Source organism: Oryzias latipes, chromosome 3, assembly GCF_002234675.1.
Source record: "Oryzias latipes chromosome 3, ASM223467v1".
NCBI lineage: Eukaryota > Metazoa > Chordata > Actinopteri > Beloniformes > Adrianichthyidae > Oryzias > Oryzias latipes.
The window spans coordinates 34,795,222-34,939,400 of NC_019861.2; the positions used below are offsets into that span (position 1 = coordinate 34,795,222).

The following is a 144,179-nucleotide window of genomic DNA, read 5'->3' on the forward strand; positions in this document are numbered from 1 at the left end:
GTAGATCTCTAGGTAGTGTTGGATAAGGTGATGTTTAGTACGTTTTTCCCGAGGTTAGGCGAGTACATGCTCAAAAAAAAAGCAGCGTGACGTGTGGATGTATAAGTAAGTGTTGGATCAGGTGGTGTTCAGTAAGTTTTCCAGAGGTTAGGCGAGCACATGCTCCAAAAACAGTGCTGTGTATATGTATAGGTAGCGTTGGATCAGGTGATGTTTATTATGTTATTCCCGAGGTTAGGCGAGCACATGCTCAAAAAACAGAAGCGTCATGTGTGGATGTATAGCTAAGTGTTGGATCAAGTGATTATTATTTTTTTCCCGAGGTTAGGCGAGCACATGCTCAAAAAACAGAAGCGTGACATGTGGATGTATAGCTAAGTGTTTGATCAGGTGATGTTTATTATGTTTTTCCCGAGGTTAGGCGAGAACATGCTCAAAAAACAGAAGCGTGACATGTGGATGTATAGGTTAGTGTTGGATCAGGTGATGTTTATCATGTTTATCATGTTTTTCCCCAACGTTAGGCGAGCACATGCTCAATAAACAGTAGCGTCATGTGTGAATCTAAAGGTTAGTGTTGGATCAGATGATGTTTAGTACGTTTTTCCCGATGTTAGGCGAGCACATGCTCGAAAAACAGTGATGTCTGGATGTATAGGTAGCGTTGGATCAGGTGATGTTTATTATGTTTTTCCCGAGGTTAGGAGAGCACATGCTCAAAGAACAGAAGCGTGACGTGTGGATGTATAGGTAGCATTGGATCAGGTAATGTTCATTATGTTTTTCCCGAGGTTAGGCGAGCACATGCTCAGAAAACAGTAAGCGTGACGTGTAGATATATAGGTAGTGTTGATCAGGTGATGTTCAGTAAGTTTTCCAGAGGTAAGGCGAGCACATGCTCAAAAAAGTGATGTCTGGATGTATAGGTAGCGTTGGATCAGGTGATGTTTATTATGTTATTCCCGAGGTTAGGCGAGCACATGCTCAAAAAACCGTATCGTGATGTTTGTATGTATAAGTAGCGTTGATCACGTAATGTTTATTACGCTATTCCCGAGGTTAGGCGAGCACATGCTCAAACAACGGAAGCGTGACGTGTGGATCTATGGGTAGTGTTTGATCAGGTGATGTTTAGTACGCTTTTCCCGAGGTTAGGCGAGCACATGCTCAAAAAACAGAAGCGTGACATGTGGATGTATAGGAAAGTGTTGGATCAGGTGATGTTTATCATGTTTTTCCCCGAGGTTAGGCGAGCACATGCTCCAAAAACAGTGATATCTGGATGTATAGGTAGCGTTGGATCAGGTGATGTTTATTAAGTTTTTCCCGAGGTTAGGCGAGCACATGCTCAGAAAACAGTAAGCGTGACGTGTAGATATATAGGTAGTGTTGATCAGGTGATGTTCAGTAAGTTTTCCAGAGGTAAGGCGAGCACATGCTCAAAAAATGGAAGCGTGACGTGTGGATCTCTAGGTAGTGTTGGATAAGGTGATGTTTAGTACGTTTTTCCCGAGGTTAGGCGAGCACATGCTCAGAAAAAAAAGCAGCGTGACGTGTGGATGTATAAGTAAGTGTTGGATCAGGTGGTGTTCAGTACGTTTTCCCGAGGTTAGGTGAGCACATGCTCCAAAAACAGTGATATCTGGATGTATATGTAGCGTTGGATCAGGTGATGTTTATTAAGTTTTTCCCGAGGTTAGGCGAGCACATGCTCCAAAAACAGTGCTGTGAATATTTATAGGTAGCGTTGGATCAGGTGATGTTTATTATGTTATTCCTGAGGTTAGGCGAGCACATGCTCAAAAAACAGAAGCGTCATTTGTGAATCTATAGGTAGCGTTGGATCAGGTGATGTTTATTATGCATTTCCCGAGGTTAGGCGAGCACATGCTCCAATAAGTGATGTGTGGATGTATAGGTAGCGTTGATCAGGTTATGTTCAGTACGTTTTCCCGAGGTTAAGCAACACATACTCAAAAAACAGTAAGCGTGACTTGTGGGTCTATAGGTAGTATTGGATCAGGTGACGTTTAGTATGTTTTTCCCGAGGTTAGGCGAGCGCATGCTCAAAAAACAGTAAGCGTTATGTGTGGATGTATAGGTAGTGTTGGTCAGGTGATGTTCAGTAAGTTTTTCCCGAGGTTAAGCGATCACAGGCTTAAAAGATGGTAGCATGAATTGTGGATCTATTAAACGAAAATGCCACACGCCAGTCAAATGAGTTGTGCAATGAAATTCAACGGGCAACCCAAATCAAAATGCAATACGCGACCCAAATAGAAATGCAACATGCAAAGAAAAGGTCAATTCAAAAATGAATACGCAATTAAAACGAAAATGCAACACCCATAGCAAACACTTTGTCCAATTAAAATGCAATAGGCAATGTAAATGAAAATTCAACCCGTACGCAATAGGGCAACCCAAATTAAGGTGAAAATGCAACACGCAATGGAGAATCTTGTACGTAATGCAAATAAATTCAATATGCGACCCACATTAAAGTGAACATTAATACGAAACCCTAATGAAATAATCAAAACGCATGCCAAATGAAAATGCAATATGCCACTTAATAAAAATATAAAATGCAATAGTCAACGCAAAATGCAATAGGTGACCCAAATTTAAATGCAATATGTATAGAAAATGAAAATGCAATAATGAGAAAGCAATTAACCTGAAAATTCAACGCATTTTCAATAAAAATGCAATAGGCAATATAGATGAAACAGCAGCTCAAAAGGCAACGCAAATTATATAAGTAATTCAAGTGAAAATGCAACGCAACAGGCAAGCCAAATAAATGTGAAAATCAATAGGATGTGAAAATGCAGTAGGCAATGAAAATGCAATTTGTAAAGCAAATCAAAGTGTAACAAAAAAAAGGCAACAAGCGACCCAAATGCAACAGGCAACCCAAATGTAACCCAAATTGAGGATAAAATGCAACACGCAATGAAAATGCAACACGCAATGAAAATGCTACACGCAATGAAAATGCTACACGCAATGAAAATGCTACACGCAATGAAAATGCAACACGCAATGAAAATGCAACACGCAATGAAAATGCAACACGCAATGAAAATGCAACACGCAATGAAAATGCAACACGCAATGAAAATGCAACAGGCAACCCAAATGCTAATGCAATAAGGCAACCCAAAAGAAAATTCAATAATGGAAATGCAAATGGAATAAAAATGCAATAGGAAACCGAAATGAAAACGCAATTAAATTGAAATAAACAACCCAAATGATAATGCAACAGGCAACCCAAAATGCAACAGGCAACCCAAAATGCAACAGGCAACAAAAATGCAACAGGCAACAAAAATGCAACAGGCAACAAAAATGCAACAGGCAATGAAAATGCAACACCGAACGAAAATGCAGCACCCAACGAAAATGCAACACCCAACGAAAATGCAACACCCAACGAAAATATAACAGGCAACCCAAATGAAAATTCAATACACAACCCTAATGTAAAACCAATAATGAAAATGCAAGTGTAATCAAAATGCAATAGGTAATAAATGAAAATGCAATTCACAAACCCAAATGCAATAGGAAACCAAAATGATAATGCAACAGGCACCGCACGTGAAAATGCAACAGGCACCGCACGTGAAAATGCAACAGGCACCGCACGTGATAATGCAACAGGCACCGCACGTGATAATGCAACAGGCACCGCACGTGATAATGCAACAGGCACCGCACGTGATAATGCAACAGGCACCGCACGTGATAATGCAACAGGCACCGCACGTGATAATGCAACAGGCACCGCACGTGATAATGCAACAGGCACCGCACGTGATAATGCAACAGGCACCGCACATGATAATGCAACAGGCACCGCACATGATAATGCAACAGGCACCGCACATGATAATGCAACAGGCACCGCACATGATAATGCAACAGGCACCGCACATGATAATGCAACAGGCACCGCACATGATAATGCAACAGGCACCGCACATGATAATGCAACAGGCACCGCACATGATAATGCAACAGGCACCGCACATGATAATGCAACAGGCAACGCACATGAAAATGCAACAGGCACCGCACATGAAAATGCAACAGGCAACGCACATGAAAATGCAACAGGCAACGCACATGAAAATGCAACAGGCAACGCACATGAAAATGCAACAGGCAACGCACATGAAAATGCAACAGGCAACGCACATGAAAATGCAACAGGCAACGCACATGAAAATGCAACAGGCAACGCACATGAAAATGCAACAGGCAACGCACATGAAAATGCAAAGTCAAGCCCTGGCCTACGCATTGAAAATGCGGACAAAGGAGAAATAAAAAGTTCACTTTTAAGCAGCAACTACTGACCTAGAAGACCTGCAGTAAGAAAAGTAGAAAACCATTTCAGCTGAAAACTAGGCAGAGCGATTACTGCTGCACTTAACCAAACATCAAATAAATGGAAATGAACTCTCCATCAATCCAAGTTTTGAGAGAGGAAAAGATTGGCACAGCGGCCAAACCAAGAAATGAAGGACTTACAGGTGAAGCTCTTCCTGAAGTAGTTTAGACCTTGACCCATTAGGAGGAGCTGCACTTCCAAGGCCTCCATGGTCGGCCATCTTTCAGGTTTGGTAGTGCTGAACTTGTAACCTATTTGTTTTGTTCATTTTGTGCTTGAGATCATCTTTCATTTCATGTCCAGCAAGGAATCCTGGGAAAGAAATCAGAATACAGCCACATTTACCGGTAAGCTCTGGTTCAGCAAGAAAATTCACAATATGGTTTTAAAATATGGCCGACAGACACTTCAGAGTTTTATAAAGGGGAGAAAAAAATAAATCCAAAAATGTACTTTGAAAACTCGCCTTTAAAGAGATTTGAAAGGATTTTGGGCCAGGGGCATATTTTAAATACAATTTTGGTTAGAACAACATTAGGAGAAATCTGCAATTATAATAAACTCAACTTACATTGCTAAAAAATGTATAAATATATAGGTTTATTATCATTAAGTAGTGATAAAGACGCAGAAAGAAAAAAAAAACACGTATTTGGAAGTATTTGGAGCAAAACAAATGTTTTCCTCTACAGAAAGCACTTAACTTTTCTGTGTCTCTCGTTCACCAAGAAGAAGAGCGCACATCACATTTTAATTGAAAATTCTAGTTTAAAAGCAGAATTTTCACAAACAAACCCAGCAGAATGAAGAAGCACTGACCTGAATGTCCGCTGCAGCCGCATCCCATTGAACTGAGCCAAAACAGCGCACCCGCATCCAATCACATTAATCAGCAGGTGCGTCGAGCACGTGACCAGCCGCTCTTCCGGGACCAATCCCTTTGAAGTTCATGTAGACACGCCTTAATGCGGCCAATAAACCCGCCAAAAAAGAACGTCATATAACTACAAAACAATGCATTGTGGGAAATGATGTTCTGTCAGTTCTTGTAGTTGTGTGTGATGTTGAACCGAAACGGCTGGCGTTCAATGAAGGAAATAGGTGTATTTTGTAAATCCAGGTTATTTTCAACTTGCAGAAATCCTCTTTCACTTTTTCAAAGCCTGTTTTTATTTTTCTTTACTTTGAGTTTAAACACCGATTTTTCAGCTTTCAGTTCACATTTCTGTTTTAAAAACTTTTGGCTGCAATTTGCTTCATCCTGAAAAAGGAGTAGCCAATCACACAAGAGTCTCCGCCTTTTCTGGTTTGATTGACAGACATAAAAAGTCATTCTGAAAACCAGGAGTGTGAAATAAAAAAATAAAAAAAAACGTTTTTCTAAAACAATTTTGAAATATGAGTTTCTGTAGTTATATATATATATATATATATATATATATATATATACATATATATATATATATTATCAACAAGATGATAAAATGATTTTTTTCATTCATTTTAGTCCCTTTTGGGACTTGACAGGTTGCCAGTCTGTTGCAGGTTAGACTGTCCACAATCACACACCCATTCACTCTCACACCTATGGACAATTTAGAGTTGCCAATTAACCTATGAAGCATGTTTTGGGACGCTGGAAGGAAGCCGGAGATCCTGGAGAGAACCCACGCATACACGGGGAGAACATGCAAACTCCACACAGAAAGGTCCCCCATTGATGTTGTGTTTTTCATGTCCCCCAGCTGGGACTTGAACCAGGGGCCTTCTTGCTGTGAGGTAAGAGCGCTAACCACTGCACCACCGTGCAGCCGAGAAAATGATTTCAAAATTTTAAAATCATTTTACTGAACAATAAGCAGGTTTTTAAATCTGAATGAAATATATTCAAAAAATCTGTCTAATTTACATTGTTCAATTGTGTGTGCAGGTTTTTTTTGTATTTTACGATCTTTTTAAAAAATATATATTTTGAGATATTTATTGGTCGATTGTCTGATTGTAAAAAGTCATATTTACTTGAGAACATTTTGGGGGCTCCACAATAACAGGCTGCTTATGAACAATTTGAACAAATTTGTCTTTTGTTGTAAATTATTAAATGGTTTTCCAACAATAAAGTTGTTTTATGAGAAGCAGTTTTGTTGCTTGTGGGTATTAATATATTTTTGAGTTTAACTGTGATATCATGAGCAGCTCAGGCCTTTTGACACTATGCTATAAAGTATTCAACCAATGAAGATTTCCTGTTTCTCTTTATTATATTGTCTTCCGCCGTTTTTTGCCGCTCAACTCCTTCTACATTCTTTCAGCTATTTTAACCATTCAACTATTGAACTGTTCTTTCAGTGTTTTCCTGTTGTGACTTTTGGTCCTTTAAATCCTTGAACTTTTCAAGATGTTCCAGGATTCTATCGATTACATGTCATGTCCTCTGTGACTGGTTGGTGGCGTAGTGGCAGGACACGTAAGCGGCGGTGCAGAACTTAGCCGGTTGATGATTTTTTTTTTGTTATTGTGCTGTTTTCACTTTATTTATGGTCCACTTTGCTCATTTATTTACTTATTTTTTTCCAATTATTACCCTTTAAGTTTCCTTTTCATTCAGCAACAAAGCTTTCAACCCTGAATTTTCTTCTGGAAAGGCAGCTCCTTCTAGTTTAATTTGTTCTTGATGGTCTTAAGTTATAAAATGACCAATCAGATGCCTCAAAATAAAGTAGGTGGTGGGTGCTGGCCCCCACATCCAGTGTTCAAAACCTTTGACAGATTTCATGGAGCCCACTTTCAAGTGGTCGGGCCTTTTAACAAGCTTGTGTGTCTGCACAGACATGGAAGCATTAGAGGGAATGGTGGCCTGGTCGTCAGATGATTTTGGGGACCTTGGAGACCCTCCTATACGTCAGCTATGGCACTGCTGCCTTAATGACACCACGCCACCTCCAAATGTACCCCGACACCTGCCCGATGTCAAAAAAATCGTGAGATGATAGTTTCATTTGAACTTTTTCTTAGAACCTCAGCGGCCACCGGCCAATTTTGTTGCCTCAGAGTGGCATTTTGGCATATGTGACTGTAGTCTTACATCTAGCTCCAACATGACGTCTATTTCGCGAAAGAACTAAACTGAGCCGGAAGTAAACCATTTTGTGATGCAGGTCCTGCTTTCAATGATTCCCATTTAAAGGCAGCGTTGTCTTTGGGCTGCATGTCCGCAGCTCTTCAGCGTTAGGGAACCTAGTGATGCAACAATTCGCTTGAGTTTAGAGATACAACAACAGGCCGCATGAATGGAGCCTCTGATTCTCATTCCTAAAACTGCTACCCAGAGTTTCATGTTCTTTTTTTATTTATTTTTGGAGAAAAATACCAAAAACGTCTTTGTTACAGGAAATGTAAATTCTAAGTATGTCTTCATGGAGAAATGTATTTCTACTGTAACATGGAGGAAAAATAGCCAGAGACAGCTCTAGCATTGCTTTATTTTGGGTCATGAAGTGAACATACTCAAGAGTTAAATGACCACATAAATCTCAGTCATGCTTTCTGCAAGGCAGGAAACTACGTTTTTCAGTGTTTAAGCTGTTGAGCAAAAAGGAATAAAAGAAGAAACCTTCAATAAATGTGATCACCAAGCTGAAAGAAATCAACATGATGAGGCTTGAACTGCTACTCTGCCACCAACCGCAGGCAGCCAGTCAATGCGGCCTCACCCACCACAATGTGATTATTAGTCCTGCTGTGGCCTGGAGCGCTCAGCAGCGATCTGCTGGGCGTCATGCTACATGCAAAGCACCAGTTTGCTGACAAATCATGTACTTTCCTCTCTGCAGTGCCTCCTTCGCCCCGGCTAATGACTCTTACCCACAAAGTCAAATAACCCTCAAACATCTCATAAAAACTAATTTGTTCTCTCGGGAAATCAAGCCAACTTTAGTTGAGGAGGGGCACCGGCACCAAGTATCCCTCCAGTACCCGCTCCCTCTCTCTGTCTTTGCTTCTTATTGTCAGTGCCACTCACCCCCTCTTTGTTAGAGTTTCTTCCCGCTCTGTGACCCCCCCACCTGCCCCTCACTGAATAAGAATGTGCAGCTGCGAAAAGGGGAACTTCCACAATACGGTTACTGTCGACTCCGGACGGTTTTATGGATGAAGGCATGATCTCAACCGGCAAATTCAATCGTTAAGCTTTTAGAGTCATCACGGAAGGATCAGCCCCTTCTTCAGATTTCCATTTCTTTGACAGAGAGCCATTTGTTAGGGGGTTGCCCTCCCCCCCCTTGACAGAGCTCCATCAGCAAACCCCACTGTCGGATGTAATGTAAGAAGTCCGCCTGAATCAACGATTAAAGGGAATTTGGTTCCACCTAATGTCATGTCATGAATCAGGTGCAAATTGTGTTACGTTTGCACAAAGGAAAGTGAGATCAATGAGTTTTCAGTTACTCCAACCGATTCACATCCATAATGCACATCACTGTGGACGACGGCAGATGTGCTTATCAGGCACATTACGCCCCGAGGTCTGATGGGAGGACCTGGAAGTCGTGGCGTGCCTTCACCTGTTTGAAACCATGTCTCAGTGTTTTTGCTCTCTAGCGGAGCGATTAGCCTCAGAGGAATTCCAGCAGCTGTCTGTGCCGTTTGCTGACTTTTCAGAAAAATTCTTGTGTCTTTATTTTCTTTTTGAGCGTTCAAAAACGTCCCTGATGACAGAACAGCAGCGGTTATAAGTTATACTTGCTAATTATACAGAGAAACAGAATCATGCATTAACTCCAAACCATCACAAAGGAATAAAAAAAAAAATGCCATTTGACTAAACAAGAAAAACAGCTTTCTTTGATTCTAAAGGAATTTGCAGAATAGGATAAACATTTATTTCACAGAAATGAGCCGTTTTTTCTGGCAGCCTGACCGTACACGTGTTTTTATTTAGGTGCTTATTAAACTGGACCCTGAAACAGTTGCAGCTTTCTTTTACGTGCATTCTGGATTTCAGCTGATGGAGGCGAAATGATGGATCAAAAACACTTTTTCTGACTTAGACACGACTTTTCAAGGTCTTTTGGTTGAATTTTGAATATGTGTGACAACTATATACTGTATATTAGAGAGATGTATGTCAGACATCCGGCTCCAACCAAATGAAGTCAATTCTTTTTTCCAGAACACGAATGCTGCTCCTTTGGACCCATACGTCATCAGTAAGCACTGATTGGTCTGAGTCAACATTTCCATGGTGACCACTCTGGCCAGTAAGGAGTAAGCTTGTTGTAAGGCCACACCCCTTCCACTTGCAAGCGGGCTACAAAAACTGTTAAACCCTTCGCACGTAAATGTGGGAGTTACAGGGCTCCACTTACTTTTAATTGAGGCATCTGATTTGTCAGTTTATAACTTAAATCACTTGCACTACAAAAAATGAGGATTGTTTTAGTTTTATGAGAAATAGTGAACCTTGGAGCTTAGCTTCAATCATTAGAATGATTCGGATGTTTAACTAGAATAATCTTCAACGCATTTTGTGCTTCAAGTTTTTCTGTTGTTATCTGAGCTGAAATCAGTTTATAAAAACGTCTGAAAAAAGATAATCCTCTAGGGTCAGTAAAAAATATTCAAATAAATAAATAATTACGTCCAACTTTATGGGTAAATTCAGTTCCATGTCAACTCAAGTTGTCCTCTGCTGCCCTCTAGCGTTGAGCACTGGAGTACCACACCCAAAGAGATTTATGGTTTGGTTTTAGTTTAGATCCAATTTTATTTGTATTTTTGAGAGTATGACTTTAAAGTTAAATTCTCTTAAAATAAAATAAATATAAATACCTTGAATAAAGCTGTCTAATCTTTGGTTAAAAGTCAGAACTCCGGTTAGTCACCAGAACCTTCTAGTGTTTCCACACAGCCATTAAAGAATAAAAAACTGTTTATCAGAGTTGACTTTTATAGTTATATGACACAGACCAGGTAAAATAGCAAAAAAAAATGTTTTTTAGAAGTCAAAGTTTTGGTTTTTTACATCATACAACAAAAGATACACACAGACAAATGGGTTAGTCAGCACAAATGTTCTGGTTTGTTTTGGGAAATGTTTGCTAGAAAAAAACGTTTTTCCCCCCAATAACCAAACAAGAATAAAACAACCCAAAAATGACGGTGTTATCACTGAGTTTATGTACTGTAAATGTTGTTCCACACAGAAAAAAACCTCTTTATCTAATCTACACTTTAGTCCTGATAAGGACATAAAAACATTTGATTTGATCACAAAATGACTGTCAAAGACCAAAGAGAAATGTAAAACTGATGTCCATGTTTCACCACAGATCCTTGTTTCTTTTTTGCATCTTTTTCTTTCATATTCACCTTATTATTGCTCACCGTTCCAAAGATGGAGCTTTGTTGTGGAGATCATCCCTGGTCTGCAGCTGTTGAAGATGTTCACAGCTGAAAGTTTAGGCAGAGAACTGTAGAAATGTGACAAGTTCACATTAAATGAGAAAGTTTATTGTAAGAGAACTTTTAATACCACCTTAAATGTGTACACACCACGTTTAGCTTAGCAGACGTCTCCATTCATACATACAGTTTACATGTCAAATTTGCTGTGTCGTCATTGTTGAGCAGTTTTGGAGCCTCAATTATATTTAGAACTTTCTGGCTGATTCTAATGGGATTAGTTTCCCATCATGACAGAAGTTCTATTGCATTGAACAGAAAAAAAAGACACATCCATAAAGTGTATAAAGGCGCTTTTATGCTTTCAGGGTCTGCTTTTGGGTTAATTATACAAACATTTGAAGATTTTGTTTTACAAATTCTACAGTAAATCTAAAAAGTTCCAACTGCTCACAAACACAGCAAAGATGTCAAATGTTCCACACTGACAGAAGCTGGCCGTTCGTCCTCTGCAGTCTGACGGAAGGAAGCGGAGTGGATCCAAGAGAATTCAGATCAGTTCTGCTTTGCTTCATGAGCTTTGGTCCAAGCGGTTCTGGACAGTCGTCCCATCAGGTACCAACTGAGATTTCTGAACGGGTTTCTGATGAACGTATCTTTTAATACATGACGAATGTATTAGGAAGAGGTAGAAGAAGGGGCCTTCTGGTCATGTAGTTTGACCACAGGGTCCTCTGGATCTGTTTATTTAAACACATGAGATGTACTCAAGTAAAATGTTTGGTAAAGCGAACTGGGGTTATTTCTTGCATTGTGTTTGCATGTGTTTGTGTTTGCATAGGTCTAAAGCACCCCTTCTTAAAGGCAACCGGTGGAGACTAAATACTGGTTCATCCTCTTTCTCTAAAACACTCCAGGAATCAGTCGGTAAGGAACTGCGTCTGTGTAGCGCTTCCAGTCCTTCCCGTACTTGCTGCTGCAGCGGTGCTCGTCACGCACACAGCGGTGGACCAGCAGGATGGTCATGTACACGATGTAGAAGTAAGGAAGTATGTGGCCTAATCCGCAGGCGGCGCAGTAGGCTAGAGAGCCCATGAGGTCCCCGGTGTAGTTGAAGTGGCGGGCCACGCCCCAGAAGCCTGACGTCAGCAGTTTGCTTCGGTGCAAGCCGCCATCGGCGGAGCGGTACGAGCATTCGATGAAAGACGGCTTGCGGCCCCAAATTGTGCAGGAGCCATCGTGGCGACGGAAGAGATCCTTCTGGTGGTTGGTGGAGCGGAATATGTAATATCCCAGGAGGCCGAGCAGCAGGACTGCGAGGGCGGAGGCGTCGGAGAGCTGGACGGGGTGGTAAACCAGGTACAGGCCCTGCAGGGTCCAAGAAGATAAGCTTCAATCTACCGCCATACACGGATACTGATATCATTCCAGCTGTGAGTCAAAGGTCTCACGGGTGCAATGTTCTGTTTGAACCTTAAATAGAGTTTAAAAGCTATTCATTTAGCGCTTTCTGATAAACGATTATGTGTTTGGCTCTTATGGAGCATCTGAGATGCGTCCACGTACCTGCAGCGTGTACAGGTATGGCAGCCACACGCAGTCCCCCCATCCCAGATACCATCCGAAGTGGTCGTGGCAGATGTCGATGGTCTTCAGGTACCACGCCTCATTCCAGAAGAAATCCAGCACGTAAATCCCCTGCAGGGTAACAACAGCAGAACCAGTTAGAGCTCGTCATGGGTTTGCATGATTTTCTCCAAACATTGGTGGTGTTAGGACCCTGCGTTCACTTTCTCAAACTGTTGGTGAATCAAAGGTGGGGTTAGGTAGGGGCTGTCGGTACCGGTGCTACACATTTACCAGAGAACGTCTTGAAAATGAAATGTCAACTACCATTTCATTTTAATTTTAATTAAGTGACAGAATAAGCTGTGTTGAAGAAGGAAATGAAAAAGCATTTTGGTGGATTGCTTTTTCATTATATTTTTGAGTCAAAAAGCGCTTTTTCATTTATTTATTTATTTATTTTTTTTTTTCTTCTTAACTTGTCCTGTCCAACAGCTAGGCAGTCAGATGAGAGCTGAGGGCCTCTTGGGTTGGACATATTTTACTTTAACAAGAGGGGTTATTAATCTTCAGACAAACCAAAGGTATGTCTGAATAAACCCCTTTTGTAATTGAGGCCAAACTTTATTAATTTCAAACATGTCTGAAAATCTTTGGTGTTGGACCGGACGGAAAAGGAAAGAGGGGAAGAAGAGAGAGGGATGTTGGAGAGAGGGGGGGTAGGGGGTGATAATAGGAGGGGAAGGGGGATAAGACCATGAAGCAGCATAAAGCAACAAGTTTACTGGTTGTTAATCATTATGGTAAGGTTCAAATGTAAAAAAAAAACAAAAAAAATAAAAGGGCGGAGCCTGTCCACACACACACTCAAATGTTATAAACACACCTGTTAGTTGCAAAAATGTCCACCTGTCGACATGTACACAAAACAGATAGTGTTCACACGCATACTTATGCCTTAAAACCAACTAGTGTGAAATATTTCAGTCATTCAGTCTGTTGAGCTGACACCTGTGCTCAGGTGAGTGTTTATGTTCTTCTAAAATGGATGGTGGAACGTGAAAAGAAGGAGGGAGAGTGCCCAGCCATCCCCACCCCAAGACCCCCACCGCACCAGCAGCGGCAGCCGGATTCCCCCCAACACCACACGGGAACCGGCAGGGAACAACCGCCGCCCGGGCGACCAAGCCCGCCACCCAGGCCAGGGCCAGCAGGGCCGCCGCAAGGCCCCTAGAGCCAGAGAGCAGGGAGGCACGGAGGGAAAGAGGGCGCCGCCCCAGCCCAACCAGGAGAGCAGCCCCCCCGCCGCGCCGGGAGAACCCAACGCAGGGCCCCACCGGAGAAGGACGCCCACAGCCCCAGACGAGCACCCCACCACCACCCAGGAGTTCCGGGCATCCCCTCGCCCCAACCCCAGGTACGGGCCAGGACCCCCCAAGGGAGACCCACTCCGCACTCCAGGTAGCCATCCGCCCGGCCAACGGTTGGTCCAGGGAGGAGGATCATCATATGAATTTGTGTTTCCAGGTGTCATCAAACAGTAAATTCACCACGAAGCTGCAGATAAATTTGTAAATATGTGGGAATCAGTCTTTATTTTGTTCTGGACACCACTGGAAACACAAATTCATATGATGGTTTCTCAGATCGCAGCAGCATTTCCGCCTTCAGCAATCATCGGGAGCTTCGCGCTCCGCTGTGCGAAGGCAGCTGGCGGTCCGAAGAACAAAAGCTTGTCCGCGGTGCGTCAGGAGGAGGACCGCAGAAGGCGGACATGCAGCTACTTAGTCCTGAGAAGCTGTGGAAACTCATCAGAAGTTCACAACCATCACAAAACCCTCTTCTCTGCCGCTAACACAGTCTGCTCCTGGTGCGTGTGTGTGTGTCAGTCAGCAGCCGGACACACAGAGAAAGCAGTGACGTCATCGCCCCGCCTCCCCTCTGCTAATGCTTTTTCGAAATGAATATTGTCTCAAGGTGCGCAGGGTGGATGTTAAAATGCAAATGCAATCCCCTCTTTGCATTTTCGTTTTAATTATGACACAGAATAAGCGGTTTTAGGTATAAAATGAAAAAGCATTTTGAAATATTGCTTTTTGTCTTTAATTTTGAGTCAAAAAATACAGCTACATTTTGAAAATTAAAAAGCATTTCTGTTAATCCATTTTAATTGTCAAATTAGACATTTCTAAATGACTTATGCTACACATTTACCAGGGACCTTTTTGAAAATGAAATGTCAAATACTATTTTATTTATCATTTTAATTAAGTGACAGAAAAAGCTGTGTTGAAGTATAAAATGATAAAGCATTTTGAAGTATTGCTTTTTCTTTTTAATTTTGAGTCAAAAAATGCAGCTTCATTTTGAAAATTAAAAAGCATTTCTATTAATCCATTTTAATTGTCAAATTAGACATTTCTAAATGAATTATGCTACACATTTACCAGAGAACATCTTGAAAAATAAATAAAATCAAATACCATTTTCATTTTAATTTTAATTAAGTGACAGAATAAGCTGTGTTGAGGAAGGAAATGAAAAAGCATTTTGGTGGATTGCTTTTTCATTATATTTTTGAGTCAAAAAATGCTTTTTCATTTTGAAAATGAAAAAGCATTTCTGGTTTTGACTTTGCTTTTTATTTATGCTACATAATCGCTTCCATACCCGTGAGCCTCACCACTGTTACATTGCTATAAGAATGATCAGTAGTGACACTCTTTTTTAAAAAAAAGAAAAAAAGGTTGAAGTAAGTGCTGAGCTTTCCAGGAAAATGGACAGTTTTATTCATTCACGGAGTTTAAAGCAAAACCTGCGTGTTTGGTATGTCATCAACAGGTGCTCAACGAATACAACGTTCAGCATAGGCCTGCACAATATACCGCAAATTTATCATTATCGCAAGATCAAGCTGTGCAATATGCATATCGCAAAACACAGCAAAAATTGCTGTGCTAAAACAATCTTATGGCAGCTTAAATTATTTAACGAATCAAATAAATCCCTTTATGCATTTGACCAATCGGATAGACTCTTTAGCGTTGTTGACCAATCAGATGGAGCCCTTTTATGTTAGAAGTTCCATCCTATGTCAACGAGGGTCATTTGGAGTACAATTCTTAAACTGTTGCAATAAAATGGGAATGATGATTTTGGTTGTTTCACTATTTGTTTATATACCGCAAATTTTATCGTTATCGCAATATTAATCCCTCATATCGCATATCGCAAGTTTTCTTCATATTGTGCAGCCCTAGTTCAGCACCACCATAAGACTCGCCATAAAGAAAAGTTTCACCATTTGAAGTTAAGAAAAAAGAAGATTTACCAAATATTAGCTGGACTGACGAAAAACCGTCTGCATTTACTGCAGCCGTGACGTCAGTGATGGAGCAGTGACAGCTGCCTTATTGCAGACAAGTTGGTGCAAACATCCAAACCATTTTGGGATTGTGAGCTTATTGAATAATGCTGCAGAAGTCTTTTTCCCAGAAAAGCAGTCGACCTTTGCCAACATCAGTCTGTCAAAATCTGTCAAATGTTTGCAAGTTTAATTTAGTTTAATTTTTCATTGATTTCCACATTAACATTTTAGACTGGGTGTCTAATTCTTGTCCGTAGCCCCTCTTGAGTTTATTATCAGGATTGCTTCAGTGTCAGATGTAAAATGTTCAGTTTGTATAAAAATGAATAAACCAATTTTTTTAAAGTGAAATGCATTTTAATTGAGATCCACTGGCCTCTGTGAATGTATGTGTTTTGTCGGTTGAGGTATTTTTCTCAACTAAGAAAAAAACAAAACAAAGCTGTTATGTTGCTTTTATGTCACTGGTCCGGCACACTTGGGATCAGATGGATTAAATGTGGCCCCCAAACCAAAATGAGTTTGACACCCCTGACCTAGAGTAATAATCCAGTAAACCCAATATAATATGTTCATTTTTCAGATATGACAAACGCTTTCTTTATTAAGAAGCATTCCTTTGTGTGTTTTGTCCAACCCCCTCTCCCGCCCCTCTACCTGCTTCTCCTTCTCTCAGAGTGAGACTACCTGTCCAGTGGAGTCTATGACTCCCTTAAACAGGATCTGCCCTGAATCCGAAGCAGGGACAGTAGATTACGTCACGTGTCCCGTCCCAACAGAGGACGTACCTGCAGGATGTTGACCAGAATCATGGAGTTGGTGACGGTTCCATACAACTCTTGCTGCTTGGACATGTAGGACAGATTGATTAGAGTCCAGGCCACAATACCGGGTCGCCCGTTGAAGAAAAGCTTGAAGTCGAACCACTTGCCGATGCGCGGGTTAAACTCGATGCCCATCATGTAGTTGTAGAAGACATTTCCTGTGAACTTGCTGTAAATCAACGCGCATTGGTTTAGGGTGTTAGAGGGTGTTAGAGGTGTCCCGATGGGCGGGTCGGTGCAGGGCTCACCAGTCCTCGGGGTTGGTGGGGAAGATGTAGGCCTTGACGAAGGCAAACGTGGACACGGCGTAGCCGAGCAAATTGGCGCACCACATCAGCGGGATCCAGTTATCGAAGATGATGGTGGGAGAAAACCAGTGGAAGTACCGGGCGTTGGCGAACCACAGGGCATGCGTGATCAGCCAGCACTGCAGCCCGTTGATCTCATACTTGTTAATGAGACCTAGTGGACAGAAGGAGAAACAACAACACCTTTTTCTATGGATAATCTGGGAAAAATAACCTTGAATTGTCGTAGCAATAACATAATAACAAAACGGCATTAACAGATGTTACCTGCAGGAGTTCGTGCTCCATCCTGCACCCCCCCAACATACCCTGGAATAAACTTGTGGGTGACATCAGGGACACACAGGTAGAGGAAGACCTGGACGAGCAAACAGACGGTGAAAACCCCTAAAATATGCAACCTGCAACAGCGCCCATCCGTCCCTCACGCCTCACCTGGAAGCCCACCCAAACGGCGTATATCTTAGCCGCCGACCAGGAGAAGGAGGGGGCCCGGGCCCAGATGGAGAGAAGCGTCACGTCCCCGTAATAAAGCTGCAGCAAAGGCTCGCTGACGGAGCACTGGAACTGGTCACAGGCCATCACGAAGTAAAAGACGATGAAGGGAGCAAAGATGAGGAGAGCCACCACGCTGATGAGAGAGAACCAGTCCACCTCCCTGGAGGAGTCACACGTGGGGGGTACAGTGAGAGGAGTAACACGGTACTGAAAACACGTGACTACCTCCACGAGAATTACACGGTAAATAACTAAAACATCACATAGAAATCATGTAAAGGATTCATTTAAATAACATCTCTCTGTAAAATGTTAAAGGTTCAAGAAAATACCACATTATTTAAGACCAAATTTCCAATGAAATTCTGTCGCTCTGCAGAAACTATGTCCCAGAAAACGACACAGATTTTTGGGATTTTGGCTAAAATCGGCAGAATCATAATTGAAAGAAAAACACTGGGAACGCTTATGCAGCTCTCAATGTGAACCAGGCCAGCACAATATACTGCATATTTATCATTATCGCCATATCAAACTGTATAACAAGCATATCGCAAAAGACGACGAAGAACTGTGATAAAAGCAAAAACAATCTTATTGCAGCTTGAAGTACTTAACAAATCAAATAAATGTCTTTATGCATTTGGGTAATCAGATGGACGCCAACACGATTTATGATGTTTTCCTCCCATGTAGACGAGGGTCATTTAGAGCAGTGGTCCCCAACCACCGGGCCGCGGACCGGTACCGGGCAGCGGGACACCGGGACGCACAGAAAGAAAAAATAATTTCGATTTTATTGGGTTTTTTTTCTCGAAAAAAAAGGTTTTCTTTTGAAAAGTGACCGGATTCTCTCTGTTACATCCGTCACACTTACCATAGCAACCAGAGTGTGTCGCATTGGGTTGGGTAGAAAAGATGTTGCTCATGTGATGTTTTGTTGTTGGTGTGACGTTACGAGGACACCGCTAATAAAGTTGCACATGATTACACGGTGGATTTAGGTTCATTATTATTATTGTTATTATTATTACTAAAGAGAAAATACCACCCCCGGTCCACGGTAAACATGTCTTGCGTTGTACCGGTCTGCGGTGACAAAAAGGTTGGAGACCACTGATTTAGAGGATAATTTAAGGTATTTAAATTAAACTGTTGCAGTGAAATGGACAACCAAGGTTTTTTTTGGTTTTGCTATTTGTTCATATTTCGCAAGTTATATCGTCATCACAATATTGTTCACTAATATCGCCAATTGTGAAATTTCCTCATATCGTGCAGCCCTAGTGTGAACCATCAGAAATGACAAAATGTTTGTGAGCTCCTGGATGAAGACTATATGATGAACTTCCATCTACTCTCTAAACCCGCTTTATCCCTTTTTGGGGTCACGGAGCTGCTAGAGCCTAACCCATCCACTGTCCGGGTTAGCCAGTCCATTGCAGAGACAAAAACTACTCACTTTCACATTCCCACTAAAGGAAATGTAAGTAATTATTGTTTTTTTTTCTTCTTCATGTATTTGGACTATGGTAGAAAAACAGCGACAACCTGCAGACTTCACACAGAAAAAAAGTCACAGGGATTTGAACCAGGGCCTTCTGGCTGACCGCTACACCAGCATCTTGAATGGAAACCTGTTTACATCATTGTGGCACTGAACGTGCTTTAGTCTTCAGTGTCCATAAAGGATGCATTTAAATAAACGCCATTAATATGATTGGACGATATTAAGTCACAAAAATGCACATTGTTTTGAAAGGTCGCCATCAGTGCTGACCATGCTCTGCCCCACTGTGCTGACTGCTGCGCGTGCTCAGAGGCTTTCCCATTGGACGTCTGCTGCGCGCGCCTCCTAGTGGTCTCCATGGTAACCGCAGATAGCAAACCTGAGAAGAAAGAAACCAGAATAATCTTATCAGACAGATGATATGAACTGTGGAGCAGTTTTGGTGAACTTTATTCAGTGGTTCTGTCTGGATTTGCAGAAAAGTACAATTGTGTACTCTGAAGTACATAGTTTTAATGTTTTACATCATAATGTATTCGAGAATTATTATGAAAATTAAGCATCAATAATTTGATGAACATCTTAGGATAATTGCTGGTATTTAGGTGTATGTTTTCAGGGGGGAAAAGGGCAAAATAGGGCTGACCTCAGCCAATGTAAACCAGTCAACGTTGGTGTTACAGCAGCTTCCTGACCTCACAGTAAAACTCCTTTATTAGCTAAAAATGCTGTTTTATTTGGCAAAAATTAGCCTTTTTTAAGGTCAATGTTGCGTGAACATTTAGAATATGTAACAGGAGGGAAGGACACCGTTATTATGTAACCCCGACGAACATCGAGGGTTTCTTTGAAACAAATCTGTTCGATCTTATCATCTTTCAAGACGGAAATGCGTTTTTTCTTCCTTTTTTTGCCCCAAGTTAACAATTTGAGCGTTAAAATAACAGCAAAGTTACATTAAAAACAGGATTTTTAACGACATCATACGTAGTGCGCAGACTCAGACTTGCATGGTCGTGAAAAACGGACTCACCGCGCTGCAGCTGTGAGTTTAGCCGGAGCTGGAGGCTCTTCAACCGCTGTGGAACGGCAGAAAAAGGGCCTCTTATTTTGTAACCGCTAAGGGAGATAGGCCCCGCCCATAAGACCATTAGTTGGATAATTTCAACCAATGGATTTCATTCACAGGCGGGCCAGTGCTGGATTCTCAGCCTCTGATTGGTTTGTCCCACAAGCGCCTGACAAACTCGCAAGCGCTTGATGCGAGCAAGATTGGATGACAAAACAACGCGCGTGCGTCTACTTGGAGGCTGTTAAAAACATGTAACACCTTTCATTATTACACCTGAGCGATATTTTAGAGTAACTGGTTATACTGGACTGCTTGAAGGAGAAATACTGACCCGTTTTCTTGATCATTTGTATTTTTTTTTATTTTTTTTTTGTATAAAATCCGCAAATGAATAACTGCCATGTAGAGGTGGGGTAGACATTGCAATGCAACCGGTATGTATGGAAGCATTTTTGTAGCATAATTAAAAATAAAGTTCAATACGTGAAATGCTTTTTCATTTTCAAAATGAAGCCGCACTTTTTGACTCAAAATTAAAATTAAAAAGCAATCCTCCAAATACTTTTTCATTTTCTTCTTCCACACTGTTCATTCTGCCACATAATCAAAATGAACTTTTGGCTTGTTTTAAACCTTCATCCAATCCGTTTTATAAATCATTCATTCATTCATTCATTTTCTATCGTTTATTCCCTTTCAAGTCTATGCCGGCTACTTGTGGTTGGAGGCTGGGAACATCCTGGACAGGTCACCAGTCTGTCATAGGGCCACAATCACAATCATGGAAAATTTAGAGTAACCAATTGATCTATGAAGCATGTCTTTGGACAGTGGGAGGAAGCCAGAGTTCCCAGAGAAAACTCACACATGCACATGGAGAACATGCATGTGGGGAACATGCAAACTCCACACAGAAAGGTCCCCCATTGGTGTTCTGGTTCAAGTCCCCCAGCCGGGACTTAAATCAGGGGCCTTCTTGTTGTGAGGCAAGAGCACTAAGAGCGTTTTAAATTAAACACCTTGAAGCAGAAAGAGGGGAGAAAAAGAGCAAAAATGATGCATGGTTCAGAATATGCACACAGAGATGTCTCTGTTTCCATAAACAGAAGAAGAAGTAATCTAAATACTGCAACCCCAGTCTTTTAATGCCTGCCGGTGACACTGGATGTACAAATAATGACCTTACATGAGAAAATATTTTACATTCTATATTTAATAAAACTATTTTAGTGGCAAAAATACCTGAAATTCAAAATACAAACTGCAGATGTGTGTGCTTCAGTCAGCCACTAGAGGGCAGAAAAGCCTGTTTTTAAACAAAAACTGTGGTTCATGTCAAAGGTGGAACCTCAGAAGTCAAAAGACATTACAAACAGACTTTGTACAAGAAAACCACTAAAATTCTCAGAGGATTTGACAAAAAAACAACAAATAAATATATAATGCCGTCTATTATGCTGTCTGTTATGTTGTTGTAGTCCCTGACCCATTTCCTTAAACGCTGGAAAATACTCAATAAAAACAAAGTTAAAAAAAACAGCAGACTTTAGAAATATTGGGAAAAAACATGAAAAACAAAAATAATTAGAGGAGAATAATAAATGTTTTAGGTAATAATTTTGTCTTACAAAAAGCATTAAGATTTGTGGCAAAAATGAAAAAGCTTAGCTGGACAACATGTTGAACAAATCGGGACTTGTTATTAAAAAATATGTATGTCTATACGTCTTGTGTACAAACAGTTATATAAGTAAAAAGTAGCACCCAACATATCTAACAAAAAGACTTTCAAGCAGAAAATGTTGCTTCTGTTCAAGTTAAAATGTCAAACAAGTTTGTCTTCTCACTTTCAGATGTTTGCACTGTAAATGCATCAGAATGACTATCGGGGGGGTCCCTGCTCATTTCACTGGAATGTAAACAGATCATTAGAGCTACAGAAATCCCCTCACAGTAGTTGTGGCTTTCCTATTTAGAGTTCAACATTCCACTAATGTCTTACCGTGTGCATATGATCAATACCAAACATTGTGGCACTAATAGTAGTTTTTTTTTCTCTGGGAAAAATATTCCAGATATTTCCCTCACAACTTTCTGAAATCCCTTTTTTCAGATCGACTGCAGGAATTTTTCCTCTTTGCATCATCGTCATCTTTGTAAGACAGTCTTCTTCTCTCAGTCCTTTAAACATATATATATATATATTTTGGGGTTCAGATTTCCTCCTGCTTTTGTTTTTTCCTTTCTCCACATTTGAGGGTCTCTGCTGTCTTGTCTCGACTCTCATCTTTGATCAGAAACCGGGTTGATGTGCTGCATCAAGACAGCGTGACGTATCTGGGTCAAGAACCAGACTGTAATGGATCGAAGGGAAAGAGTTTACTATGTTACATTTTTTTTTTTTACTTTAAAAACTGAGGCATCATTTTGCAAGCAGATATAAAGAGATGATCAACGAGACATTTCTGCTTGTTTCTCTGAGATCTTTGTGGATATGAGTCAAAGTTTTGACTCATTTTTAAGTCATAGCAGACAGGCAGAACAGACAGTGTTTTGGAACTGGATTCAATGTGTTTTTCGGGTCATTTTTTAATCGAATCAAAACTTTTTTTGTCATAGTTTGTACGTTTGTTTTTGATCACGAAAATAATGTACTAAATAAATAATGTAATAAAACAAAACTCTGCCCGTTAATCAAATATTGAAAAAACGCTCATCTTCAATTAATCGTTTAACATCTATTAGTTTTAAACTACTAGTAATAATTTCGAAGAGCTTATGTTTTTACTTTTAGTTTCTTAAAAGAGATAAACTTCACCGTACACTGTCAGAAAAAAGGGTACGGTTGGGGTACGTTTGTGAACATGGAAATGGTGAATTTGTACCCTAAGTGAGTCATAATTACACTTAAGGGTACTCATATGTACCATTTAAGGATAAAAAAGGTACAAATATGTTTCCAACCATCAGAGGGCCCATATTTGGACCCTTTATTCCACAAACAAACTGATTGTAAACTGATTGTAAAACTCTATAGAGTTTTACAATCAGTTCAGTTCAATTGAGTTAATGTATTATAGAATGAGAAAGCTGCTGAGAAATGAGAAAGAAAAATTTTGATTAATTGAGCAGTTTAATAAAGGTATCATCAGTAAAGAAATCTACGGCTGAAGGTAGAGGTTGATGGTTACCAGAGCACTTCAAACATCTGAGAAACTGCAGCGAAACAAAAGAAATGACGTTTCAAATCTCGGTTCACCTCTCAACAACCACAACACAGACGCTCACTGCTGGGTTTGAAGGAGCACGAAAACTGTTCACCAGACCTGTCTGGAGCCAAAATAAAACTTAAACAAACAAAAAAAGAAAATTTGAAGAACTATTCTCTGTCTAAAAATTATTATCTTTTTCGACATTTGAATAAAACTCTGCGCTTTATCATAAAATGTATTTAAAATGTAATGTCAAAATCTGAATTTTTACTCCAACATATTATTACATGTGGGTTTAACCCTTTAAACTTACCCCTCTACTGCCTATAATCAATCCAGTAATTTAGTCCTTAAACACAAATATAAGAAAATATGTCAAATATGTTTTTCATTAAACCAAAGAATCCCATAAAATCATGAGGGTTTTTTTGTGTGTGTGCCTATAGATCATTGATTATTCATCAAACTGAATAAGTTAATATGAAATAATGCCTCATTATCATGAAGAGCAGGGAGGAAGAGGAGCGTTTGGAGTGGCTGGGATGTAAATGTGATCGATATGAAAGGAATCATAGCTGATGCTGCAGGATGAATCAGAGCGAGGCGATGGCAGGACTGCCTGATGCATCCTCTCTTAATCACATCCCCTGGGATGTTGGATCCATGTCTTTATGCACAACTGTGTCTTTGTGTGGCAACATTTCAATATATAGAGTCAACGGAGAAAGGAGGCAGGACTTGGTTTTTGTTTTTTTTCAGGTGTACGAGTGCATATAAAACAGAAATGCAACCTCAATTTATGTCATAAATGTAAGAATGTTTATTGACATTATGTTTTCTGAAGATTAACATTTTGTTACATGATAAATAATCTGCACATGATCTGATTTTTATGATTATGAGTGATGACACTTTCAAGAAGATGGCATCATCTTCCATTATTTTTTATTTTTCGTTATTTTCTAATCAACATATGAATTAATATCTGGAATAGGTTTTATGTATATGCTTTTCAGAATGTTTATTTATGGTATTATTCCATTATTTACATACTTGGAATAAAACAACAATTCAAATAAAAACAAATTTAAGAGCATGTGACAGTTTCACTCAAAAATGAAAGCTGTTAGTTTTCTGTGGATTTAATTCAAATGTCACCACTTTTGGAGGCATGTGGTGTTATGTAGGTTGATGAATTGTGTCAGTACTCAGAAAATATAATGTTTTAAGACAAGTAAGTTCTGTTGTCCCACAGCTGAATTTAGCATAATAAAAAATGTTCCTTGATATTTTTTCAGCTCTGAAAGTCATTGGAACTAGAACTGATGAGACAAATGTAGAAAACTGGAGATCAAAACAACAAAAACAGCTTCTCAATGCTATTTATTCCAATGGAGGCATAGATTCTTACTTTAATTGACTTTAGCAAAAAGTTCAGTAAAAGTAGAGTAAAAAATGTTCATATTTTGCACATTTCTTTCTCTGAGTTTCAAAGGATTTTCATAAAAAAAATTAAAGGAATTCTTTGTGCACCACAATTTTACATAAAAATGTAACATTTAATTAGGAATTAAAGAAATACGGAGCCCCTAAAGGGACATTTACCCTCATTTTTAGTTTTGTGTTTGTGTGTAAACACAGATAGGAATGAAAAATGAAGCATGCGTTGGTCTTGAGGCTGACAAGTATTTGACTTGATGGATTTTCTGACTTAAGTTCAATGAATAACACAAGAGTTCTTACATTTAAAATAGTTTTGAAAGTGTTATGGTTTATTCCTGAGCTCAGGTTACAATGAGATCATTTTTGTTACCTGGTACTCAGGTGAAAGTGGATCAATCATTAGTACATTTCCTGCCTTCCTTCATTCATAAAACCATTAAAGAAGTCATATAGCTTTTGCTTTTTAGCATTTCTAGGTTTGTTGTGAGAACTTTTTGGAATGTGTTTAAAATCTTCTGTGTGTTTTTCATTCTTCTGCTCGGAGCTGAATGAAAACCAGCAGCAGCACTGCTGAGGCTGAGCAGCCTGACATGCACGCATGCCTGCAGAATCATTGAAATGCTTTATTTCAATCCTCAAAACAATGAAGTTGTGATGATAATGTTTGCAGATCATTCTGTGGACTGCCTGTGTGTGTTCATGTCTGTGCGTCTCAGCATATTGTAAAAGTGTGGATGTGCATCTGTGTTTGGGTGGCACAGTAACGTATGACTGTGTAGTGTGTGAGATGCGTCAGTAACTGGGGCAGAACTGATTGTTGCTGATGACTGTAGGCCATGCCAGACCTACATTCTGCTGCACCATACAGGCGGGAGGGGGGGGAATCAAAATTTGGGCTTCTACTGTACGACCTTCCTTCCCTCCGACTGTCTTCTTCTGTGGTGTTTCTTGTTTGATGCTGTGTTGTAACATCAAACAGTGTTGTAGCACATTCCAGACATCTTTTCCAACACTCATGCTCCCAGACAGATGCAGACTTTCAATGGAACGAGAGAATCCTGAAGGAAACTCCTAAACTAACAAAGAATCAGTTCTAGTCCATTTAATTTTTCAGATCCTCCTTAATTCCTCTTGAAGTTTGGATTTTGGAAATTTCATGGGGGAGGTGGCAGTTTAACGATAGACTGCTGTCAATGATAGGAGCTCCTACAGTTCTCAACCACACAAGGAGACTCTGGAAAGAAATCCTTTCACCCAAAAACAGAATTCCAATTTTTACTGGACTCCAGATTTTTGTGTGCTAAAGAGATGATTTGTTATTAATTGATTTAGACAATTAGATGACATACTATGTTGTGGTTTGGAGGCTGTAGTGTGGCCAGCAAGGAGAAGATTATGGGGTGCAGCTGAACTCCAAAAAAACAAAAACCACAAAGTTAACTCTAAAAACTAAAAAATTATCCAGATCTTTTTTTTCCATAAGAGTGCTGTGAGTTTTTGGATTGTCAGGGTCAGTGAAGGGTCGTAGAGGGGAGCGACCACTTCTCAAGGGGAGCCTAGGTGTGTCTTGCAGTTCCTTTGAGGCTCTAGGGACTTCATCATGAGAATGGAACGTACCATTGTCTTGTGTGTGGTAAGTGTATTGCAAAGTATTTGTAAGGATTATGGACGTTGCTTGCACATCTGACGTATAGGTGATGCTGTCAAGGTGTCCTTACGCCACACTCTAGTCATTAGTGAAGTGGGAGGACTGGCCCCTGACTGACATTGGGTGAATGCTGCCCGAACAGGGTATGCAAGTAGTACGCAAGTGTCTGTAGGACGTCTGTTGATTGCACACACACTTTAACAACAGTCTTAGTGTCTAATTCCTACAGCCAGACCTAACATAAGGAGCATGCACTTATCACGTGAACAGCACTAGCGGGTTCCTTATGCAGTGGACAGGGTTTAGAGCACAGGTGTCAAACTCTAGAACTCGAAGGCTGCAACCAACCTACCATTGTAGGTTCTCATTGACAAAGTACACCTGAGCCAAGTAATAAGCATCAAGTAGGGCTGGGCTTCTGAAATCCAGAAGGAGACCGGCCCTTGTAGGCCTGGAGTAGGTGTAGACAACCATAAGGGCAGTTTTGACTAAGGAATTAGATGTATTATTTTGATTACTTACACATAAATCCAGAAAGTCGGTCTCTAAACAAAGATCTCTCCATTAAGGGGTGAGATAGGTTGCAGTAAAATAGATGTGATGATTAAAAACTACAAGAACTACCTGGAAAAAAATGGTACAAGAAAACCATTAGTGAGATTTCAAGGTCGGTTGCAGAAACCAAAAATCCTTGAGCCAAAGGTTTTTGAGGCTGAGCATCCATATGTGCTCCCCAGCAGCAGGCCAGCATCATGAAAAGAAGGCATGATTGGAGAGACAGGCGTGAAACCGGCTTTGCACCTAGACTTCTTGACTTCTTCACATAGACAAAGACGCAGAGGGACCAAGCCCCAACAAACAGTCATGACCCAAGCGGTTGTTTGTGAAAAGAAGGAGCACCATCATCTCTGAAGAGAACCTGAAAAAAAACTTATTCCCACCTTTATAAAGGGATGTTCGGGTGCAGATGTAGCACCACCAGCACCACAACCCTAAGGAATCACCTGACAACATATATCAGCAGGATGGAGGACAGCCAGGATTTCCCTACATATACTGAGATCTCCCTGAAGATGTGGACTAAAAAAGGGAACCAGTTCACTGGCAGAGGCTGCAGTCCCGGGAGTTGGAGAATCCGCTCTGAGAGTGTTAAAGAAGGGACACCATGAACTGGAAGGAGGGAAGAAAAAGAACAATAAATATATCAGCATTTTAAGCCTCCAGATTGAAACTTCCTTTTTTTTTTTTCCTTCCAGATGTTTCCCTTCAAACTTGTTTCAGTTCCTCCAAAATTATAAGAGCTCAGATCTGCTCTCGTCTGTTCAGCAGCAGTTTTGCACCATTTCTGCCGCCTTCTGTCAAAGGAAATGCTGAGTCGTCTGCCTCTGGGATCAGCTGACCCTTGACCTGCTCACCCTGGTGCTGTGGGCCCTGCTCTGCATGGAGACCACAGGGAGCTCAAAACCAGTCAAATTTAGAGCCTCATCTTTACATTCTGATATTGCCTGACTGGTTTCTAGTGGGTGCAGTTCAAATGTAAACCATAGAAATGCAGATTAATCTAACACGTATGTCTGCATGTTGAGCAAAAACAGGCACAAGAACTCCATCCAGACTCAGCTCTGATTGGCCTGCAGGGTTTAAGATTCAAACACAGAACCTCCAGGCTTCTGTGACTTCAACATCCATCTCTTGCAGAAGAAACACGTCTACTTGAACCAGCCGGCCTCGGCCTGTGACTCCAGCCAAGCTGAGCATGCTCATTTGTGATTTGCTTCTTAATCATGCTGCAGTTTTGATGTCACCTTCAAAGCTCTTTGACTAACCTCCCGACTTCAATTGGTGTTTCAGACGCAATAAATATTCAGGAACAAAGAACTCCTTTCTCGTTTTTCACTGGTGTGTTTATTTGGTGGAGACCTCCAGTGTAACACTGAGCAGGTGTTTGTGTGCATGTCAGCTTTGTTCTCTGCGAAAATGTGCAAACCAGCAGGTGAAAAACGCAGAACATGTTGATGCTGGAAATGCCTTAAAGGAGAATTTGCATCAAAGACTAAAATGGTGTAAAAAGCTTTTCCAACTTCAAGAGCAAAAGTTTTGAAAAACTACAAGAACTTTGTTTGAAATCACAACAGTATATTTTCTACTAACATCTTGCAAAGACAGAAAAGTGTTCTCATTTCGTGTTTCATCTCCAACAAAGAAAATCTTGAAATAAAACTTAAGTTTCAGTGGTCGAAGGCTGACCAGCTTCAATGGAGCATCCATACGAAGATGCATAAGAGAACTCCTGAGACCACATGAATCCAAAGGTTATGCAGCCAAATCCAGACAATTCTTACAAAACGCTACATCTATCCAAAAGAAAAATAGGCAAATAACTACAGAGAATATAATTAACCCCACTTATGAATGTCTTCAGGCTTAAAAATAAATAAAAAAGGTAAATTCACATTGATTTGGCGAGTAATGCTAAACAGCATCAACAAGAGAAACCCAATTCATTGCACAGTATACTAAATAATAAAACTGTACTTATGAACTGCGTAAGTAAGATTTGAATGAAGAACGCAAACGCAAACAATGAATAAAAAAAATAAGAATTCATACGAGACCAAAAAAGGTCCTGAACAAAGAGAACTGAGGTAAAATATATAGAAAACAATTAAATTCAGAAAAGATAATAAAATGTAAAACAAAGAAAAAGATTTATTAAAAAAAGGTCATTTTGGAACCCAAATAAGAGAAATATGTTTGTCTTTTTTTAAACATATTCAGATATGTTTACTATAAAAATGGTTTAAAATAAATAGCTTAAAATGATTTGAACAAATTCAGAATAATTTAATAAAGGTAAAAAGTTGAAATATATACAAAAGGATTGTCAATACAAAATGGGTTAAAACACATTTTTAAATGCCTGTTTTTGTAAATAATTCAATAATACGACACAGAACAGATGTGAACCTCTGTACGGTAGCCCAGAAGTCCAAATCCCTCGACGCAAAAACATTTTAGAGATCACGACAATTAAAAGAGCAAATAACAAATATTTCAAAAAGACAGCATTACATTTTAGAAGATGAAACAAAAAAACAAAAAGTAACCAACAAAAAAGAAAAAACAAACAAACAACAAACTGGAAAAGGTAGGTACTACGGGACATCACTGATTGGATGATGACATCCAGTATGGCTTCATGTCAAATAACTTTGAGTTGAAATGATGGACTAACATCATCGTTCAATCAGTTTCATCCTATAATACCAATTTTTTCTGGTTTCTCATTGTGTTTCGTTTTTCTAACATTTAACTAAGATTTCTCTTGTACTCCTATAGTTGACCATGGATCCTGCCTCTGGCTCGTCTGGCGCCCCCAGTCATCCCCCAACTCCATCTGGATGTAGCCTGTCTGCTGGACTACAACATGTAGTTGTAGAGTTAGATAAGTTCATTTTTCTCTAAGAGTTCTGACATCGCCTGTCCGTCCTGGGGGAGGATCCCTCCTTCATCTGGACACCCTTAAGGTTTTGTCTTTTTTTCCGGAATCCAATTTTTTAGGAGTTTTTCCTTACCGCAAAGGAGGGTCTAAGGGCAGGGATGCCAGTTTAGTTTAGTTTAGTTTAGTTTAGTTTAGTTTAGTCTGTGTCCATAGTAATCCTAATACCTTCAGAATATTCAATCCTCAAATTACTGAAAGCATATTTCTCACTTCTCTGCCTATAGAACCCATAGACTTTTTTTAAACACAGGCAGACAGATAGCATACATGAGGACAGAAACAGACGCTGGAGAAAAAGCGTGAGTTGCTGGAGGACTGAGTTTTAACTGGTCAGTGTTAGTAAGTGGATCTGGGTAGTTCTAGTTTTCAGACCAGCTGTGTTCAGAGTTTCTTAAACAATCCTGAAGAGAGGTCTCTAGAGAGCTGGTGCCAGCTGCTTTGTGTTAAAGACAAAGAGCAGATGCTGCTCACAGCCACGTAATCTATGGATATACAGTATGTTTAGACTATGAATAGATTATATTTAGATTTCTAACCTCCATTCTTTCATGCAAACATTCATGGCTGGAAATGAAAGTGTAAAAAAGCATCAATTGGATGTTTGTCGGCATTCCGAGCATGCGTTTGATCAGGCATGTCTTCAACAAAAACCCTGGTGTCACATGGGAATGGGTGAGAAGAAGCTGTAAGAAGGCAAAAAAGCAGGAGTGTTTACCCCCGAAGAAATCGAGCGTGATGCCTCTTTAAATAGAAATTAGCTACCCGGTTAGGAATGCAGCGAAACCTTGTCTAATTGATTTAACCTAGCTGGAATCTGTCACTTCATCATGAGCAGCTGTTAATACACCCCAACTGGTTTCACGGCTCTTTGAAGTATGCTGGTTCTGATCGTTTTCAGCCTCGTGGGAGAGAATTAGAACTCCTGCTGGTCGGCGCTGCAAAAACAGAGTTTTATACATAAGTGAAAGATTTTCATCCACGCTAACACCAGAACAGGATCAACCCAACATGAAGTTCTACCTGCTTCCAACAGCTCATCACATTCCTGTTGCTTCCAGGTCACCCAACGTTCCAACACAAATATCAAAGATCTGGAGTTCCTCTTAAAGTCTCATGGCTTACGTTTATTTTGAGAGGAGATTGTGGCTTCTGAGATTCTGGAAGTCTGAAACCAAAGCTCTTCTAATAAACGGGTGATATCTGGGTGCCGCATTCTGAAATTATCAGGAGGTTATCATGTGACAAAGCTTTTCTGCCAGGAAACCATTTCATTTCATTCTCTTCACTGTTGTCCTGATATCAAGCAGTTCACTGATGTGATCCGTCTGTGGTCCGACGTTGTTTTTACCATCTCCGGAGTTCATTGGTCCAGAACTCCCAAAAGAAACATTTTTTTGAATTTTTGGCTTGAAGATGTTCTTAGCTTTGCTCTTTTGTGACATGGGGATGAGTCATAAATCATATTTTGTCCGTTTTATTTTTTTCTTTTACTGGTGAAGCTACGTTCATACCAGCCTCGGCATTGCATGTTCAAGGGCCCACTTCCAATGAAAATCTATGTAAATGCACAAAAATGCGCATAAAACATTCAAAAGTCAGTCATTACATATTAGGCAGAGTGAGCAGCTTCTGGTTTGTGGGAATAAATGTCTCAAGAAATCAGTATTTGGAGGAAAACTCCTGGTTTTGTCTGTAAACAGCAGCTTTATGTTACTTTGAAGTCGAAGGCTCTTCTTCGGTTTCCTCTCCGGCTCTTTTCTCCCTGAAGAAACTTTCCAAATACTTTTATTTGTTTGTTTTTTATTAGCTTTTAATTGTTGAGCCACCAACTTTGTGGTCTGAGCAACTCCTTTAAAGTCATGTGACGTGTCAAGACAGACGGATGTTGTGAACGGTAACAAAAAGTAACAAAATGGAAATTATGGAAGTTAGCATATGCTTTTTTTCTGTCTGCACCCCAGTACCAGTAGCCTTAGCCAGAAACCCAGTTAGGCAGACAAAGGTGCACACATGTTGACATAAAATACCACCTCATCAGATCAACTGTGAATCGTAGGAAGATATGTTTAGAATATTGTCCAACTGGACAACCTTTTGGTGGCAGATTTGTTTACTAAACCTGCAACAAAATGTAAGTTGGGAACGTTTAAGAAGTTTCTGTTTGAACATGTGTAAATGTTTGGCAAGGATACAGTAATGTGAGATCAAGTGGCGGTGTGGGAATGTGATCTCAATTTCTGCTTTATTTCGCATTTATTTTCCATTGTGTATTTTATTTTGAAAGTGGTTTGTGTTATTTCCTGTTTTGTTTCTTGTCCAGGTATGTTGGATTAATCAATATGAGTGTGTCTAAATAAATGAGGCGATCACTCCCAGCTGTGTGTTGGCTGAGAGTGAAGTCAGAGAAAGTCACACCAAACAATTCGTCTTTCTCGTCTTTTGGAGGAATTTATCCAGGTAGAGTTGACACGGTAGTGCAGTTACTAACCTGCTAACACCCAGGGACCGGCACAAGTCTGCGGCCAAGGGGTTTGAGGACCACTGATCTAGAGCACAGCGGTCTGAGTACTTTCAGGAACTGCAGGCTCTTCTGTGTCCTCTACAAACCAGAGGGCGTCACCAGTGACCTGCAGTCCAAAGGCTGACAGTGCTCCGTTTTGCTTGTGGACTCTGACATGAACTGCTCGTGTTGCTGAGTGACGTTTCATTTACTGAGCGTCCCTGTCTGAAGCTAATCTCTGCAGGCTCACATCCTTCCTGTAGGTTCGTTCAACCAGTGGTGATGGAACGGATAACAGGATTAGAAGGGTGGAACGCTGTGGCAGTCATGAGGAGTTTCTACCCATGACTTTATAGACATGACAGACAGACAGACACCATCTATTGATTTGAATTGAGATGAATGGAAGACAGTTTATAATAAATAGACATAGTTGTAACAATCCCACTTAAAAACTAAGGATTCAACCTTTGTTTAAAAGGCCACACCCCTTTATGAGATGGTTCATAAAAACGTATAGTCATAGGTATCAAGTGTAACCACTAGGGCTGGGTTGATAAAAATCGATCAATTGATTTGAATCGATCCAAGCTTAATAAATCGATCAATCCATAAAAGTAGAGATTGATCTTTTATACCTTTTAAAAGTAACCATTTGTGGTCTAAAGCAATGGTTTTTACTCAAATTTTCTGGAATAAAGTACAATGCTAGAGTGTGAACTAAACCCCGTGGCCAAACAGAAACACCAAGGAGAGGCAGAACATAATGATCTGCACATTTTTGTTGGAACTTTTCCATTTGAGAAATCATATAACACTGTATGGTGTTTATTATTTCACTAAAATTTACAGTATGTAAACTGTATCAAATTTGTATGCATATATTCGAAACACATATCGATTTTTTATGTATTTCTATACAAATTTGTCTAAATGTGTAAATCGTGTAAATTGAAAACTGAATTGAGTCAAATTGAATCGAGTGAATCGAATTGAATCTGGAAATTATTGGTGATACCCAGCCCTAATAACCACAGGGGTAAAAAAGATTTTGAAACCAGACTTTGAGTCCATGTCTATTATCATTTCTTTTCAGACTATAGAGTAATCATTGAGACGGCTGTTGTTTGTTTCAAACCAAACTTTATTGCTAACAGTGTTCACTCCTCAATTCAAGTACTAAAGGTTAGGTATTCTATCACTTTCATGCCCAAAGGTTTATAAATCAAATATCATGCAGATTGTCTCGACATACATTTGTGAAAGAATGTGAATCCTCAAATGCTTCTGTGATCTGATGCTCCTGTGCAACAAATCCAGTCATCAAATGTCTACACTGTCAGCTGTTAGCATGTAACAAAGTGGAAAGGAAGTCAAACAGAAACTCAGCCGTGGAAAAGTGATGGATCGGGTCAGAGGATGGCAACAGGATCCAGAGGTCACAGATCATCTTCAGAGTAAATCACTGAAGACCTTCAAACTTCCCGTGGGCTTGGGATGAGCTCAAGGACCTCATGGACAGCTACATAGAATGGGTTTCCAGGGCCGAACAGTTGCATCATCACCAAATGCAATACAGAGCGTTAAAGGCCGTGTCACACAGCCACTACGTACATTTTGCGCATTTTTAACGTATAAAATTTCTGTCATGTGTAATATGCGTAATTCATAAGTGTTTCTTGCGTTCGTCATTCGTTATGATGTCTGTCACAGATGTCAGTCGAGGGTTTCGGCCGACGGGTCTTTACATGAATTGGATTTTGAGCTGTTCAGAATTTTTGGTCGATAGAAAATTACGCACTTTATTCATTTAACACAGTTTATACGCAATTATTACGTATATAGTACCCATTTTTGCGTGATTTTTGCAAGATGCATATGCAAATTGGTAGCTTTCCACAACCGTTCCATGTATGTCTAACAGACTTTTCCTGCATGGACGCATAAACGGCACACAAGTTACATTATTGACACACGAATCACTAACCAACTGCATATAAACTGTGCAATAATCACAGACAGTTAATGTTCTACGTTGATTTACGTGTTCTTTGCGACCACTTTTATAGATCAAAAGATGATTGAAGTGGGACTTTAAGAACCAACAAACAATAACTAGAACAGTTGTGGACGATTCATGAATGAATCTGACCATGAAAATGACCCAATTTGAACACTTTATCTGAGAAAATGAAGACAAGTGGAAAAAAAGAGCTCCAATCCTGACAGGTGGATTTGGGAAAAGTTGCACATAACAGAGAAGCTGACATGGTTAACAGTCTAATTCTTAGTTTTTAGGTCAAACCTTTCTCTTATGTCAGAAGGTGCCATTTTTTTCCTGACTGATTCTGCTCTCCAAACCTATTCGACATTTATTCTCTCAGCCTGTTGCACCCCCCACCCCCCACGCGTGCGTGTGCGCGCGCGCTTGGCCGCGGCATGTGACAGACCATCCACGCTTGTCGACCCCTACCCCTTCCTATTTTTTTTTTTTTTTTTTGACTGGCTGCAGTTGCGTGGATCGTGTTTCTGCTGCTCTCCCCGCACGGCTGAGCCCACCGTCTCTGCACCAATCACTGCCGGCCTTAAATGCGCGCACGCACAGACACACTCTGATGTGTACACACGCACGTGCACGGGTCCGCGCGCACGCCGTCAAGTCTCTCCTCGCTCTCCCTGCGCTGCCTTCACATGCGTCCCCGCCGACTCTGCGTAGCGCTAGCTGCGCCAAGATGAGCGTGGTCGCCCCGGTACCATCCGAACGGTACCAGCCCACCGCCTGACTGAGTCACCGAGAGAGGGAGAGAGAGAGAGAGGGTCTTTTCTCTGTGAAAAGCCATCCAGAAACCCGTTTCCCCCCCACCCCTTCATCTCCCTCATCCTCTTGTTCCTGCTGCATCCTCTGCTGTCGGAAGCCCAGTTTGGAGGAGAAGAAGAAGGAAGAAGTGGAAATAGATTTTTGCTTTCATTTCTTTTACTTTTTTCTGGGTGTTTATAGCGCAGTTTTTGTGCGCTCCTGCAAATTCCGGTAGCCCAAATGGTGGATTTGGCAAACATGGAGACCGTGGAGAAGGAATGCGGGGCTCTCGGGGGTCTGTTCCAGGCGATTGTCAACGACATGAAGGTAGAAGAAATGAACCCCCCCCCCCCCCCCACCCTCATCTGTGCTCATTATTCTGTACATGTGCTTTATGGGATGCGCATCCTCGTCGACATGGAGCCGGTGGCTTGGAGGTTGATGAATGTCGCACATCCAGGTTTTTACGCAGAAATTTGATCTGAACTTACAACATGTAAATGGAATGACTGCCGCTATTTGTAGAAACAATGATGCAGCGGCTTTGAGCCCCGACCGACCACCTCCTCCACCCCCCCTGGCTGCGCATGCAAAACGTCAAAGCACCAGTCTGAGACCCCCCACCCCACCCCCACCCTTCATATGGTGAGAAAACCGCTTTCTGCGGTTGTGCGCCTCGTTTCCGTTACGCAGAAACCAGAGAAGCCGCACATTTGGAAGCCGTTCTTTGTCAGACGTGGAGCTCCACGCATCCCCGCTCAGCTGCCTGATCCACGCAGATGAGGGGATGCGTCCCCGCGTCATCTGCGTGGATCATGCAGCTGATGTCTTTGCGCTCTGGAATGGCGCATTCCGCTGGAGTGGTTACACATGAAAGCCGCGCGCTCCTCGCCTCCTTTTCCCACAAGACAGCATTTACTGTTGTGTCTTGGAAAGGTGGAGACGTGCGTGCGTGCGCGCAGCCCCGAGCCCTCGTGTCCTCCTCGAGAGTGCCGCGTCATTGATTTTCTGTCAGGCCCATCTGCCAGGAAAACACTGAAGGCGTGAGAAGGCGCGCAGCCGTCAGACGGCGAGCCTCCATGGAGCTTCTGTCTGACGGCCTGTACTGAGTTAAATGCCCTCTGTGTGGAACACCTTCACGAAAGACTGAAGCAGAGAAACTCCCAGCCCTCCATGGCTTTCCTTCATCTCCTCTCTTCTCAAACATCTGCAACCATCTGATCTGTCATTACAGCAGATTCAGAGGAGACCCCCCCCCAATCCGAGCTTTTACTTAATTAAACTCAATTACAGATCAGAGATGCACAGAATCACGCCCTGTTTATTAATAAGCCCATAGATGATGAATTATACAGACTACAAATGCACGGTTGTTGTGTTAAAGGAAAAAATATACACCCCATAAAACTCTTTGAAGTTTGGTTTTATTAAGTTTGTAGCTTTTAAAGCAGTGTCAGATTTCATCTTAACAAGGTGGAACCACTGGGAAGTAAACCAGCAGAAGCTCTGATATTTCCACACATGAAGCAAGAGGTTTTTTTAAAACCAAACTCCTGTTTCTTATTTAATTTCTCAAATTGCTTCACAAAAATGCAGCCATTGTCAGTTCTCATTTTTTCTTTTTTTTCCCCTGATTGTACGGACATTGATGATGTGATCATCGTGACATCGACTCTCCTCCCTGATCAGAACGTCCACATAAATCTCCCAGGGCTCCTTTGTTGTTTGGAGCCTCCCACATTTAGTAATGCGTAGACTATACTTCATTCAGTTCAAGGTCAGTGCAGCTGCAGTTCAGTCAGTTGTCAGCTGGTGGGAGGGGGTGTGTCCATCCTGGATGGATCATGTGGCGAAAAGAGAGTTAATTTATTCTTAAAGCCAAATTCAAACCCAGAAACCTAAATGTTGCAGGGCTTGCACATTTGCAGCGTTTGCCATCTTGCTAGCATACTTGTTTTTTGTTTTTGTTTTTCTACACTGCACGTTGTACCTGATTGGCTGTAAACCTTATAAATCAATCTCCATGATGTGTCTCCTGTAGAGAATGTGTTAATTTTTCCAAAATTACATAAATCTGTGATTGTGATCTGATCTTTGGTTTCATCCTACAATTATTTTTTATAAAAAGTTTGAACTTTGAGAGTTTAAGCAAGAGAGAAAAGTGTGAAATTGTTCCTGTCTGTCTGAGAAAAGTGAATAAAGTGTGTAGTAAAGAGTTTTACAGCCTGAAAACATCTGGAATCCTGATTAACGGACTTCACTTATCGCTGGTTATTTATATACACATCCCCTGTGATAAGCATTGTAAAGTTATGTTAGTTTTTGGTGTCTCAGGGAACTTTCACACGATGAGGGTCCACGAGACTGGGTCTGAAAGAGTGCGGAATTCTGAAAATGTTTACCCTTTCTTTGGTTTGGTCCACATTCTTACTGGTGAGCGGATTAAACCATTTGTAAAGATCTTACAACAAGTTTTGACCAGAAGGAGCCTGAATTTGTAAAACTTTTCACCTCCTCGGCACACCGTCATGTCTCACGGAACATTATCAAGCTTGTTCCCACTTTTATACAAACTGCCAGATTTTGCTTCTTTGCGCAGCCCTAATCGCCTTGGTTCAGTTCTGTTCTTTGTTCATCTGTATTATCCTATTGCATTCTCACTGTAGTCAACCACACCAGGGTTCACTTTCAAGTGAACAGAGAGGCTTGTTTTCATGCAGACCAGAGGTTTTTTTTGTTTTGTTTAGGTTACCTTTCACACTACAATAAAATAAGACCTCAGACCAAATATGTGAAAGTCACCTCATTTTAGTTTGAAAACATGGGGTATGGCTTGCTGCTTGTCTTGGGTTTAACAACAGATTGGAAGATTGCAGGTTCGATTCCCATCTTGCTCGCCCATATGTCGAAGTGTCCTTGGGCAAGACACTGAACCCCACCTTTCCTCTGGGGGAAGGTTGGCGCCAGTGTGTGAATGTGTGTGTGAATGGGACTGGGACTGTAAAGCGCTTTGGGCCTTCTACCATTTATAAGTTCTCCTCCAAAAATCTTTCAAAATACGGAAATGTGTCTTGTTCTCAGAGGGAAATAGGCTGCAGTTTCACTGAAGTAAATATACGTTTGGCCAAAGTTTGTTGAGTCAATTCTGACTCGACTATCTGACTCCAGTCAACTTGTGTTTGCAAATTAGCAGCAGATAACTTACTGAGTTCTTTGGAAAGCATGGAGGGGTTTGCTCTCACAGCCTTATTATGGGATGCTTTGCCTGTGTAGATGATAAATCAAGAAGGCTTTTGTTTTGAAATGAAAGAAGCTGCATGAAAACAACTTAAATCAAACTAACAACCTGAAATTGTTCAGCTGTTTTTGCCCTTCACTTCACTGAAGGAGACTACATATCCAAGAAAGAATTTAACCCACAGAAGCATTCTGTTGTACAGCTTGTATTTGTCACATCAGTTTATTTGTTTCCTTTTGGAAGCTTGAAGATTGTCTGATAGTTGGTCTCATCTTGATCTGTCTCTGTTTTCATCCATTATTCATTTGGACTGTACTGGCTCTTCTGTTTACGTGATCCAACTCGTACACAAAAAAATATATGGGCAAGCCTTACTGGTCCTAAAAAAACAAACAAAACACTCCCCTTGAGTCTTAATGTGGAACGGATGAACTCCTCAAGCAGAGGCTCAAGAACTTCTGTGAGTGGATGAGAATTGTTGAGTCACCAGCTCTTCAAAGAAGCATCAACTGGAAACAATGTGCGTTTAATCAGTGATTATAGCTAGCTTTATATGACACCGTTTGTCACAGAAATGTTTTACTTCTTTGGTCTTTAGGAATAAAGTAAAAAAAAAAGGCTATGGTAAGACTAATGTAAGAAATTGCCAATGGATAAACGCGATTTCATGAAATAATATGCAGATGTAATGATGATGCGTTAAAATACCAAAAAAAAATTTAATTTAGCTTTTAACAAGATGCTAAATAAATTACACTGTTTTTAGGAAAAGATGATTAGAGCCAAAATAAGGTAATTTTTGGTATTTAAAAGTGACATAGGCATGGACAGACAGCGTTCGCCTCAATGTTTGAGTCCAAGTTAATATCATTATTGACAACGATTAAGAAGTTATTACTATTACATCATTATTAAAAGTTTCTTTAAGCATTGCAAAAATAGCAAAAGTAATACGTTCAAATGAAATCTTGAGCTCCTAAAATTACTTGCTACACCCCTGTGCATTAAATCGACTGATCTCAGCCCCCTGCTTAGCCAAACCCATTAATAATAACTCAAACAGTTTGAAATAGGTATTTTGGCTTTCTACTCGGCTGTTCTCATTCGCCACCCTTCCAAAGTCTTCAGCCCCACACATAAAATGTTGTAGCTCCGCCACTGGATACAGATTAATATAAAATCTTCCGAATTCACAATTGTCTGCTTCTGTTCTATGGCTGTCAGTTTAAGATAAGATATCAAAAAGTGCTGCTTCCAGGTTTTAAACGTGGGTTCGTACACTGTTTGCTATTGAATTCCACTGTGAGCAGTTGAAATTCTGTGTTTGGAAAGCACTTTTTGTTCCCTTTTTTTTCTGCTGCTCTCCCCTTCCTGTTGAACCCGTCAGCAGAGCTTCTTCCTGGTTTCGTGTCTGATCTGTTAAGTGTCACCTGAAGTGATTTGAATGATGGTTGAGCCTCTCCTCGGGAGTTCAAGCTGCACACGCGGCCTGTTCTGCGCATGCGTGTGTTCTTCTGGCAAAGTGCATCCCTGGAGGCTCCGTCTCACAACCTTTTATTGAATTACGCTCACACACAGGTCACTGAAGGGACAGAAGATGAAGAGAGGTCATGCTTACTGCCAGCTGGTCGCAGACAGCCTGCTGTATTATTATTCTAACTGTTGCTATGAATAGATTCTTCAAGTAAAGGCTGCTAGGTCTTGTTGATTTTTTTCACATTTTAAAATTCTATGCAGAAAATGTTGAATGAAATTGACTTCCCTGTTATGTGGCTTATATTGGTCGTGTCAGAGTCTGAGTAACTCGATTCAGTACATAAGCATGAGACCCGTGTGCATGTTCGACGCATTTGTACATCTGACATTTCCAGAAATACCTTTAGGTTTATTTCTGTTCACCTCAGCGCTGGAGGGTACAGTGTCAGCTTCAGCCAAACTTAGAGGTGTCCTGTGTATAATATTTACTACAACTGTCAGTGCAGAGGAGGTCTTTGAGGAAAAACACTCTCCAGTTTTCTCCTGTAGGCCTATGCGACGGCTTGTTTTAGATTTGACAGAATCTATACCCTACAGGAACACTCAACTTTACCAAGTAAATTCTTAATCAAAGCAATTTATCACACTGATGTAAAACAAAGTGACCTAAAAGCTAACAGTTTATTGCTTTAGAATGACTTTTTTGGATAAAAATACAACAAAAATATACTGTATTTTTCGTCAATGAATGGTTTATTATAGAACGTATGTCTTATATTAGGCACTCCAAACCATAAGGCACTTTAAGTGAGGCAAAAGAGCCAGAGATGAGTCAATACGTCTGTCAGACTTTATGAACTGCGTTCACATTAATGCTAGAACTTGTTGATAACACACTATACATGTTAGGTACATTGAGGAACAATGTTTACAATAGCCTACCTGTCACTCCCAAACTTGTTAAAAACGTGTCCAACGCCGCTACAGGTTAGCTGCATTAGCCTTTTCACAATTACATCCATAAAATATATCATCCTCATTTCATAATCCATACATAAAGCTCACCGTTCAGTGCAGCATATAAGGTGCCCTGTCATCTTTGAGTGCGCCTTATTGTGTGGAAAATGTGGTAGTTTATGTAGACATTTGTTTATTCTTTAAATCAAAATCAAATTGTTAGTCCTAGTTTTGGATTTCTATAAGACAGAAAGAATGAAAAAATGTTTGCATTAATTGAGGGGCAGCATAGTTGTTTTAAGAGGCGAAGAAGGTTTTATTATATAACTGTGTGTTTTAAAACCAGGAAAACTATCAGCAAACAGGCAAACATTCTCACTGGCTATTGTTGTCCATCCCTCCCAAAGCTGTGATAATTATGTCCTCTGACACGAAGCCATTCAGCAGAACTGAAGATGCTCTGTGCAGAAGTGTCAGTCCAGACTCTGTTGTTCTTTTGTATTTGTGGGGTCCAGGGAACTTCCCATCCAAAAGCTATTGTTGAGCCGGAAGTCTTCATCTGCACGACAGATAGCTCATCCAAGTGGCGTCTGTACTTTCATGCTGCTTTAGTTTCATCCCACTTCTAATTTTTTTGCTAAATAAAATCTTTGACGTCTAAATTATAAGGAAATTTAACATTTTCAGAGTGACTCTCTGTTTTAAAGGCTCTGTTTGCAGGTTCATGGAAATTTAAGAAGAGCTAAAAATAGGGAAAAAAACAATTGTTTTTATTAGGCATGAGGTTTTTTTTAACGTGATTTGAATAAACAGTATCATGACTGATAAAAAGTGTTTATTTCTAACTAAGCGACCAAAAACTTACTTGAAAAAACTGCTTTGAGATAATTTCGTTTTAAAACAAACTGCAAACTTTAACGTTTATTTTGGTTTGAGTGTATCCTGCCACTGTCAGGGCGAACAACGGAGCATCTTCCTCGTTTAAGTTGGTAAAACCTTTTAGGTGGTTCGGCCCGGAGCCTCGTTAGGGCCGGCTCAGATGAATGGGGACCGGTCATGGGACAGGTGGGGGCTGCTTGGAAGTGAGCCAAGGCCGCCTCACTAAGTGAAGTCTTTGTGGGGTCTGTCAAAACCTTCACGTCAAACTCAGCTGCTCACTGTAAAACACATTTATCAGTATGAACGGCTGCGGCGCACAGAAAAAGACTGACTGTGGAAAATCGATATCCTCCTGGTTATTTGTAAAAGAATGTTTCAAAGCACCTCATGCTCTGTAGAGGTTTTCTACCTGCTCTCATGAAATGGGAAGCGTACAAACTCCGTGATTCTTTATTAAATGAAGATCAAGTATGACGATTTTACTAAAACTGAGTAAAGCTGAGATAAAGTTCAATTAAAGCGGCTTTGACCTCTGCTGATGTGGACCTAATGTAGGCTAAAAGGCAAAGTGACTAAATTTATGTGATCAATATATTTTAGGACTACATGCTGGTGCAACGTGATAAAGAGACTCGTGACCTACATAACATTGAAACACACGTGTGTGTGAGACTTGGTGGTTTTTATAAAGTTCTATTGGATTTTGTCTTCTAAACACAAAAAAGTCAGGGGTTTTTCTATATCCAGGTTATGTTTTTTTTTGTCTGCAGGCTGCACGTCGGCACAATGGTTAGCGCTCTTGCTTCACAGCAAGAAGACCCCCGGTTACACTGGGGGACCTGAAACAGAACATCAACGGGGGAACCTTTCTGTGTGGAGTTTGCATGTTCTCCCCGTGCATGCGTGGGCTCTCTCCGGGGTCTCCGGCTCCCTCCCACCATCCAAAAACATGCTTCATGGGTCAATTGGCATCTCTAAATTGTCCATAGGTGTGAGTGTGAATGGGTGTGTGATTGTGACCCTGCGACAGACTGGCAACCCGTTCAGGGTGTGCCCTGCCTTCGCACATAAGTGGCCAGGATAGGCTCCAGCAGCCCCGTGACCCCGAAAGGGATAAAACGTCAGAAGATAAATTAATGGATGATTCTTTTGTCTTACTGTTCCTGAAAATAACAGTTTTGTTTGGTTATTGTTGCTTCTGTTATAATATAACTTCAGTGTATTTAAGGGCATCTTTTCACTTGTGCTCCTTTTCACCAAATCTGTCGTAACAGCAGATAGAAGTGTGGTAATTGTATTTGTCTGAAGAGCACACAATTATTTGTGTCTAACATTGGGGATGTGAGCAGTGTAGTTATAAAAATATAAATTTATAGGGGTTTGTATTCAGAAGTTCAGCATGAAATCACATCTCGACCAAAGATGGCATCTTGTGCAAAGTTCAGTGGACACAACTTTTCTTTTCATTTTTGAAAGCTTGTACCAAATCACTTCAATCTGAACTCTTTGTGGTTGCCATGGTAATAATGCCAGTGTGGATAACTTATCAATGGAAGGAATCACGTGATGCCTAAAGGGTCTTTAGCCAATAAAATAACTTGCCTTAATTTGACTTATTCTTCCGTTTAGTCTTGTTTGTTCCAACGTCACGCTTGTGTACCACCTTAGTATGGGCAGCTTTGTTGAAGCAAATCTGGTGCTCTGCGATGTTGTTTGGTCTGGGCTCTTGTTGGTGTCTGTCAATTGTGTTCACCTCCATATGGTTTAGTTGGAAACAAAGGCAAGGAGGTGCTAAAAACAGAAGCCGCAGTGGAGTACCCAATGAATTTGACTTTCTCTAGTTCAACGAGTTAGTGATCTTAGGAATGCAGCACTACTTCCAAATGTACCATTGACATCTTGAGCAGGTCCTTAAAGGAACAATGCAGAACATCATTCATGCCTTCATATGAAATTCTGAAAAATCTGAGAATGTGTTAAGTAAAAAAATAAGTAAATTAAAAAAAAAACTTAAGTAAAAGTAAAAAGTACATTTAAATGAGAAGTTCTTTCAAACTACTTTAGAATTTGGCCTGGATTCACAGAACTACTCCTCACATCAGTACAGCCTGTTTTTTATAGTCTGTGGTTCTGCGCCACTGACATACTTCCTGATTGGATGGTTCATATCAGAAGATGAACAATTCTCATCTCATGGTGGCCAAGGTTAACAGCAGCACAAACACTTTAGCTCACGTCACTGCATCACATCATTGTTCACATTCTAAAACATCTGAGAGTGCTTTTAGGAGATTTAGAGTTTGGCTGAGCCAGGTCACTGATTTGGTCACTGACACAGAATAATGCTGCACTCCTCATTATGTGGCATCATTTTATGCTGGGCTGATGGAAAAGCTTCATGCAACTAGTTTATGTAGAGGTTATTAAATCAGCTACATTGTAGACGACTAGTGTTATTGTAGACTTGAGAACCCAACAGTAGACAGTGAAACATCCAAAACTAAATCATAAACTGTCATACGCTTCCTTCTGTGCTTCTCAAACAAGCTTCAGGCTTTCAGAAAACAGCTGTCTGTAATACTTAGACTTAAACAGATGAAAACAAAATAAAGATCAGCTAAAAAAATATTAAAAAGTATGAAGGTATCTAAAAATAAAGCTTGTATTTTCCACTGAGATCACTTTTTTAAAATAATGACCAACTAAATTCTCAGTCAGATAAGCAGATGAGAATTACACACAAAGATATAACAGCATCCCAAGAAGTTATTAGCAAAACAAATAACTTTAAGAACCATGGACACAGAGAGGTAAGCATAACACAAGCTAACACTGAAGAGACAGAGAGTTCCTTAAATACTGTTTGGCTAATCAGCAAAGTGCGACCAGCTGTGACAGCTCTACAGGTTCCACAGGTGAATGGGCGTAGTCATAGCTACTGAGAACAAAAAAGACATAAAAAATCCAGAAAATCATGACACAATTGGGTTAGTGTTTGGACAGACTTAACTAATTTATTTTCTGAGAAAAAACATTATAAATCAAGGCTGTGGATCCTGTCTCCGGCTCGTCTTGCGCCCCCAGCTGTCCCCCAACTTCATCTGGATGAAGATCATTTGCTGGACTTTAAATATGTAGTTGTAGAGTTAGAAAAGTTATTTCTTCTCTATGAGTTCTGGTACATCGCCTGTCCGTCCTGGGGGAGGATCCCTCCTTCATGTGGACACCCCTGAGGTTTCTCAGTTTTTTCCGGAATCCGGTTTTTTAGGAGTTTTTCCGTACCGAGAAGGGGGAGAAGGGCAGGGATGTCTAGTTTAGTTTAGTTTTTGTATTTAAAGTTTAGTATTATCCTAATGAATTCTATGCATTTATGATCCTTTTTGATTTTACGTTTACCTTACAATTACCAGTACGAATCTTATTGAGACAACTGTTGTTGTGAATTTGGGCTATATAAATAAAATTGAATTGAATTGAATTGAAGGAAATTCCCAAACCTATTTCTACTTTTCCTGTATTGTAGTTTTTTCCAACATCATTATAGTTTATGAAAATGGTTTTCTGTTTTAAAAACAGGAAAGAAAGGAATCTGTCAGAGGTAGATGCTCATTAAAGCTGAGTAAAACTTAAGTTTATTCTGGGGCAGAACATTATAGGAACTGTCAATAACCCAATTTTTAAAATTGGGATTTCTTAAAAAAAGTTATTCCACCCAGCCAATTAAATGTATATTCAAAATTTACATATATTCTAGCTAAAGTAATATTCTGAATAACGTGTTTACACATACAGCAGTGACAGAATTAATATCTTTACATGTTCCTGGTGACATTTTAAATGAGGCACTGTTAGCAGCAACGATGTTGATTCATAACCACTGAATGAATTGTGTCACATTGTCAACAACATGTGTAACTGTAAAAAAAGATATATATATATTAGTCAGTCTAAGTGGGTTTATAAAGATTGTTCTGTAATACAGATGAAATCAATTCAAACACATAGACAGTAGAGAGACGTTATTTGGCAAATTCTGTCGGCCAATAGAACGATTCAAAAGACCATCAGAGACTTCAATGAGAATTTTCACTAGTTGATTTGAAAATGAATACGAGAGGCTGTATGAGACATAATAAATGCTTTACTGTACAAACTGTACTACTGTATGCTCTTATAAAAGTACTATTACAGTCATTTACAAACACTGATATAACCTTGCACAAATACTATTCAATGTTTGTAAGAGTTATGAGTGAGTTTGATGGTATGTTTATGAGTTTGATAGTATGTATATATGAGTTTGATAATATATATGCATGAGTTTAATACATTCGTGTTTATTTGTTTTATAGTATGTAGTAGTTTGATAGTACGAATCAATGAGTTTGACAGTATGTATAGTTTGATGGTACATGTGTAAGAGTATAGTTTTTGCAACAAAGTATGTATTAATTCCTGGAGGCCTTTCAAAAAAGGGGTGTTTCCATGCTAAAATATTATGAATTAAAGTACTTTTCATTTTTGCTGTCTTTTGGCAAACAAAGCTATCATAACTAGTCATATTTTTAGATGGGTTTAGCTCCCTTAAGAGAACTGCTTGAGACTGGTCTAAACTATGGTCCGTCTACTTGTTCCATAGTTACCAGACTGCTCAATCAATATGTGGTTTAGTACTGTCTGTTGTTTGATGTAGTAGTGTTGGCTGTCTTCGTTGTTGCTCTTCATAAGCTAATCCTCTGAGTTTTGAGGGGTCATTCAGATGATGTTCGTGTTCTTCTCTTGCTTTTGTTTTGTCTGGGTGAACAAAGACAAAGTGAAATTAAATGCAGAGGCCTTCACTATCGAAAAATGAAACTCTGTTTCCATGAGTGATTTTTCATTCTAATGTGGACATTTGCAGCAACCTGTGTGAGTGTCATGGTGAATGAAACGTAACCAGGAGAGCTGGTGTTACAGTATTGTGCACAGACAGTCCAGATGTTTTCCTGATGGAGCGTTTATGAGCTTCTGCCTTACAGCACAGTGACACAACAACACACAGATGGTCTGCTCTTTTCTCCCATCCCTCTGTTTAGATTGAAATTAACAGCTACACTTCATCAATTATGCACTTTCATTATTGTCGTGCTGATACTTTTACCTTGGAGACAAACACCCGGCCAATGTGGAGGAAAAAGCGTTTGACGCAGACAAAGGGTATATGGATGTCATGTGATGAAGATTCATGATGTCTTTCTTAAACCAAACTTAGATTCAAATTTAGGGTATATTCAGACTGGACACATTTGGTTTGCTTAAAGTGAACCAGATTTAGTTTCCCCAGTAATCCAGAACAAATTTGCAGTCTAAGTGCACCCAAGTGGACTCTGGTCCTTAGCTGTCGTCTCCTCAGTCACCGCCTTGCAGTAAATAGTGTTGGACTTGACGTTGATACAGGCGCTAAACATTGGTGAACAAAATATGTGAAATTGGTGAGTGAACTATAAATAAGTAAGGTGTCTCGACAAGGATTGCAAAGCATAGGACTTTCATTCTTTTTTTTGCTTTGCCCCGCCCTCATAATTCCTGGCCAATGACTGAAGAGATCTTCAGTCATGTGCATTTGTTTACAAGCTTGGGTTTGAAACAGAAAAGTACGTTAGATGAGCTTCCTTGCTTTTGGTCTGTATTCAGGACTCGATCCGGACCAAATTAAGCGGACTCGGTCTGGACCAACAGACTTTACTAAACTGAATACAACCTTACTCTTCACAATTAATGCAGAACTAGAACTTTAAATGTAGCATACATTACCTTTTTACCATGCTAAAATACTTCAGTTTTTCCTGAAGTCTTACCAAAAGTTTAGCAAACCCCCCAATGTAAAGTATTCTGGATTTTGGATTTCTAAGCCAAAATATTTGCAACCTCAAAGCATCCTTGATTCCTATCATTTTTGGATGTACTCATCCAGAAAAACAATATATTACTAATATTCAGTTTATTTGCTGTTATGTTTAAAATCAACCAAAGTCTTACACAGAAATGTGAGGTTACACAATGATTTGGCAGGTGGATGAATGTAGGGTTGGGGTGGAAAACCCAAATGCCTATCGCTTCTGTCCAACTTCTTTTTCAATCTGTTCCTCTAAAGCAAATGTGTGTTTTGTTTTGTTTTTAAGTTGAATTGACTTTGTGTTTTTTAACTCAACCTCATGTGAATAAGAATAATGGGGCCATGTAAACAAGTGTAATTCTGCTCTCAGAAAGCCATATTTCAAAGAGTAAGTGTTGGTTTTTCTTTCATTTCAAGCAGGAATCTCCCCGTCCAATCATGTGATCAGAACTCAGGCCCGATCTCGTCGTTTCAGACTCAATCGGAATCAGATGTTGTTTCCCGATCAGGCCTTGGATATTTATTTTACTATCATGATCAGCGGTGTATATTTCTGGGCTCAATAAATCGTTAAATCAATGTTTAAAACTGACAGCAAGTGTTCTATTGGTGTGTCTTTACACAAACAACGACTTCCAAAAGAAAAAAGATCCTTTTTCTAAAACTGAGAATCAAATGAAGAGACAGCAGAGATGGCTGCATAGGGACCGTCTACAAAGTGCAAGACGTTGAAAAATTTGATAAATATTTGACGTAAAACACTCCTATCAATTAGATTTTGACTTTGTGGAATCAGTGATGTCATATTCGCCGTTTAAAAACAAAAAAAGCAGTCAGCATGGTTTCCAAACTACTTTTAAAATCCAGGGCACTAGATAGAATTTTTTGCCATTAGTAGGGATGGGAATTTGGACATAACCAATATGTTGACCTTGATATGAGTTAGTCCCGAATCGTCAAGGTCATATTCATGCCACAACAAAAATTTTGAAAATAATCTCTGTTTTTATTTTTTTTGGAATTTAAAATGCAGATATGAATCAAATATAATCAAACATGATCAATAGTTCTGAAGATTCAATAGCTTCAGTCACCAAACTTTCTCCACATGACTAATTCTCCCCTATTTTTTTACTAGTTAATTGTTAATTATTTTTTCTAGTTGATAGTTGTACTATTTTTGCTTGGTTGTTAAAGCTGCTTTACAAAAGTGAAATGAGAAATGATGAAAGAAGGTTGATAACAGTAGGAGAGGGATGGACCTGGTAATCATGGCTAAGAGCACAGGTATTTAGTCCAAACAAATCATTTTTAGTGTCAATCAAAGTTCACAAGATCCAACTGAACAAACATGGTTTAAAGGGGCCCATAAAAGAGGTGAACTTTACAAACTCTAAATAACTTGTATCTTGGAGTCCAGGTAGTGGTAGAACCCTCTTGAAGAGGTTCTCAGTTTGGCACCCTCTTTAGGCCACCTCAAGCAGGTACAGCTCCACATGAAAATGCAAAGCAACAAACAATTAATATACACAAATAACCACAGCAAAAGTAAATATAAAATCAAGTGGAGCTGTACACTACACCGACGACTGCGAGACCGCAGTCATCATGGTAAATGGCACATACTTATATACCTACAAGGCCCAAATCACTTCACAGTCACAGACCCAATCACACACACACATTCACACACTGGTGGCAGCGCTGCTGCCAAACACAGGTGCCCTCCTAGCACCTAGGCAAGGTGGGGTTCAGTGCCTTGCCCAAGGACACTTCAACTCATGGGTGTGCAAGGCGGGAATTGAATCTGCAACTATGATCATGGGTCGACCGGCCTACCGCTGCACCACGGCCGCCATCACAAAGAAAACAACTGGATCTCTATTGAGTTTGTTAATATTTTTTAGGTGGATTATTTCGTATTGGATCGGGACTCAGTATTGGAAGTTTCTATAAACCAAATGCCTCAGTCTGGGATCAGGGCAAAAAAAATTTGATCTGGACGTCCCTAGCTTCAAGTCAGAATTCTGCATTTGCTGTTTTTTTCAAATGGCAATTTTGTTGAAATGCTGTGAAAAGGCATTTAGATAGTTTACTACTAAAACAGTTTAATGAGAAAATAAAACATTTATTCTCAGATTGAGTGGTATTCAGACATTCTTCTGTACATGCCGTTCACATTTTCTTTTCTTCGGAGACCAATAGGCAGAGAGTAGCTTTTTCTTTTGTGAACAATGGAAACATCCATTTCTATCTTTGATAAATGACTTTGATCATCTTTGTAGAAACTCACAGCCAGTCAATTATGCAGATGAAGCAGTGTGAAATTAGCCTCTTTGTTTGGTCCTTGCATTGCTCAGTAAATGTTTGAACTGGCAACCAAAAAAGAAAGCAAAAGAGAAAAAATGGATCTAATCCCTCTCCGCCTGCCTCCCCCCGTTCCCCCTCTTCCCCCCCTGTCTCTCCTGCTGGATTTCCTCTGTTTTTCTGTCTTGCTGTGGGGTAACAAAAGGAACAAAAGAACGAGAAGAGACAGTAAGCTCCTCGTCCAGTGCTGTGAGTGGTGGACTGGGGCTCTCAATAGAGTGTTGGGCAGACTGGGTGGACGAGTGTGATGAGAACTAGGCCACGGGACCGCTGAAAGCACCCCAGAGTCTGGAGTCATCACCAGCTAAAAATGAAGGATTACTGAAACTGAGAATGTGAAGAGAAAATAGCCTATATATCCCCTCATGTTAGGAGTTTTTATTGGCAGGAAAGAAAAGTAGATCTCTGAGCAATGCTGGATTTAAATGGGGGATAAATCAAAGTTTATGCATCGTTTTTTTTCTTTTTCTTGCACCAATTGTGTCTACTAGTAAGACATTGTGTCAATAACGTTAAAAAAATGTTCTTTGCATGAGAAGACATTCAGAAAGCTCACATTTTATCTAATCAATACTGGCCAAATAATGAGGAAAATGCTGTAACTCTGGAGTTTTAGTAATGAAACAAGCACTTACATCACCCAATTCATTTTTAATAGTTGTTTAAGCAGCATTGAATATCCATCATTCTGATCTACACATTATAATTGGGTTGTTTTTATCCAAAGACCCACCATGAATAATTGCAAAGGTTATTGTTGCATTTTTCGGATGGTGGAGAATATATATTAAGAAAATTAAGCCTAAAATTGCATTTCTGACTATTTCTTCATTCAAATTGTTGATGAAAAAATGTTGTTTTAAAAAAAAAACAGAGGTTTCCTTTGAAGTAGAAAAAACTTTGGGTGGACCTCAAGCTTTCTTCCACGCTTCAGTGTGTTGCATCCACTTGTAGATGACTAGATCGTCTTTTTTCCTCGCCATTTTTGTTGCACTGGTAAAGTTAGGATGAGGATGAGAGAGGCTATAATTGGGAGAGCATTTGAACAGACAGCTCTCAGTTTTGGGTGAAGAGAAGGGGGGGTAGGGGTGCTCTGCATCAACTGTCTCGCCCACGTTTAAGAGCCGAATTTGTAATGAACGCCTGCCACTCTGCAGAAACTATGTCCTAGAAAACGACACAGGTTTTTTGATTTTGCCTAAAAACGCCAGAGCACTGGGAACGCTTTGAAAATAAATCAAAAGAAGATCGGAATTGGACTTTTTAGGGAGTCAGCATCTTTGTACCATTAATGGCCGTGATCAATACCTTTGTTGTTGCCTTAAACAAAGGATAAATCCAATGCATCCAATGCAGTAGTGAAATTAAAAACAGAACTAAAATTACCATCAAATGTTCTCTTTTATTGGAATGACCTCGTTGTTCCACTTGAAGCATTTAGAATTGCTCAACGTTGTGTAACTTTGTGCAACCATTAATGGGCAGAATGATGACACATCAGCCTCTTCACCATGCTCTAGTTGGTCTAACACTTTTTTATTTTTCAGAAAGGAAGAAAAAGGAAAATGTTTCTTAGAAAGAAAGAACACAAACATTTGATTGTTGAGAACACCAAAGGCAGATGTACTTCAGCATGTGAGATATGGATCTTGTAGTCCAATTTCTTTTTTAAATAATAAGCAAAATACGTTCTTGCCTGATAATGAGGTAGTTGTCCATTAACCTCTTCAGACCTGATGTCCACATGTGTTGACATCACATTTTGAGGTATATAACCACAGTAGTTAATTCTGCATAACTGGGGCCCTGTGACTAAAGGGTTAGCTCAAGTATTAGCTTGGGCCATAAGAGGTTAATTACTCTGTTTTGACCTCTTGAAGAGGTTCTCAGTTTGGCACCCTCTTTAGGCCACCTCAAGCAGGTACAACTCCACATGAAAACTCCAAGCAACAAACAATTAATATACACAAATAACCTGTGTGGTTTTACTAGTTTTCTCTGTGCTTGAGCACTCCAGAGTTCTTCCAAAGACCCAAAAATGACGGGTATTGCAGGTACTGACCCAGAATGAGGATTTGATGAAATAAACAGATGATGGAGAATGCATCCATCCGTCCTTTTTCTAAACTCGTTTTGTTCCTTTCTTGGCTGCCGGAGCCTACCCCGGCCAATTGCGGGCAAAGGCAGGGTACACCCTGGACAGGTTGCCAGACTGTCATAAAGCATCAAGCAGAATGTGAATAACTTTATTCGAACTTTAGCACAAAAGTGGAGACCCAAAAACCTAAAGAAAATAATGCAAAACCCTGAGGATGAAGGAATAGAAGGACGGAGACTCAATGAGACACTGCCTGAGCTGACAAGTGCAAACAGAAACCAGTGGGACTATATACTCCAGAAAGAAAATGATAACAAGAATCAGTTTTGGCAATTGACAGAAAGCAACACACTCTGAAAGTAGGGAAAACAGAGTGGAAGTAAAGATAAGTACAGGAACTATACAACCTAAAAAGCAAAATACAGAAAGTAATCAAATGGCCCCAACCAGTTTGTACCTCTGAATATATAAATGTTTTGTTTGTGAATAGTTAAACCATATTCTGTTATCTGTGCTGTGGGAATATAGAACCTCAGGAAGGAAGGGAGGATATGCAGGAAAATGAAAGAGATTAACACAAAGCTGTCAATTTAGTCTGTTAGATCCTCTCTAAAAGGGGACTCATAGAATGTTGGAGGATTGTTGTTTCTTGAAAGTTTATTTGTGGTTTGGCAAAGCAATGGACAGCTCCATGACCACGCCAGCCGTGCTGAGGCCTTCACAGCACAGGAAGTGGTGATGTAAGACTACACAAACCTAAAGCTTTTTCACACAGCCGCTGACTCCAGCTCCGAGTCTCTCACATGCTGATGTGTTTGCCCCTCGGCTAACATGACTGACAAAGACCTGTAACCATGTGAGAGCAGCAGTTTTGACCGCAGCCTCCCTGTTCCAGACGGCCAGGCATCAGGTTTTAAACAGGAAGCGTTCAGGATCTTTACAGAAGAGATTATTATCTGGTGCTTAAAATGACACCAATACCAAAGCAAAAGCCAAATCTTAGACTTTAAAAAAATACATCAGTAAATAGTAATCTACAAATAAAAAGGGTTTGATTTCTCTTAAAACATCCTTTATGTGACAATGCTCTTTTGAAAGAAACACATCTGCTAAAAAGAATTTCCTTATCTGAAAATCACTGGAAGTATATGACACCAAAACAAATTACTTTGCTTATTTTAGAATGAGAGGGTTCTCACACTGTGATGTCACAAAGTGGGGAACAGCCCCTTCCAGGGGGGTGTGTGTCTTGCAGGCTCCGCCCCCAGGGTAACACACACACCCACTTCCTCCATGGAGCTAGCAGTGATTGGCAAACACACTTTCCTTTTATACGACAATATTCACATCCATCTTTGCAAAAGTTCGCATGTTGTTTGTTTTCGTTGGCGAAACGCAGACACACTGCCGCAGCTGACTTTAGGATTATGTCATGAAATGTAGGCGGCACCCACAAGTACCAAAAGGCGGAGCCTCAGAGATCGAGTCGTCTTACTTCTAAGTAGGATAATGAGCTGTGAAAATAACACATATTTCATTGTTCTTTAGTGTGCCAAAGGTAACAAATTATCGTAGGCATGGGCATATTGTACTCTGAAAGGCTTAAGAAAAAGAGGATATAGGCACTTTAAAGGCTTTCTAGTACGCCTTATAGTGCAGAACATACTAAAGTATTCTCATTACACCTTTTAATTGTCTGGATTTAACCAACTCTGTTGGTTAAATAATGCACAGCAGCCTTGTGCGACCTTAAAACCTTGAAACACCTGTTATAGTGTAAAAAGTACATGCCAGGATAAACCCTGTCAGACTCGAACACACAACAACATGGGCCACAAATGTGCTAATGACATGTCAGGCCCATGCGTTATGTCCCATCCATGCTGGTTGGGCTCTGCGGGGTTCTTCAGAGACTCCGTCTGTGTGTGTATGGATGTGTGTGTGTGTGTCCTGTGAGTATGTGTGTTAGGTTGGGAAGGGGGCAGCCCTCAGTTTGGTACCAGGGGGAAATAAGGACGGTGGTTTCAAACTAAATTAAGCCACATCAAGCACACCAGATGAAAGAGTTCACAGCCGTTACCGCCTGTGCCAGTCTGACATCTTCACTGGATACCCCGCCCCCAAAACACACACACACACACAACTATTACTGCACTCCAGCCCCCTTCATCTTCATATTTTCATCACTCTTATTGTTTCAGATTGGTATTCTTCTATGGGAACCCCCGCCCGCAGCACACACAATTGTCGAGCACTTTACCAAGGTTATGGGTTAACCTGGATCAAGTGAAACCTAATATGCGGGCGGCGTGATGGAGCAGTCATCCAGGCTGAAGACCTGCTGGGAGGATGGGCGAGCAGCTCCCATCAGACAAACAGCTTCAGCCTGGAATCGTGTTAATGATCCTGGCTGTTCTCGTCCGACGCGGCGTTCCCCGTGGCTGTTGTGTGTTTGCGTGCACACCCGTGTGTGTGCGTTTTTTGTAGATGGATTAGATGGCCACAGGGAGGAGAGGAGGGGTATTGGGGTGGGGATTAAGGGAGGGTAAAAGTTGGGGGGAAGGGTACAGTGTGGAGATGTATGGATGATTGAGTGGGTTTATGCTTTTGTGGAAATTAAATGTGTTTTCCCACTTGGTTTGCTTCACATGTTTGAGTGTTTAACAATGAAAACTGTTCTCGTGTCCTTTCACTATTATTTATTCTAGACTGAATGAACTCTGCATAATTGTGCCTTGTTTTTGTTGACAGTGCTCCTATCCAGTGTGGGAGGACTTCAGCGCCAAGGCCACCAAGCTGCATTCACAGCTCCGGTAAGCGCTGTGGAGGACAAAACAGCAGAACATAAATACGTGCCTAGATAAGCGATATCTTAATGATCAGAGCTGCACTTTTTCAACACTCTGGGATAATCCCCTGCTTTTCATCCTCACGTGTTTCTTCTCCATCCATTCAGAACCACTGTGTTGGCGGCTGTGGCCTTCCTGGATGCCTTTCAGAAGGTGGCAGACATGGCGACAAACACCAGAGGTAGGTGAAATGTTTGTGCCCTAACAAAAAGACCAACTTTCTCTCTGAAAAAAGCAAAGCGGACGATGCTGCAATCCAGACAAGCAGGGAGGGGCTTCCTCTTCTTTTTCTACTGTTTACTAGCGCATGTCCGTCACCTACAGTTGGAAAAGACTTGGTGCGAAATGTCAAAGTGGTGCAAATCTCGTAAATCTTGCTCCAGGCTTAGCCTTTTACAGCTGTATTCCCGTACATGAAAGACTTGGTGTCATCAAATTCTAACTGGGCACAAACCCCAATAATTAATTTCTCCTCCATGATCAATTTTCCAATGGTTGGCACTTCTGTAAAACAAAACTACCAAAGTAAAGTTCCGGATTGGTTAAAGTTCGACCAGGTAGAACTTGTAACGCACCTTCAATGGTCGCAGTTTTTGAGCCCAAAAGTGCTCACAGGTCACAGGTTGAATGTACGAGTTTTGAATGCGGAAACCTAAAAGGTGCATTTACGCGGGCTTACATAGATTTCTCAATGGAAGTAGTCACTTGAACAGACGTTGCTGAGGGTGGTGTGAACACAGCTTCACAGTAGTAAAGCTGCTGAGACATCAGCAACCAGTCCTTGTAGTTGTCCTGTAAGTAGTACTGCCAAACTGCTGAAAGTGTTTCCAGCACACCTATGGTACTTTTTGTGACAAATTCCAAAGCTGTTCCTGAAAGAATTTCTTACAACGTTTAGTTTCTGATAAAAAGTTTTGGATCCTGGGATGGAATTTGCAATATCTTCAATTTTGACAACATGTTTGGCATATTTATGTCTGATTGAAGATTTGGGGAGCTTGGTTCAATTGGTTGATGAACATTTTGCACAAAAAGTGCCAAACCTGCAGTCCCTCAAGCGGGTTTGGTGCATCACCTTTGATCTGTTCATATGTGAGAAGGTTTAAGGTTTCAAATCCCATCTTTGTGCAGTGACTTAAACTTCTTGACATGTTCATACATTTCAGGGTTTTGCAGGTATTTGTTGGTGCATCTCTACCAATTTGTTCTCAGAGCAGGAACATGTCTATGGCTCAGCTCACAGCTGCTGTTTTGTCATCTCTGCAAAAACTGAGATGGATAACAATCAGGAGTTTTTCTGTGAATTTTGCTTGTTGTAAAACCGGACAGGATGTCAAATGTGGAAGACAAAATGTGGTGTGAAACTGTGCAGTCTGTCTTGTTAGAAGGTCCTTGGATGGGGCTAATCACGCATTTGCTCTCGCACTGTTTCGACAAAGGTTTCCCAGGCTGAACCTGGATGTCTCCTGGGTGTTTGAACCTGTTTTGAGTCCATTTACACCCTCACTTTACAGCTGTTTGATGGAACACAACAGTTGGGGGGCGTGTTGACATCGTGTCCGAACAGAGATGTTCCTCCCCTGAGAAACTTCTTGTCGCCTTCCTCCAAGTCTGTGGGAATTCTTTTAGCCACTTTTCTTTGAAAGGAAGTGTTTAGTTTATTTCATCTGGTGCTTTTACAGAACCGCAGAGTTTGGTAAAAATGCTAATTCATGGGAAAAAGAACCAGTTTTTAGAATCAGATAAAAGTAGTTCTTCTTTTCGTTAATTTTGAGAAGAAGTTTTTGGGTTTGTCGTCTGTGGAAATTTTATAAATTGTGTGTAAACAACTGTAGCCAAATGCAATAAACGTGATCAAAACAACAAAATGAACTAAATTAGAACAACAAAGAACATTTTTAAGAGTCAGCAAATGAAGCTGCTGGTTGATGAGGCGAAGAAGCTTCCATGTACCATGCACCATGTACACAACCACACGACATGCAGTCATTAGATCTATCAAAACTACACAAAATGCATTTAACGCAAAAGGCCAGAAACAAACTCCTAACATCTGTGTTATTGTAAACCAAAACCAAAAAACACAAAGAGGATGTTTTTTATTTCAACAAAGATGACTTAATTTATGTTTTTCCTTTGTTATTTGGGGCTTTTTTTAATTACTTTTTGGCTTCTGTCTAATACTTGTTTTCCTTCTTTGTGTTTAATTTATTTACTTAAATACTAGATAATTCCTATCTTTTTCCTTTATTTTTCTAAATTATGGATCAAGAGTGGCATTTATCTAATGCTTAGAGAAAAATACACACACCGATAGAAACATTCTTTTTTTTATCTTGGTTTTTCTCTGAAACACATTTGCATTAGAAAAACGCTAAAATCAGAATCTACATTTTCTCTTGACCTCAGAGGGGATTTCCACCCTCGCTGTGGCTGAATTTGAAATTAACTGACTTGTGCAGTGAAGGCACCCGGTAAAAAAAGGAGCAAAAAACAAAAAAATCAAATCATTTGAGTTAAAAGTTGTGGGTTGTTCCTGTCACACTGCAGTGTATCTTCATTGACTGTCTCAGTAGCAATAGTTAACAGTAGAAATCGAAACTTTCCCATCTAGCTCTTCTCTTATAGTGGAAAAGTTTCTGCTTTTCTTTGGAATCTTCCAGAATGGCTCATCTTGGTGCTGAAAACAAGCTCAGCATTTACCAAAGAAAGAAAGAAAGAAAGAAAAATCCCATTTTCCTAAATGACAGCCCCAGCGCAGTGGCACTTCATATAGAATACTGTGTAATCAGTCAGGGCAGTGCTTTGGGATGCACTGTGGCCCTGAAGGGGAAAAAAAAAGGTAAACTAGCAGTTCATTTCAACAACACAGTAAATTTTGTTTTAAAAAAAAGACCATTTTACAAATTATAATATAATACTCACATGATTATTTACTAACTGGGTCGCACAGTGGAGGCTGGAGAGGTTGTCCTGGGTAAATAGCACACAGGTGCTGCCCCTTTAGGGTGTCTGAAAGCGTCTTCGCTCACAGATTGTTATCACAAGACCTGAAAAATAAGATCTTGTGAGAGCCTAGGAGGAGGTGGGAACGCTCAAACTGTGATCAAACTGTTTTTAGTGCGACTGTGCTCTATACTGACAGTTTATGTTTTCAAACAGGCTTTATATACATTTATATACATCTTTAAAATGCCTCTGAAAGGCTTTTTTACATATTTGTGATGGCTTCAAGTCAAAATCAAGGTTAAGGAAATGTTTGTTTGCCCAAACAGAAGGAAGCTGGCATCATCATCATCATCATCATCATCGTCATCATCATCGGCGCAGTGGTTTTCTCCTGCTGCTGTGATTTAGCAGGTGCAGATGTCAGACACTGCGTTCAGGGATGAAGTGTGTGCGTGCAGCAGCAGGTGGGCCCCCATAACTGAGGATGCAGGAAGAGGCTCCTGCTGCTTTTACAGGCCAGACAGGAAGTCAAGCTTTGTCAGCTCAAAGGCAGAGCCGTCGCCTTTGAGCCACACAGACCGTAACATAAATAATGCTGTTAGAGCGATGCGGACGCCTCATCGTGAGCTTTCTGTGTTTGCTGCGCTGACGGGTCATGTGAGTTCAAGTCCATTTGTCAGTGGGGTAGAGCTCCAACTCTTTCTCAGTGTACGACGCTGTTAAATGTCGGAGACGACGTCGATAATGTCATTCTGCTGCTCCTTCAATGAATGTGTCTCCTTTTGTAGCGGGTGTAATTCAAGCCAAAACGGTACTGATGATCTCCTCTCCTCTTGTACTGAAGATGGAGGTTTTGGAACCGTTTCGTGTTCTTTTCATGAGGTTTGATGAGGAAATTAGGGCCACTATAAAAAATAAAAAAAAGTACCCAAATGTATACGAAAAAAGTCGTGAAAATATGACAAAGTAGTCAACATTGTACAAGAATAAAGTAATAAAATTATGGGAAAAGTCATCGTTTTACGAGACAAAGGTTGTACAATTAGGAGAATAAAGTAAACATTTTATGAAAATAAAGATTATTTTTCTTCTTTCTCTTTCGGCTTTTCCCATCAGGGGTCGCCACAGCGAATCATCCTTTTCCACCTCACTCTATCATGAACATCTTCTACCCTAACGTTAGCCAACTTCATGTCCTCTGTTAAGACATCCATGTATCTCCTCTTTGGCCGTCCTCTTGCCCTCCTGCCAGGCAGCTCCATCTCCAACATCCTTCTACCAATATATCCACTATCCCTCCTCTGAACATGTCCAAACCATCTCAGTCTGGCTTCTCTGACTTTGTCGCTAACACAGGCAACATGAGCCGTCCCTCTGATGTACTCGTTCCTTATCCTGTCTAACCTGGTCACTCCTAAGGAGAACCTCAACATCTTCATCTCCGCTACCTCCATCTCAGCCTCTTGTCTCTGTCTCACTGCTACCGTCTCTAACCCATAGAGCAGAGCTGGTCTCACCACTGTCTTGTACACCTTTCCTTTGAGTCTTGCTGACACTCTTCTGTCACACAACACTCCTGACACTTTCCTCCAACCGCTCCAACCTGCCTGCACTCGCCTCTTCACCTCTTTTCCACAATCCCCATCACACTGAACTGTTGACCCCAAGTACTTAAACTCCTGCACCTTCTTCACCTCAGCCCCCTGTAACCTAACGCTTCTACCTTGATCCCTCTCGTTCAGACACATGTATTCTGTCTTACTACGACTGACCTTCATGCCTCTTCTTTCCAGAGCAAACCTCCACCTCTCTAGCTGTTCCTCCACCTGCTCTCTACTCTCACTGCAAATTACAATGTCATCCGCAAACATCATTGTCCAGGGAGATTCCTGTCTTACCTCGTCTGTCAGCCTGTCCATCAGCATAGCAAACAAAAAAGGACTCAAAGCTGATCCTTGGTGTAGTCCCACCTCCACCTTGAACTCCTCTGTCTGACCTACAGCACATCTCACCACCGTCATACTTCTCTCATACATGTCCTGAACTACTCTGACATACTTCTCTGCCACTCCAGACGACCTCATACAGTGCCACAGCTCCTCCCTCGGCACCCTGTCATACGCCTTCTCTAAATCTACGAACACACAATGCAGCTCCTTCTGACCTTCTCTGTACTTTTCCATCAACATTCTCAAAGCAAAAATGGCATCAGTGGTGCTCTTACGGGGCATGAAACCATACTGCTGCTCACAGATCTCCACCTTCTTCCTAAGCCTGGCTTCCACTACTCTTTCCCACAGCTTCATTGTGTGGCTCATCAACTTGATTCCTCTATAGTTGCTGCAGTTCTGCGTGTCACCCTTGTTCTTAAAGATCGGAACCAGAACGCTTCTCCTCCATTCCTCAGGCATCTTCTCACTCTCTAAAATCCTATTGAACAACCTTGTTAGAAATTCCACTGCTGTCTCTCCTAAGCACTTCCATACCTCCACAGGTACGTCATCAGGACCAACGGCCTTTCCGCTCTTCATCCTTTTCAGAGCCTTCCTAACCTCATCCTTTCCAATCTCTGCTACTTCCTGCTCCACAACAACCACATCTTCCTCCCTTCTTTCCCTGTCATTTTCCTCGTTCATCAGCTCCTCAAAATACTCCTTCCATCTTTTCTGTACACTCTCTTGGGTTGTTAGCACCTTTCCATCTCTGTCCTTAATCACCCTTATCTGTTGCACGTCCTTCCCATCTCTGTCTCTCTCTCTGGCTAGCCTGTACAAGTCCTTCTCTCCTTCCTTTGTGTCTAACCTGTCATATAGCTCATCGTAAGCTTTCTGTTTGGCCTTTGCCACCTCTCTCTTCACTCTACGCTGCGCTTCCTTGTACTCCTGTCTACCTTCCTCAGTCCTTTCTACATCCCACTTCCTTTTAGCCAACCTCTTCCTCTGGACGCATTCCTGTACTTCCTCATTCCACCACCAAGTCTCTTTACCGTCTTTCCTCTTTCCAGATGACACACCTAGCACCTTCCTACCTGTTTCCCTGATAATCTCTGCTGTAGTTTCCCAGTCCTCTGGAAGCTCATCCTGACCACCCAGGACCTGTCTCAACTTCTGCCTAAATTCCTCACAAGTTTCTTCATTCTGTAGCTTCCACCACTTGGTCTTCTTTTCTGTTTTCCCTCTCTTCTTCTTCCTGACCTCCAGAGTCATCTTACACACCACCATGCGGTGCTGTCTGGCTACACTCTCTCCTACCACCACTTTGCAGTCATTAACCTCTCTCAAATGACCTCGTCTACATAGGATGTAGTCCACCTGAGTACTCCTACCTCCACTTCTGTATGTCACTCTATGTTCCTCTCTCTTCTGGAAGTAAGTGTTGACTACAGCCATTTCCATCCTCTTCGCAAAGTCCACCACCATCTGTCCCTCCAATAAAGATTATTTTTAATAGTTGTAAATAGTTGTAAAATGACAAAAAAATCAATTATTTATGAAAATAAACGCATACATTTCTGTATTTTTACAAGGACAAATTCATCATTTTTTTTGTGTGTAATTTATTATGTATTTATATTTATGTATGTCTTTATTTTTATTTTATTATTTTTAATAAATACAGCTTAAAGAGGATTTTTCTGTCTGATTCTGGGGCAGAAGTGTTCATCTCTTACTGTTTTCCCAAGTTAATAAAGCTAAGAAAGGCCTGGAGGGAAGAAGAGAAAGAGTTCTGGTCATGTTTGTTACTGCTGGTGTTAGATCGAGAAAGATGGACCTGGTGGGTGGAATCCAGAAGTAGGAAGTGTTTGTGAATTCCCTGGAGTGGGGTGAAAAGAAGGCCACTTTCAGATGTCTCTCTGAGCTTGTCTCTTTGCTTAATGGGTCAGCATGACCCGGCTGTGATGATGGAAAACCACCACAAACCGCAGAGCGCCCTTTGCAGAGGCTCAGAAAGCTTCAGGTTTGATTTAGAAAGAGGGAAAAATGCTTATTTGAAGCATGTTTTCCAACATTCTTTAACCGATTCTATCTGCAGTGGGCTGTCACCACCCTCTTCCTCTGCCCTCACCCACCATCAGCACGTTCGGGATGTTTTAGGCGCTAAACACCACACACACATGGTTTATAGTCTGAGCTGCATCATAGGTCTGGGTTTATTTCTGATTCAACATTCTATAGTAGAGATTCACCAATGAGGAACTGAGGCTACATGGTGAATAAACAGACGAACGTTTCAGTAGGAACAACCAAGGATGGCCCCTTTTACTGCTTTTATTTGTTCTGAAAACACCACAATAAAGTGAAGTGTGCCAAAACATCACGTGCAGCTCAGATCAGGTGGAAGGGAAACTCTAAATTGAACTCATTCAATCAGTTGGCACATGATGCGTTGTCATGCATCTGTTAAGAAGGAAGGAAGAGAACAACAGTTATGAGCAACCACAATACTTATTGTAGACTTATTAAAAACAGGTGAGGAAGCAGCAGCCGCACTTAGATTTAAAACACAACTCATTGCTTTTCCACCTGAAGCTGCAGAGCCAATAGTGTGGGAGGGATTTGGTTTCTGCCTATGTGTAGATTTTTCTCCACGGAGCATTTTATAAATTATTTTACATCAATACATTGCTAACTTATAGCAAAAATCTTTTAGTTTCAAAACCATCAAATCACATGTTTTTTTATATTTATTTTTATTTAAAAAAGGGGGCAATGGCTGAGATGAACTGGTTTGTTTTTGCGGCTTCATACGTGCATTAGTCTGAGAAAAGTCTGCACTTAAAATGTGTTCATAGATCTTTTGTGTCTTTAAAATGTTTGTTGGTTTGTTCTTGAAACACTTCAATTTGGCATTTAACAAAAAAGTTGTTACAAATTAAAAAGGAAATTGTCTTATTGTCAGTTATAAAATCAGCTCTAATGTGCAGCTTCACTCTACTGAGCTGAAATGCACTTAAACCCATAATGATCATTGGTTGGCAGAGCTACATTCTGTTTTTTTGATAGTTTCACTGAAATCTACAAATATTCTGCTGTTCATTGCCTCAGAAAAACATCTTCTTTGTTTCTATTTAGCGCATTTTTGGTGGCCTCATTCCAAACCCCACTGGTGTAGCTCCCATTAAACATAGAAAGCTAACTGTGAACGCCTCCATCTCTGCATTCTCTCTGGGAGCAGCAGAAGAGCCTGGGTCGGTCCCGGGACTTTTACGGATCCTTCTTGGCACATTACCGAGCATTTAAGAGCCTTTTATTGTTGGTGTGTGAGACAGAAGATGCTGCTGCTGATGAAGGTACGGAGCAGCTGAAGCTTTTATTGCCAGGCTGCCTGCTTGCATTCTGCATAACTAAATGTCCTAAATCTTCTTAATGCTCGTGGTCGTGTGCACTAATGTGCACAGACTGACTTCTGCACAGTGAATGATTGGAAAATGAATGTTCTGAAAAAGCTGTCTAAACAAAACAAGGTTTAGGTTTTTTTCTGAGCTGCAGAGGATGCAGGAGACGGAAAATAGGTGGAAAACTCCAACAATTTTTATGATCATCCCGGGGAAGCGAGCAGGAGGGGGGCAGGAAGCAGTGAACTTTATGGGAAATGTGGTCTTGATTTTTGAGACCACTAATAACACCTGGAGTGGCATTCTACAGAGACTGCCACCGATGGTGGCTGAGGTCACAGTCATTTTACCACCATAGGAATTTCAAATTAAAACCAGTGTGCAGATGTTTTAAAACTGCTCCACACCAAACATTTTAGAGGTTAAAAAAGGACCAAAAATGTACAGTTGTTCTAAATAAGCAATTCAGAATAGTGTTTGAAGGTAAAGACACACATATATATATAATATATACATTTTTTTAAAATCATAAATAGTCTACACTGTGCATAAAGCTCTCCATCATGTTTGCATGCATGTGCATAAATACAGGTACATACATATCAACTGAAGTGCATGCCTGTTCCTAGCATCCTGTATGGGTTCTCCCATTTCCTCTCTCTGAGTCTGACATGGATGCACGCACCTTCGGCCGTTCACGTACAAGCGGAGGGAATCATATTTATGAGCACGGTTGCCTAGCAACAAGGCAGTGGGAAGAGAGCATGTGAGAGAAAGGGGGACGGAAGCGGTGGCAGGGTAAAAAAATAGCCATGCTGTTGCCAAGAGGAGAGGAGAAATCTGAAGGAGGAGATGGTTTGGTTGCCGTTCGCAGAGAGGACGCTACACCCTCCACCCCGCCCCTCACAGAACGTCAGAGCCTTCTGATCTGAAAGAGCTGATCCTGCAGACAAAGTGCCTGAAAGTGGGGTTTTGTGCTGCAGCCAGAAATCAGGGTTACGTGAGGGATTAGCCAGCTACTGACCTCATGTTAACCTTGTGATGGCTACTCAACACAGTTTAGGGGACTGCTTTTTATTTTGGGTGTAGTTTGAAAACAAACCGAAATATATTTTAAATAGAAGTTTACTGATATAACTGGCCTACAATATACTGTACTTTACTAACTAGGTTATGTAGTCAGAAAACTGGCTGCACATCCAGTGTATTCATGTGTGGCCAGTGTAATTTCATCAATTTATTAGTCGAATTTGAATGGATTTACTTGTTTTGTTTCCTTTCTTTAATACTTATTTTGTTATAACTTTTACCTTAACAAAAACAGGGAGAGAGCGAAGAAGGTGAGGGAGAGAAGTGATTGGAAAGATAAAAAAGTCTCAATTGTAGTATTCAAAAGTTCAAAAATATTTATTTTGGACAAGTGAAAACAAGTGTAGAATAATAAAATAAGACAAAACGAGACAAAATTATGTAAACAACAAACGTCTAAAAGGGTATGCATGACCCTGAAGTGCAAATCACACAAAGATCACAACAACTATTCAGAAAGCAAAACAAATAATTAATAAACAACAGGACATTTTACAAATCAAAAGAAAATTCCAGTTACCAGAAGGAAGAAAAAAAACAATTCTTAAAAAAAAAATAAAATAAAATAAAAAGAAAATGTTTTGCAAAGCAAAAGTAATTTCCAGAAATCAAAATTAAATGTTAAAACATGAACCAATATGAGAAACCAGAAAAGGTAGGTACTTTGACACTTCCCTAATGATTATGTCTGGTCACTTTTTTAACCCAAAGTTGCTGGAGGCCACTGCAAAAGTTCAATCAACTGTTTACCTGAGTTCAGGCAAAACATCCTTCTATGAGGGGCCGTTGTGTGACAAAGTATGATTTATGTCTCCAAACTCCACAGGAGTTTGATGGTATCTGTGTAACAGTGCAGTAGGGTTTGTGCAACAAAGGATGAATTATGACTCCTTTGTTTCAAAACATTTCTCATAAATACCATGCTAACACATCTTACTGCATGTCAGACGTGTATGTCCATGTGGAAATAAAACTGAGACAAACCTTGAAAAGCCACGGTTTTGAGAAGAGCTACGCTTATAGAAAACTGTTGGATCACTAATAAGAATCTGTTTCATCAGTGAGAACGATCCCAACAGGGAAACATGAATCCTACTTTTTGTGAAACCACTTCATATCACACATGATCCGATGGAAAGCTATGGAAGGTCTAAATAGCTTTTTTGTTTTAGTTTAAAATCTTTTTAAATAAAATGACGACAATTTGTCTCCTGCTCTATTCTTGCCTGCACATTGTCACGAGTCTAGTGTCCCTCTTAATATTTTACACGTCACTTCAGTTCATTGAGCAGTACTGCTGCTTCAGACACTATTGAGTGGGATCGCAAAAGATGGGTGGAATCCACTTCACTCACTTCATCCCTTTCATTTGTGATGACATATGAGGGCCTATCGAGGCTCAGCGCTGTCAGAAACTGGTAGTGTAGGACCCAAAGGGTAGAAGACTTGGCTTGGTGGTCGAAACTTAAACATTTAATAAATAAACTGAAACGTGACAAAAACATGGGAGCAACCAAAAACCAAAAGTGTCAAAGCTGATCAGACAAAGACAAACACAAAACCAGGCACTTATATAGTCTGAGGACAATTAACAGAAATGCAAACAGCTGTGGATGAACATCAACATGAACCTGAAGGGACTGAAAGCAGACAACCCAATGCATGACCATTACTTTGACCAACCTAAACCCCACAATCCTCACAACAAGAAACATCAATTCCAATTTTATTCATAAAGCACTTTTCATACCACAGTACCAGAAAAGTGCTTTACGTTTGAAAACAGATAAAATACACAGAATGCTCTCAACCCCACCTCTGCTGCAGCCAACATACTAAAATGACACAAGGTTAAAACTGTAAGTAGAAGTAGAAATGGAAGTGGAGGCCCAATGAATGTTGGCTGTTATCAACAAATCCAGCTTTATATGTATTTATCTAATCATTTGATGCCTTTTTCAAAACAGCTGTACTTCATAGATGATTTTTAACTCTGTTCTTTGGTTATTCGGGAATTGATTTTGTAAAATTTGCGATTTATTGTACGTATTGCCATAAAAGAACATGCAAGTTGTTGATAAAAGCAGCTGACTTCCTCCTCTGTTTGGGGGGGGGGGGTGGATAAGCACCAATCGATTCAGTCCCATGTAAACATCTGGAGGAACCTTTAGAACAAGTTATTCTTCTCAACATTTGGAAAAGCTGCCTGAGGCCCTTAACTCTTATTGAGCAAGAATTAATTTAAGTCGTCTTATTGTGCACAAAAAACTAAGATAGATATTAAAAAGTGACAGAAATAAGTCCTCAATTCACATCATTAAATACAATTAAAAAGATGAATTTTGAAAAACTGTCTGATACCAGAAATCCGTCCTACCAAACACAACAACACTGTACAGTAATTCCCAGTGTAGCAGATAACTTTTGCACATTTTTCTTTTTTTCACATTTTTCTTTTATCCACATTTTTGCACATCTTTGCACATCTTTCATGTTACTTTTTTTTTGGTTTGTTTTTATCTATTGTCTCTCATGTCTGGTATTCTTCTTTTACTGCTACGGTAACAAACAAATTCCACACGTGTGGGATCAATAAAGTATTTCTGATTCTGATTATCTTGGGTGACCTTGGAATACTTTGTGTGTTCTAAATGTCCCATGAATGCCAACAAATTCGATTTAAAGTAAGATTTTATTTCACATACATCTTTTTTCTTTTCTCTGTTCTTTAAATAAAGCTGGCAGTGTTTGTGCAGATCTCCAAAACACTGTTATAAATCATCAGTAATGAAGTCTTTAACTGCGTTCTCCTCATCCCTCCGTCCTGTCTTCTCTCATCAGTTTAAATCCTGCTTTCCTTTCATGTCTTTTTTTCCCCCTCTGTTCTCACCACTTTTCTCCCAGCAAGCCCTATCTCCCACCATTCCTGCTCCTCCTTTGGCCTTTCCCTTCCCTGCATCCCCGTCTCTGTCTCTGGCAGCTCTCTATGGACGTTTCCTGGTGTCACAGAGCAGCATTGTCCTCCAGGTCAACAGCACAAACTGTGCTCTGTTGGACACACACTCACAAACACTCACACTTCACTCTTTCAGTGGGCATGGGAAGTTGAGCTGAGTGAGTCTTGCTGCTTTGGGGCCAGTGCTGTTAAATCAGACAAGGGGCTGGCTGGAGGAGTGCATGTGAATGTGAGTTTTGAGTGGCAGGCAGTACTGAAAACTGAAATATTACAGCAACACTCCCAGCGTTTAAACCTTGTTTATAGTGTCGTGCGCTCTCAGTGAGAGTTGGGTGTTAATCCACGGCGTAAAAAGGCCATCGACCAAGAGTGACACCTCGGGTGGACGCTGACTGCTCAGCTGCTGTCACTCACTTTTTCTGCTCTGCTGCACTTTTCAATGAGGATGTGAATCTTCAGACGACCGATGTGAAATCAGATACACAGGATGCGTCGCTTGGCCTCCGTTTGTTTAAATTTCAGATATGATATTGTTGTCGTCTCATATCCTGTTGGGCTTAAACCTGCCAAACTTTAGTCATGAACTCGTCAAACACATCACATTTTTTATTTAATCATTTTTTTCCTTCTTGGGTCACATGAACTCTTTTGAAGCACATTAGAAACTGCACTTTTAAAATCTATGACTTTTCTAAATTCAACAGCCTGTGATCAGTACACAGATTACATCAGGGCTGCCCCATCCTGGTCCTGTCCTATGGGACAGTTGGTTACCGAGCCACAGAGATAAAAACCACAACCCAAAATTTTTTACATCTTTATTTCTAATCTGATTCTGAAGGAAGTTTAATTTTGGAAAACTACCGGGTTTTCTCCATCAGATCCGACTCAATCTTGATGCATGTCATGTCGCTCGGTCACGTGTCAAAAATGCATCCGCCGCTTCTTTAAGACGCCTGCGTTGACCGCAAAATTGAAACCCCCAAGCTAGCAAAGTTCACAAAAAACAAACATACATAGAAGGTTTCTTTGGATAGAAAAGAGTCGGTGAGGAAACAGAAAAAAAGCCTTTGACTTTAAAATAAAAGATAGCTGCCTTTAACACACCAAAACCAGGTCCCTTTTCTCCAAATATGGATTTTTTGTGACAGTTGTTCCCACAGACCATAATAATATTGCAGAATACTCAGCAAGCAGCTGTCTAATGTTAAGAAGATGCTGCTAATAAAGTTATTTAATTGATTCATTTTTATTAATATATTTTGAAAATACCAATTTTAGTGACATTTTATTCATAAGTTGCACCTTAAAAAACCTAGAAGTTGGCAAGTTTAGTTCCCACTTTGACATTTATGAGTTAAGTGAAAATCTACACCATGTTTCAACGGTTTCTGCGTGAAATCTGGTGAACGTTTAAAGCAGCTGCAGATGTTTTACAGAGGATGAAAATAAACGTTAAGGGAGATGGGAGGCTTTAACAAAAAGCCTCATACAGGTCAGTCTGTGGCCTGAAAAAGGTTTGGGGGGTTGACTCAACTGTCTCTTTAGTCTAATTGACTCGACACTAGCCTAAACCAGGTGATCAGCAACAAAAGTTCAGAGACAGCTGGAAAACAGGCAGGGTGGTAGATCTTGATGCCACAATTTAATCTGTTGCTCATATTTATTAATCATTAGCATATAAATCAGGGAATCTAATTTGATCTGAACTAGATTATAATGATCAGGAATGGAACAATATTTTTTTTAATAAAGCTTACTTTGACGCATTGTTGTTTTTGTGTCGTGCCTTGAGGAAAACCTCATTTGTGAACTGCCACATTATTTAAAAAAAAAAAAAAAAACAGAATTAAATTGCGGTTTGAATTGTGAATAAGTGGTTCGCTCTGTTAGAGACCAGTAAAGCATAAATCGTCATTTGCTGTATGTCATCTCCAACACACCAATCTCTGTATCCATGGCAACTGTGTCACGCAGAGATGACTAATGTTTTTTTCTTATTTTTTTTCCCTCTGTTTAATGCATGAGATGTCCACATGTTTTATTTTTAACGTTTCATTTAGGAAAGACATTAGTTATGGTTGGCAGTCTGCAGAGGGGCAGATGAGCATGTGTGATATTGATGCTACAATTCCCACCATGCTATATTTAGACCACTGCAGTGTGTGACTCAGCACAGATGAGCCTCTCTTCTGATGGAGCAGCGCAGGAGTCGTTACGCATCTTTATTTGCATCATGTGACTCTATATTTACCTTGAACATTGCTCACTGAAACCTGTTGAGATTTTTGTGTGTGAAAAAACCTGCTTATTAGTAGATTTTCAGTTATAACAGCTGATGGTTGAGGTTATGTGAAACACTAAAAGTTGACCTTAAGGTTCTACTAACACCCAAACGATCCCTGGGTTTGGCGTAGTACAAATGTTGCAGTGCAAGTGTTAAAGTATGCAGTGCAAACACTTTGAGTGTCTTATGTGTCCCTTTTCCATGCATAAGGACCCGTGTGAACGCAGGTTTGAGGGCAGAATGATATGCATGCAGGAGAGGGTAACTGGTGGAGTGAAGAGCGGATGGGCCCTGAATTCTAAACACTCCTTCAATTAGGGGGCAGTCATGTATGTTAATCATGTTACCGTGCCTCTGTACATAATCCACATGCAAATCAACATGTCCGGAGCTGCAGGCTTCAGAATTTGTGTGGTGCATGTGTTTGAACCTCTGCAAACACCAGCCATTCTGTAAAAAAATACTCCAACAGCATTAAAACCCCTCGTGGACCGTTTCTTGGGTGTCCACTGTGCAGTGGTGTTCCTGCAAAACAGCATTTCTGTAACCTCCGGGGGTGATTTCCTGACCAGGATTTATTACTCTTCACCTCATAAAGCTTTTATGGAAAAAATGAGTTTATCTACTGCTGACACACATAGTGCTTGGCCTCGTTTTGAGGCCATTTTTGGACAGTTTTCTGTAACTAAACCACTCTCACTGTATTGGCAAGCTTGTTGTGTTATTTCTGGGAGGAAAAAATAACCATGCAGCTATTTTAACAATGTCAGACAAAAATTCTTGGTATTTTTATGTTGGGGCTCCCACTAGTCCTCCCATGGTCTCTTTCCTTGAATGCATTACAAACTGCTGAAAGTGTAAAGTTGAGGAATCCCTGCAGCATCAAAATAGATCATCTGTCTATCTGAGCAATACTTTAATAAAACGTTAAACCTAATGAGTGACTAATGTGGTGAGGAGTTTTCTTTTTAGATCAGTGTCAGCCAAAGCGTGAAGTCCCTTTAAGCTTATAAAATCAGGTATTTCACATGGTGCTGTTCACGTGTTCCACTTTTAGAACCAAAGGGAAATCGATGTACACGCATCTGATTGATTGATTTCAGCTGTAAAGTGTGGAGCTGCAGTTCTCCAGAAATTTTCTGATTTATCTGTGAACTTTTCAACCAGCAGAAAATGAACCCTCTAAACCCCCACTCTGAGGAAATTGTGTTTTGGCATGTTCTGGTGGCATTTCTCTAGTGATGGAGGTAAAAATTGAGCTCAAGTCTGGAGAAGATGAAAAAATTGACGCTTGACAAAGAGCTTATTTGTGACGTAGAAAATGCTGGGTGGACCACAAACTTTATGCTCTCAGTAATGGGGAGGAGTAGGGGGGCGGGTTCCTCTTTGCCATCAGTCCCGCCCACAACTCAGAGGTGAATTTGTAATGAACTCCTGCTGCTCTGCAGAAACTATGGCCGAGTAAACAGCAAAATCATAATTAAACAACCCCTGGGAACGCTTCAAAAATAGATCCAACGATGATTGGAGTTTAACACCTGAGCTCTATCTCTAAATCCAACAGATTTTGAAGCAGGAAAAGCGACTTTGCAATGATATGCAACGCTGAACGGGAATAAATTGCTTACGCAGTTAAATCAACAGACTCTGATGCAGAGAAAAAACGACTTTTCTCGGCTTCAGAATCCGTTGTGTAAAGATTGACGGCAGTTTAAGGTAGTTTTGTGTCACCATTTCCAGTATTGAAGGGTTAACTTCTTCTTCAAAACTGTTTCCTTTTTGTCGTTTTCTTTTAAAATGGTTTATTTTACTGAATGGTTCAAAACAAGGGCAGCATGCAGTGTGAATGGTGACACTTCTTGCGCATTCCGATGGAGTATTAAGGACAACTTTGCTAAAACAAGTCATGTTTTTTTTTTTTTTTTGGGATACTAAGAACCTCCGGAAACGTTTATTGGACACCACACCTTTTTTTTTCTCAGATCTAAAGTGGCGTTAATGTTATTGGTTTGGCATTGATATTTTTAGCAACATAAGTGTCCTTTGGCTGCAGTGCAGCTCATATCTTTTAAAAAAAAGACTTTCTCGAGGTCTGAGTTTCATTCCTGCCCATTTCTCAAGGGAAGGATTGTGTAAATGTATGTGAGTCTCTGCTTTCCTGTACTTTGTTTGTGTTTGATGGATCTGCATGACTAAAAAAGATTCAAAGTCTGCTATAATCAAAGAAACAAAATGCACATGCTTTCCCATGTCCAGCTGACTTCACAATAAACCATGCACTGTTCACATGCGTGTTTTTCTGAAAAAAAGATGGACTGGAGGTTATTGGCACTGGGGGCTCAGAACACTGGACCAATGCTTTACTCTCACAAGCTTCATATTGACTTATCAATATGCCATAGGAGTTTGCACACCTCATCAATTTCTGTTTGATGGACCTGGAGATGTTATTTTCTGAAGTAAAATGAATGAAACAATGGATTTGCAATAGTGTCAACCAAGTACAAAGATGATCCATCATCCGGGATCATGAGGTCCGTCAAGAGGAAATGAACCCGGCGTAAAATGAGATTGGTGTAAACGGTGGTTGATCTCACTCTCTGTGAGGAAGAGTTTGGCTGCAGAAAAAGTTTGGGCAGCCGATCCTCCAGAAAGATGCCAGTGGACTAACATCCACGATCAAATCTCACATGAAAAAAAAAAAGACTTTGGTGTTTGAGATCCCCCGTGACCCCGTTTTATTAGCTTTGTATTTTTACAACACCTTGAAGTTTGTTCTTTAACCATCTAATTTCATTGCTAAGCTCAACTACAGTGATCAAATGCACAGAAACAGAAACGCTTTGGCTTTCTACAAGTCAATAATCTTCACAGATGTTAGAATATTCATAGGCAGAACTCGTGAATCTATTCTAAGATTGTCAAAGGATCTGGATTCACCTAGAAGCGGTGCGTGGCCATTTTTGAATATCTATTATCCGAGAAAACTAGGCAGGATTTCAAAAATAACTTGAGGTCCCTGCGGTTTCATGATAACGGTAGAGGACGGAACAGGGATGAATAGACCCACGTTGGAGAATGAGGGGCTTCATTTTGTTTTGCTGCTGGGACCACAGCCGACCATAAAGACTTGTTTACGCCGCGGTGCTGCCAAGGAGAACTGGTGACCGTGGAAATAGACCAGACTGGACCAGAACATTGATTGTTCGGGATCATCACAGCAGACACTCTGGGTCATCAGCTGATTGGGGAGCCCGGCTCACTTTTTGATATGAGGCAGCAGCAGAGCTGAGGCTCATATAGCACCCAGAATGCACTTGTGCTTAAAGACCCGCTTCAATGTTAAGCTGTGTTGTGGTATTTGTAAAATTGTTCTTTAACCATTTTCTTACGATGGAGGTCATTTATTTAGAAAATAAGGCTTAAAATTGCGTTTCTCCATATTTGTTTATTCAAATCATTGTGAATAAGGAAAAGACGGAAAAAATGCAACTTTCTAATGATGGCCTGCCGCTCTGCAGAAACTAAAACAACCTTTTTTTTGGCTAAAAATATTCATAATTGAAAGACAAATGGGAACATTTTTAAAATAAATTAAAATAAATAAATTAAAAGGTAATTGGAGTTAGATTTTGAGAAAAAATGAATTGCAGAGAACTGTAACTTGAAATCTGCATACAAACTATTAAGAGTCATGGACTGTCAAAACAATGGCCTGTTTTTATTTGGCTTTATTAAAAGAGCAGCTTTTATCAGTGAGGTTGAAATAACCAAAGATTTGTGTAGAATGTGGTATGAGAAATGTTCTCCACGTTTTGCTTTTTCCCCTGTTGAGGGTTCCAAACAAGTTCAACCGTTTCATAACAGTCTGTCTAATAGAAAAGCCAGACAAGAGCGTGTTTTCCTCCTGAATTCGTCTCCTGTTGTGGTTTAAAGCTTCAGCTCAATGTTTCTTACTGTCGTGCATTCCTCCTGAATGCGGCGTTGGAGGCTTCCAGCTTAGAATGTGATCTGGAACTCCAATTACTGCATTGTACATGCTGTTATATCAGAGGACGGATGTTGCAGCCAGGGTGGCTGACTGCCTGCTTGTTTGGAAAATGCAATCTAAAATCATGGAAAGAAGAATAACTGGGTCTCATGAATAATTCTGCTTTATCTTAGTTGGTAAGAGCAGGATTTCTGCGTCTTCTTTTCCTCATTTTTTTTCAGTTTAGCTTTACATCTTCTGGGGTCTCCATGTTGCTGTGTCACTGCAGCGAAGCTGGTGTCACGGCAACACATGGGGAGGGTTGCTGCAGACGTCTGTAACCTTGGCAACTGCAGCTTCACCTACCAAGAAACAGCCTTCAAAAGAGAAACAGACATCTTCAGTTTTGTTCTACTTCCTCTTTCAGCTGCTTGCTATTGGAAATAAACCAATGAATATTAATTAAATATTCATGTATCCATTAAGATGTTTTTACAGTCTATGATGCACACAAATTTATCAATAAAGTTACCTACATGCACACACTTTTAGCCAAAAACTGAGATTGGGAGGATGGACCAACCTTCAGTATCTGCATCCCAGCTGCAGTCAGAGCACCACTTCATGACCAGGATTTGAGTTCAGACTCAAGCTGACTGGATTTACACAGACACACAACCCCCACTCACTTCTGATCCAGATTCTAGGTGGATGTTGATTTTGGGATGCACAGATTTATTCAAAGTGACCTCGGAAGCTTATCAACCTGGTTTTTAGTCCATCCATGTTTCTTTAAACCAACTATTTCCTTTTTGGGGTCACTGGGTTGCTGGGGCCTATCCCAACTGCAGCCAGGCCAAGGCAGAGTACATCCAGGACAGGTCACCAGTCCGCTATGGGGGCCACATAACCACAAACACAGAAAAGGGACACATTTTATTTTTTAAATAACCTCTGAAGCTTGTTTTTGGACTGTGGAGGGAAACCGGAGTATCCGGAGAAAACCCACACATGCAGAGGAGGACATGCAAAGTCCACACAGAAAGAACCCAGCCAGGATTTGAACCAGGGCCTTCTCGCTGTGAGGCAGGAGTGATAATCACCATGCCATCTTGCAGCCCTGGTTTTCAGTCATCAAAAAAAAAAAATGTGTATCAATAAAGGAGACTAAATTCAAGACATTAAAAGGAAAGAAAAAATGTAATAATTACAAGAAGCCCAATTTGTAGTTATAACTTGTTTTTTTTCCTTTTTCCACACTGTTTATCCATTCTAGAGCATTCAATATATGTACTTATTCATACTTATATATAGAAACTTTATTTTGAAAGACATTTCAGTGATTCTGCCCTGCGACAGCCAGCCTGTCCAGGATGTGCCCTGCCTACGCCCACGACTGGCCGGGATAGGCTCCAGCAGCCCAGAAAGGGGGAAAAAAAACGGGTTTAGAAGATGAATGGATAAATGAATTTCAGTGATTTTCCAGCAAATCATTTATGCCCAGCAGTTTGGAGGTTTGTGCCCATTTTTATTTTGAAAAGAAAAACATTTATTTCATAAAAGTTGAAAGTAGGATATGTTTGTCTGGTCACATGGTTATGTAGTTCTTGGAGAAAAACTTAAATGAGCAGAAATCAGTTTGAAAGTGTTATTTTGCCCAAAATTTGCTATTCTGATAAATGAGGTCAGTTTATTAATACAGTTAAATCTTTCTGTTGCAACATGTTTATTTTATTTAAAGATATAAACCTTTTTTCTGAAAAAAAAAAGATTGAAAATAATATTTGGCTAGATGGAATATTTAATTTCCCTACAGCTATATTAATGGGATGTGGTACATACAGTAAATGTTACTCAGATATTTCTGTATGGTTTTATAGCCTAAAAATATTCCTAGGACTAAAGAGCAACGCTAGAATGTTGACTACTGATTCACTTTAAAAAGAAACAAACTGATATTTAGATTATATTTTTATTTACTCATGTCCCTTTTTCTGTTTTCTGGCAAATGCGTGAGGAATCAGGACTTTTGCTATTCTGCTCCCACTTCAGCTTAAGCGTTAGGGTCAGTACTCGTTTTGCATTGACGCCACTCAAGATTGCCGGAGTTTGACGAAGTTAGCATTCGTCCCCCAAAAAATCCCTGCGCAGAAATCTCAGCCAATCGGCATTAAGTGCAAAGAGCCTTGTTGTCCAGTAGACTTCTTCTCATCCCAGCTGCATGTTTTCTTGTATTGCACCGGTGAAGGAAAGCTGACAAATCCTTCTGCGGGATCACAGAAGACAGTTGCCATGGAGATGGTGGATTGGCCAGAGAAGCTCCAGGCAAAAAAGCATCGCAGTGAAAAGAGATGTTACTATTAGATTGGGGAATAAATTGTTATCTAAAAGGAAACTAAGGTCACAGAAAAATCTGCATGAAACTAAACCATCTATAAGAGTAGAGCTGTCTCTATGTGCATTGAAGCATACCACATTTGGTGTATTTGTTGGCAACATATCTGCACATGTTCGAGAAGAATAATAAGTAATGTATTCGGCATTATTTGAATGGTTGTTGGCTTTAAATAAGCCGGGCTCCTGTACATAATGAGGTTACATAATCTTGATGTGTGTCTTCTTTTTCCCAGCGCTCTGTGACTGTTTCCCACTCGTTCTCCCTCTCCTCCTCTGTCCTTCAGATGTGTTACCATAGCAACTGACAATATGAGCTTAGCAACAAATGTTCCGATTCCTACCTTAGCAACCGAGTGGGATCGGCACCACCTTGGAAACGGTAACAAAACGGCTGAGTCAGTTGCTCTGAGGTGAAGAAGTTCGTCTGGGAAGCTTCACCCAAACCCACGTGACATGTTCAAGTCTGTCTGAAAAATGGAAATCTCATTTCAATCCCAACCAGTTTTTAATGTTTACAAAAATAGTGTAAATAATTTTTATTATTTAATTTGTCAAACATCATATATACAATTTCACACATTAATGCAGATGTTGAATAAAGAAAATTACATTATTAAGACTTTTCCTTTAACCAACAGAAATTCTGTTTTCAGACCAGTCAGAAAGTCTCAGAAAGACCTCCCCATGTCAGAGGAAGTTTCCAGATGCATCAGACTGTTTATGTTCTGTTGTTTTCTAGCATTTTCTCAGCTTGATGAGGAAGAGGAGGGTGGCTTAAAGTTGTGTTTTGTTCCAGTGTCATAAAGTAGAAAGTAATGATTTTTCCAGCAGCTTGTGATGATGATGACTGTTATGATAAATGCTGCATCTGTGCACAGAATGTTCCTTTTCTTTACACACTTTCAGTCAAAAACTGCACTGTAAAAATGATTCTTGTCAAAACAAGTGATACATAGAAAATAAACTTTTTTTTTAAATTTGGCATAGGTAGAAAAATCTGTCAATGGAACTAGAATAACTTGCCTTAATAAGATTCTTTAAAATAAAAGGTGATGTCTTGGACTTTAATACTAAAATAAGTCTTAGTTCTTTTGTTCTGGTAAGTGGAAATATTTAGTCTTAAAAATAACCTGTTTTGTCTCAGAAAAGGTTTATGTCTTTAAAATAGGTAAACCATGTATGTCTATGCCCCCCCCCCAAAAAAAACAAAAAAAATACACACATATGCACACACACACACACACATATATGTATATATATGACATTTTTTTATGAAAATATGAATTACTGGAGAGACCATTTTTCTTACCTCATTGGCAGATTCATTTGATTGTTTATAGGAAAAAAAAAGTATTTCTAGAAATTGTGACTTATTTCGGAGGGGCCTGTTTTTGCAGTGTTGTGACTATTGCACCAGTCTGCCAATGCTTTTGAGTGTGATGTTAGTCTTGTTTGTCTCCGTCAGTAAACGGTTGCACAGCAGGCATTAAAACAGTTTAAGATTACAGTTCAGACATTTGGGATGCAGGCTGAATGTGGTTTGTCCTGTTTTGCGTGCTGCAACACTTTTAGGCCTGACGGCAAATGAGCACCAACTTTCCAGGCTCCAGATGTGACAGGCGTGCGCTCTCATCTGGTTGTTGATCTCCTGTGGAGTCTGAGCAATTGAGTAATGACAGGCAAACAGGAAGAGCGCCATCATAAATGCAGGGATGAAACGCACACACATGAACACACAAACGACGCTGGCAGTAACTCCAGTCCCGTGGCTCTCACTCCGACAGAGAGCTCATTAAAATGTGCAAAGCGACCCCTCTGGTTCTTCTGCTTTCTCATCTCTCCTGCAACGCCTTTTGCTCATAATCCTCATCTTTTTTATAGAAAATCCCAAACTCAGTCTTCCCATCGGATTTCCTCTCTTTTTGTCCACATCCACTCAGGGATCTGGGACCACAGAAATGTCCAGCTAACTGCTCTGTAAACAGCATCAGCTGTACAGCCGATTGGCATGCACAGGGAACAGGTCTATATATTCTAAGTATGGTTCTTTCTGCGTTTGGGGGAGGGTGGCTCTGTTTAATGAATGGTTGCTGGGTAGAACAGGAGGCGAAAGGGAAGAATTTGTTAATTATGAATGGAGAACCTTTCCCTTGATGCGACCATTTCCTACAGGGGATCTGAAGTGTTGCATTAATGTGTACATTGCTTTCGGTGCAAACACTGATCATTTTTGAGCAGCTGTGGTTCATAGACTTTAACTCCTGATTAATGACTGTTTGTCTCTTGACTATTTTGTGTAATACGTTTCAGAAACCTATTTTATCTCATCAATCCAACTAATATATTTGGAACATTAAAGATAATAAGGGTGTATTCAGACTGGTCACATTTGATTTAGTTAAAGTCAACCCCAGTTTGTTTCCCTCGACAATCCGGAGCAAATTTTCAGTCAGACTGCACCCAAGCGGACCCTGATCTGGTACCAGGAACTGCTCTCTGACCCATCTTTGCAGGGGGTCTTAATTTTCCAATCAGACTGAGCTTCGGTTTGCTCCTCAGGCTGAATAGAATCCGTCCTCGGAGCGGAACAACTGAACCAAAACAGCCACCAGAGGCGAACATTATGGGATGTAAACACAGTAGAAAGGAGCAACTGATGAGCCGCGGACAAACATAAAACAACGATGAGACTTTTCAATGATACACTTTGCTCGTCACACTATTTTCCAAACAGCTATTTGTCATGAACCCTTCAGCGTAACATCTTAGCCGTTGTCTCCTCACTAACCGCCTCTGTACCAAAGTAACAACTGTTGTACCTGACGTTGATTCACACGGTCAAAATTGGTCAGCGAAAACTATCACGACAAGGATTGCAAAGCGCAGGACTTCCATTATTCCTTTTATCGTTGCTTTGCCCCACCCTCGTAATTCTTGGCCTATGAAAGCAGCGATCTTTAGTCATGTGGTCTTGTTTACAAGCTTTGGTTTGAAACAGACGTGTCCGGTAGACGGCAGTCTGAATACAGACCAAATGCATGGTTCAGGACTCGATCTGGACCAAAATAAACAAACTCAGTCGCGGCAAATAGACTTTAGAAATACACCCTAAAGCCACTTTCAAGCTTAAACTGGTCCAGAGCTTTTATGAAAGATATTTTATAATATATTCAACTTTGCATGCACATTGATCCATTTAATGCATTTTGTTATTAAGTATTATTATTAGTAGTAGTAGTTTTAAAGTATGGAAAGACACAAAATACTCCAATGTTTCATGCAAATGTTAAAGTTTAATTGGTTTATAGCTACTCATTAGCAGCAGTTTGATTCCAACCTGCAGCCTAAGGCAGGTAAAGATGCAGGGTTTTCTTCAAGCAGGTGTGATACTATATTAAAGTATTATTATTTAGGCTGTAGTAAAATGTAATCAACCAGACACCGATTTAAAAAAGAAGTACAAAAGTTAAATTGACAATGATGTGAAATGTAATGCATGATGTCTTGTCTATATAAATTATGAAGAGGGGCTTTTTACAAGGGGTAATGATCATTACCGGCATCATTTGTTGAGTGTGTCCCATTTCTCCTTGGTTCCAACAGATTTCTGAAAGTTTTTGAACCATCCTCCTTTCTTTTCCTCTTCCCACCTTTGTTGCCATACGTCCATCACTCTTTGTTTTACTGTACTTTTTAATTCCACTGTCTAGATTATATCTAGGAGTGGCAGATTTCACATTCCCAAGTGGTACCCAGATACTGATTCCTATTGATTGTATAAAATCTGTTGAATCTGTATAGTCTCTGCTGTCTGAACTGAACGGTTACTTTTTACACTAATTAAAGATGAACTTGAGTCTGATCAAGTAGGATTCTTGAGTGATCTGACATCTTCTCTTTATCATATAGCTAATGAAGTTCCCGCTGAAACCCTTTTCGAGTTTCTTCCGCACTGATCGCAGCTCCTTAAACGCTGGATTGAAGCTCATCTTTGCTTTGATTGTCCTGAATTTTTCAGCTGAAGCTTGTTTAAGCTTCTCTCTTCCTTTTCGGCAGCATCTTGAGGAAATCCCACCAGGCTTCTCTTTAGAAAGACTTTCCACTGTGGCAGCAGTGATTACAGTACTCCCCCAGGACTGCACACTGTCTCACCTCTGTTCCGAAGCCGTTAAGTACGCCGTATTAGAAGAAAGCTCCTGTCTTAGATTTCGTGTCCACCTGAACGGAGGCAGTTGCAGCTCCTTGTTTGGGAATCCGCCGTATCTGCCATCACTTAAACTGACTTAAACTGTAAGGTCAGCTTTTTCCACTGGGACTTGCTGCTTTAAAATAGACTGGTGTTTATGGCTGCACATGCACTGTGTCTCCAGATGTCTGTCCCTCACAAAAACACACTCTCAAGGGACTCTTCTGTATTTGGACAAAGAAGGAAGTAAAGTGTAGGATCTCCAAGAGGCAGATCACCTCTTGAGTAAACACTGGCTGAGTGTAAAATAAAACAAGTCCTCTTATTGCTTCTATTTTTGACTTTAAAGCATTAAATAACTTTCACTCAGCAGGTCTTTGAGGTAAACATTGACCTCATTTGTTTGGGTTGTGGAACAAAAGAAGGCCTTTTGGGGAAAAACTGGAGTGGAAATGTTCTCGTATCGCATGGTAGCATCGGAATATCTTGAGAGCTGATTCCAGCTGTGGTTTGTTTCCAGGGGCAACCAGAGATATTGGCTCAGCTTTGACCAGGATGTGCATGCGGCATCGCAGCATTGAGGCCAAACTTCGCCAGTTCACCAAGTAAGCAGCTCTCCTTTCCTGTCCGCCCTCCTCTTCTCACCTACTTCTCTTCCTCATCAGGAGTCAGGAAGTTGTAAATTTTATGTGTTTCATCTAAAGCTGACCCTCTTTTTTAGGACAAGAGCACAGTTGGGTCACGCTGACTTGTCAGCTAAAGTATTTAAAGTGTAGTAGAGAATCCAGCTCAAAGACTGCACGCCACACCGGACACTCCAGAAGCCTCTCCAGGGGTCTGCTGCTTCTAGTTTAGTGTCTTTTCATGGGCTGAATCCGTTTCAGCCATGCTGACAAAGATTCATGTTAAAGGATTTGAATGACTCCTCCAACCAATTCCAATGATTGTGCTGCATTTACCATGTCAAAGAACATTTGCAGTGCATGCATTAGGGAATTGATGATGACTGTAACCTGTTTCTGAATCCCATTTTCTAGGGGCCTGATGTCACTTTTTTTTTTTCTGTGTGTAGTGCGCTGATGGAAAGCCTCATCGCTCCTCTCCAGGACAAGATTGAAGACTGGAAGAAGACAGCCAATCAGCTGGACAAGGATCATGCCAAAGGTACGGACAGAGTGAGGAACAAGCCAGAGAGGATGCAGGCATTTTAACCTCTGCCAGCAAAGGCCACAGACATTCTGTCATCCCTCTGGAAATACGAAGTGATTCTACAATAAAACAACATTAGATGGGATTTCGGTTGGTCCAGTTATTTAGCAGGTCGAGTTTGTTTTATGTTCTGCATGGCAACACGATGTCCTTCAGTCCATAAGGTGAAGTCCATGTTGTCGGACGCTTACTCATCGGCAGGTCTGTGATTTAAAGCAACAACAGGCTGATCAGTACTGATCAATCAGTTTTTGTGTGTTTCAAAACTAGAAATGAACACTACGGCACAACTGCCTTGAACTTGGCAGAAACCAGATCCGTCCCTGCTGACCTTCACACCACGGTCTGCATGGTTTGATCAACGAGAGCGATTCCTGACTTATTGTCTGTGGGGAACCATAAATAAAAAATTAAGATGTTTCCCTCCAAATCTTTACAGATGGTTCAGGGCGTCTGTTGTTTTAAAGCACACAGCAAAAAAAGCCAATAAAGGGATAACTTCCCATTTGCCAGCCGACCTGCTGCTTATGAGCTGCCGGCCCAAATCAGCATTTGAAGTCTGCAGCACCCTCTAGTGGTGGGAATTTCAGTTTGTTTAGCCCTTGTGCTATCCTACGGGGTCAAGATGACCATTGACGTGTTCTCCCCACCATGACAAAGGTGGATAAAGGTGAAGAGGATTTCATGTAATCCATGGACACCAGTGAAGATCACAAATCATTGAAAGACTTTCCACTGTCTTTCTACAGTGGGGTCTAGTGGGTCTAGATGACCCCACTCCCAATGTCAAAGTGCCTAGGATAGCACGAGGGTTAATGTAAAAAACAGTTATCAATAGTTTGTACATTAAAAAAAATTAAAGAGTTATGGTTTTCTTTTACTCAAGTCAAAAATTCTTTGCACAAAAACAAAAATGAACTAAATCGGGAAAAAAAAGTCGTCAGTGACAACTTCTTTTTTAAACGCATAAAAATAAAAACCAAAGTTATGTTCAAAGCTGTGAAACAATACAATCTATTTTTAAAAAGCAATCTAAAAGACATTATACAAGCATGATGTGGTTTATAAAGATGAATAAAACAATTTATAACAAAGAGAAAATAAATTTAAAACAATCTAAATCTTTTATCTCCTTTTTTTTGGTTACTACAGTAAAAATGTTATACCTTGGTTATATATTCTAACTATTATTCTCATATTTTATCCTTAAATCGATTATCTAGATCACTGAAGGGTTCTGCAGGGCGGCTTTGACCGCAGCTCCTTCATGGGTGGAGTCAAAGGCGGAGGAGACATCTATTCTTTTCAGTTTATGTACAGATGGATATGACAGCAGGCAGAAGCTTTTCTCTAAATATTGCTGTTTGCTCCCTTTGAAGAGTACAAGAGGTCACGCCATGAGATCAAGAAGAAGTCATCTGACACGATGAAACTGCAGAAGAAAGCTCGCAAAGGTAACAGTTACCACGCACAGCGAGCGTTGTCTCGGAGAGTAATCAGATTTTTTTCTGTTAAGTGAGTATCTGTCCGTTTTTTAGATTACATAGAAGTTTTATTTACAATATTTTTCTCTAATGACATTCTAAAATGTTCTGGTTTTAAAAGCAGAAAACCAACCAAGAAGCTCTTTTAGCTGACCTGCAGATGCACGGCGCCATCTAGTGACAAGCAGTGATATTGCTCTTTCTCATTTGAGTCATTTTATTGCCTGAAACTGCAACCAATAATAATTCTGTCTGCATCATCTTTTGCAGTGTTGCTGGGCAGAAAAATGCAAGCATCCACAATTTCTGCAAAATAAATCTGACATATGAGGGATTCAGTGTTTTTCAGAAACAGTTTGAATGTTTTTTTCTTTGTTTTATGACTGCAACAAATAGTGTTAAAACCAAAAATGTGTGATGAAACCAAGCCACGATATCTGACTCCACCACTCTGTCCAGATGTGTTAATTGTAATTTACTGACTCATTTTTATGTATTTTGTGGAAATGTGAACAAAAGTCAATGAGTTGTCATTATTTAGTTGTTTGCCTGCAAAATAAAATCTATACAAACAAATAGCATATCTATAGCATATATAGGAGCCTGTCATGTGATGGGTGAGGAATTAAATCTCTTCTAAAACTCTAAACCTGGCAAATGTGGCATATTTATATCATTTTTGATTAAAATAACATGACAAACCTAATAATATACAGGCAACAGGTGTTTAATTAAAAACAACGATTTTGCAGATTTATTTTCTATAATACAAGTCAATATTTTCCTTATCAAAAATCCATTTTCTAAAAAAAGGAAACATTTAAGTTGCATTTGTTTCTCATCTCAATGTTTATTTATTAATGAGGCGTTTTAAAGGAGATATTTATAGTTTTCTTGCAATGAATGATGCTGTTCTTTCAGTTTTTTTATATTTTCAGATTTGTTTACATATTTCTGAACAAGAGTACAAATGTAACAACCTTAACGAACTTAAATGTTTTTTTGAATTGTGTTGTGGACGTTCTCCAGCTATTATTACTGCTGTTATTGTCTCGGCGCCGTTTATTTTATTTCATTTTTTTTGCTCTAACGTTTGGCATTATGGCTGTGCTGTGATGGCTTCCTTGTACTAACCTTAACAATAAGTTCTGCTGTTTCTGCCCCTCCTCTTCTCTCCCTTTGTTTTGCTTTTTTTTTTTTTTTTTTTACCTGCGCCTGTCCCTCCCCGCCTGTGGCGTTCTTGTTACAGAGCTGCAGGGTGAGTATGGGGCTGCCACATCAGCGCACACCCTGAATGTTTGCCTCCCGACCGCGACTGCATGCCTCAAACTTTTTATACCTGTTGGGGAAACAGAGAGCCTCGTTATGGACGAAATACAGACCCTAAATATTTCCTGGGGGTCCTCAATTTACCCAGCAACAGTAGCAAACTAAGCCAGATGTTAGACATGAAAACCAACAAGAAAACCTTACGATTAAATCTACACATCTCCAAAGATTCTGCTGATAGTTTAAGGTCTTGTAAATAAAGTTTTCAACCGTATTGAGCTCTGAATTTCAATTTGTTTTGGCTCACTACAAACAATAAGGTTTGTCCGAATTTCCTGACTACTCAGTGCAGTTCAGCGTTCGCCCTTTTGTCACTGTGTCCAAGGCAGAGTCTGAATTGCTTCCCTACCCCAACGGCTTCTCCCTACCCCTACATTCAGCCCTCCAAGTGGAGAGTTGTGGAAACAAGAGTGTCTTCAAATTCGGACGGCACTACCACTAGATGATGTCATCAGTGGTCAGCCATCCACGTTAGCGCATATTGCTGCCTGCGCTCAGAAAAGACATAACATCGGTTTTAGAATTTTAAAAAGTCATGTAAGAACAGAAAGTCATAACTTACATTCAGATGTAAACTTCTGTACTTCAGGGCACCCCCACATGAAGAAATGCGTTTCTCTTCCGCGTCACAGCGCGACAAGGAACACTCTACAGGTGGAGGGATGCCCAGCCGTAAGTCACTAAGGCTACTCCTTACACTTTCGGACGCCGCTACAGCTTCAAATGCCCCTACAATTGGAGCAATGGGGAGGAGCCAGAGCGTAAGGGAAGCTATTCAGATTCTGCCCAAATCCAGCGTTCCCATAAGTTTCTGCAAAAAAAACAGCCAGCATCGATGCTAACTAGAATGGTGAATGTAGACCACAATGCATTCCGCTTGAAGGATTTTTTAATGTCCATTTGAATTTATTTTTTATAAACCTACCAGGTTTTTATAATGAAAACACAGCATTGGAGATGTCATTATTTAACGTTTAAACAAAAAGTAGTGAGCATGGTGTCCGAACCGCTTTTAAAATCCAGGGCACTACAGAGTTTTTTCTTCGTACCATAGTTAGGGAGTAGGGAGCGATTTTGGGCATGGACTGAGTCTTTCTTGCTTAGCACGACGGACACTCCTGGATCTCCACCCTTCACATAAGCCCTCACCATCTATAAAGATCTCCATCAAGGTCTGATGAGATCTGGGTCGCCACCCCCATCAAGCTTCATGACAGCAAACGACTTCAAAGAGGATTTGGTTACTGTCAGATAAATCACTGCAATGGCGGAGTTCCCAAAAAGCTTCATCAAAGTTTTTGTTCTCCAGTGAGAGATTAAAGTTACTCCTCTGTGGTAGCTTAGAGTTTCACTCTGGATGATGCATGATGTAATTTCACTTCCTCCCTGACTGCACGACTTTTGCAGCTTTTGTGATCAGCTTTGTTGTGACACTATAGGCTTTTTTTTACCCCGTCATTCCACCACTGCTCTCTTTCATTCAGTCCCTGATAGCGCCCATGTCTTTGCCGATCTTTTGCATGTTTTAACACTACAAAGATTCATTTCATGTCTTGCTTTCCATCCATAGAGTTTCCTTTTCTGTAAGTGATCAGAGAAAGAATTGTATCAGCCGCATATGATCAGAACCAGTTTTTCCAGACAAAAACAGTATTTGTATTCTGGCTCAGTGGTGTTTAAGGAGGAAGCAAAAAAGGAGCCAAAACTCTTTTTTTGTCATCAGGAATCAAAGTCATTTTGCAGATCAAGTACTTGCATCTTAAAATCACTATTGCTGGAGTTGGATCTGAAATTCCCAATCTTCTCTTTTTCTAATGAAAGCACACCCATCTAACACTTTTCTGCATCCATTTTTTGAAGATCTTCTCTCTTCTGGTGAAAACTTCTTTCTGTCTCACTCAAACCTGTGCGTCTCAGGCCGAGGCGACCTGCAGCCCCAGCTGGACAACGCCGTGCAGGACGTGAGTGACATGTGTCTGCTGATGGAGGAGATGGAGAAGCAGGCAGTGCGGCGCGCCCTGGTGGAGGAGAGGGGTCGCTTCTGCACCTTCATTGGCTTCCTGCAGCCTGTTGTGGTGAGACACAGTCTGATCTGCTGAGATGCTCTGGATTTAGTTTTGTTCAAAATGCGTCACACAATTTAAAGATTAGTGTAGTTGAATGGATCAAAGAGAAAGAAAATTAAAATAAATAAAACCATTCAACGAGAAATTGTTCCCTCCTGCAGCATGCCTCTATGGAGCCCAAAATTGTTCATGATTAAAAAAACTAATATGACTTTGTGCTGCCCCCGGTGGTCATTTCATGAACTGCAACATTTGGCAGGCTAAACTCAGAAACTGAGGCTTGGTTAGACGAAAGCCAGCAAGCCTTTTCATAGTTTTGGTTTCAGTCGATCAAAGGAACAAAAGCTCAAATTAAAGGATTTCCTTATTCTAAAGTAATTTTTGTTTTTGTTTTGAAAAATGTTGGAATACAGTTTAGAATAATTTAAAATCTGTTATCTTGTCAGGGCAGAACTCAGGGCTGGACTCAATGCAGAGTTTAGAGCTTTTATTCTCAGGAAAAGGCTTTTTCTGTGGAAAGGGATAAGATCGAACTCACTGGCACAGGACCAAGCCGGACTCAGACTATTTAAGACATGAGGGAGGGAGGGAATCACAGGTGGAAACACTCAGGGTGGATTAGACTGTCACACCTGTAGGGAAACACCAGGGCAGGAAGTAACAAGGGCTGAAACGAGTGGAGACTTAATGTTTCAAAATAAAACAGGAAGTGCAACACGAGACAACACAGGTAACAGACACTGACTAAAAGTGCACAACTCAGGACTTAAGATAAGACTGACAAGACATGACATATCTATAATATATTATAGAAAAAATCCTTTACTGCTTGTTAAAACCCTGTTAGTATGTTTATTTCTGTGGCAAAGTTTGGTCATTTTTTAATTAATGAGCCAAAAATGAGGGGTAACATTTCTGAACAAGGACTTATTTTAACCCCATCTTTGCCCTACGGCAGCTAAGTGGGCTTTGTGACCCTGGAGATGTATTTATTTTAAGTTAAATATTATAGAGTTGGTTATAAAGTTTCTTTATCTGATCCATACCGATATAAAAATGTATGTAAATCACTTTATAAAAAGTGGAACATATCTGTTTTAAGAACAAATATAATTTATGTTGGTGAAAGATAATGTCTTTTTTTATCACGATGATCAAGATCTTTTTCATATTTTTGTGAATCAAAAGTCGTGGTAAATGAGTATATCATAAAGCCTGATATATCAAAGAACTGAAAGAAAATTCTAATTTTCTGGGATAATTTTTTTTTGTAGATGTGTTTCTCTCACCATAAAGTTTTGAAAATAAACAATTCTGTTGCATAAGTAAAAATAAGTAAAAATAGATGCTAGATGGTTCCAAATTTTTGAGATTTTACAGAAGCAGCTATTTTAAAATAAGAAGGAAAACTGCTGCTTCCTAGTGGAGTGATAATGCAGTGCAGGGCAGAAAACATGATCCAAGCTACATACAGAGGGGTTTTAAGCAAGCTTGGATCATCCTATTGAGATGGGGTTTTAGAAATGCATCGGGGTTCTTACCGCCTGTCACTCATGCCCAGAATGGAGAGATCGCCATGCTGGGCGAGATCACCCACCTGCAAGCCATCATCGACGACCTCACTGTTCTGACCACCGATCCTCACAAACTGCCTCCTGCCAGTGAACAGGTGACGCGTCCACATCCTTCGTCATTTGTGGAGAAGGTGAAAAAAAAGTTTTTGCTCAACCTTTTTCTCATCTTTTAGGTGATTAAAGACCTGAAGGGCTCAGATTACAGCTGGTCCTATCAGACGCCACCGTCGTCCCCCAGCAGCTCTGGGTCACGCAAGAGCAGCATGTGCAGGTATTTGTGCACGAGGAGTCACTCATACCAGCTTTCAAGTGATTGGGGTGTGGCCTTCCAACAAGCTCACTTCTAATTGGCGAGAGTGGTTGCCATAGAAACCTTGACTCAACCAAACACCGCTTACTGACGACGTTTGCCTCCAACGTGGAGGCATCCATGTTGCAAAAAAAAACTGAATTGATGTTGTCTAGTTGGAGCCAGGACTAAACCATTTTGTATCGGTGACGTCACACTCACACGGTCAATGGGTTTTTGAGAGAATAACTGACTAAGTGAAAGATTTTTGTCATAGTTTTTTCGTTTGTGTGTGATCCAGTGTTCTGCTTGGAGGTTCAGTCTTTCCTGCAGAACTGTTGTGTGTTTTTGTGTGTCTGTGTGCACTTTGCTGCTCCTGTACTCCCTGTTTTGCCTCAACCTCACCCCTCCCCTGCTCTCTTTCTCCTGTTGGATCTTTTGTGTTGCCTCCCTTCGTCACATGCCTGCAATCACAAACGCTACTTCCTAATCCTTACTCCCCTTCACCCTGTCCTCACACCCCTCCTCCTGCAGCAGTGCCCACAGTAGCGCATCCCGGTCATCAGGGGGAGGTGTAAGTACTGGTGTTGGAGGAGGCTCCCAGCCACATTCACCCACCTCCTCCTCCTCCTCATATCGCCACCGCAGCAGCCTGCCCCTGCAGCCTCCACCTCCAGGGGGCATCGCCGCCCACCGCCTCAGCAGCGTCTCCTCCCACGATTCTGGCTTTGTGTCCCAGGATGCCAACATCTACTCCAAGCCTCCCTCACCGATGCCGTCAGACCTCACCAGTCAGGTAGCTCTTATAAAACTCAATATTCCCAGACAAACTCTCACTGAAGCACAGCCTTCGTTTTTTTTTTAAAATTGAACGTGTCTCATATTTTTTTTTTTTACATGTTTGAGGGAGACTTTTGTTTCCCGCTTCAGAGTAGAAATCTTGGGATTCAGGCTCAGCAAGAAGTCTGGGTTTTTCAAGGCTGCTCTAGATTTTTTATTTAATTTTAATAAAGTCAAAAAAATAAACCCAAGAAAAAGGAATAATTAAAAAACAAGTGTTTTGTAATTTTTGTATCTTGGAGGGACAAATACTTCTTTACAACATCATAAATCTATGAAGTTTTCCTAACATGGTTTAGATCAGAAAAACATTCTATTTTTGTGCACAGCTGAACAGTATAGAAAGAGTTTTGCCAGAGGTTAACTGAAATATAAAATGTTGCCTGTTTTTCTTGTAGAAATCCTCCAGCTCAGCTTCCTCAGAGGCGTCAGAAACGTGCCAGTCTGTCAGTGAATGCAGCTCCCCCACTACTGTAAGCATCCATGCACCCCCAACAGAAAAAGCACCCGAAACAATGACAAAGCAGGAGGTTGAAACTCACTGTGTTTGAATTTTACCTATTTTTAAGCCCTGAGATGGTTAAAAGTTTATTTTGCTGGAATGGCTTTCAAGGCAAAAATGCGATTTGTCTTTAAAAAAGCAGAAAGAGCCGAGATTTCCCATGAGAAGTTATGCACAACATGTATTTTAAATGTTAGCTGGACAATTGTTAAAGTTCTTTATGGAATCAAGAAATTATAAACATATGCAAATATAAATAAACATAAATATACATATATAAAAAAATTGCCAAGCAATAAAGTAAAATAAATAAAAACAAAACAACATCAGCAATGAAATATGAAAAGTGAACAACCTTTTAGATTTATAGACGGAAAAAAATCACTTTAAATGGAATCAGCCAGTTCTTAATATTAATAATAAAATTATTAATTTTGATCAAAACATCACATGAGTCTCATCAATTTTTTAATGTGAAAACATTTAATTATTATCAATACAGGTTTTGATATGAATCAATTTTGTAAGTATTCCAAAAAAAGTGTAGTTATGTTAATTTCTTAGCAAATATTTGACCAGCAAACAGCAGAAAATAAAGTTCAAACTGTTTTAAAGCAATCTCGTTACATAACCTAATAAATCAATAATATACAAGACAGATATTGTTCAAAGGATTTAGTTTTGACTCACTTTGACTCAGCATCAGTGAGGAAAGTCTGTATACAGGGAGGTGCAGTTGCAGAACAATCAGGGTAACTTTTCTGCGCGTTTTACATCAGATGTCTGGCTGCTTTTATTTGAAAGAGAATAAATCTGAGGCTGTGACATCTTCAGGACACATGTGACATGTGATGAAAAACAGTCAGGAGGCAGGAAAAAAGTCTTCACATCTCTGAAAGACGTCAGATCTTCGTTTCATCTCCACACGCACATCAAAGAGCAGCGGGCCGCCGTTACCGCCGCATCAGCTTGCAACAAACGCCGATCCCAGAGACGCGGTCGATCAGCAACACCCCCCTTTTTTCTCCGTCAGAACTAAAGGAGCTTAAGCCTTAGTCATAACCTTACGGGTGGATACAGGCTGTCTGGGGGGGACTGGCAACTGCTCAGTGAATCTATTGAGGTTTTGTGCGAGCATGCTGCGGGCGACAGGCCATAGTGAAAACTTCTACAAATCGCAAGGATAAGTGAAGATGACGACGCAGACGCATCCTTAAGGCGGACGTTTTTTGGGAGCAACTTCTGAATGGTTTAGTTTGGGCGTCTTGCATGCACTTACATATCACAAACACCCCCCCTGCATGCAGCATTTGCGTATGGTCAATAAGGAACGGTACTTGCACCTTTCTAACGACTGTACGACAGCAACGCCCATTCGTCCCATGTGCGTGGAACTTTGATTATCCTTACAAATACTTCCTAATACACTTACCACACGCACGACAATGGTACCTTCCATTTTCACAACGTCTCTTGAGGCGGCTGTATGAACCTCAAGAGAACTGACAACCACACCTGCGCTCCCCTTAAGATTTAGCTGCTCCCTTTTATGACCCTCCATAGACCTCCTGTGCAGGTGCATGCGACTAAATTCACTCAAGGTAAAATATCATGATGTTTAGAAATGTTAATATTAAAATAAATAGAAAAGTTAAAAGGAATTTCATCAATTGTAGCCATCCTATTACTTATCATCAATATTTCTCTGTAGAGCAGCTTCCACCATAAACAGCTTCTTCGTTTCACTCGTTTTGGTTATCTTTCTTGGCTGGGTTTAGTCCCGCTTTATGAACTTTGAGCTTAAACTTCACGTCCAATTCCAGAAACTACCGCAGTGCTGCAGCACGTTCAGCACAGCTTTACAGAGCCACAAATCATTGCTCACTGTGACAAAAAAAAGACAACCAGCTCATGTAGCAAAGTGTAAAACTGCTCCTTTCTGAGACAAAAGCTGATTGTAGTTCAAATTGAGCGTTTTGACAAAACTGCAATCTTCCTTACAGTTGAGTGCGCTTCAAGTGTGGCTGCTGTCCTTGCTGGGTTTGCCACTCTGGTCAGCAGAGTAAAAAAAAAAAAACAAATCTGCAAAGTTAGAGGAGAATCCTAATGCCTGGTTTTCTCTTCCTGGAAAAGTCTCCTGCAAGCATTAGAAACCATGCAGGCATGCCGTCATCCACTGGTTCCATGCAGGAAGCCTGGGGAGCGATGTTCCTGCAGAGCTACCCCCCTGTTTCTTACTTTCCTTAGGGAAAACTGCAGCATTAAGGAGGTTTCATTCCTTTAGCTAAGAACCTGCTGTTCCACTCTCAGCTTTTGTTCTAAAGTTTATCTGTTAAAAAAAAGTCAGCTTTTATTGATTTAACACTGAAAACTAATGTTATTTAGCGATTCTGGAGTCAAAGTGGCGACATAACTTTGCATCTTTGAATCTTCATCCCTTTTACAGCAACATTCTATGTGTACAAAGTGCATATAGAATGATGATAGAACCTGTCAAATCCACCGGCATTCTCATCCTAAACAGAGTGTGCATTGCTGCTGTTTGTGGCTTTGTTCCCAGTGATTCCACCACCGCTTTCCCATAATTCAATAACTGTATCTCTCGTCCCGCAGTTTGGCTCGTCCTTTGCTACCTTCCGCCCCGCTCTTTCTCACTCTGGCTCCACCAGGCCTTTCTCTATCATTCTCCCTGTTCCTGCGTCCCCACCCTTTAACCGCCCCCCCGGATCAAGCTCCTCCTCTCCCACATCAAAGGTTCCCATGTGGAAGGTTTGTTCTCCATTCTCTCCCATCTCCTCTCTCGCACTTTTTCCTTTTTTTTTTTTTGCTGCTGAGAACTTCCATAAAAGGATATTTTCTGCACACATTGTTTTATCAGACTTACTCACCCATGACCACATGGCTTTGCTTCATTGTAACCATCATTCCCTGTGATGTGTGTGCACGAAAATGTCTTCGCTGATCCCCGTCTTGCTGGTTTTGCAATCTAAAAACTGCTGATTGTTCAAACGAAGCAGGGATCCTTCATCAGCACATATAATTTTAAAGTTCACAAGCTCTGAGACTCTGTCCACCTAAAGGTACCACGGTCTCTGCACTCAGCTGAGAGGCTTCAAACGTCTGGATAATGGACGCGCCTGGTCCTGCTTCCCCCACCGGCCACTTCCCGTTTCCTAACCCCTCTTGCCTCCTTAGGATTGGTCCAAAGCAGCTCAATACGAGCACCCTGCAGCTGCTGCACCAGTTCAGAGGAGAAAAGAACCGGTGGAGAGGCCAAGGGACAACGAGGGATCGCCAGGTTCCCAGGGGTACGCCGGAGCTGCACACCCCGAAGATGTGCAGAGGCCCAGAATGACGCCGGCTACAATTGCTGCCAAGGTAATGCTGACTGACAAGCAGGCTGAAGCATATACATGTACTGAAGCCATGAAAGCTAAACCTTTATCAATTTAATTTTTCAGCAGTGAAATATTTGAGAGAAATTGCTGTTTCTGAGAAAAAAGCATTTTAAAATGTTTGAAGGTTATAATTAACAACTAAGCCGTCATTGAGAGGATTGCTGCTAATCTTTCTTATTACAACAGGAGGTTATGAATGTAGGAATGAAGGTGTATATTTGAATAAACCCCTTTTGTAATTTAGGCTAACCTTTATTTATATGAATTACATTTGTAGTTTTTTGTTGGACTGGATGGAAAGAGGGAAGAAGAGAGGGGGGGACGGGGGGTAAGGGTCAAAAAAGAAAGGGAGAAAAAATAAGGGGTTAAGGAAATAAGAGGAAAATTATAGAGGGGGGAGGGGTGGAATCATAAAGCATCAAGTTCCTGGAATTTATAATCATTACTACCAAGTGTAAATATTGGTATAAAAGGGGCGGGGCGTGTCCACACACACTCAGATGTTACAAACATTCATTCATCTTCTGCCATTTATTCCCTTTCGGGGTCACAGGGCTGCCGCAGCCTAGGCTCTACAACCACACTCTCACATTCACACATAGATTAACCTGTGAAGCATGTTTTTGGATGGTGGGAGGAAGCCAAAGTCTCTGGAGAAAACCCACACATGCACGGGGTAGAACATGCCTTCTCCATGCAGAAAGGTTCCCCATTGGCGTTTTGGTTCAGGTCCCTCATCTGGGACTTGAACCGGGAGCCCTCTTGGTGTGAGGCAAGAGTGCCATCCACTGCGCCACTGTGCAGCTATACCAGTTGGCTCCAAATATCTTTACATACTAACATGTCATCATGGACATAATACAACTACCGTTCACACATCCACACTCACATGCATACACACCATCACATGTAAAGTATTTCATTTAGTCATGCAAACAATTTGTGCAAAGGTGAGATGATACCCGTGCTCGAGTGAATGTTTGCAGTCTGCTGAGGTGGATGATGGAGCCCAGCATCTCATACACTTACATTGTTTGAGTAGCATAAAATAAAGTTTATTAATGTTTGACACTATGAGAAATGACTAAAGGTTGGGGAGAAACGTTTGCCTGCAAAATACTATTTTCTTAGAGTTTATGCAGCAAAAGTGCATGTACAATCCAAAAAAGCTATTTTTTCTACATACTAAAGTGTTTTGGTCATTTTATTTATACTAAAAAGTAGGAATCAGGAAAGCTAAAAATAGATTTTCTTTTTTAATTAGGTAAATGTTCGGGCCTGAAATGCTGCTGCTGACACAATGAAATCTGGGAAAAACGCTAAAAGTTCTCACAGATTTCCAGTAACATTTAAAAGCAGAAAGGGATCAAATATTTCCACATCTCTTCAATTCATGAGACAACATCAGTTCCGCCTCTCCGTGTGTGTTTCCAGCATGGGGAAGAGGTTTCTCCGGCTGCCAGCGACCTCGCCATGGTGCTGACCAGAGGACTAAGCATGGAGCAGCAGAAAAGCAGCAGAGACTCCCTGCAGTACTCTAGTGGCTACAGCACAGAGACCACAACGCCATCCTGCTCTGAGGACACCATCCCTTCACAAAGTAAGACTCCAGGCTTTTAGCCTTTTTAAAGGCCGTGTCACACCATCGCTACATGCAATTTTTGCATATTGCACGGAGGAAAGTTGGTCAGACGTTCTGATCTATGTGGAAAAAGTGATAAAATTTGTGTTCATTAATTGAAATCTTCATTTTATTTAAATGAAATTTTCACAAATGCATCACAGATGAACCACGGTAAAACCACAGAAAAAGTACGAACCACTCAAAGAACATGTAAAATGGCACTTCACTGAGTTTCTTCACTTTGACATTCAGAACACTGAGCAGAAATCACATTGTTTCACCACCATGGTCAGCACCCACCTCACGATGCTTTGTTTCAAATAATCCGCACCAGTTCTAAGTCAGCTGCATGTCCAGAGTCGCATCTGCGCCCACCATAAACAGCCCCCTCCTGCAACCCGCCTTCTGCGCAGCGCTGAACACCGCCCCCACGAGAGAACCCCCACTCGGTATTGACTGATGAAGGAATGAAAGATCAGCCGATTTATATTCCTGTCACACAATATGCCAATCTTACGTAAACCGTGCATGATTATTGCATTGGTCATATGCAATTCATTAGTGATTTGTGCATCAATTGTGTAATTTGAACGTGATATGTTCAGGAATATATGTCCCATGAATGTTATACTTCGGTGGTACTTTTGTGAAAAGTCTGTTAGACATACGTGGAACGGTCGTGGAGAAACACTTGTGAATTATGTATATCATGCGTGTATCGCAAAAGACCGAAATTTCATACGAGGACAATGCCCAGAACATACCTAATGGCTGTGACGCGGACTTTACATCCAAAATCAGCCACCATTCTGTGATTTGTGTTTTATCATTTTGATGCACAGTTTTGTCTCTCTTTGTGTTTCATCTCTAAACTACATAGTTTCTTTGTTTTTTTTTTGTTTTTACCAGGTTATATTTTAAAGACCTACGTATAATAAAAAAAAATGAGAGTTACAAAGATGACAAAAGTTTATTCATCTTTTTTTTAAGCCTGGTGCTAGTTAAGATTATGAAGTTAACCAACTCTGGCAGACGTTTGAACAATGCAGAAACCTCCCTTTATGAAAATTCTGCCATGTTGTTTTTGCTGTAATTGAAAACACAAAGTCTGTTTTTGCTTGAATGTGTGTTTGCTTTTATTTTTTTATGTTTCTAAATACTTTTTTTTCTGTCTAATTGGACAGCAGGTTCAGATTACGACTGCTACTCCGTGAACGGTGATACGGATGGTCCTGACGACGGGCAGACGGAGTTCGACAAGTCCTCCACCATTCCACGCCACTCCAATATAGCCCAGAACTACCGGCGGATGATCCAGACCAAGCGACCTGCCAGCACAGCCGGTTTGCCCAGCGGGGTTCTCGGTCCGGGATGTCATGGAATGCCGGGACAAGCCGGAGCGGGGGGAGGAGGAGCAGGGACTCCCGGCACTGCCACCATCCGCCGAACCCCGTCCACCAAACCGGGGGTGAGGCGCACGCTATCCAGTGCTGGGCCCATTCCCATACGACCACCCATCGTGCCTGTTAAAACACCCACCGTTCCCCCAAACTCGACCGGTGCAGGTGGGGGCCAAACAGGCAGCGTGCCGATTCGCGTCGGCAGTGAAGAGTGCGTGTTCTTCACTGGAGTTGAGGACACGCAAGGGGTCTTTGACTACGTCAAGGCATCACCCAAGCGCCTCAGCCTGCCCAACACCGCCTGGGGGTCGGGAGCAGCCTTAGAGGTTTACGCTCAGCAGCACGGGGGGCTCGCCATGGCGGCGGGCTCCGGAGCCGGATCGGAGGAGGAACAGATGATCGCGGCCAACCGGCACAGCTTGGTGGAGAAAATTGGCGAGTTGGTGGCCAGTGCGCACGCCCTTGGGGAAGGGCAGTTTCCCTTTCCCACCCTCCCAGACGACCCAGCTCCTGCGGGGACAGCTCCCACTGACGCTCAGACAGGGACCGAGGGGGGGGAGGGGTCTGGTGACATGCTGACTACTATCAGAAGAGGAGTTCGACTTCGCAAAACTGTCTCCAACGACCGCTCAGCTCCTCGCATTTTGTGATTAGAGGGAAAGCAGAAAGAGGAGCTCGTCTGCTACTGGCGGGGGCCAGGCATTGATGCGGGGTAACCCAACCACCTAGTACATTCACACAAACATAACCACGTAGGGAAATCTAGAGTAGAACAGAAGATGAAAACAAGACCATGAACAACGATACTCAGAACCACCTTTAGAGTCAACAATGTAATGAGAAAAAAAACGTAAAAAATGTTAACCCATGCTGACGGTCAGAAGGTAAATCATTAATATTAACTGGCTGCTAGCAAGCCACTATAGCTAGTGTGTGTTGGACGCATGTTTGTCTTCTGTACACCCTCAGCCTGGGGTGGAGAGACTCACAGGAAACACAGATTTGATAAAAAAAAAAAAAGAAAGAATACGGTTGTGTTCTGTGCCAACATGCCCCCCACCCTGTCCTTATCCACAACTAATACCAGAAGACCAGGCTGACGGGGGCAAGACTGAGGAGGGAGTCAGAGGCTCTGAAAGCCCAGTGGACTGAAGCTTCGGTTCTGGTTCGGGGAGCTAATGAGACTCTTGGAAAAAGCGGCGTTGGCATTGAACCGTTCCAGCTCCGCCTCTCTCCCGCCTCCCTCAGAGGGAGTGCATGCATTTTTGCATGTGCACATGGACAAATGTCGATTGAGTGTATGGGTGCCTGTGAAAAGTGCGTGTGGGGGTGGGTCGAGCTCTGCTGCAGGACAGCTGATCACCCAACGAAGGCGGGGCTTTTTCTGCTGTGTGTCGTCTGTGTGTGTTCTCTTGTTTATATTGTGACGTCCCTTACCTTGTTACCACTGTACGAGTAATCCAGGCTCTCTCTCTCTCTCTCTGTCTCTCTCTCTCTCTCTCTATATATATATGTCTATATATGCATATATAGGCATATATAAATAAATATATTCATATATTTATATTTTCTAAAACCAGAGAGAAGATGTTAAATCAGAAATGGAGCAATAAATGTCTTTTATTTTCTTGCTTTAGACGGAGGATTTTAGGTTTTCCATTTAGGCAATCATCAGGATGACTAAATTACACCTTGACTGTGAATTGATGCGTGGTCCGTCTGTCTCTCTGTCCCCGTCTCCATTTGGTACGTCAAATGGTTTGAAAATTTTTGTAAAATGGAAAACTGTAAGCACTTTGATGGGGTAGAGTATGTAAAATAGCCAGTAGGTGTTGCTGTAGTCTTGCTGTGTGATAGAAAGGATCTGTTGCGACGACTCGGTTAAGGAAGAAAAAGAGCGATGATGAGGAAGTGATGAAGATTAGCAGATGTGAAAGAGAAGGCAGGATTGGAAAGTGGCCCAAAATATTAATTTAAAGCAAGGGGTGTGAGAGCTGTTCACCTGGTGTGGAGGTAATACGTCTATTTAGCTGTTTTCAAAGCAACACATTAGTGAAACTACACAATAATTACAGGTGACAGAGTTTTTAGGCTTTTATTTTTTAAGGCTGACTCGTTCCATTTTCGATGTTTTACTGTTGTCGGACCCAATGCCAAATTTTTTGGTGGAGATTCATGAAAAAGCTATTGTCTTTCAATGCTTAATTTTTTTATTTCTCAATGTTACAGTAAATGTAAGGAGGGCATTTCTCAACTGTATTTTACTTTCTATTATTTTAAGCAAAACGTAAATGAGTTAAAAGCACATTATCTGTCAGCTGTGACTTTAAGTTGTATTCAACCTCATGTGGTGCAAAAACTGGAAGAGTTTTTGTCACAGAACATCTGGTCTTTCACATGTTTTCGTAGTGAAAGTGGATGGCAGAACGCTCAGCTTTACCTTTACGAGCATTGTTTAAGAACCTTTAAATACGGCTTTGCTTTCAAATCTTTCCTTAGTCACAACTGCCCTTACGAGTGGTTAGGGGCTTCTGCGGGCAAAAAATGGGCAAACCCGTGACACGCAAATGACCCTCACAACATTTTAAGATTGTAGTCTTGCTGTTAGAAAAGAGGAAATTAAGCATAGTGTAATGGACGTCCTACGAGCAATACGTACAAACCCAGTGTTTGTGGTCACTAAAAACCCACCTTACTAACGACGAGGGTGTGGTCTAAGAGACGGCAGCATGCGTACATCATCAGTGCGTGTAACTACCATTATCCTTACAGGTACTTCACCATACACTTACCACACACACAACAATGGTACGTTCCATTTTTATGACGTCCAAAGGGCCACAGGGAAACTGCAGGACACACTTGTGCTCCCCTAAAAGAATGTCCTGTCTAGAACCCCGCATGGGTCCATGTGACTGAGACATTATTTGTCATGTTTTGGCACAAAACATCTAAACATGAAATCCTCTTCTAATCATATTAAAGTCACTTATTTTTTTAAAAAAGGGGAAAAAAGTGAAGACATTAGAAATAATGTAATATAAAATTAACTCAAAAACACAGTTTAATGATCAGTAATCATTGCTGCTGTAGTTATTGATCAATGAAGAGGAGGCATCTTTGCTGCTTAAAACCCAAATCTTCATTAATTAGCACAACAGTGTTGTTAGCCAACTTAATATATTGTTACCTTATTCTCCTAATTTATAAATGAAATATTTCACAACAATAATGACTCTTTTATATTTTTATTTTGAGTTCCTGTAAAATGTTGCAGAGAGCACATAAAACCCCTCCCCTAAAAAAAACACAAGTTTGGTGCCAACAGTTTAAATAAAACCATCAACCGTGGTTTTAGAATCCACACCCTAAAGAGGACAACAGCAGAAGGATTTGATCACAATTTCATCCGGCTTTGTTCACGGTGGACTTCAAGCCACAAAACAGTAAAACAACAATTGAGGAATGATGACAGTAGTGAAGTGCAGCTTAACCATAAGAGGGACACGGGAAGAAGCCAAACGGGAGATTGAGAATATCACTGCCTGATCGAGGGAGAAGCAGGCACAAATAGTTCATAGTTACCACTTTTTTGCTTCAACAGTACTGTAAAATGTATTATTTCTATTTTATGTAAAAGTAAAATAACTTCAAACTATAAAGCAGTGTTTCATTAATGTTGGATGAATGGGGAGAATATGAGTGTCTGCAGACTAGATATCTCCATTTTTACTCTCCTCTCATGGTGAGTAGACACAGCCAGAGACCCCGCTTCCTTATTTATCAATTATAGCTGTTTTAAATGGAACATTAGGATATTTTAATGAACAATTGGAAACCGTTTCTAACAAACATTTAACACAGACAACGTTCATAACGCTCCAAAAAAATCTGTTATAATCAAGTGCAGATGGTGAACGAAAGGTTTGATTTGGTTTATTAATTGGAAAAGCAGTTTTTTGGGGTTTTTTTTACGCTTTTTAAACTCCTGGAGAGCAACAGACAAGCAGCTTGCTGGTACAGCACTGCTCTTCTGAGTTTGGCGCAGGAAACCGCTGCACCACCTCCCCGACTGCAAAACTACACGGCTCAGTTGTCGACTGAACAGAAATCTGCCAGATGAAGTGACATCCTGGGAAAAAAAAAAAAAAAGGAAAAAAAAAGGTTGGTAACACCTCGTGAAGCCTCATTAGGAATTCACAAATTTAACACCACATGCAGCGTTGAATATTTCATTAACAGTACAGAAATGAATACATTTCAGAGAACAGTGGTGTTTTAAAGGGTTAAATGAACTGTGATCTAACTCTGTCATCATGTCAGTTTTCTAGGTGTACATGTGAAGACACATGACAAAGTGCATTTAAATATTTACATGCTTGCAGGCATGTATACACAAACAGAAACCTTTGTTCTTTATCCGAAAAGCTGCACTCAATACATTCAACGTAAAATGATCGTTTTGATGATATTTTTCTTTCTGAAAAGTTTAAAAACTGAACTTTCAATTAAAATCTTTAGTTCTGGCGTTTAGATATTTCTCATTAAAGCAGATCTCTTATTCCTAATATTAACCATGATCGCAGTTCTTCAAATGTCACTCGTTTCAGCTCAAACATGGAGACGACGTCGTGAAAACGCTAAATGTAACCACGACAGCAGGTTAAAAAAAGAAATGAAATGAACAAAACTTTTTCATTGGTAAATCTTCTTGAATATGCTCGTAATTAGACAGTCTTTATTGTTTCATGATGCTGGGTGGGGGATAAACCACTTAATAAACACAACAAAATGTTATTATTTTAAGAGAGCATTCACACTTTATCGTCTGAGTTTGTTTCCTCTGATTTTTTTTCTTCATTTGGCAGGTCAGAGCGCACTTCCTATATTTGACATGTTTAAACTAATAAACCACATATTTGCATTGAATTAAAATAAAAAATGAAGAGAAGTACAGATTACAAAAATTTGAAGGACTGCATCATGGGTAAACATGATGCAGTCAGATTTACGACAGTCGGCAAGTTGGTTTTCCTCTTTTTTTGCTCCTGTCCTCGTCAGAGCTCTTTTAGGCAATAGCACCCCCTAATGAGCAGTTGTTGGAAGTGCAGGTGGTTTGGTCCTTTTTATTAGTCTTTGGTTTTCTCATGAGAGTGCCATGAAAGCAACCAACCAGATGTAAAGGATCTTCATTTCTACCCATTCAGTTTCTGGACTATTCTGATGCTAAAACTCTTGCAGACTTTACACAGGGCTCCGGTGCAACAGGAGGTTGTGGTAACAAAGTTTGGATGATGAGATTCTCCTTAGGTTGAAGTTTGTCTATGTGGGACTCTGATCTCAGCTCTAATCTGATGAGAAATGGATCGAAAGATTTTGTCTGTACACGCCATCATCTGTGAGTGTCTTTAAATGCAGAGTAACAGAAGCTGTCTTCATGGCTAACGGATGGATTTCAAAGACTGTCAACTCCCAAATGAATGCCAGATTACATTTTAATTAATTGTGAGAAGCCTTTTTTTCAGGCATCGTTCTGGCAGAATCTCAAGAACAGCTTATATGACTTTTGATGGTTTCTCAGTGAGCATCTGTCGCAATACTGGCGCTTAAGGGAACAAGTGTGAGCCTGCATCGTGACAAAACATCCAATTAGAACATGTGAGGGGTCTCTTATATCAGCATTTTAAAAAAAAAAGAGGGGAACTTTGGTTTAGACTGTCCAGTCCAGAACCTTTGTAACAGAATTTAAGTATTTGACCCTAAACAGCCTCAGTGTAGAGAAGAAGAGGCTGGAACTTAGTTCAACCCATAAACTGTATTGAAGAATTCCCATCTTATGGCATCTGTACTGCAAAAAAATGGCAACTGAATTGACTTCATTTGGTTGGAGCTAGAAGTAAGTCATTATCTACAGGTGACATCACACTAACTTGGTCCAGTTCTCTTATATAGCCAATGGTTTAAACCCAACAGTTCTTGTTTTGTGTTTGATGCAGAAAGAATCAGAATTATTCATTTTACAGAAGAAGAAAAAAACTGTTTGGTCTGACAGAGCTTGCTATTTCATTTTATCCAGATGTAGCCTCATTTAATCATAACTCATGTCTCAGATGACCAACTTGCCTTTGCTTGAATAGCATTGACCAGGCTCATATCCGTTTCCGTGGTAACTGAGGTTTACAGTGAGCTGGAAGGGCTCCACTGCGAGCATTTGCTCACAGCAGGAGCTCACCGTTAGAAATCTGTGTACAAATTTGTGGATAACAGCTCTGTGAGTTGGGACTTTTTTTTGTTTTAGATAAAAGTACAGTTCAAAAAGTTGTTCATAGGATTTTAGAACCTATAAATAGCAGTAAATTACATGTTGATAAATGTTTTTTTCTTGAACATCCTTTCAGAAAAAAACCAGACTTTCACTGAAGTGTGTTTGAGCTTGAGAGCGTGTTTGTTGCACAAAGACACATGGTCGAGACCCCTACTGTTCCTCCATTCCACCTCCCACTCACAGTCTGTCAGTCCTTCCTGCTGAAGAAAGCCATCATACGTTCACACACACTCGTCTGAAGCAAACACGACAAAGGTAAAGTCTCGGCGGCCGCGTCAGGGTTCATGGAGGTCCTCATGGGTACTGGTGATGTAACTCGCTGCAACTTTTTGTCAAACAGAACAGAGTGGTCGAAACAGCCTCCAAACTGAATGTCTTACTGTCTGTTCTCAGTACTGTCTCCTGCTTCTTCTCTCGCTTTCTCTTCTTCCTCGACATCTGAAAAGAAATCTTGACAAATCTCGCCACTAAGGCGTTTTCTACGGGGCTACAGTCTTCAAAGGAGAGCATTGTGACAGAGACCTGCTTCATCTTTCTGAATAAACAACTTTTAGCTCCTGTCGTCCCTCCCTGGTAGCCCTGCCATCTCTGTGGTCCTGTCTCTCTTTTTTATCTCTGAATTTTAATGCTTTTTTTTATTTATTGTGATTTTAAAGGTTGTTTTGCCTCCATCTTTGAAAATAACTTTTCCTTTCCTGTCTTCCTTTTTTTTTGTAAAACCTGACCCTCATTTGTTAACTTTGGTCACTGCTAATGTAACAAAACTCACTGTGATGATTCCAGTATTAATAAAAGTTGTACTTAAACTGTGCTGCTGTGTAAAAAGGCTTCCGTGTTTGAAGATCCTCCCAAGCTGACCATACGTCTGCAGAAATTATGGTTGGTTACCGATACTTCCATCCCTGGAGTGTACGTGAGAACTGGACTGAGTGACCCCTCCCCTATTGTGTTCCAAACTGGAAGCACCTGCTGATTTCAAGAAGCCAAAATCCCAGAGACTTCTATAGAGAAGTCAGAATAACTATACTTCCTATGCCACCTTTTTTAAAATCTTCTTGATCTCTCTTAATAAAAGTAGGTGGAGCCATCTGGCCCACAATGTTCAAAAGGTTTGACAGATTTCGTGTGGTCCGCTTTCGGGTGGTAGGGAGGTGGACTTCCAACTTCCTGATTGGCTAGAGTGGTTGCCATAGAAATGGTGACTCAGACACTGCTACTGACCACGTTTGGCTCCATCATGGCGGCGTCTGTTTCCTGGAAAAAGGGCGGCTTTATTTCGTTGGAGCCCGAGGGGAGTCATTTTTATGGGCGACTTCACACTTAGTCAGTACTGTTCTCACTTTGGTTGAATCCTAAATTTCAAGTAAAATTTTTAAAGAGTTGAAATTGGTGAAAAGGTAATTTTCTTTTTTAGTTGAGAAAATGAAATATGACATAAAAAAACAAAAATGTAAATCTGCCTTTCCACATTAGCCAGAAACACCTGTAAATTTTTATAATTAATCTCACAACTGATTTCATTTTCTCTGCTTTCTTTTGACATTTGTTGTCCAAAATCAGGTCCTGCAACTTTATAAATAAAAGTGGAAACACCATTAAAATGTTTGTTTGTTTTCAAATAGTTTCAAACATTTTTAATGTCTCTTTTTAAAGCTAAAATTAAGGCTGATCTTTCTTTTAAAGGAGAATATCTAAAAAAAAAAGTTTATAAATATTAAATTCAAGAATTAAAAAAAAACTACCGGTACTGTCATCATTTGTATTTTTATACATTTTTCTATTTATATTTTAATTGTATTGCTATATCTGTCTTATCAAGTATATTTGTCTTTTTTTTTGTCAAATGAACTAATTAAACTCCAGAAATATCCACACATATAGTACCTTTCTAGCTTTGTTGGACAATAGATCTGCTGTAATACACCGGAATGATATGAAGTCAAACAAAGAAGAGGGTAAAAATAGGTTATTTTCTGACACAAACATGTCAATTTAACTTCATATTGCAGAGCAGATGTGTTCAACGAGGTTACCAAACATCTGGCTTGCTCTGTAGCTCCGAGGCTTTCAGTAACACTCTCATGCATCATTATGCGCCACACTGAGCCTTTAAAACATTTCCTCTTCTGCAGAAACCCCACAAATGGTGAGCACATTTGTCTAAAAAAAAAAAAAAAGATGGCGTGCAAAGAGTCTGTTTGCTTGGGTTTATCATTCAGAATAATTTCTGCAAATACCAGCATCACCTGAAAGGTCACTGGTTATGTGAAGCTGTAAATGTTTAATTTCATTGCTCACTTTAAGAGCAAAGATGGAAGAAATGAGCTCATCACAACTTTCTTTTGACTCAAACGTTATTTCCAAATGAGCTTGTTGAAAGGAGGCTAAACGTCCTACTTCATCAGACGCTGATGACGTCGTGGGATTTCAAAATTCTCTGCGTCACTTTTGTGTAAGGTCTATTTGAGTTCAAAACAAACATTTAAAACTTAAGGAACTTAAGGAGGAGCCATGCATCAGTGTAGAAGTAAGAGTAACATGAAGGAACGAGCGTGTTCTAATGTGGGTTGATAGGGGCGCCCAAGGGCTTTGCTGTTTTTAGGAAATGAACGAGATTTTCATGTTTGATGGAAAGTCAAACTCCTCCTCACACAATACCAAATCAAACCAAATCAAACTTTATATAAATAGAACTTTTCATATAAAAACACAACATAAAATGCTTTAAATTAAAACAAAACACAATAAATAATATAAAAACGAGCACGAAAAATTAAAATAGAGCCCCCTCCCCAGAACTATACACATTCCCCCACTCCTTTCCTGCCATCCAGCCCCTAAACTGAAGGGGCCACACAATGGGAAATCAGTTGAGCACGAAAACAAAATGCTGGTTGTTGGAAATGCTAATATTTGGGACCTCACTCTCTGTGAACAGCTGCATATCCAGCCAAATGCAGCCTCACCACAGCTAAGTGGTGAGGCTGGTCCCCATCTAGAGCTGCAGCGGCTGAACAGCAGCTGAGGGAGAGGATCCAACTGAGGAAGCACCTGAAATTCACACAACATAAATACACACTTAATGGTGAGGTTGTTTTCTGAAAGAAATTAGTTTTACAAAATCAGGCAGCAAATCTCTATTCAGGTCATGACAAAAGACTTTTTCTTCTCTTTTGAGATTTCTGTCCATCCGAACACATAAAAAACTATCAAGAGCTGCTGCAGGCCATGATGCTTCAGGAGAAGCTCCTCAGCTGATCTTGATGAAACATCAATGACAGAAAAAAGACAGACTCCTTTTGCTCAACACTTACTCCCACACTGCCAGCATGCAATGACAGAAAGAGCTTTAATTAAAAATAACTGGGCCATAATTAATCCAGGGGAGGCGTGCTTTGTACAAACACTGCATCTTGAGACTGTGTGTGTGTGTGTGTGTGTGTGTTGCAATGTATATTAATGTAGGGGTAAAGGGGTGTGTGTACTAAAGCATGCAGATAAAATTGGCGGGTAGAAACAGGACATCTCCTGATTGATCACAGTGATATCCAAGCACCCTATCACCAAGTGTCCCTAAACTTGATTTTAGTTTATCTAGTTGCTTAGATTAAACAAATTTTATTAAAGTTAGTTTTTTTTAAATACATTTTTTAATGTCTATTTTGTGTGAGTTCTTCTTTTTGTGATCTATTCTAAATTCTATTTAGTTAAAGTTCATATATAGTTTCTGAATTAACTCAGTTATGTCAGAAATGTAAGTTTTGTTCTCTTTTGTCACAATATATTAACTTTTTCTTAAAGGGTCCATATGATGCAAAATCAACTTCTGAGATTTTATGTCAATTATACTGTTATTTCGGCATTTTGATCCATTCACACATTTTTTCGTATTCCTCTAAAAACCTCCACTCTGAGCACCAGCCCCTCCCAATCCACAAAAACGAGTGGGTTCTCTCATTGTGACATCACAAAGTGAGGAACAGCCCCTTCCAGGAAAAGTCTGTGCTGCCAGCTCCGCCCCCAGGCTAACACACACAAACACTTTCTATGGGGAGCTAGTGGTGATCTGATATACGCGGTCCTTTTAAATGCACAATATGCACATTCATCTTTGCAAAAGTTCGGATGTTGTTTGTTTTTGTAGGAGAAACGCAGACACGCTCCCAAGGTCGGCTCTAGGCTGACATCATGAAATGGGCAGCACCCACAAAGAGCGAAAGGCGTTGTCTTAGAGATCCATCAGTCTTACTTCCAGGAAGAGAAAAAGGACTCCTGAGAAAAACTCAGATTCCATAAAATATGTTCTCTAGTGTGCCAAAGGTAATTTATAATCATATGGATATATTTTACTTGGAAAGTCTACAGAAAAGCATAATGTAGGACAGAGGTACTGACAATCTGGGAGCTTGAGGGTATCTGAAGAGGTATCTTAGCTGTTCCTAGCACTGCGCTTTTCTGGACTGAGAGGTCTGAGGTCTTTCCAGGTATCTGTTGTAGCCACTCCTCCAGCTTGGGGGTTACTGCCCCGAGTGCTCCAATTACCACAGGCACCACTGTCACCTTCACTTTCCAGGCTTTCTCCAGTTCTTCTCTGAGGCCCTGGTATTTCTCCAGTTTCTCATGTTCCTTCTTCCTGATGTTCCCATCGCTTGGCACTGCCACATCCACCACAACAGCTTTCCTCTGTTCTTTATCCACCACTACAATGTCTGGTTGGTTCTCCATTACCATCCTATCAGTCTGGATCTGGAAGTCTCACAGGATCTTTGCCCTCTCATTCTCTACCACCTTCGGAGGTGTTTCCCATTTTGACCTTGGGGTTTCCAGTTCATATTCTGCACACATGTTCCTGTATATTATTCCAGCCACTTGATTGTGCGCTCCATGTATGCTTTCCCTGCTAGCATCTTACACCCTGCAGTTATGTGCTGGATTGTTTCAGGTGCCTCTTTGCACAGCCTACACCTTGGGTCTTGTCTGGTGTGGTAGATCTGAGCCTCTATGGTTCTGGTGCTTGGGGCTTGTTCCTGAGGTGCCAGGATGAGCGCTTCAGTGCTGTCCTGTAGGCCGGCCCTTTCTAGCCATTGGTAGGACTTCTTGATATCAGCCACTTCAGTTATGGTCCGGTGGTACATCCTGGATAGTGGCTTCCACGCTCACTAGTACTCAGCTTCCTTCCTAACTTCCTAAGTGGTTGCCAGGACCCCCAACACCGCCCCCCCCCCGGGAATCACATCCAGTTTAGTTGGAAAAGAATGTGTTTTGTATTTGCTGTTTTTTTTAGTGTATAGATAGAGTCAGATAATTTCACAAGTAAAATTTAAATTCCCACAGAAGACAGAAATACATAAATCCCCAGGTGCTTTTTCATAATACTGTAAAAGTTGGGAACAGAAAGCGATGGCAGTGCAGTGATGACTGCTGTGAGAAAACTCAGGAGGTGCACCTGAGATGAGCATTTGTTTTGTTTCCACCAGCTGTGTCCTACTGAGAGTCACGCTGCGCTGCTAAGTATTTTTATGGCTTTTCTACGCCAGATTTTGTCACATATATATAGCTGCTGGTCTTTTTCCTCTGTACGGTTTTCTTTTTCTTTTCTGAATTGTTTTCTTTGGTGCTGCTTTCATTGCTGTGTTTTTAAGGTGTTTAGGTGTCACTCTAAAAGTGTATGACACCAAAAGCAAAAAAAACTTGTCAAAAGATCTAGAAGGATCTAAGCAACATCTATGACCAGAACTTCCTGAATTTGGCAACTGCAAAAGGTATAGATAGTATGGATAGGATTGACTGGGTCATGCTCTGTGATAGAAGACAACAGATTCTACGTGTCTCTGCTGTCACTAAGAATTTGAACCAAAGTGTACATCAATAGTCCTTCATGGCTGCATCCTTGCAACACAAAGTTGCTCATCCAAAAACAAACAGCAACACATGTAAAAACAGCAATGCATGACTTGGACTCAAAGAATCATCTTCACAGTTCAGACCACTTCTGTTGTGTGTCCTGCCACAAAAACACTCAGGATTGAGTGTAATTCATGTATTTTTTTTTTTTTTTAACAAATGCCAATAAATTTAATTGAGTTCCTTGACCCAGGACCCTGCCTGAAGGGCAAAACTGTGTTCCAGGAACGGTGCTTACAGCAGACTTTGGGCTTTTTAACGGCAAAATGTTTCTTTGTTGCTTCCTCTAACAAACATTTCAATTCTTTAAAAAAAGAAAACGAAAAAGAAGATTTGACAAGAAAAGTTAAAGTTGGAGATTCTTTAACCAATTTTTGTTACTTGTGGAAGTATGGCACTTCCTTCAAAAAGACACCATGACTGGACATCACTAAAGTTTGCATCTATTCACTCACTTTACATTACCTAGACAAGGAAGACAGACTGTAAATTGTGTTTTTAATTAAGATGGGTTTGCAATGCTTCAGTAAATTGAAAGAACGTCTTTATTTTGAATGTGAAGACGAACACTGTTATAATGATGGTAATTCTGGTAGGCTACTAATGCATGAGGCTCAACTTTGACTGCTATTTCAATAAATATGTTTTTACTATGTAACTAAATGGCAGTTCAATACAATCAATCTTTTCAAATGTAAAAAAAAAAAAAAAAAAAAAAACACTCTTAAAATTAAAATAAGACCTCAATTGTCGTAGGTGCTGTACAGCCTGGATGGTTTACCAGTGTGTCAAACGGTCACACAACCACATTCACACCGAGGGACAGTTTAGATTCACCATTTGTCCTACGAAACCTGATTTGGATCATGGTTGGAAGCCGGAGTGCCTGGAGAAAACCCAGGCATGAAAGAAAAGAGCCTGCAAACTACACACAAACAGGTCCCAGCCCGGATTTGAACACTACCTTGCAGGGAAGCAAGAGTGCTGACCATTGCACCACCATACAGCCACTTCCTTACCCAGCCCTCTGCATTTAACTGGCTGGTGAAGAGGTAGAGCGGTCAAACTCTGATCAAAAGATCGCAGCTTCGGTTCCCGCCTTGCCCACCAATGTGCCAAATTGTCCTTGAGCAAGACACTGAGCCCCACATTGCTGCTGGTGGTGGTTCTACGTTGGAGCCACCATTACTGTCTGAACGTCTGTGTGGGTGAATGGGACTGTAACTGTAAAATGCCTTCAAGCAAGGCAGTAACTCGCTGTACACATATACACCATTTACACCATTTATGTATGTGGTATAAAGAATTCACATCCTGGTAGTCTCAAGTGTTTTTTCCCATCAAATGATTAACCAGGCCTAGCCCAACTTAGTTTATGAGATCAAGTATGTCGTTTTGGCACTGTCGAGAACTCGGATGTTTGTGGACATAATGTCCATTATGTCTTTTTTTCCTATCTTGTTACATCAGTAGCTTTCCACTTGAGGTCTCATTGTTTACATTTTTTCACATCATCTGACCAGAATGTTTGTCGTGCGACAGATTGGTGATCTGTTCAGGGTGCACCCCACATTTGCCCAACAGTGGCTGGGATAGGCTCCAGCAACCTAAAAGGTAATACGCGGGTTGAGAAAATGGATGGATAGATGGAATGTGGGTAAGTTGAAATAATGACCTTTTTTTCTGCAGGTTTTTATCTATGTAAGTAATTTTTTGTAGGTAATGTTTTAGGTAATCTTCGTTTTTCAAAAATGCCAAGTAGCTATATTTGCTCGAATTGTTAAAAGAAAATGCAAAAAAGATCTTTTGGACATTAAAATGGCCAATAAAAAATATTGATTAGAAAAACTGCTGAATTATATCCACCAATCATACGTTTTTAGTTGGACTAAAATTATGGAACATGCGAAGGATTGATAAACCAATAAGAAAGAGTACAGTATATGGAATCAGAAGTTTAGGTAAAATTCCTGTCATGAGGCAGCAAGTCCACAAGCAGCCTGTTGTGACCGTTCACTGGAAATCAAGCAGATCTCGTGTTTAAATTTATTACTGAATTTTGAAGAACCGCTTGGAATGAAAGAGGAAAGCAAAAACACTTCAGAAGAAGTAGAGCGATGTCCCTGAAGATGAAAGGGATATGTGGTCTTCGAATGTCTGAAATAATGACATAAAAATGTCAGTCTCCTCTGCTTTCAGTGACTTTAATCATGTCCTAACGCGGCTGTCAAACTTCATGGAAAATGGATGCTCCTTAGTTTGAAAGTCAAATAAATGATAAAATACTTCAGTTCACAGTGAAAATGCCTTTTGCACGCACAGCAGCCTCAACAACAAGCTGGAGACGTGAGAAACTGAGTGGAGATCTGACAGGACAAAGAAAGCCTGTCTGAATAAATGACAATGTGTACGCGCGCATGTCCACAACCAAATGACAGGCAAACACAAAGGCATTACAAAAATTGGGTCTGCAGAGAGTTGACATGCACAAAATATCTGCACAATATGTGAGAAAGAGTGTATTTTTTATAAAAAAAAAAGCCTTTGACCATCCTCTGAATTTATAATATTATTATAGGCAATTCCCTTTTATTGCTGATATAAGTACTACCCCCACATGTCAAAATACCTCTACCTGTTAATTTATATGAGCTGTTCGAGGTTCTGAAAACTTCTAAAACATATTTTTTGCTTTATAACTTCTTATAACTTCAAATATTTCTGGCACGAAGCACTTTGAAATGTAACAGTCTGAGATGACAGTTACAATCACACAGGTATGTTTTCAGCAAAGAACCAAATGGTCGCTAAATTTGGATTGCATTTTACATTACAATCTTACAAGTGACTTTCAAATTGTCCTCCTCTTGTCAGGTGTTTACTTCCTGGTTACATTTTTCATTCTGTTCTTTTATTTTTTTTCATCAGCATGTTTACATGGTGGCACGTCTTGTCTGAGTGTCCCTGCCTCTGTCTCGTCGATTGATAAATCGTCTGCTGTCGGTTGCTGCAGCTAGCCAAAAGCCCCCAGTTGCACACCAGCTAATTAAAAGCAGCAAATGAACGACAACATTAGCATATCAATAAGGGTCCTAGCTCCTTCTTCCCAGCTGCGTGGTCGCTCATTTGATTACGATGCTGCAGCCAATCCTGCAGACCGGAATGGCATTATAAAATTCAGGTTATTTTATGTTTGTTTGAAAAATTGGATTTTTACATGCGAAACAAAAATTCATCACCTCTGCATTTGATTCCTCAAAAATTTGTTTTAAAAGTCAAAGTTGGTCCAAATCTCTAATGTTTTGATGACATCAAGTCACCAAGTACATCTCCAAGCGAAAGGTTATGTTGGTTTAGAGGATTGCCAGAGATCTAATTAAAATTAGATTGCCTCCATTTTGCTCTTGTCAGTGTAATCACAAGAACATTGTAATGTGTTAGGCATCCATTTACCAAATGTAATTGGGGTCTTTGTCGTTTGTCTAACAGGTCATTCTTAATCCCTCTAATAGTCTAGAGGGATTAGGAATAAAGTCAGTCGCAGAGTCTATCTCTGCTACCATAGGCAGAGTTTAAGGTACAATCTAGATCAGTTACACGTCTCCTACAATGCAAAGAGGTGAACAGTGATCTCTACATTCAAACATGCTCTGCATCTGAGGCACCACTCACCATTTGGTCAGAAGTTTGAGACACCTGCCGACACTACACTGAGTCAGGCTGAGACACAGGTTAGGCTTGAGACATTAGCTATGGGCAAAAGTTGCACAAAAAGGCACTTGATTCATTGTTATGTTGAGTGGCTGCAGCGGTGGATTTTTTTTATTATTAATTCTTCTGGAGTGGCAACACAAATTCAATCAGAGTTTGATAAAGCCTTAGTCACATGCAGTCGGGGGGGGGGGGGGGGGGCACACAAGTACTGCAGGTTTTGCCCCATTGAGGGTTGTAGAGACGAGTGGCCCCATCTTGTGGGAGGTGTGTCTTGCAGTTCCCTTGAGGCTTATACAGCCAGGTTGCATGGACTAAAGATGGAGTATACCATTTTCGTGCATGTGGTAAGTGTTTTGTGAAGTATTTATATGATGTAAGTTGCACACAGCCATGATGTATGGGTGAGGCTGCTGTACGGTGCCCTGACATGACAGTGTAGTTGTTAGTAAGGCTAAACTGCCATCTGTGGGACAGAAAATCTAAAAATGTAAGTCCTTCCTACATGTTTTTTTTCCACTAATGAGTTTATTTAAGTGCTGTAGAATTGTGTCTCAAAGTCTTTACCACCTGTCCATTTACAGCAAGATTTTTACTGACAGGTTTGAACATCATCAATCACTTTATTTTTTTCCACTAAGGTGCAAGGCTCCACAGCAAGAACATAAATGCAGATGGAAACTCAGAGGTCCTTCCAGAGCATCTGTTTCACACAGTTGTCAGTACTGCTATCGTCTACGTCTTTCATGCAATAAAGCTGAGGAAACCCTAACATGTTGGTGGAGGTGCCTCTCTGGCCATTGGCTTCCAAGGTGAATGGAAAAATGCATTCACTTGTGGAAAAGGGAGTGTTTACACTGATACAAGTTTCTCCATGCTGTTCCTCATTCTTCAGGAGAGCCTCTTTTACCGACTATGTGAGTCATTTCTCTTTAAAACCGCACGTTTTGAGGAAAGCTGGAAATTTGGGGGCTGACACTACGAACCTGCACTTGTGCTCTGCTGGTTGAACCATTCTTTGAGGTGAACTGTGTCTGAGGTGGTGTTGGATCCATTACTAAACTGGCATTCTGGCATAGGGATTTTTTTCTCCTGCTTTGCATTGAACGCTAATTATCTCTGCGAATATACTGCCAGAGGTGGGATTTATAAAAAAACTTTTGGAACACAACTGAGATGGTCAGCTTCTTAAATGCTTGCTTCTTTGTGGGAAAGCCAGAGCCATGAAAAGATAATTCAATGCAGTTCACCGTCAGGCAGGAAAAGTTGAAAATAACTGAAACGAACATTTTCAAACCTAGTTAGTGTTGAGTGCTAGAATGGAGGGCACAGAAGAGCAGAGGAAACTCACAGCTCCCAGACTTTACTTGCACAAAAAATGAAACTTTGTCAAGTATAAAAAGATTTATTGGGTCTCTGAAGCCCGCTGGGCCAAGCTAAGAGGTCTGATTTGTCCAGTTAGGACAGTTATTTATTTATTTCTTTTCCAGTTCTTGCTTTTTTCTAAAGCCCACAGAGGCTAATGACTGCCAGGACAGTGAACTACAAAGCCTTGACCCACAGCCTTGTGGAGAGGATGGGTGCTTTATAAATCTTTTAGTTGCATCATCCTGGCATGAGGCAAAAACTATGATAATAAAACACTGAATTAATTAGCCACTTTAATTGTATGTTCTCCAAGTCATATTCTCTGTGGGGATAATTAAGATGCGTCTATTTAGACACAGACTGCTCTTTAAGGAGGCTACGCAGCTTATCAGTATTATGCTCAGGTCATACATACGTTGCAATTATATGAGCTAACTGCTGCTGCAGAAGTCAAAGAGTGGAGCTGGTATCATTAATTACTGACTTTAGATGTAAAATGAAGGACAAACTGCATTTAAAAAAAATGACTGGGCTGGTTTTCTTGATGGAAGTTGTAAGGGAAAGAAAGTTGGAGCAAACTTATTAAATTGGTTCTGTTGTGGACATTGTTATTTACTAAATCAGTTTCGTAGATTTGGGATTGCCATCCCAACACCAGAGTAGTCCATTCGGTCACCAGTACATTTGCCAGTCACTGTGGTCGTTTACAGTAGCTGCGTGTTCATGGGCTATGAAATTCAACATGTTGGATTTGCGATGGTAAAATTCACCTAATAAAAACCCGAGGATGTTGAAAAACCTTGCATTTATCCAAAAAACGTTTTTGCGCTTGGAGTAGGTTGATTTTGAGCTGTATCAGAATTGACATGTTAAGAAAAACTGTGATGGAAACACTTTTTTGAAATGGCATAGTAATGACACCATTAGTAAAGTGTTTGTTCAAAATTGAACATAAAGTTTTTTTAAAAGGTTATTGGCTTTGAAGTTTTTGGTTGAAAAAACAAACAACCAGAATTATGACACTTAATTGTCAATTCCCTTAGAACACGGGTGTCAAAACCATTTTTTTACAGAGGGCCACATCAGCATAGTGGTCGTCCTCAAAGGGCCAGATATAACTTACACATGTAACTAAATGTAATGAAAAAGGAATATAACTACTCCTTAGTGGTGAATAACTCTATTTATTTACTTTTTAAAGTGAAATTTGCAATTGCATAGAAAGATATGTTTGCTTGTTACTCTAGCAGAAATCCGTATAAATTTTGTCCACTTATTAAAATCCACATAACTCCATTAATCAAATATCCAAGTGAAAAAAGAAAAATAACATACGACTGAGCTGCAAAGAACATTTATCACACGTGTAATTTACAAAAAAAGTTTGCACACAGCCTTGCATCCAATTGATGGTTTGATGACAATAATTTGTCTACATACACACATAAGACCTGCAAACATTGAAGAATCACAGCAGCTACACATAAATAAAATGTAATCAACTAAAAATAATTTAAACCAAGAAAGCCATTGTGTTCTTGCGGGCCACATGAAATGACATGGCGGGCCACATTTGGCCCCCAGACCTTGAGTTTGACACATGTGTCTTAGAATAAAACATTATATAGAAGTAAGTGGAGGCTCGCCTGTGTTTTTCTACATACATTTTGCACAGTTTGACCTTGCTCAGTGAACGCACCAAGCAGAGACGTTTGTTGGCTCTGGGTTCTGTCATTCAATCTATTGTTGGGGGTTTGGGCTTCTAGGATTCAGCTATTGGCTGAATGATGACGATAAAGGGAGTTGGCTTGGTGAATGAGATGAAATGAAGGTCTTTGAGGAGCGCAGCTCCACCAATAAATCAAAAATTGACCGAGAAAACGTTTGGGGAGTATTTCTGTTGCTGTTGTGGATAGTTGTTGGTGTAAGCTGTACGGCGTTGGTTACGGACCACAATAAAATAAAGAACTTACAACAGATGAAGTCTCACCATCTCAGTGCAGGAAAGGTAGAGAGGCACGCTACAGCATTTTATTCGTTATCTCAACAAAATGACTTTTTTTATCTGGATAGTAGGATAGTAGATCTCATGATCACAAGAAAACGGTCATTAAAAATGTAGGTTGGCTGATTTCGGATTCCATAATTTAACAATTTTCTTTTCAGAACAAATTTTGTTTGATTGTAAAAAACTTGAATCAGTGATGTAAACAGAACAAATCTCTAAATGTCATTAAAAATAATACAAAACTTGTAAATTGTGAAGTAGAAGAAAAGCTGTTTTTGCCTGATTGGTCAAAAGAAAAAAACAATACAGAAATTAGAAAAATCAACGTAATCATTTTTAGTTAATACTTCAAACATTTGGTTATTTAACTCCTTTACAATGTATGTTGGTAATTCACAACGTACCACTTAATCCAGGACTCTAATCCAGGACATTAATTTAGCATCATCTTAAATGAAAAAAACAAACAAACAGCTGAATCCTTTATTTTTGTATGATTGCAAATAAATTCAGATAGTAAGGTGTTAACTATCTTTACAAGTTTGAAATGACAAACCACTTTTTTTTAAAGTGACAGGGCAGCAGGAAATGTACAAAATAAATCAACTTGACATGAGTTTAAAGCTGCAATTTTGATTGACAGAAATAATGCAGTTGCCTCCTGCTTCACAGCAGCAACTAATAAATTTACTAATTAGAGCCAAACTCCCGGAGAAATCTCTGCCGAAGAGATTATTTGCCACATGGGTATACACACGTTAATGAACATAATTGCGTTGTTTGTGCTTCTGCTGCCGGGTGAAACGTCCTCTGGCTCCGTCTGGGTGGCGTATTGATGCAGCTTTTATGACTCAGGAGTTAAAATGACAGTTGTGTGAAGTGCGGGGAAGAGTGCAAGTATTTCTTTTTAATACTTTTTTGCAGTCAGGTTTTAAATTGTTAAGTTGGCAATCTCAGCAACTTCTCCTTGACAAAGGAGCTTTTAATATTTATGAATACAAATGCCAGCAAAGCTCAGAGGTTTCCTGATGAGAAGATTGTTTTACAAACAGCATCCGTGGTTTGGTGCTCCCCTTCATGAATCTAAGATCTTGATAATTGTCAAGATCAGTTTAATGTTCATCTTATTAAGGAACAAAACAAGAAGAGCTGAGTCCCAGATGAGGATGAAACGTTAAAATAAAAAGCTAAAACAAACTCCTTCTGGCTGTAACGTTATTGACTTAACTTAAATATCTCTCCTCAGGGAAGGGAATTCTGTTGCTTGATCTTTTCTCTCAAGCATCTGGAGTTTATTTTATGTGCGTACACACTGAAGTGGTGGAAAAAGAAAGAAGAAAGAAGGCTAAGTAAAAAAAAATGTTAATATACTTTCAGAACTCCCTTCAGCACTGATTATAAGTTTTTAAATCAATGAATTAGTTTATGGAGGTCAACTCCTTAGAAAATATTTAACAAAACTGTAAGATTAAAGAACAATTGAAATGTTTCTCATTTTGAAAACATATGTAGGCTATTCCACCCCATTAGACAATGAATAATGTAGACAAAGCAGATGTCATACATTTTTTTATTAAAGGGCCTACATCATGTTATTCTTAAAAGTTATATAATACTTATGGTATTTTACTTATATATAATACCACGAAAACAACATCCAACCTTTTGCAAAGATGGATTTGTATATTGTGCAGAGATGATGATCACGTTTTCCCGATCACCGCATCGTAAAGAAAGTAGGTGTGTGTGTTAGCCTGTGGGCGGAGCTGCCAGCGCAGACTTCCTGGAAGGGGCTGTTCTACACTGTTCTTCAGGTATCTAAATAATAATGTGAAGGCCCGGTCGTTTCCGTGGGTAGGGAGTGGTTAGTGCTCATAGAGCAGGTTTTTAGAGAAATACAGCTTTTTTGTGAGTAATTAACATTCTACAATTAAAAGCTCAAAAACTTGAGGACATTTGAAGAATTGATGCATTAGTTTCTATGGTAACAAGCAGGAAATTTTGCTGTTTCATTTTAATGCCATTAAGAAAACATTTACACAAGAAAGAATACATTTATTCATTTTAGAATGAAAATTAACCCTTTGCTTTATTTCATGTTTGCCTTTGTTTTTAGTTCTGTACATCCAGTAAGTTTGACATTGGTTAGTGTGCACAGAAGCTGCTGTGTTTGAAGTCCTAAGATCAGGTCAGAATGTTTGCTTTTTCCCTCTCTGCTCCAAAAGAGTCAAGCTTGACTCCGTTTTGCTCCCATCTGCTTTCTTTGTTCCAGCTATTCCCAGATTACCTGCACTCCTTTTAGTCTCCTTTTGTACTCTTGCTTTCTAATAAAATGTCTTTTTTTAACCTCACTCTGTCTTTTTTTGTTCTCTCTCCACATCTCTCCATCTCAATGGCGCCTTCCTTCCACTGGAATGCTCCAATTTTTTTTTCCTTTTGCTGATCTTTTTCTTTAATCTCCATTTCCCTCCCAGGTTGTATTTAAAATCCAGTTCATATTTATCTGCTATAAGATGATTCAAAATTTATGAATATAATTGAACACAATCCAGCCTTCAGAAGAGGAAGCCAGAGGGGGTTAAAAACAAGGCGGCCCATCTGGAGGCCTATTTTTCTCATGTGTCGAAAAGCAGAACATCTCAGCTGGAGTTTAGACTGCTTCAACCATCTTTGTTGACTTTTTCAGCTCTTTACGACTTATGGCAGATGAACTTGTACGATCGTTTTTTCGTCTCCCATAATTGGGTCAAGTTCTGAGCTTGTTTTTGATCTCTAATTATTGGCTGGTTGAGTAATTGCAGAAACTTTTCTTCCATTGAAGACATTACCTGCGTTGAATCAATAGAAAATATCAAAGGATTTAAACTTTATTTGTGTGGATTGTTTTTGTGGCTCATAGATGTTGGTGGAAGAAGAAGCGGAAAAACCCAAACCCTCAGAGACTGTGATCTGATGTGTCCTTTGAAGCTGTGTTCTCATAGTAACTGCAGGTAATTGATCCGAGCCTTTGATTCCACTACCGTCCCTCCAAGGGTTCAACCTAATTTGATGAAATTTGTGAGATTCAAGAACTGAAATGAGAGGATCATTACAGCCTTTTGAACCCGACATGACAAATGTTCTTGGCTCTTTGAGTGATCCTTTCTAAGAGAGGACAATAAAAATAAAAAATAGAATGCCAAATGCTGGGAAAAACAAATGAAGGGTCAGGATGAAGAGACACTGGTTTTTTAGGTGAGAACATTTCCCAGTTGCCTCTGTCTGGTGCAGTGTGATTCATGTACTGTCCCTCTTTCCCTCTCTCTTCCGGGTGAGTGGGAGTGCTTCCAGATTCCAGTTGGCTCATCCGTGCTTCTGTTCCTGACCGTGTACCTCGTTTCTGGCTCGCCCCTACTTCTGCTCTTACACCTGGCTGTGGATCCTGCCTCTGGCTCGTCTCTGCTCTGTACCTGGCCGTGTACCTCGTCTCTGCTCCTGCTCCCACACCTGGCTGTGGATCCTGCCTCCAGCTCATCTCGCGCCCACGATTGTTGCCTCAACTCCATCTGGATGAAGCTCGTCTGCTGGACTTTCAATATGTAGTTGTAGATTTAGATAAGTTAATTCTTCTCTATGAGTTCTGGTACATCGCCTGTCTGTCCTGGGGGAGGATCCCTCCTTCATGTGGGCACCCCTGAGGTTTCTTCGTTTTTTTTCGGACTCTGTTCTTTTTTTTAGGAGTTTTTCCTTACCGCGAAGGGGGGTCTAAGGGCAGGGATGTCCAGTTTAGCTTAGTCAGTTTGTTAGTTGATTTTAGTATTTTCCTATTGGATTCTATGTATTTATGATCCTTTTGATTTTATGTTCTACTTTTTCAATTACCGATACGAAGCCCATCTAGAAGACTGTTGTTGTGAATTTGGGCTATACAAATAAAACTGAATTGAATTGAACATGCAGCTTAAGACACAGTTGCACACATAAAAAAATATTTTTCTGAGTCACAATGACGTGCACTTTATTTTTACTTTCTAATATTTAAAAGTTAGATTCTCTCATTTTTGGTTTTCATAAACTTTATGTTTTTTTCTTCTTAGTTGTTAAACAAAAAAAAACAAAACATTGTTGTATGTGAACATTAATGTGGAATTTGCTTCTGTTTGTCATTTACAGTTTCATTAAGTAACTTCTGTCATCCATGGCCCTACTCCTATCTTAACCTGACATCTTTAGTGAACCCTCAAGGCTGATTTCCACTGGTCTGTCGGCGGTGCGTCCACTTGTGTCTCTGTTGCTTTGTGTTGATACAAACAAATAGAACGCTCATTAATCAATCGGACTGTTTAGATCGCCTCCGTCCAGTCTGCGTTAGACGTTTGTCCCTCCGCACCGCAAAACAAGCTTTACACAGAAGGTATTTTTCCGGTCAGTTGACACTGCAATTTTTCGGGAAAAATCTGGGGAACCAGAAACAGGTCCCGGTTGCAAAATTAAAACTTCCATTGTAATTTCTAAATTAAACTTTTAAGACTTAAATTTGTATTTATGGTGACATGCTCACTCAATTACACACGTTAACACTGCCAGGGACGACAAAAGTTTGATAGTGGAGGTTCAAAAACAGAACATTATATATGACAAATAACCGTTTATTTTTCAATTACTCAGTTAGGAAGGAAAGGGCATGGGGTGTCTTATGGGTTTCTCATTTTTTAACCCTCCCTATAGACTCCATGTGTGGACTGCACAAAGAGCCCGTTAGTGCTGTTCATGTGAGAAGTGCACGCTCCTTGCATGCAGTCTGACTGTTATGAGGAAGTTAGACAATAAGAGAAGTTTGTAGACCTAAACATTTGCGTACCACTTGCATACCCAGTAGGTGCAGCTTTCACCCGACGTCAGTAAGATGCCAGTACTCGCATTTTACTAATGTGGCGTGCGGACACCGTGTGACAGCATCAGCCATACACACAGCAATGGTACGTTCCATTCTCATGATAATGTTCCCAGAGGTGGCTGTTCAAGCCTGAAAAGACACACCTCTTAAGATGTAGCCTGTCCTCTCTTTCATATTCCACTGGCAAAGAAAACCCCCAAACTCCCAGAGGACATACCGGTCAACCTCTGTACAGATGCGTGTGACTAAGACTTAAAACATGGATAAATATGAAGATATCGTCCCAAACAAGCTCTTATACTATCTGTAACATGTTACATATATGATGTGATGTGATGTGCAATCATCACAAAAACAAAAAAATGCATAATTGAGGCGGGAAAGTACACACTTTTTCTGATGACAAAGTTTATGAATAAACTCTAGACTATATATTTTTAAACACTGATAACTTTAACTTCTATTAACCTGACTTGTTGGCTGATAAAAACACATGCCTGCATTTGCAGACTAATCCAAACATGTTTGTTTTAGCTGAAGACAGGAGACTAGAACTGTGCAAACAATCCCTCAACGGTGGAAACGTCCTTGGATGCCAAGGATGACTGTTGTTGACAAAAACGAATGTGCCGCTTGATGTTTTATTCAAAATTATCCCAGGGGTGTGTAAACATGAACGCCTATGTTTCTGCAACATATGTAAACACATTACTCTGAATATTATCTCATTTAAGATGAGCTCTTAAGCCAAAATATGGAAAACAAGTAAATGTGCTTTTTGCAGAGTAAACACATTTTCCAATTTACCGTAAGCAAACGTCCTTGAACTTTAAGGCCACTCTAGATATCTGAGCGCTTGCAGTTTTTAATTCAGCTAAATTAACCTAATTTAGCCCTTGTGCTATCCTAGGCACTTTAACGTTGGGAGTTGGGTCATCTAGACCCACTAGACAGTACGCTGAACCTTTTTTCTTCAATGATTTGTGATCTTCACTGGTTTCCATGGATTACATGAAATCCTCTCCACCTTTATCCACCTTTGTCATGGTAGGGAGAACATGTAAGGGGTGGGGTCAAGCACAAGGGCTAGGTAAACCGCAGGTTAAAAGTAAGAGAATATACTCCCACCTAGGGAAAGGTAGTGGTATTACAGATCCAAGCAGCAAAGCACAAGCATAAGTGCAAATACCAGCTTACAGCAGTATTCTAAAACTACACCAACTGACATCAAAACAATGAACAACACTTTACAGTAATTCACATATGCATTCATATTTCTTTTTTTTTAGTGGAGACTGTAACTGTGATCTACCACTGCCAAGGACGGGGTACGAAAGCCCTATGCTGTCCAGCTCTCACAGGTATTCACGAAAACCTTCAATCTCTGTATGGCTCAGGCTGTTTGAAGTCATCCACCATCACCCCCAAACCCTAAAGTCATCAACAGCCGGCATCACTGACTACCGCCCAGCTGCACTCAGTCCTATCATCACCATGGTCCAGTATTAGTTGGTCCTAAACCACATCAAAGACAGCCTAACTCCCAACCTGTTGGTTCACAGAGCAAACTGATCAACTGAAGACACTACATCCATCACGCTTCACATTCACACTGCTCTGAGACACCTGGAGCACAACAACACCTTGGACTCCACCCCCTCATCTGTTCCCGGATCATTTTCAAGGACTTTCTCATAGCCTCAGTTGAGCCTGGACCCCACCTTTCCTCCACACGGACACTGCTCTGAGCATTGCAGGTTTATATAAAGATGTTGCATCTTTGATAACCACACTGATGTATTTTCATTTTCTTGTCCCTCCCATCCTGAGCTGCTCTAATTTTCTTACAATTTACTATCGTAATGACAATTAGAAAAATAATTCTGATTCAAATGTCCATATAATAAATTGTTCGGAGTTTTTTCCAACTTTAAATTCATTTTTAAATTCCTTTTTAAGACAACCACTCAGCAAAACAAGCATCTCACTGGACTGCATATGTTGGCTTCAAATTGCAGATATGAATGGAGATGCTTTCAAAAATGTGTCTGTGTTTTCCAGGCCTCAGTTCCTCAGGGGGTAACAGTACGTAGACCATAAATTTTGGCAAACACAAAGCCCCTTGGTCACCACAAAAACAAGGACATAAAGTCTCATTACTGACTAAGTGACAGTGTACAAGTTTAACAAAACATTTCTTGACATTGGGCGAATTTAAGCAACTTTTCCCCACATATAATGAAATAAAAGTATTGATAATAACTAGTTGGGAGAACTGTGAGCTGCTTTCACATGTGGGAGACCTTGAGCAACCAGTTTGGAGTAAAATCCGTTTTATACTGAGGATCTCTGTCTTTGAATAAGACAGTTTTTGGAGAAAAATGAAAGTAAAAAATATACAGATGCAAATAAAACATTAAAGGTCATTCAGAAGGTCTGCTATCTTCTTTCAAATTGAGATTCCACTTGAAGTCCACTGAGAAAGTCTTTCAAAAGAGAGGAGTTTCTAAAGAACCGAACAGACAAGAAGAGGAGACCAATGAGGGAGTGAAAAGGGCTTCAGTATTTGCTGGTCTGCAGTTTTTCCACCACTATAATGAAATTGTAAATTTTTTAGAGCCAACTAAAATCTTAGGAATAACCGAAGACGGATCGTATAGGAGAGGCAGTCCACCATTAACTGCTGGTCCTGTTAGGTTGAAAACAGAGGAATACATTTATAAGATGTTGTAAAAAAAAGAAGTAAGGATTTAAAAATGGTTTTGAAGATAGCTGAAAGTATGTTAATGTTTTCAACCTGAAAGTCAATTCACTGTATTGTGCACAAATGGCTGCACTTTGGCTAAATGACTGAAAAACCCAGAGTTGGTGAAAGGACACATGATCGGATGGAATCCAGACAAATCAACATGAACCATCATGTCTGTGATTGGCTGGTTTGGATGCAGAGAGGCCCTTTTTGTCAAATATTTATTGGACTTGTTATTTCTATTCCTGCAATATATATAAAAAAAACAAAGATTTTAATAGCATTAGTTGTCATTGCACATGTCTCAAGTACACAGCAACAGAATGTAGTTAAATAAATAAATAAGTATTTACAGTGTGAAACATTGACCATTAAAATTCAACAGATGACGTGCATGTAGTGTAAGTGGTTATTCAGTCCATGTGTTATTGTTGTTTGTGTGAGAATACTGTCCATTGTTGATGTTGACTTTTTCTGTATTATGCCTGTATTAAGGAAATATTTCTCTTCAGAAATTTTACAGTCGGTTTAGCTAAAGCAACTTTCTCTCACTTTCAGTGATCAAATGGATCCCCCACAAGAACATCATCTAGTTTAGCTATAAATGATTCTTTGGATCCCATATGCCAAAAGACAGAACCAGATTTTGTTATCAGCTCATCTGATTTAAACATCACACCAATTAAAAAATAATCAGGAAAACTGGAATTTTTCAATGTATTCAAAAAATGTAAAAAGTGTTTACTTTTTTCCAATTCAGTCCACATCATTTCAAAAAGGCTCGATTATTTTGTCACTCTAACATAATGTAATGCTCAGCAGAACTAGACCGAATGACTTTAAGTCACTAGGGCTCCTCTTTAAAACACCCCTACACCTTTAAATGCTCCTACAATTGAAGCAATAGGGAGGAGCCAGAGGGGTATGGAAGCAATTTGCATTTAACGGCTAAAATCTGTGATTGGCAGAGATCATGGAGGACAAAAAAAACAGAAACAAATGTAACAGAACAAAAGCAAGAAATGTTTATAACTGCAACAGTGAGACAGAGAGAATGTAAACAGTTAGAAAGGCAAGGAAAAAATTTGAAGTTTATATAACTCACAGGGGTCTAAACCTATAGTAGCACAACTATAGCAACAACAAAAAAGCTCACATAAAGTCAGTCTTAGAAAATGATCAATTTATGATTTGTATGCCTTGTTTGTACATCAGGGATCCCTTTTTGCTTCCAAAGATGTAGTTGCAATTCTTTCTGGGGATCCTACCTCATTGTACTTAGCACGGCACAGTTGAAGAAGCAGTCAATGGTTCCCAACCTAAGTTTGGTTAATAATTGATTGTAAAATGATTGATTTTAACTCCTCGTCGCCTGTTCCGTGCTAGCTTACCAAAGGTTCCCTCAGGTGAATGACAGGCTGCACTCAACAGTCAAAGGCTACGAGACAGGACTGCAGGATTTCTGTGACACATCGTCTTCTGGAAGATGTGTTACAGAAACAAACATGTGCTGTTTATGTAAAGACACGTCCTCCCCCTCAGCTTTTCCTGGTATCCTCCATAAGGTCTGCTCTGTAAAGAACGCCCCCCTGCCAGCTTATTACCAGCGTCCAGTAGGCTATGTTTTGATTACATACTTCCCATGCTGATCTCATCCATCTTGTTGGTGGGCAGCCTTGAGTCTGCTAGAAACCCGCTCAGGGGTGTTGGTTGGTTAAAGTTAGTTTGTAGTTCGACTCTCACGCACTTTCACTCTTGCTGGTTTCCCTTTCTGTGGTTGGATGTTCAGCCATCAGGGACTCTTCAGTGGAAGATTGATGAACAGGAGAACATCTCAGAGTCTCTGCACCAGCAGTCAGTGAAGAGCAACATCTTTGATTTGGTTTTTCAGAGCATTTTTTCCATTAATAATGTAATTTTAACTCATATTTCCTTAATACAGCATCAGTTTAAAACCCAGCTTCATGCCGTTTCTTTGACTAAAAAATGACTCTTGGCAACAAGCCTTCAAAAAAAAAAAAAGCAGAGAAAGAAAAGTTACACACAGGGTTTAAACATTTTATCTAAACCTTTGCGTGTTAGCTGTTGTTTTTTAAAGCCCCGCTCCGATCATCTTTCAATCTTTTTTTCAAATTGTTACCAGTGTCCTTTGAGTTATAATTATGCTGTTTTATGGGAAAATAAAAAACCTGACAGTTTCTGCAGGGCTGCAGAAGTTCACTAGAAATTCAAATCTGAGTAGTCTGCCATCATTTCCCGTGATCCCCTTGTTTACACTCTCTCTTGCTATCTTACAGCCACTCATACCGCCAACCTAACACAACTAGTGCGACAAAAATAGAGAACAATGATCTTAGACAGCTGAGATGAGGAAAACAAAGCCGTACATGAATATGTTGGTCTGCAAGCCGATTCATCAGAATAGAGCAGAGCAGGGAGCTTGTGGCCTGCCGCTCTGGTTCTGACATCACATCGACAAGCTTTTCCCAACAGGATTTTTTCATCTGTTCCTGATTCTGTCATGATCCGAAGACTAGACAGACCCAGATGCTGAAACCCGGAAGGAGGACACAGGTAAGTGGTAAGGTGAGTAATTTAGATTTATTTTGACCCGAAGTGGTTAGGAGACTTGGCGTGGCTGGAGGTTCTGGCGGAATTACGATCGTGGCGAGGCTTGAGGCTCTGATGTAGTTTAGAGTTCGTGGCGTGGCTGAGGATCTTGATGAGGTTGGTTCCTTCAGGAGATTCAGGGAAGTAGCGACTGCTCGTGGAAACATCTGACTCAGGTGACTCTCGTGGCACAAACAAACAAACAAACAAACAAACAAACAAACAAACAAACAAACAAACAAACAAACAAAGTTAAAGAGGACCAAGACATGAGTCTAAGGTTAGACTAAGCACCATCAGGGCAACAAACTGGCGATGAATGCTGGAGCTGGGTCTCCTTAAGTAAATCAGAGTCTTGATGAGGTGAGTAGTCACAGCTGGTGGAGTCAGGAGCAGAGCAGAGCTGGGAGGGGGAGGAGATCTGAGAGAGGCATCATGACAGATTCACAACGATTTGAAGAAATAAATACTCAGAAATGAAGTTTTATGGTTGATTTTCTTTGTATATGTTCTCCATTATGAGAAATGAGAAAAAACAACAAAAACATGATTTTGATTGGAGTGGGTCTTTAATTAAATAGGCAAATTTAGCTAATTGTACAAATACCTGTACTAAAAAAAGATGAATGTCTTTTTAAACGCTACTTCCTGGTGTAAAAAGTTTAAAATGTAAACAATTATAAAATAAATTAAATTGTTGCAGCAATATATTCATTTATTCATTCATTCATTCATTCATCTTCCGTTTATTCCCTTTTCGGGACACGGGGTTGCCGGAGCCTATCCCGCCCACTTGTGGGCAAAGGCAGGGGACACCTTAAACAGGTCGTCAGTCTGTCGCAGTGCAGCAATATAAAGTAACAAATACCCTATTGTGTTTGTTTGTTAAATCCCAGATGCATTATCCCAGAAAATATATATTCTTGAGAGTCAAAGCTGACTAAAGTACCTCAAGGTTTTGTCTATTAATGGCACTCAGCAGTAAAGTATTTCATGTGTGGGAGCAGCCAAATGAAACAAACTCAAAATTTACAAAAAGGTAAATGAATTTGAATCTCATGAATAAATGAGGATCTAAATGGTTTCCCCTGTTTTTTTCCATAAAGCTCGTCATTAACTGGAGAAGGTAATTTTCCTGAGCAGGACGTTTTTGTGAAGTAACAGTAGAGGAGATGGATTATATGAGTTATTGGAGTTGTGGAAATTCCTTGATGTGCTATAGAGCACTTTGCACTCACTAACTCAATTCTGCAGACAGTTCAAAAATACTCAAATGGTCCATTAGATGAGCTTCCTATTTTTGCCTCTTCCTTTGCCATGTTAAAAGTTCAGAGAGATGTTCTAGTCAGCATGACACAAATTAACTTTGCAGTTGTTTTTAATTTAGTGTAAATAAGGTAAATCTCTTCTATAGGGTACGGTTCCCTATATGAGCATCACATGTGGCTCCCTAAGTGGAACAAAGCAGATATAGACAGGATGAGTAATAAATTTACATTTACCAAATAAATTATGCTAGTTAAAAAATACCTTATTTTTATAACTTATTCACTTGTTTGGAGTACCTTTGGATGAAAGGACACATTTTTATTAATCTATAGATTAATCCCAAACTGGTGAAACACTCATCTGATTTTTTAAAATCAATATGTGAGTTATATCCAGGCATAAAATCCTGGGAATGTTTCATTTTACATTTAGAAGGGGTTGGCATACATGAACATCAGAAAGTTCAAGCTTAATTTTCTTCATGACAAAAATGCTACAAGAACATGTTAAAAAAACAAAAAACTCAATCTTTATTAGTGGGTTTTTGGTAATCAGATTAAAAAATAAATAAAAAAGTGGAGAGATGATTCATAGATGCCTAATAATAAATGTTTATGCATTTGTGAGCCACTAATGAACAACCACTTGGACGAGGGGTGAAATGTTTTTAAGCTCAGATTCCATAACTAAACTTCAAGATGCGAACTGCATAAATGAGAACCTTCACAAATATAAAGTGTTTTTGTAAAGAAATAAAACAAAAAAGATCTCAATCATACCAAACACTTCAAAATGTAACCAAGGATCTCCTCTTTAATACTTCACATTTTCTTTTCAACTACAAACACTTCCATCACATTTATTGTGATGGAAACAACTCAGGGTCACAGAGTCATTTTCTAAAGGGACTTGATGAGTATTTGATGTAATACTTTTAACTAAAAAATTAAGCAATTGTGATTTAACATGAATATTAGTAAAAATAGGACCTAGTGGCATAGAAAATGCAAGAAACTGGGCTTGGTATAGCAGAAACTTCAACGTTTCGTAAATCAACATCATCACAACAAATCCAAGGTAGCAACAAGAGCGACAAACAAGAATGACAAAACAGATGACCGGAGTGTTCTGAGAACCAGACGCATATTGGCACTGAGGGCAATTCTGTTAGAGTTTACGAGGCTGGACCCAGAAGCAGGACAGAACAGAGATGGTTGGTGGAAAAGAGTTTTTAATCAGTCCCAGTGGTGGTGGCTTAGGTGGCTGGATCCTGGACGGCAGATGAGACCAAAGGTGTGGAGGATGCTGGAGGCAATGTCTGAAGGAAACAGATTAACAGTAGATTAGGATTCTTGGCATAGGCATGAGCATAAGCATAGAAATGGTTTTGACAAGGTCTAGAGTTTAGCATAGGTCAGTACTCTACCGCTGAGAGCAGACGGACTGACATCGGCTGGAAGGTGAGGAGTCCATAAATAGGCTGAAGGTTGATGAGGAGACTGGAAACAGGTGAGGCGATTATTCCCCGGTAGGAGTGGGAGGAGCTCATAATCCTAACAGGACCCCCCTCTCAAGGGACGCCACCCGGCGGACGAAAACGGTCAGGGTGTAGGCGGCGAAACTCCCGCACCAGAGCAGGGTCCACAATAAATGAACGAGGCACCCAGCAGCGCTCCTCCGGGCCATAGCCCTCCCAGTCCACCAAGAACTGGAGGCCACGACCCCGCCGACGCACATCCAGAAGGCGACGGACAGTGTAGACCGGATGGCCGTCCACCAGCCGGGCGGGAGGAGGGGGTCCGGACGGAGGGCACAGCGGACTGGAGACCACAGGTTTGAGGCGGGAGACGTGGAAGACCGGATGAACCTTCATGGAGCGTGGGAGACGTAGCTTGACACTGGCAAGATTAATGACAGAGTCCACAATGAAGGGTCCGATGAAGCGAGGTGACAACTTCCGTGACTCTGTGTGAAGGGGAAGGTCCTTGGTGGACAGCCAAACCTCCTGTCCAGGAGCGTAAGGTGGAGCTGGAGAACGGCGCCTGTCAGCAGAGGTCTTAGCACGCTGTGTAGCACGTAGGAGCGACTGTCTAGTCGCCGACCAGACCCTGCAACAGCGTCTGATGTGATCTGCCACAGAGGGAACAGTTAAGTCAACCTCTTCAGAGGGAAACAGAGGGGGCTGGTAGCCCAAATAGGCCTCAAAAGGGGACCTTCCTGTGGCGGAAGAGACCAGACTATTATGGGCGTATTCTATCCAGCTCAGATGGTTAGACCATGAACTGGGGTTCTGGGAACACACACATCGAAGGGCAGACTCCAAATCCTGGTTCGTGCGTTCGGTCTGGCCATTGGTTTGGGGATGGAAACCAGAGGACAAGCTGGCCGTGGCACCCAGTCCCTGGCAAAAGTTCTTCCAGACCTGGGAAGAAAACTGGGGGCCACGATCAGAAACAATGTCACAGGGAATGCCATGGAGCCGGAAAACTTGGTCAGTGAGGCACCTGGCGGTCTCAGTAGCAGTGGGAAGTTTGGGCAGCGCCACGAAATGAGCAGCCTTGGAGAATCTGTCCACAATCGTCAAGATGACAGTGTTCCCTTGAGAGGCGGGGAGTCCGGTGACGAAATCCACTGCTATGTGTGACCATGGTCTGGAAGGGACAGGAAGTGGATTAAGAAGGCCAGCAGGAGCTTGATGGGAGGATTTGCTGGTGGCGCAAATGGTGCAAGCAGCCACATAGGCCTTAGTGTCTGAGATGATGGAAGGCCACCAGAAATGCCGCTGGACTTGGAGTTGAGTCCGACGGAACCCCGGATGGCAGGAGATCCGAGACGCATGGACCCAAGTCAACACTCGAGACCGGACCGATGGTGGGACATACTGGCGATTGGGTGGTCCACCTCCGGGGTCCGGATCAGTGGCCAGAGCTTGCTGGATGGCGGTCTCGATCTCCCAGGAGAGACTGGCAAGCACACAGGACGGAGGGAGGATGGGACTAGAGGAGGTCTCTGGTTCTTCAGGGGAATGCAGGCGGGAGAGCGCATCAGGCTTCACGTTGCGTGACCCAGGGTGAAAGGAGACAGTAAAATTAAACCGGCTAAAAAACAAAGCCCAACGGGCCTGACGAGGGTTGAGTCTTCTGGCAGAAACTATGTATTCGAGGTTTTTGTGATCTGTCCAGACTATAAAGGGAAGTTCGGCACCCTCCAGCCAATGGCGCCATTCTTCCAAAGCCAATTTAATGGCCAGCAATTCCCTATTACCAACGTCGTAATTGCGCTCGGAGGGTGACAGTTTGCGGGAAAAGAATGCACACGGGTGAAGCTTCCCATCTGGAGTGCGTTGGGAGAGGACCGCCCCCACCCCGGTATCAGAGGCATCCACCTCCACCACAAACTGTCGAGATGGATCGGCTTGGGCCAACACGGGGGCGGTGGTGAACCGGGTCTTGAGAAGGTTGAAGGCATCCTCAGCTTCCTGGCTCCACAAAAAAGGAGTTTTGGGAGATGTAAAAGACGCTAGGGGGCGTGCAATGCTGCTGAAGTTGCGTATGAAGCGACGATAAAAATTAGAAAAACCAAGGAAACGCTGAAGGTCTTTACGGGAGGTTGGTCGGGGCCATTCCTTAATGGCAGCGACCTTCGTGGGATCCATGTTAACATGACCCTTTTCTATAACAAAACCTAGGAACGAGATCTTGGGGACATGGAATTCACATTTCTCCGCCTTGATGTACAGTTTGTTTTCGAGGAGTCTTTGGAGGACCAAATGCACATGCTGGACATGGGAATCGAGAGAGGGGGAATAGATAAGAATGTCGTCCAGGTAGACAAACACAAACTGATTAAGAAAGTCTCTGAGCACGTCATTTACGAGTGCCTGGAATACTGCTGGTGCATTGGTTAACCCAAAAGGCATCACTAGGTACTCGAAGTGGCCTAAAGGTGTGTTGAATGCTGTCTTCCATTCGTCTCCCTCTCTCACCCGCACAAGATGGTAAGCATTACGGAGATCTAATTTGGTAAAGACCGAAGCTCCCTGGAGATACTCAAAGGCTTAATTTAGTAACGGCAAGGGGTATTTGTTCTTTACCGTGATGTTATTGAGATGACGGTAGTCAATACAGGGCCGCAGAGACTTGTCCTTCTTCTCCACAAAGAAAAAGCCAGCCGCCAGGGGAGAAGAGGATGGTCGGATTATGCCCGCAGCGAGGGACTCCTTGATGTACCGTTCCATGGCCGTGAGTTCTGGTCTGGAGAGACTGTACAGTTTAGAAGAAGGTAAGGTGACACCTGGGAGCAGATCTATGGCAATGTCATACGGTCTGTGAGGAGGAAGGGTGGAAGCCCTTTGCTTACTGAACACCGCTGCAAGGTCATGATACACCGGAGGGACGCCAGACAGGTCTGGGGAAACAGGTGGCAAATCAGTAGTCTGTAAATCAGGCAGGGCAGAGCGAAGACAGGTGGAGTGACAGTAAGGACTCCAACTTATAATGCAGTTTGTCTGCCAGTCAATGTGGGGATTATGCAAACTAAGCCATGGACGTCCCAAAATGATTTGGCAGGAAGTAGCCTGAAAAACATAAAACTGGAGAGACTCACAGTGGTTGCCAGAAAAACATAGGTTAACAGGAGTAGTCTGGTGCTGAATCAGAGTTAGAGTCTGTCCGTTAGCTGCACTGACCTTTAAGCAGGGGTCCAGGGGGAGGAGAGTTAGTCCAGCTTCAAGGGCTAGGTTCTTATTGATGAAGTTGCCCTCAGCACCAGAGTCGATGAGGGCGGATATGGATCGGGACCAGGAACCAAAAGAGAGAGTGACCAGGAATTCAGTTCTAGCTGGGGTTTGAGAGTCAGAGACAGTGCCCTTCAGTGTCTCCATGATCACTGAAGGGCTCTCTCTTTTGGCCTGAGGGGGCAGACTGCCACTTGGTGATCTTTACTGCCACAGTAAAAACATTCTCCTCTTGTCCGACGCTCCTCTCTTTCCTTTGGTGTTAAACGCGTCCTACCAAGCTGCATCGGTTCCTCAGGGGTTAATGAGTGAGCAGGAATATCGGCAGAAGAAAAAACAGAAGGGGGCGTGACCGGACGTGTCGTGGGTCTCGGGAAGGCCAGCTGGGACTTGTAGTTTCGAGAGCCGCGGCGCTCGCGGAGGCGGTTATCAATCCGAATGGAAAGTGTAATCAAAGACTCAAGGGAGTCCGGTTTATCATAATGCAATAGTTCATCTTTGATCGAATCTGTTAATCCGTTATAGAACACTTCCTGTAGGGCTCGCATGTCCCAACCTGCTTCCGTGGCTAAGATGCGGAAGTCAACGGAGTACTCCGCCACAGAGCGTCTCTCCTGTCGGAGACTGAGCAGTTTCCTGGAGGAGTCGTGGTACTTTTCTGGAGTTTCGAACACTTGTTTGAAATGCCCCAAAAAGGCTTGAAAAGATAATGGAGCGGAGCTGCGATTAGCCAGGAAGGCTTCTGCCCATTCCAGAGCCCGACCTCGCAATAAACCAACGACGAAGGCGATCTTGGCTTCATCCGAGGAATACATGGCAGACTGTTGCGAGAAGACTAGAGTGCATTGCAGGAGAAAACCGTGACAGTGATCGGTGGTTCCGGAAAATGGATCCGGGTTAGGAATACGTGCTTCATGTACGGGCGAGGGACTCACAGGAGGCGGCTGAGGAGGAGGAGCAGCAGCTGAAGCCGAAGGTAAGTGCGTTGCGTCAGCGATGGTCTGAAGCAGAGATTGGAGCTGTGCTAGTTGCTGCGAGATGGTCTGTTGATTGTTAGACAGAGCGTCGATCATCTGTCCTTGTCGGTCCAGGGTGGAGGCATGGGTAGACAGAGTCTGGTTAATGGGGTCTGAGCCTGCTGGGTCCATAATGGTCAGTCCGTTCTGTTAGAGTTTACGAGGCTGGACCCAGAAGCAGGACAGAACAGAGATGGTTGGTGGAAAAGAGTTTTTAATCAGTCCCAGTGGTGGTGGCTTAGGTGGCTGGATCCTGGACGGCAGATGAGACCAAAGGTGTGGAGGATGCTGAAGGCAATGTCTGAAGGAAACAGATTAACAGTAGATTAGGATTCTTGGCATAGGCATGAGCATAAGCATAGAAATGGTTTTGACAAGGTCTAGAGTTTAGCATAGGTCAGTACTCTACCGCTGAGAGCAGACGGACTGACATCGGCTGGAAGGTGAGGAGTCCATAAATAGGCTGAAGGTTGATGAGGAGACTGGAAACAGGTGAGGCGATTATTCCCCGGTAGGAGTGGGAGGAGCTCATAATCCTAACAAATTCACTAAAATAAGGACAGGTGTGGATGATCATTCACCTAAACCTGGTGTGACTGAAAACAAAACAGTACAATAACCAAGGAAATGAAACTGACTAAACCAAATCAGACAGTGCAATCCTCACAAAATCAGTCGTTTGTTATTTGACTGCAGAAGACAGTAAAATATACTCAAACTTATTTGAAATTTCTCATAGTTCTTTATTTGAAAAAACAAACAAACTTGGTTTAAAGAAAGTGAATAAAACAGTTAAATGTATGTCTTTCATTTATTCCAAGATAAATAATTAATTTCAATCTGTTTCATACAAACATTTTTATACATCCCCATGTCATTTTACTGCATGTTTAATACATTTGTTAGCGTTACATTAGCGTCTTTGTTTGAAAAATAATTTTTTTTTGATACAGCAAATGATACTTCCTCCTTAAAGTTGAGCTTAGAAAAAGAATATGCAGTGTATATAAAAAAAATAATTACACTAAAATCAGGATGTGGTACATTATGCATATAGAAAATAAATAAAAATGGCCCACAGAATTATGGACTGCAAAAACCATCCCTTTTTTTTCCCCCATCTCCACTATGATAGAACAACTTATCCCTGCTCCTAAGCTTCTAGCCTTGCTACCTGTCACAACAACAGGCAAATGGCTGAATCCAATAGCAGGTTTAAAAAAGCGAAATCAGGGTCAGGCAGGCAGGAGTCAATAACGATCATGAGAGCATAAGAAAGTAACAGGGTTAGTCAGCATCCAGGCGAGATTTGGGGAAGGTGGCAGGGAAACTTAGTCACAGGCAAAACAGACAACAGTTTCTCTACCTTCTTCCTCTGAACCATGTAAACTAACTCTTTACTTTTTCTTGTCATAGTTCCAATGTTCGAAGTCCATACTTTATCCCAACACTCATGACTTTCCTCTTGTCTCTCCTCCTATGTACATGTCTTCCTCATCTTCGTCGACCAACTGTAGTCCAATTTCTTTCCTGACACAACCCTGTGTATTTATCCGGGCTTCAGACTGACACATTGAGAGCCTGGCTTTGTGGCTGCATCGGTCACATTTTACACCTGTAAATCTTTATTGAAAATATTTTCTGTGTTCTGTATCAGGTGGAGAAGTTTAAATATCTTGGGGTCTTGTTCACAAGTAATGGAAGATCGTGAGATTGACAGGTGCATTGGAGCAGTGTCTGCCATCGTGTGGTCGCTGTACTGGAAGGTTGTGGTGAAGAGAGAGCTAAGCCAGAAATCAAAGCCACCAAATTACTGTCGATCTTTGTTCCAATACTCACCTGTAGTTATGACATTCATGACCGAAATAACAAGGTCCCAGATGCAAGCAGACAAAATGAACTTCCTCCGTGGGGTAGCTGGGTGCTCCCTTAGTGATAGGGTGAGTCGCTGCTCCTCCATATCGAGATGAGCCAGAGGTGGCTGGGGCGTTTAGTCCAATGCGATTCATGTACTCTCCCTCTTTCCCACTCCCCTCTGGGTGAGTGGGAGTGCTTTCAGATTCCAGTTGGCTCATCTGTGCTCCTGTACCTGACCAAGTACCTCGCCTCCGGTTCGCCTCTACTACTGCTCCTACACTTCATCTGGATGTAGCTCATCTGTTCAATTGCAAATATGTAGTTGTAGAATTACATAAGCTAATTCTTCTTTATGAGTTCTGGCATTGTATGTCCGTCCTGGGGGAGGATCCCTCCTTCATGTGGACGTCCTCTGAGGTTTCTTCGTTTTTTCCGGAATCCATTTTTTTGGGGGGGGAGTTTTACCTTACCGTGTACGAGGGTCTAAAGGCAGGGATGTTCAGTTCAGTTTAGTTAGTTAACTTTAGAATCCTTCTATTGTATTGTATGTGTTCATGGGACTATACAAATAAATAAAATTGAAATGGAATTGAATTCAATGCCTCCTGGACGCCTCCCTGGAGCGGGGTCATGTCCCAACGGGCGAAGGCCCCGGGAAAGACCCAGGATACGATGGAGACACAGTCTCTCTTCTAGCCTGGCAACGCCTTGGGGACCCGGTCCTGGATGTGTGAAAGAATATGGATGGATGGATGGATGGATGGATGGATGGATGGATGGATGGATGGATGGATGGATGGATGGATGGATGGATGGTTGGTTGGTTGGTTGGATGGATGGATGGATGGATGGATGGATGGATGGATGGATGGATGGATGGATGGATGGATGGATGGATGGATGGATGGATGGATGGATGGAAGGACGGACAAGTGTAAAGCAGCGAATTTGACGGGGCTGGCAGACGCAGGTTTGATGCAGGAATCGTATTCGGTGTAAATGCAGCACAAGAGTCGGCTTGGTGTAAGCACAGGTAAAAGCTACCTGCATGGCGTTTCCGCCTGACGCACCTCCGACGGTGCCAGTTGGGCAGCTGCAGGGTCATCAGCCGGGAGCCACCCTTCATTGATGTTTCGCTCCATTAATCCCGGATCATCTCACGGTGGTGGAGCAACGGCAGAGATGTCGCCCTGCCGACCCCCGCAGCTGCCCTTAGGAACCATCTTTTCCCCACAAACTGTCCTTCCTCCTCAACCATAGCCAGAAACTGTCTTTTTCCGCCTCTTCCGCCAAGTCCTTGGATGCCTTCTTCAATTTCAACCCAGTCACTCCCATCTTCCTAAGCAGGAGCTGGGTTGATGTTCCAACAAAGCCCCTGCAGCCCAACCACCACCGGGCAGATGATGGTTGACCACCCAGCATCTCAGCACTCAGCTACTTTCTCTGTGTATTTTCAACAACATAATTGTGTCTATTTTGTTGTTTGACTCTTATATTTTCCTTGGCTTTTAACCTTGGTAGAGCTTTTAACTACATCTTCATGGTGTTTTGGTTTTTTTGAAATATCTTGTCTCTCAAATTCCTCCTTTGTTTTATTGTTATTTGACTTTCTCTTTTATGTCTGTGAATAATTTTGACTCTACATGTTTTTTTGTTGGTGTTTTTTAGCGCTGTGTGTAACAAGTGGATTTGGAATCTGCAACTTGTTCTATCAAACAGTCCATCTTTTTGAGATGACATTCAGAATTTTTCCCATAAAAGTCAATAACATCTTCATATAACATAGAAGACATTCCACTTGACCTTTTTCAGAGTACTTGTTATGGCAGTTAATGGGTGTTTATGGTGACATTTTTCTATTTTAAGTCAAAGGTTAGCTACAAACACAGTCTTTATTAACCCTGTAATCCTCTTCTTTAAATATGTCAACACACACACACAAACACACACACATACTTCTGCATCTCCTTCAAACACTTAAAATGTAATATATGGGATTTCTTTATTTAATAAGAATCTCATTTTTGATAAAAAAATTTCATAATAATTTTAGTAATATTTTTTAATTATCTAATATAAATGTCATTTGTGATCTATCTATCTATCTATCTATCTATCTATCTATCTATCTATCTATCTATCTATCTATCTATCTATCTATCTATCTATCTATCTATCTATCTATCTATCTATCTATCTATCTATCTATCTATCTATCTATCTATCTATCTATCTATCTATCTATCTATCTATCTATCTATCTATCTATATATGTGTGTGTTTGTGTGTGTGTGTGTGTTTTTTGCTCTGACAAAGAGACAGTTTTGAACCACAACAAGAGCATCTTGAATGCAACGGGCTGGACATCCACCTGAAATGAAGTTGAGCTTAAACTATGTGGCTGCTGTGACTCTGTGATGTTCTGAGAATGCTTTCTCTGCAAACATGGCGCGTGTTTGTTTCCACATTTCACCGGGTAAGAACCTAATTTCCATATTTATAACTCTGTTTGATATCATTAATTTTATCTTTGATATATGCATTGGTGTGTGCGTGTGTGTTTCTGATTGATGTGCATTATGCTTCATCTCAGCATAAACTGTGAGAGAAGATTAAAGGAAAATGGAGATTCAGCAGAACGCTGTTAGAGTTGGTTTGCGGAAAACCAAGATAAGTGAAAATAAAAGCACACACACACACAAACATACACACACTGAATGAATCTTTTTCACATTTGTTTCATCTGACTGATCTGTTGATCTGTGTTTATATAAAAATCAGAGACACTGCAGATGCCAGATAACCCTTTGGCTTCTCTCCCTCTCTGTTTTGCTAATTTAAACGAGCATCATCAGTATGAAACATTTTGGCATCTGTTTGCCAACAAACATGGTGACAGCCTTGAAGAACCATAAATCATTTGCAAAAAAATACTTTCATTCAAATTGCAATTAAGTACCCCGCCAGCATTTTATTATTCCTGGTCTCTCCTTCCTTCAATCAGCTTAACTCTCTCTTTGTCAGTTGTCGTCTTGTTTAAATCCACTTGCAACGGCATCCATCATTTGTAATGACAGTGTGAAATTCTAACTCTTGGGTAGCAGAATAATCATTATTTCAACAGTCGTCCAAACACAGATGGCGCTCTAAATCACCAGCAAATCACATTATCTTTGTTATAAACAGATTACGCTGAAGTTCATCACCTCCAGCCAGCAGCCAGCATCTGTAATCCAGCCGGCGTCATCTCTGGGTCCTGTTAGTGTCTGCCTGCCTGTCACATCCTGCCACTATAGAGGGGAGGCTAAGTAGCTGGAAAATCGCTATAAACCACAGTAAGGAGATGACACCAGCCCCTCAGCTGACAGCTTTTTGCAGTAAATTTGTCTAAATCCCCACTTAAAGATGAGGTAGGAAAATCATGCGAGCCTTATGTCAAAGAAAAGGGGAGAAGATTATGTTCCATCTATACCTCACACAAAGGTGTTTGTTTGGGCAAAAAAGATGTCGTCGTCTAATAATCATTTACATTTGATTGATTTGAAACAAAGAGTAACACATAACATATATATATATATATAAATATACTTGTTTTCTAAAAAAAAAGAACATTTGAAATGTTTTAAAAATCACTAATATGAATCAAAAAAGGGTAATTATTTTGTTTTAACATTTTTTGTCAGCTTTAGGATTCAAGTGTTATCATTTTAGCTTTACCACAGTAACTATTTTAGAATTCAGATTTTCACAGTTTTTAGGAGTCAAACCCCATTCATCCATCCATCCATCCATCCATGCATCCATCCATCCATCCATGCATGCATGCATCCATCCATCCATCCATCCATCCATCCATCCATCCATCCATCCATCCATCCATCCATCCATCCATCCATCCATGCACGCATCCATCCATGCATCCATGCATGCATGCATGCATCCATCCATCCATCCATCCATCCATCCATCCATCCATCCATCCATCCATCCATCCATCCATCCATCCATGTAATCATCCATCCATGCATCCATCCATCCATGCATCCATCCATGCATCCATCCATGCAATCATCCATCCATGCATGCATCCATCCATCCATCCATCCATCCATGCAATCATCCATCCATGCATCCATCCATCCATGCAATCATCCATCCATGCATGCATGCATCCATCCATCCATCCATCCATGCAATCATCCATCCATGCATCCATCCATCAACCATCCATCCATCCATCCATCCATCCATCCATCCATGCATCCATCCATCCATCCATGCATCCATCCATCCATCCATGCATCCATCCATGCAATCATCCATCCATCCATCTTCTTCCAGGTCGCACTTGCAGGCTATGCCCATTCTCCCCGCTCCTCCAGCCACTTCCTCGGGGACCCTGAGGTGTTTCAAGGTCCGACTACCCCAGCATGACCTTGGTCCGGGCACCTCCACCCAGTGGGGGGCCTCCCCAGAAAGGTGTCCAGGAGGTATCCAGTCCAGATTACGCTCGCTTTCAGCTGTACTTCCATCTCTTGTAACAGTTTGACAACTTACTGTTCTGGACAACGCTCAAATTTACGCCACATGACCTCCCATCACATCTGTACATTGACTTAAAATGGAAACTGGACGTCTCTGCCAGGTAAATTGTACTTGGTGTGAACACAGCAAAGGGGAGATCCCAGCCACCTGACAGAGGAACCTCATTTTAGCCACTTGTATTTAGGGCCTTGTTCTTTAGGTCATGACCCAAAGCTCATGGCCATAGGTAAGCATTGTAACAAAAGTCAACCCGTAAATTGAGAGCTTTGATTTCTGGCTCAGCTCTCTCTTCACCACAACAGACTGGCACAACAGCCGCAGATCAATGCAGGGCTAAATATCTGTTATGATTGTAGAATTCCTCTTCAGGTTTACTCAACTGATGAAAACAACAACCTTTGAACGTTAGAAAAAAATACATCTGTTTTTTTTCAAAAACAAGATTCATGAAAAAATCCAAAAATGAATTGCATATTTGGATAAATTGATCTGTGCTTTTCCCACAATATTTCCACGCATAGTATTTTAAAACAGGTATTCAAAGCCTTTAAATCTGTGTTTACATTGTTTTAAAACTCAAAATTTGAAAGTGTATGAAAGGTTTGTTGGAGTTGAGTTTACCAGATTTCTTTCCTTTTCCTTAACTGAATGCTAACTAGAACTGTTGCTTACTACGCAAAAAAAGTAAATAACAGGTTTATAACTCATGCGTTTGTGTGTCTGACTGATGTCTGAATGTTTCAGACCTTGTGCTGTTGAGGATCGTCTGTGTCACCACATCACAAAAACGTTCCAGTGAGAAACAAAGCGTATTTATAAAACTCATGAACATAAACTGGGATTTTTAGTGAAATGCTAAGTCTCACTTTATAAACAAAAAATTTAAAGCTGCATAAAGAAACAGTCAGTGCAGATGCAAAATCTGCTGGGGAGCCTGGTTTTTCAAAACATTATCGAAACTTAAAGCCTTTGTTTAATCTTTTTCTAATCAGTGAGCAGAAGTTTCATTTTTATGATTTATTTTTACAAAAGTTAATGTTTTGGAAGTATCAAAATGTTATTGGTCGTTTTGTTGTTTTGCTTTTTCATTATTCAAGTTCCTGCACCACATCTGATCTTTAGCAAAAAAACAAAAATAAAAAGTCAAACAAAGAGGGCATGCTGTGGGCGACAGGTAGTGCCAAACACTCAAACAACATCATCGTTAGTGGGTGTAACTGTCATGACTTGCTATGCGAGACAGACCCAGACCCTGGAACCCAGAAGGAAACACAGGAGATTGAGATGGTGAGTAATGAGTTTAATTTCCTGGAAGAGGACCTGAAGGTGAGTTTGTTGAAGAAGCGCTGGCGATGCGCCAATATAAGTTTGGTTAGCGGGAGCTATGGCTTGAAGGCGAGGTGTGGTTGGGAATCGTGGCTTGGCTGGAGCGTGGCATGGATCAGGCCGCTCTTGGGAAACTGAGACTCAGGTGAACACTCGTGGTCTATGGTCCTGTAAGCGAGGCGGAGAAACAAGATTAGAGAGGAGCGAGAGCACCAGAGCATAGAGAAATCACTAGTTGACCGGGCTGAGCACCATAAGGGGCAACGAACTGGCGATGAATGCTGGAGCTGGATCTCCTTAAGAAGGCTGGTAGTAGATGAGGTGAGTGTCGACGGCTAGTCTCAATAAGAAAGCAGAGCAGAGAGGGGGAGGGGAAGGAGAGACTGCCAGAGGCACCATGACATTAACTTAAACATTATCTTTATGAAAACTTCATGCTACACTTACCACAATGGTTTGTTCCATTTTAGTGATGTTCCTTAAGGTAGAAAGCCTCAAGGGAACTGCAAGACACACCTGGGCAACCTTAAAGATGCAACCTCGCCTGTCTACAACCTTCCACGGTCCAGACAACCCAAAAACCTGCAGCACCTGTACAGATCATCCACTGTACAGGTCCTCGAGATTAAGGCATCAAGGATGTTTCCAATGTCTGTTCACAATAAAGAAAGTTTTGTGTTGTTGATGGTCGTGACATGCCCCATCCTCAAACCCTTTGGACCTTTGGAATCTCCCTAATGACTGTAAAACTTATATCTGAAAAAAACAACCAGTGGAAACCAAGGAAACTCCCCTCAAAAAATCCAAATGATGTCCAATCAGCAGCTTTCTCACTATGAGGTCACAGCACTGATGGCGGCACTGCTGCATTGCCCAAAGCATGCAGATCTTACAATGATGTTAAGTGGTGAGTAAAATCATCTGGGTTCCTAACCAAATTTCCCAGTACTTGAATCTGCTTAAACTCTGATGCTTAATGACCAAATGGCTAATAATGTTGTGGACTGCATGAAGCACTCCTCATGTGAGGCTTGAAATTAAAGCAAGAAGAGATAATCACTGACCAGAGGCGCTGAAGGGGAACTCGGTGAGAGACTTCATCACTGTGACTTCCCCCATTCACGTTTTATCAAATCAAACACCTTCCCCAGTAAAGTGAGCAGGTGGTAAACACATTTCCCTCAGGTGTGCATTCATTACAAGCAGTTAATTACAGAATCTGTACTACAAATGCACGAATGTAAATGACGACATTCAGACGTATACCTGGTGATTTGTGTACCACCTTGTGTGGGAGTCTTTCAGACTAAGCACAGCAAACAAGAGCTCCAATGGGAGACACCATAAAAAGATTTGCATAGAGGAGCTGTGCACACACATTTAGCTGCATACAAATACTTGTGTGACAGTGCGTGTACTTTAGAGACACATTTCTGTGTGTGTTTGCGTGTGACACATAGTTTGTGTTATGAGTGGAACCATGGAACATTTGTCATAATGAGTTGCACACAACGGTTGAAGAAACTACTTCACAGAATATAGATCCTCTCTGGGAACAATGATCGGACCCTGAACAAAAGAAACCTGGAGGAATATGTTGGGAGTGGGGGTGGGGTGGAATAAAACTGTAAAGCAAACCAATGTAAAAGGGAAAGGATGAAAAACAAGGAAAATTGTTTGTTTTAAACTGATATGACTTTATGTTAGTTTTAAAATAATAATGTAAGTTTGTTGGCTTGAGAAAATTCCGATGAGCCCTAAAATTTGAGACTGATCATCTCTTTCATTTAAGAGTGACAAAGTGATGATTACATTTACTCAAATACCATTGAGACGATTTTTTTTCATTTTTGTAACTTCATGAAAATGACCAGAAGACTTTCACTCTGAGTAATGAGTCTAAAATAAGTGTAATGATTTATTTATCTGCATTAAAGTAATTGAGATCAAGATCTTCAAGTTTTTTTTCTAATTCATGACAATAATATGTTTGCTTCACCAGAATAAAGTCCATCCATCTTCCAAACATGCTGTATTCCTATCGAGGTCATGGGGTCACTCTAGCCAACCCATCCACCGTTGGGCGAAGGTGGGGTGAACGCCAGTTCGTTGCAGGGCCACAGACTCACACCTCACAGGGCAATTTAGATATACCAATTACCCTGTGAAGCATGTTTTTGGAAGGACGCTGGAGAAAACTAATGCATGCATGGCAAGAGCATACAAACACCACACCGAAAGGTCTGTGACTGGATTGAACCAAGGTCTTCTCACTGTGAGATCAGAGCCCTTACCACCACACCACCAATAAACATGCTCTAGAACCGACCAGTTCTGCTGTTTGGAAGCAGACGGTCTACAAAACGATAAGCCATCACCTTGGATTTTTGTGTCATTTTGCCTCAAAATCAGCTCAAGAGGGGTCTGACTGAATTCCATCAACAGTGTACTGAAATGGCTTTAACGGCACAAAAACTCTGCTTACTGTTTGACATGTTCTGTGGAACTTCGAAGGAGATATCGAGGAGAATCGATACAAAGAGACTGTCTCTAAATGTCTAATGCTTTATTTACTCTGAAAACTATGGCGAATAAAGAAAAAGTTCCTGCTATTTTTTTCAACGCAGGAAACAAAATATCCATCCATATAAACACAGTTAAAAACAATAGATATTTACATTTTTGCACGTTCAGAAGACACTTTTCAAAAACAGCTGTAGCATTATTCAGCAGCTCATGGAGCAGAGAGGACACCTTCATTTATTATTTACTGCAGACGTGCTATTGTAATCTTATTAACCCAAATGAGCACAGTGCTCACAGTTTCAGCATCACAGTTTCAGCATCACAGAGAACAAAACACCTTTTTTTTTCTTTTGGTCCCACAGAATCAAACACTTTTTTTTTTAGAAAAAAAGCAGATTCCCCTGGAGAAAACATTCTGGTTTTATCAAGGGGATCATTACAGAGGGTTTTACTTAAATTCAAAAATGTTTGTATCTGTGGCACCGCTGCAGGCATAAACACCTTTCCTGGTTGAAGACAAAAAAGAACAAACCTTTTATAATGATAATGGCTGGGTATATTTAGCCTAAAAGCTTGATCGGTCACAGGTCCTTTTTTTTTAATGTCAACAGGTGTGAATCTGGACTCTGCAAGGTGTGTGTTTGTGCATGGTGCATGCATATATGGAAAAGGGCACTTGGACTTGAAACAGTGTTGAAAGCAAAAGCCATTGTAGCTGTACCCGGGCGAGCTGCATTTAGATGGCACAGTGGGTGTTGATTTCAATGGATTTGCTTTTTATAAAAGAAGCAGCTCGGGTTGTATTCATGTGTGGCGAGTGTTTCCTTTCCCCACACAACCAAGTGTAACCTTTCATGGCATATATCTATTTCAAGAATAAAATGGCAAATGTGTTTCAGGTAAAAAGGAACACATTATTTTCGGTTCTGGGGTTTCTTACAGTGGCAAGTCTGGATTCTTAAAGCTTTTATTAGGAGTAAACGCAGAACTGCTTCATACAAAAAAAAAAAAAGAAGTGTAGGTCTGTCCTTTGATAAATTGCCATGTTTTATTCACACTAAACCCCACATGCAACCTAAAAAGAAAGTGGGCTTATTCACATCTGGATTGGACAGAGTGGCCCCTCCCCCCTGGCGTTCCAAACAGGAAGTACCTGCTGGTTCCAAGTAGCCAAAATCCCATAGACTTCCATTGAGAAACAAACAGGTCTTTCTCAGTCATTCTATTTTTCAGATTAACCATTCTGGATCTGATGCCCTTTTTAACATGCCCTTGATAATCTTCATTTTTATTTCATAAAATTCTTTCTACAGTGCAAGTCATTCAAGTTAAAAGCAGGTGGTCTCACGTTTGATTGACAGATGTCTTACAGCCCGCATTCAAGTGGTAGGGGTGTGGCCTTCCAACAAGCTCACTCCAGATTGGTGAGAGTGGCTGCCATAGAAACGTAGACTAAGACCGATTCTTATCAAGTGCTGCTCATTGGCGTCGTCTGGCTCCAACATGGCGGCATCCTGCTCTGTCTGGACGGTAAAGCTGGTTTCTGACAGCTGTAAAAAAGAAAACAACAACTCGCTTTATTTTGAACAATTTTACTTCAAATTTCCAACAGTTTCCATTCAGTTCCTTTTTTACTGTTTTTGATACACAGAGGACTGTGTAGTGTGACACTGTGAC

The 144,179-nt window shown here is 40.7% G+C and overlaps 2 protein-coding genes across 13 annotated transcripts; one reads left to right on the forward strand and one right to left on the reverse strand.

The window, feature by feature from the left end:
- Positions 1 to 10,893: 10,893 nt before the first annotated feature.
- dhcr7 (7-dehydrocholesterol reductase) lies at positions 10,894 to 20,091 on the reverse strand. The gene is made up of 8 exons (XM_004067484.3): positions 19,914 to 20,091; positions 19,151 to 19,259; positions 17,308 to 17,530; positions 17,140 to 17,230; positions 16,813 to 17,026; positions 16,529 to 16,733; positions 12,374 to 12,505; positions 10,894 to 12,175 (listed from the first exon to the last, which is right to left on the reverse strand). The coding sequence occupies exons 1-8, from the start codon at positions 20,029 to 20,031 to the stop codon at positions 11,711 to 11,713; spliced, it is 1,557 nt and encodes a 518-aa protein (XP_004067532.1). The 5' UTR covers positions 20,032 to 20,091; the 3' UTR covers positions 10,894 to 11,710.
- Positions 20,092 to 34,745: 14,654 nt separating this feature from the next.
- Positions 34,746 to 102,813, forward strand: LOC101154768 (MTSS1-like protein). 12 transcript variants are annotated; one of them, XM_023953714.1, is made up of 16 exons: positions 34,746 to 35,381; positions 54,696 to 54,757; positions 54,901 to 54,974; positions 80,483 to 80,567; positions 81,035 to 81,126; positions 82,551 to 82,625; positions 83,905 to 83,913; positions 85,902 to 86,059; positions 87,612 to 87,719; positions 87,798 to 87,895; positions 88,562 to 88,709; positions 89,152 to 89,226; positions 91,869 to 92,024; positions 92,451 to 92,633; positions 94,088 to 94,253; positions 95,465 to 102,813. In XM_023953714.1, the coding sequence occupies exons 1-16, from the start codon at positions 35,295 to 35,297 to the stop codon at positions 96,325 to 96,327; spliced, it is 2,439 nt and encodes an 812-aa protein (XP_023809482.1). In that variant the 5' UTR covers positions 34,746 to 35,294; the 3' UTR covers positions 96,328 to 102,813. The 12 variants fall into 12 exon arrangements, with proteins under 12 accessions (XP_023809482.1, XP_023809484.1, XP_023809474.1 ...); XM_023953706.1 differs by having other exon boundaries at positions 34,747 to 35,381; positions 88,448 to 88,709; XM_023953707.1 differs by having other exon boundaries at positions 34,747 to 35,381; positions 88,451 to 88,709; positions 95,462 to 102,813.
- Positions 102,814 to 144,179: the final 41,366 nt, after the last annotated feature.

What these genes read in the sequence shown, in the direction of transcription:
- dhcr7 (XM_004067484.3), bottom strand. Translation starts at nt 20,031, where the DNA reads ATGGTCTTATGGGCGGGGCCTATCTCCCTTAGCGGTTACAAAATAAGA. An exon ending in CCGTTTGGGTGGGCTTCCAG is followed by an intron (nt 17,231 to 17,307) that starts GTGAGGCGTGAG and finishes TTGCTCGTCCAG; the next exon opens with GTCTTCCTCTACCTGTGTGT. An exon ending in TGGAGCACGAACTCCTGCAG is followed by an intron (nt 17,027 to 17,139) that starts GTAACATCTGTT and finishes TCTGTCCACTAG; the next exon opens with GTCTCATTAACAAGTATGAG.
- LOC101154768 (XM_023953705.1), top strand. Translation starts at nt 35,295, where the DNA reads ATGGTGGATTTGGCAAACATGGAGACCGTGGAGAAGGAATGCGGGGCT. An exon ending in AATGCAGCTCCCCCACTACT is followed by an intron (nt 89,227 to 91,868) that starts GTAAGCATCCAT and finishes CTCGTCCCGCAG; the next exon opens with TTTGGCTCGTCCTTTGCTAC. An exon ending in CGGCTACAATTGCTGCCAAG is followed by an intron (nt 92,634 to 94,087) that starts GTAATGCTGACT and finishes GTGTGTTTCCAG; the next exon opens with CATGGGGAAGAGGTTTCTCC.